Source organism: Hemibagrus wyckioides, linkage group LG05 (assembly GCF_019097595.1).
Source record: "Hemibagrus wyckioides isolate EC202008001 linkage group LG05, SWU_Hwy_1.0, whole genome shotgun sequence".
Taxonomy (NCBI): domain Eukaryota; kingdom Metazoa; phylum Chordata; class Actinopteri; order Siluriformes; family Bagridae; genus Hemibagrus; species Hemibagrus wyckioides.
In genome coordinates, this window is record NC_080714.1 from 8515436 (window position 1) to 8630320 (window position 114885).

General features: G+C 39.9%; 5 protein-coding genes across 8 annotated transcripts in view; 2 read left to right on the plus strand and 3 right to left on the minus strand.

Annotated features, from left to right (window-relative positions):
* The window catches only part of exosc10 (exosome component 10), an 18493-nt gene extending 16262 nt beyond the window's left edge, over window positions 1-2231 (minus strand). For both annotated transcript variants that reach the window (XM_058390664.1, XM_058390663.1), the window contains exons 1-2: window positions 2071-2231; window positions 64-200 (exon numbers count right to left, since the gene is read on the minus strand). In XM_058390664.1, the coding sequence (XP_058246647.1) occupies window positions 64-200; window positions 2071-2193 (260 nt within the window). In that variant the 5' untranslated portion in view covers window positions 2194-2231. The remainder of the gene's footprint in view (window positions 1-63; window positions 201-2070) is intronic.
* Window positions 2232-3726: 1495 nt separating this feature from the next.
* mtor (mechanistic target of rapamycin kinase) lies at window positions 3727-87450 on the minus strand. Its single transcript, XM_058388875.1, has 58 exons — window positions 87363-87450; window positions 86426-86577; window positions 85081-85189; window positions 84721-84953; window positions 84029-84229; window positions 83665-83799; window positions 83249-83524; window positions 82744-82852; window positions 82279-82462; window positions 81994-82122; window positions 81365-81609; window positions 80881-81096; window positions 79909-80114; window positions 79361-79483; window positions 79049-79132; window positions 78507-78599; window positions 77337-77471; window positions 76427-76556; window positions 72503-72753; window positions 70599-70682; window positions 69129-69296; window positions 64847-64959; window positions 63234-63396; window positions 62630-62722; window positions 62061-62207; window positions 60628-60770; window positions 60165-60327; window positions 58624-58769; window positions 35035-35110; window positions 32599-32738; window positions 29995-30095; window positions 29050-29165; window positions 27145-27222; window positions 26203-26310; window positions 24532-24657; window positions 22499-22630; window positions 20790-20905; window positions 16269-16386; window positions 15562-15768; window positions 14138-14238; window positions 13879-13975; window positions 13693-13791; window positions 13222-13344; window positions 11848-12030; window positions 11481-11615; window positions 10128-10302; window positions 8339-8474; window positions 7509-7656; window positions 7271-7393; window positions 7070-7152; window positions 6527-6599; window positions 6370-6444; window positions 6023-6158; window positions 5529-5594; window positions 5282-5368; window positions 5035-5115; window positions 4621-4726; window positions 3727-3999 (listed from the first exon to the last, which is right to left on the minus strand). The coding sequence occupies exons 2-58, from the start codon at window positions 86543-86545 to the stop codon at window positions 3984-3986; spliced, it is 7560 nt and encodes a 2519-aa protein (XP_058244858.1). The 5' UTR covers window positions 86546-86577; window positions 87363-87450; the 3' UTR covers window positions 3727-3983.
* On the plus strand, window positions 50383-53103 carry angptl7 (angiopoietin-like 7). The gene is made up of 5 exons (XM_058388876.1): window positions 50383-50947; window positions 51902-52002; window positions 52097-52291; window positions 52378-52573; window positions 52675-53103. The coding sequence occupies exons 1-5, from the start codon at window positions 50593-50595 to the stop codon at window positions 52842-52844; spliced, it is 1017 nt and encodes a 338-aa protein (XP_058244859.1). The 5' UTR covers window positions 50383-50592; the 3' UTR covers window positions 52845-53103.
* Window positions 87451-87886: 436 nt separating the features above from the next.
* Window positions 87887-99415, minus strand: qars1 (glutaminyl-tRNA synthetase 1). Of its 2 annotated transcripts, XM_058389949.1 has the most exons (23): window positions 99234-99415; window positions 98508-98658; window positions 97304-97413; window positions 96005-96080; window positions 95837-95901; window positions 95704-95757; window positions 95546-95606; window positions 94842-94910; window positions 93863-93948; window positions 93668-93754; window positions 93476-93575; window positions 93149-93227; window positions 92322-92561; window positions 92133-92225; window positions 91674-91811; window positions 91360-91447; window positions 91130-91276; window positions 90943-91044; window positions 90759-90851; window positions 89943-90070; window positions 89739-89805; window positions 89526-89651; window positions 87887-88174 (listed from the first exon to the last, which is right to left on the minus strand). In XM_058389949.1, the coding sequence occupies exons 1-23, from the start codon at window positions 99342-99344 to the stop codon at window positions 88124-88126; spliced, it is 2322 nt and encodes a 773-aa protein (XP_058245932.1). In that variant the 5' UTR covers window positions 99345-99415; the 3' UTR covers window positions 87887-88123. The 2 variants fall into 2 exon arrangements, with proteins under 2 accessions (XP_058245932.1, XP_058245933.1); XM_058389950.1 differs by lacking the exons at window positions 97304-97413; window positions 99234-99415 and having other exon boundaries at window positions 98508-98621.
* A 392-nt stretch (window positions 99416-99807) lies between these two features.
* On the plus strand, window positions 99808-105393 carry ogg1 (8-oxoguanine DNA glycosylase). 2 transcript variants are annotated; one of them, XM_058389951.1, is made up of 8 exons: window positions 99808-100039; window positions 100601-100737; window positions 102119-102483; window positions 103417-103596; window positions 103694-103872; window positions 104087-104234; window positions 104448-104497; window positions 104729-105393. In XM_058389951.1, the coding sequence occupies exons 2-8, from the start codon at window positions 100628-100630 to the stop codon at window positions 104816-104818; spliced, it is 1122 nt and encodes a 373-aa protein (XP_058245934.1). In that variant the 5' UTR covers window positions 99808-100039; window positions 100601-100627; the 3' UTR covers window positions 104819-105393. The 2 variants fall into 2 exon arrangements, with proteins under 2 accessions (XP_058245934.1, XP_058245935.1); XM_058389952.1 differs by having other exon boundaries at window positions 99820-99876.
* The last annotated feature ends 9492 nt before the right edge of the window (window positions 105394-114885 follow it).

A 114885-nucleotide genomic window follows, 5' to 3' on the forward strand; every position in this document is an offset into this window, starting at 1 on the left:
TAAGCACCGATGTGAGATCTTTAAATGGATGTCATTAGAAGAAAATGACTCCTTCCTTCATACCAGTGTAAAAGTTGGTCTCCTTGCGTTGAGCAAAATTCCTGGAAACCTGGAAAGCTCCTGTAAAAGTCGTACTCGTCTCCTGCTTGCGGCAAACCGGCAGACGCTTTCGTCGCAGCCATGACGGTGCCGAGTCCATACTGTGAGGAGGAAGTACATGAGATGATGTATAATAAAATAAGGTGGACCTTTACTAACCCGCTATTGTGTCAAAGTCAACTTGACACGGCAAAGCAAGTAAGAAGAGCAACATTAAATAAAACCTATACACTAAAATGAACATAAATAGAAAAATAGTCTCATATATGCATGTTTAAATGCCACACTATTTACTATATAGTGCAGTATTTGAAATCAGTGCATCATTGGCTTTATTTTTTCTGAGAGAATTTCAGGCACAGTCAAGTCTTCAGGCAATCGTATGACTAATCAATTCTCAATCTAGTTGGTGAGCAGGTTTTGATGAACAGCAGCTCTGACTGTAGCGTCGACTGCAATTCAGGCCACAGGTTCATCTTTAAGCTTTAATGCAGTCGTTAAGTTCTAATACTTTATCACTTCTCTAGTCGGGGGAAGTAAATCACAGGCACTCACAAGATGGATCCTCCACATAGCCTAATACTAATTAATTAATAAATAAAACTAGTTCATTTGAAAAACCTGGTGTTTAACACATTTTAAAGTACATCATGGTTGACACGGTGATGGTGAAGTGTCTTGGGAGGGGACATTTATGTAGCTGTGATGGAAGGAGTCTCCAGTGTCGAGGCTTTATACTTAGTAACCTTCTATTTTGTCATATTAACAAAAAGAAAAATGAGGCTTGTTTATTAGAGAAAGAGAGAGGGAGGGAGAGAATGAGAGAGAGAGAAGGACAGAATGAGAGAGAGAGAACAATTGCACCATGCTGCATGTTACTAGAGAGAGATGTTTTTGTACCATGCTGAAGTTGAGTGTAGTGAGAGATCACTACATACACACTGATCAGGCATTACATTATGACCATCTGCCTAATATTGTGTTGGTCCCCATTTTGCTGCCAAAACAGCCCTGACCCATCATGCACTGTGTATTCGGACACCTTTCTATCAGAACCAGCATTAACTTCTTCAGCAGTTTGAGCAACAGTAGCTCGTCTGTTGGATTGGATCACACAGGCCAGACTTCACTCCCCACCTGCATCAATGAGCCTTGGCCACCCATGACCCTGTCGTCGGTTCACCACTGTTCCTTCTTGGACCACTTTAGACAGATACTGACCACTGCAGACCGGGAACACCCCACAAGAGCTGCAGTTTTGGAGATGTTCTGATCCAGTCATCTAGTCATCACAATTTGTACCTTGTCAAACTCGCTCAAATCCTTACACTTGCCCATTTTTCCTGCCTCTAACACATCAACATTGAGGACAAAATGTTCACTTGCTGCCTACTATATCCCACCCACTAACAGGTGCCATGATGAGGAGATCATCAGTGTTATTCACGGCACCTCTCAGTGGTCATAATGTTATGCCTGATCGGTGTATAAACAAATGAACGCATGGCCTCTTCGGGCTTCCGTAGGTAGCAATAACCAGCACACGTCGTTGATCATTTTCCTACAACAGCACACCCCCAAAATAGTCTATTCTTTAAGATGAATATAGAGACCTTAATATAAGACTATTAGCATATTGATAATAAATAAATAAATAAATACACAGCAGCGTTCAACTGAACTGGCTTTAGCATCTTTCGCTTTCAGTCACTTGAGCTGGAGTAACTGTTTCTGGTTCTTACTGGACAGGGAATATAAACACCATGACAGATAACTCGAGAGATTTATTTATTTTTGTCATATCCCTCACACACAGTATTAACGTCTTACAACAGCATTATAACAGCTTTTTAACCATCTGATTCTTCATCTGATGCAAAGCTTCGCACGTTGCTGTGAATTTTTTTCCCCACCACGAAAGTAACTGCTCTGAAAATACAAATGACAAAAACACTGAAACCACCCACTAACCTTAACAAAAGCATCCACGTCTTTAAAACCTGGGCAAAACTCTGCTGTGTCTGAATCTCCATCTTTATTCGCAGAATTTTCTCTTTCTTGAACACCACCACCACGGCTCGTGGACGCGTCCATGCTGAAAAATAGAATATCGCGAGAACAGCGACCTCCACGAGATTTGAGCTTCTTCTATAGATTGTAAAGGGATAGTTCCGCTTTAGTGTGAACACGACAGCGCCATTTGCTGGATGAAACACACACACACACACACACACACAAAACCACACCATTGCATTAAGCTTAACTGAAGTAAATCAGTGGAATTATTACTGTATCTTTGATAAGTCAAATAATGAGCTACAGATATGAAGGTAGTAGTGTGATTAGGAGTTTAGAAGACACTGACATCTGCTGGTCAAGACGCGGTACTACACCAAACCCCTTACTGCCTTGTCCTGTATCACTGCATCCTATAAAACAATAGCAAGCATCACGGTGCAGGATGGTGTGTGACTTTATTTAATTTTTCATTTATACTTCATTAGCTTTTAATTATTTATCTTTAATTATCTTATACTTTTACTTATGTACAGTTTGTTTAATTTATTCATCACATTTTTTTCTGAAATACTTGGCAACTAATTGTGTGGGTTGACAAATATTATAAATATAAGGATGTAAAAAGCAGATAAGTAAAAATCATTCATTCAATAATTAGTGTTTTTTGTTGTTTTTCTTTCTTTTAATTAATCAATTTTTTTTTTTTTTTTTGTCTTCATGTATGAAGCTGCTTTCTAATCTTCCCACTTCCTTTCAGCTCCAAAACCATTTCATTTCTGAACTGGTCCAGCTTCAGGTGTGTCTATCATCATTTCATTTATTGTAAACATGTTAAATTTTCCAGGGGGGGGGAGTGGTAGAGGAACCGGTATCATTACCAGTCCTGGTTTGATCCTGATGTCAGTTCATGTTCTCCCCCGTGTCGGAGAGGGTTTTCTTTGGGTTTCCTCCAGACCTGGAAAAGTAGATGGGACTGGCAACTCTAAACTTCCTGTAGCCATGATTGAGTGTGCACTTTATTTATGTCCTGTCAGCACTGTGTATCTTGCATCTTGGGTCTAGAAGAAATGTTATTTGATCTCACTGTGTACTGCATATTATATATGGCTGAAAAGATCTATTTGATTTGATATGAATTTATGTGTGTGTGGTGCTCTGTGATGGACCAGCGCCCCAGCAGGGTGTATTCCTGCCCTTACTCCCAAACAGTCACAAAATAATCCCTTATATGTTCAGATTCAGATGCTGAAGGTATAAAGGAGTGCTTTAAGCTTCTACAGTGAAGGTAAAACCATCAGGGTCTATAACTGATAATACCTGTAGGATTAACACAACTCCTTTTGATTACAATGAGTATTATAATCGACATATCTCTACACCAGTTTGTACTGAAGGATAATAAATACTACAACAGATGCCTCACATCTCCAAACAGATCTTCTGTTGTTGCAGAGCCAAACACCTGGAGACTTCTCTCTTCTAGAAATTCACCATGAACATACAAGCCAAATCTGGAAAATTTGTTAAGGTGTAACAGATCCGGAATTTGATGCTGCAAAAAGTTCTAGTGTGAAAATGCATGACGAGAAAAACTGAAGACATAAGAACACTTCTTTAAAATTTATTGGCAAAGAAATGCTGATTTTTTTTTCAGTATTAACACTTTGAACCAAGTACTTAGTTCCCTCATTCATAATTTCATGTAGTACATCATTAAATTAATAAAAAGGCAAGACATACTTTAAAATGTCTAAACCATGCAGCTCTCTTCAGTCTGTTCAGCCGATTTGTCTCCAACATGGCATTAGAGAACATGAGTGGATCATTAAATAACACAGATTGCAAAACAAGGCTTGGCAGCAGCTCTACCAGAATGGACACCTGAGAAGAGAAAAGAAATCAGTTGTTCAGTACCAGTGCTGATAGCATTTAGTGAGCTCTGTAAACTCTGTGTTCATTTGTTGTACACTATAGTGCCAAAAGTTTTGGGACATCCCTCTAAATCTTTGAATTCAGGTGTTGGGCTTGGCCCCTTTGTTCCAGTGAAAGGAACTCTTAATGCTTCAGCATACCAAGACAATTTCATGCTCCCAACTTTGTGGGAACAGTTTGGGGATGACCCCTTCCTGTTCCAACATGACTGCACACCAGTGCACAAAGCAAGGTCCATAAAGACATGGATGAGTGAGTTTGGTCCTGACTTCAACCTGATAGAACACCTTTGGGGTGAATTAGAGCGGAGACTGCGAACCAGACCTTCTCCTCCAACATCAGTGCCTGACCTCACAAATGCACTTCTAGAGAAACGGTCAAAAATTCCCATAAACACACTCCTAAACCTTGTGGAAAGCCTTCCCAGAAGAGTTGAAGCTGTTATAGCTGCAAAGGGCGGGCCAACTCCATATTACCTTCATGTGCATGTAAAGGCAGACGTCCCAAAACGTTTGGCAATACAGTGTATATTCATGTAGCCTGTACTGATGCTAAGTGATGCACACATACCATCCAATGTAACACTGGCACAGGTTCTCGTGTGAAGTGGCTTGTTTAATCAACAGCTCTACTTGTGTCGGGACATCCAGGGTCTCATCATGGGAGAAGTCCCGTCCTACAATGAGAAATAAACTGTTGTAACAGAGAGAACTCTAGAAGATAAATTCACAGTGTGATGCCTGTACAATAGTGTCACATGTTTTAACCCTAACCTTATTTCTCTTGGTATATTGTTATAACCTTACTTCATATACACTATATACATATTCTACACTTTGCTCCTAATTCAAAGATTCTCACAGCTAAGGTGTAGCTGTTAAGATTTTTGAAAACTACACTTTTAATCCATGGTATGATGTGCCAATAAAAACAACAACAACAACAACAAAAAAATCCCCACCATGATAAAGGAGGACGACTCACCTGTCAGTTTGTCTCGCACCCTGTTGATAATCTGGATGGCTTTCTTGTTCAAGGCTTCAGGTTGCACAAGGCCGTCTCCGACTGGTTAAAAAATGATGGAAAAAAAAGACTTGACTTCATGTATTAAGAATAAACAGACAGAATGATGGTAATAGTTTGGATGTTTAAAAGAAATCTCATTCATTCATTTATTGTGATTCTGTAATAAACACGACAGCAATATAAATGTGGGGAAGGGCAGACTTACTGAACGAGTGAATAGATTCAGGCACGGTGGTTCCTGGCTTTTTGTGCGTGCTTTCTCCAAGGTCTACTCCAATCCCCTCCATTGTTTCTGCCATGGACAGACAGTAAGCGTGCGGTTACAATAAGCTAAAACAGCAGCCTTTCACTTGTGTGCATCTCAGTTCTGCTCTTTTTCATAACAGAAGTAGATTATTATTGGCAAGCTTCTTTGCTCTGGATGGACACTGTGGTCATGGCAACAGACTCACCGACAGATTGTCCAGCTGAATAGGAGTCAGTTCTGGTCCTGGAGCGCTTTGTTCCTTTAGTGTTAGCTAACAGAAATGTCATAACATTACAGAAATTCCAGACATTCCATGAATACGTTAAGGTTTTCTCATTAGGTTACTGCATTATTTTAGTTATTTCCGATATTCTGTAACTCATAAACCTTCCTTATCATAATAACATTGTTGTGAAAATTCCTTTATTTCCAAAGCTTAAAAAAAGCTTTTCTTTGCTGTGTTGAATAACAATTTAAAACACATACTGAAATATAATTCACATGAACGGATGACCGATCAGTAGTCCAGCACCTTAACCACTAAGCTACAACATTCTTGTGATGAAAATGAATAGCGCAGTTGGTCCTCGTACACTTTTAGTTCACTGTCTCAATGTCAGAAATGTTCTGATCATAAATGGACAACATTTTCCTTTAGTACTGTGTACTGTAGTAAGGAAACGAGAGGAGTTCACTTACTGTCCATTAGCCTCCAGTTGAGTAAGGGGTCGTAAACGAAGGCCTCCAGCACGGCCATGACGCTGTCTCTGTGCTCTCGCAGCACCTCCATCACTGTGTGGCACGTAATCCGATAGTTTCCATCCAACCCGGTTACCTGAGAACACAAAAAATAAGGGTGAATCAAACAACTGGGTCTTATAGATCAAAATATATCTTGATAAGCACTCTATATAAACTGCACTGTTATGGCATTTGGTGTCTTTTGTTATATAAGAAAAAGGCCTTAAATTTACAGGTACTATACTGTACTGTAGCAGTGATACCGCTATTAAACATATTTATCCCTGTGTGTACACGTATCTCACCTCCATGGCATTTGTCAGCATCCTCGTCAACCTGAAGGGGATTTTCTCCGGGAATTTCTCTCTGGTCATGGCAACCTAAAATCCGAAACCAAACGTTGTTTTTAGGCAAAATCACAACCTATACTGTCGTGCTGTAAAACCCAAAAAACAATTTTACCTCAAAGCAATCTCCAAAGTCGATGTGAAGGATTTTTCCGCTCAGCCTGTCCAGCATCAGGTTAGAAGGATGTCTGTGTGTGTAGGAAAAGACTATAACTTACAGCATGTTCTTTAAATGTGACTTGCTATCGGTGTGAGGAAAATGATCAACAATGGGACGGCGTGAAGTGCATGACATGAAGTGCTGCCACCCTCTCCCAAATTATTCTTACATAACAGTAAATCCATCCTAAAGTGTTTTATTCACTGCACACCATAGCAGTGTCTCTACAGTTAACATTAGAAACCAGATATAACTAAAAACAGCTCTCTAAAAATATGTATCTTCATAACTTCACCGTATAAGTGATGGATTTATTTTTTATCAATGCATATGGAGCATCAGTCATATAAAAATGCTAATGTATTAGAACAAGTACACCGATATAAACCTGTGTAAGTGATTGTTAGAGCTACTGTGGGAACACCTTCTGACCAATAAGAATGAAGATTCCAACAGCTCTGTGGTGTCAATATTGTAATAAGCATGACTGTCCTGTACCTGTCTCCAAGCCCAAGGATATATCCAACCATGGACATCACAGCGAGGGAGCGAGTGTAATTGGTTCTTCTGTCAAACCAAACCTGCAGAGAAAGTACTCATAAGGAACCTGACTTTTACAATATCATTACAAGAAGCTATAAATACTTTGAGGAAGCGTATCTTGATACAAGGTATAAGTGTAAGGAGAGAAGAACAGACCTCTGAGCTGGGACTCTTAAGCCACAGCAGCTTGGCAAGATCATCTCCTGCTGTGTTGTTCACTGCATGCTCAAACACCTCTACTTTCTCCATAAGAGTCAAGTGGTCATAGTCTGGAGCCATCTGGGGGGAAAAAAAATGCACACGATTTTCAATATATCACTGTCAAGAGGTGATCTTCACTGGGCCATAGATTAAATATTGTTTAACATTTAAACATCATCGTGGTTTGGTTTACCCTGAGCATAATGCGGTGCTCGATGTTCAGCAAGATCTTCTTCTTCTCTCGGTAATCTCGAATCAGAGCGTGCAGCGTGTCACAGTGAGGAACCCAACCAATCAGGCCAGAGTTAGTGGACAAGGGAATCACGGCGTACCGCTGGATACTACACACACACAAACACAAATGAATCAGAAAAACTAAAGCATCACATTTTCAGACATATTCACAACTTCAGGTTTATCCATCTGTGTTTTTAAATCCATCTGTCAAGCCGTATTTACAGCCTGATCTCAAGGATGTGAATCAATCATTTCAGTTAGTTCAGAGATTTGTTCTTCAGTCATTTCTGTGAGACAGATTATCTTGGACTCTTTAATTGTACACTTTACTAGTTATAAGGTTCTGTATGTGTGTTTTTTGTTTTTGTATATTATAAACTGCATGTATGCCGAGCCTGATGCGTGCACTCAGAGCTGTCGAGCAATGATCAAATCAACTGCTCAAGCTGTTAACACACATTCGGGCAAAGCACAACAAAACTGAAGGAACTAGTGAGTGAATCTGAATCCTTTACATAAATGAAATGGAATGATTCAAATCACTGAAAACTCTTCGCTATAAATCACTGTCCCTTCAATAAACTCCTCTGCTAAAGTAACCAACAGTTATAGCAGGTGTAACTAGGTCCAGACACAATAATATTTAAAGGGTATGCAGCTGTATACAACCCAAAAAAAGCAAAAAACTAGGAAACTAGGACACACTGAGCAGATGTGATAGTGGTATTAGTGGTAGATTCACCAAATATTAAAAGTGACAGGGGAAAAAAAAAGGCTTTAGCATGCCTCAGATTCTTGCGGAGAGACGCCGGGTCATTAGCCAGTAGGGTGTTGACAAGTCCGAAGAGTTGCATAACCCTCTCGTCTTGCCGTAGGTCTTCGTGACCCTTAAGCAGGAACATGAACTCGTGCCCATTGCTGCCTGTAGAGAGCGGTAGAGAAACAGTTAAAACAAGTCAAACAGATATGATCTCACATACACTGTACCGGCACGGTAATAACCATGAAGCACGCTACTCAGACACACTAAACCCAGATGTCCTTACCATGAGTTTTGGATTGTGTTACATATTAAATCTAAGTCCAGAGCTTCAGAGAGTTCAGTGAGGACAAATTAAACGATATGTGCTGAAAGACTGTTCAGCTACAGAGTACAGCACGATCCCAGTGCCACTAAATTAAACTTACTTACGGCATGGTGAATAACCTCAATAAAACAAACAGCAAATGGGCTGTATTTATTCAGCAGACGCTTGTCTGCAGATTTTTTTTATTTTTTGTATTACTGTAACTGTTTAGGTTACTGCTCCCCATGGGCCAGCAGAGGCGACGGAGGTGTTTGGAGCAGCCGTTAAAAGCTAAAGCGGGAGAGCATGCATGATGGAAAGAAATTGATGGAGGGAGACGGCCCGAAAGAGGCAGACAGACGGAGCTGTCAGCACTCGATGAGAATCGCAGGCAGATAAATGTACTGTCTGGCAAAAAGAAAAACTCAGTTCAGAGAATGAAGTTGGTCTGCTGGATCAGCAGGGAGCATGAGAGAATGTGTGTAGGCCTGAACTTCAGGCTGCTGCTGCTGTGCACATCATGGCGTGTTCGCCCAGTTGGTGGGTGAGAAGATTGAGCTGAGATCATAAATTTTCTTCTGCCTTGTTCAGTGTGCTGAAACAAGGACATTTAAGACATAATTAATTTAAGCTGATCCTCTGGGACTTGAATCTGGCATCATAGGTCAAATACTAATATGGGCAATATCCCAAAGATTATACGGCTATTCATTTTTACACACTGACCAGTCATTTAAAAAAAGCGTCGCTTCCAAAAGTTAAAACAAATGCTGATTCAGGACATTTTTATTTTATTATACATATAAATAACAGCAAAGAATGCCACTTCAATGAACAGCCATATACAGGCTATACATTACGTTTCCAGATTCAGTGCTTCTCAGTTAATGTTCAAAATAAATAAATTACATGTGTAAAATAATAATTGTGTACTAATTCTTAACCTGCACTTGTGTGGACAAGGCTGGGGGACATGGCCTAGCTAAAATTACTGATTTTAAAAGTGTGACTGTGCAAAACTCAACACATCGACAGCCAAGACTGCATCCCAAAAAAAAAAAAAAAAAAAGGTCTGGAAGACTGTTTGCCTCTTCTGTTTGCTCTCTTGCACAGTGCCGGTCATGATGTAATTCACTTTGCCCCAGGGTAAGGATGTTATTTAGATTTTATTAGCTTTAAAATACAAGATAAAATAAGTGTGGGAAGAATTCCTTTGGGATCAAGTGGGAGTTGGGGAAAAATCTGGCACAACAAACCAAACGGAAGAAAGCAAAAGAATATATCTTCCCAGTGTAGTAGACTTTTTGGATTGAGTGTAGCATCTTTTTTTAATACTCCATGCAACCACCACCGTTATACTAGATTATATTTGGCTACATATCGCTATATATACACAATTATGGCTTTAATTATATACAAACAAAAAACACCTTCCTTAAAAATGATCATTCATAAAAAGGTTTTGCAGCATTTTTAGCAAATCTCTCTTTTCTTCTTTTTGGCCTTACCCATGATGGTCAGCTTGCGTGGTCTCTGTTTGGAGGTGATGACCTGTAGCGAAGGTGTGATGGACTGGATGCGTATGATTGGCTGGTTGGGGTCATACGTGCCGGGCACAGCGAGCTCAAGGTCACGACACATGAGCAGTTTGGGCGAGACGTACTGCAACTCCAGAGACGTGAGCTGAGGACAAACAGTTATGAAAGCAGACAGGTCAACACGGGTTATCTCTCTCAGACTGCCGCACTTTCCTTTTTAGTCGTGTCAGATCTTCGGGTCTGTGCTACAGAGCTGTTGATCTTGGCTGGATCCAGTTATATAATAGAACAACGCAGCAGGTAAGGCAATAAAAGTCACACCACCTGAAATAACATCATAGAACAACATGATCCTTTCCTTAGGAATTCTCACTCGAGACAGAAAAGTGGGGGAAAAAATCTTGGAAAATAATATCGCTGCGGAAATAAAAGAGCCGTAGGTAAGCTGCAGACTTTAACTCACTAGGGCAAATCAAAATTTCTCTAGCATGAAAAGGAAGGATTATTAATACCGATTAAAAAAAAAAAAAAAGAGAAAAGTGTACTGATTGAGATGGGTGTGTTTATAGCCTGTGCTTTGGTAATATCGGATAAACATGATTTTTGTAACAGACACAACTATAATAGAGACCAGTGACAGCTGGGTGTGACGTTAGGGCTAAAATCTATCAATAAAAAAATAAAATCTATCAACAGCTCAGCAATGAGACTTTTAGGGAGGATCAATGCATCACGTCATGAGGTCTCATCGATTACACAATAAGAATGTTATGGTAAAACTATTACACACACACACACGAAGAAAGACAGATTCATGCATTCGTGATTTTAAAAAATGTAAAAATGTTTCAAGTCTGTTATGCTTGACTGAGTTCATTTCCCGTTCAAACCATGAAAAAACCCTTACAGGTCTGTTATCTGTCCTTTTGTGTCATTTATATTTGACTGGACAACATGTGCTTAGTTTGATTTCTCAAAGGGGAAAAAAAGAACAATAGAGTAAATAATCGACCTCACTTTTATCCTTTACGCCCGAGACTACATTTCACATGCACCTTCTCAAACACGGGATGACGTGATTTCAGATGTATCAGCTGAGGAAAAACGTCAGCTCAAATGGAGATGAAAATGGAGTTTGTGCTAGAATGAACTCAGCACCAGCCTTGCTTATATAAACCATTGGGTGTAGCAGTAATGATGCTTTTGATGAGCTGTGCTAATGCATTCATACCAGCTGCTCCTATTAGAGACAGCATCTTGATTTTAACAGGTGTCTCATTTACACTGCTAAAGCTCTAACGGAGTGGTCATTATTTGGCTCACCTGGGGAAGCTGTTTGGCGATTCTGCGGAAGACATGATAATAAAGGTCCCAGGCTTGGGTCAGGTCCTTCACGTTACCCGAGCGCATGTACTTCCTACACCAGTCCTGTGCCTCCATCAGATCACGACCGTATGCCTGTTAAAACACAGGCCTGCTTACAACAGCATAGCATTTAAAATGAATACATACTGAAACTCTTACTGCATGCAAGAATTCTAATGTAAAAATATTTAAGCTTCATTCCTGATACAAAATCTGCTTGCACTTTGTTCAACAAACTATAACTATATTTCTGAGCGAAAAAGCCTATTAGTATACAAGCAATATTCATTTATAAGACTGTGCTTGCTGAGTAAAGACTGCATACCTGATTGAAAGAGGTCTCTTTTAGGGTCTGAGGTCCTCTCTCCATCATTGCATGTAGAGGCTCCAGTACAGCAAACATTCCCTTGACATTCCTTTCACCAAAATACAGACGGGAGGCCTCCTCCAAGCCCTCATGCCACATCTCATGCCACAAGATAGCTACTCTGATCAGCTCCTCACTCACCTGCAAAAAAAATAATTGAGCACTATTGCATCTGGGGCAGTATATACACCAAACAGGCATAACATTATGACCACCTGCTTAAGATTGTGTTGGTCCCCCCCTTTGCTTACAAAACAGCCCTGACCCATCATGCACTGTGTATTCTGACACCTTTCTATCAGAACCAGCATTAACGTCTTCAGCAATTTGAGCAACAGTAGCTCGTCTGTTGGATCGGATCAGACGAGTCAGCCTTCACTCCCCACGTCCATCAATGAGCCTTGACCGCCCATGACCTTGTCGCCAGTTCACGACCAATTAGTTCCTTTCTTAGACTAATTTTGATAGATACCTCCCCACAAGAGCTGCAGTTTTGGAGATGCTCTGATCCAGTGGTCTAGCCATCACAATTTGGCCCTTCATCAAACTCGCTCAAATCCTTACGCTTGTCCATTTTTCCTGTTTCTAACACATCAACTTTGAGGACAAAATGTTCACTTGCTGCCTAATATATCCCACCCACTAACAGGTGCCATGATGAGGAGATAATCAGTGTATGTGTGTATTGACTGCAAGAACTAAAATCTTTTAATAATGTTTGATAACCGCTCCTCAACCTTATGCCTACATTTTTTAACCCCATTCTCCAGATCTCCTTTAGATGAACATACAAACTTCCAAAGAAACGTTCGCATTCAGACAGACATCAAGACCGAGTAGTATTTTCAAAATTACATAAAAAATTTATGAATTTTAATAAAATAACAAATTCCATTACATTACTTCTTTTTTTTTTTTAATAGCAGCAGCTCTAAGACTAACGCTGGCTGCGAGGTTACAGTGCTCACAGCACTCTTTATACTTTGTCAGAGTAACAGCATTTTCACTGAGGCTTTTATGGCGCATGGTTCCCATAACTTAAGTGTAATAATAAATGAGTTAAAAAACAAAGAATAATTTTTAATATGGTGAAGTTCGACATTTATGGATGGAGTCTCTAGGGTCGGCGCTTTGTAATGCTCAGCTCTTTCCACAAGAGAACCTTCAGTAAAGAGCACTGTGAGCACGTTCTGGTTTCTTGGTAACAAGCTGAATTCAGCGAAGAAATGTCTTCTCAATTCAGCTCTGCTAAGCAACATAGCTTTTCTTTCTTCACTTTCATCACTACTGTTCCTACTGTCTGTATGTGTGTGTGTGCATGCATGATCATACCATGATGGCTTGCTGAACCAGTGTGTTACAGTGCTCACACATGTTCTTCAGGATTTTATTGGCAGCATTGTGGCGAGCTGTAGTGGTGGACTTGGAGGCCACGGTCAGAGGGTAAATCAAAGCCTGTAAATGTAAATCAAGAAGCCGTCATTTATTTTTAGGGCAGAATCAGATTTAAATATTTAATGTATTTAAGAGTTTTAAAGATTTAAAGACAAAAAAAAAAAAAGCTACACTGATTAACATAATCTGTCCACACTTGAACAATAAGGATTCATTTTCTTAAAAATAAGCGGTGCGTAAAAATGGATAAAGCTTTACTGATATTTTAGCATTACTTACCCAATATTTTTTTTTAAATATAAATTTATAGAGGATAAACTGGAACAGATACTTTAGAATGAAAGCTTGACCACGTTAAGAGATGCTGCAAAGTATGAATGCATTGTTCTGGTTAAATCTAGGACTTACCTGTGGATGGTAGCGGCCAATGTCGGTGAGTAACTGATGAATGAGGCGTCCCACCAACGGGCGAGGGGTATCGATGCGAGCTATCAGCTGAGGAATAACCTGCCCCAAAGAGAAAAGAAACGGTCAAGAAGAGGAGATGATATGCAAATGTGGCGAAAATGACTAGAGAAAGGTGCACCATCTCACCTGTAACCACGTATCTATCTGTATAGTTTTGATTCCTTCCACTAGAGCTTCATTCACTTCAGGCCAATGACCATAATCAAACCACAAGGTCAAAACTCTAAAGCAGAGACGGTGATTAGAAAAATTTAGGATGGAACGACGATGATTAAAATTCCGTCCACAGACTTTCAATAAAGACTGGCGCTAGCACAAGGGGGCACCCTCTCCACATAATACACTATGTGGATCATCGGCATGATCATTTAATGCGTTAGCTCACCTCAGTGTGTCCTGCAGGTTGTTTCCACGAGACAGGGAAATAGATCGGAAAAATCCTTGCACAGCAGGCACCGTGTACATCAGCAGCGTCTTGGACAAATCCTATTCAACAGACAAAATCTTCAATCAACCCCACGAAAGCACATGTAAATGAATTTTCAGCAACTAGAATCACCATATTACCTTATTGCTGAAGACATAAGCACAAACTATTTGCACTACCTGTGGTAGTTATTTGTCCTGGATTTTGTTTATGTAGTAATTAGTGCTCATAGATTATATATAGTTTTTTCTGGAAAAAGGGTGTTGACAAGAAATAAAGCCAAAAACATAGCAGAGCATGATGAAGGAACCATTAACGCTGACATAGTATGATGATTAAAAGATCACATCTTCATACCTCAATCAAGCAAAAACCACAATTTGACATCAGTTTTAATAACAGTATATGAGCAAATGACCCCCTTAGGAACTGTGCAAGATTCTTTCTTCACTGTTTAAATTCTTTCCAAAAAAGAAACAGTGCCAATTAATCACTATACTAATCACAGTAATCAGAATGTTGGCCCACAAGATATGTTCGTATTGAATCTCACTGGCACCAGCATACCTGGCTGAAGTATTACTTATTCATAATATGCACTCACCATCCACTGCGTTTAGAACAGCTGTACCCCTGTTCATTCACGCAATTATCCAATCAGCCAATCATGTGACGGCAGCACCGTGCATAAAATCATGCAAAAGCTTCAGTTAATATTTATATCAAACATCAGAATGAGGGGGAAAAATGTGATCTCAGTGACTTTGGATGTGGAATGGCTGTTGATGCCAAACAGGGTGGTTTGGAATATTTTGAAAGTGCTCATTACCTGGGATTATCATAAAAAAAAAAAAAGAGAGGGAAAATCCTGCAACAGATTGTTGATGAGAGAGGTTAGAGCAGTATGGTCAGCGAATTCCAGTCATCAGAAAGGCTACGGTAGCTCGGAAAAACATTTTTGCCAACCATATTGAGCAGAAAGGCATCTCAGAATAGGGTGAGCACAGTCTCACCTAAACTATAGCCTTTTACCTGATAGGAACTTGATGTGATCTTGATGTGCTGCTGTACTCCATCCACCTCAAGGATAGGATGTGTTGTGTGTTCTGAGACGCTTTTCTGTTCACCGGGTATTTGAAATATGATAGTCTACCTGTCAACTTCAACCAGTCTGGCTATTCTCCTCTGACCTCTGTGTAAACTCTTGGGCCTGCTGAGTGTGCAAATCAGCAGTTTCTGAAATACTCGAACCATCTGGCACCAACTTCCATGTCATCGAGACCCCCACTCAAATGTTTTACATGAACATTAATTAAAGCTGAATGAGCAAGTGTTCCTATTAAAAAGTGACCATGAGTGAATGCACTTTACTTGAACCTCACCTCGTTGACTTTTTTCTGGCCAGGTGAAGGCACTGGGCTGTGATCGGTGCTGTCAGCTTCACTATCACTGTTGCTGGCTTCACTGTTGGCGCTGGCACCGCTAGCACCGCTGGCGTGCCTGAGCTTTTTCTTCTCGTCCCGGCCTTGGTTTTGATGCTTGTAGTGCAGTACGGCCTCGAAGTTCATTACAGCCCAGGCGTGCCAAGCCTATGTGGGTTACAGCCAATTAGTCTGCTTTCACTAATCACTACTTTCGACAAAATCTTACATTCACAGGATCTTTAAAAACATCTTCAAAATTCTCCATTCAAAAAACACTAGACAGAGAACTGCAACATGCTCCAGTACAACTGTGACAAGTACTTAATTACTTTTAGACCATATTACATAATGTGTAATAAAATCTTAAGCCAACAAAACTTTTTTGACATTGACGTGCACGATGACAGGAACCGAAAGTCAATTGCAGCAGTCATCGTGGAGCTTGCTCTGATTCATTCTCTAACCTAAACAAAAGAATCTGTTTTGTCAAATTTTGTAAACACAACTGAAGCTTCATTTCATGTGGGATATGAAAAGAGCCACAACAAAGAGAAAAATATTTATCTGGAGCTCTGGTGATGATTCAGGAACATGGTTTCAAAAGTGGTGGCATTGTGGAAACTCTTATTAGCCCAGGCTTTCCTGTGAAGTATGAAAGCTCTCACCTTGTACCAGTTGCGGTCATGCTCTGTGGAGTGACTGTAGTATTGAAGCACTTTGGGTATAGTGCTTTCGTTGATGCCCTGAAGACTCAGCTGCCATTCACCTAACTTTAAGAAACACCTGCGTAGAAGGAAGTCAATCAATGAGTCACAGGATGGAAAAAAGTCGAGCAAAGCGAAGAGGAGCCTCTTGTGAGCTTCCAAACATTTGCACCACTTGTGAAAGATCACAAAATATTTATTTATCCAGCTGTGAACTGCGGTCCTTCAGGACGTTTATCTTTTATATGAGCCTTTCTTGGTTCTGTTGTATCTCTTACTTGATAGAATAGTCCTACTCTACTTACAAATCCCTACTGGCAACCAGAAGGACGTCATCCCTCCTCCATAACAGTGTAGGATTCCAATTCAAAGGTCTGAAGCAAAGATTAATAATTCTCCGGAAATGAAGTCTTATTTCATTGCCGTGCTATTCAAAAGGCCACATTTTGATTTGACAAAAAGGTATTTTCCAACGAGATAATTAAGCGTAATGAGGTATGTGGGAAAGGTGAAGAATAATGCGGTGTCAAAGAGAAGGAAACGGTGTCAAATGGGATCTAATAAGTTTGATTTGCCATCTTTGGATGTCATTTTTGACGGAGTGGAATTTTCTGGACATGCTGTTTTCACTCATGTGCAATGATTACTGTCTTCAAGCCAAACTCTATTCCATTTGTCCTTCCTTTGCCATAAATCCTGTATGTACTGGGAGAGGCTCAAAGAACTCAGGAGACAGACTAACTGTTTATGAGAATGTGGGCCAGAGGTATGACCTGCCTGCTCTTCTTACGAAGTGACTCTCGCTTGCGAAAGGCAGAGCCAGCTAGACGTCTACAACCACTAACACTGTGCTGTACTGTCTACTGCGCCAAACCACAGAGTTATGCAATTCCGTTAGTCATATACGGATCATCAGGCAACGCTACCGCGCTTTAAGCCTGAGTAAGAGAGGCTGTGAATGAGGGCCAACAAGTCTCAGCAATAACAAATCTCGGCAGGCTAAGGCAATAGTTCAATGAGCAATTTATACCACCGGTTTCTTTGTCGGATCAAATACTGTACGGGTCCTAAGGTGCAACTAAGCTTGCATTTATCCTGTCCAGTACACAGAGCAGGATATCGCAGCGAATTGCACATAATCCTACATTTGATCAAAGTTTCCACTGCAAGACAATGCTGAGGTTACACTTTTTATCTGGTCACCAGGATGAATAACTAGAGATAAAAATAGCACAGACGGTGTGACCTCAGCAATTTAAACTGAAGCAGGGATGATGCTGCAAGAAGAGCAAAGTCCTGAGTATTTCTTATACTGTTTTTTTGAAATTCATTTCTACACTGTTTTAATATACTATTGTTACTACAAGTTAACTACAATTTAGTCATTATAAAATAACTAAAGTATATATAATAGAATATAGTTTGTTGCAACAATATTATATTTGATATCAAAATCTTGATAAACATCAAATATATATAAATTAGATTTATTTATTTTTAACCTATATCCAGATAATTTATGCATATTTTTTTGATATGGTGGGAATTTACATTCATGCCATTTAAAATTTCTGAGAGCAACATTTAAATTATTGCTGGGAAAAACGTCCGGGTGCTTAATCCAGCTCCTGTATAAAGTCTCAGAAAACATATTCCTTGTACAAACTGATTTAAGGTTCCCAAATACAGAGAAAAAGCAGGGAATGAAAAGAAAAAAGAAAAAAAAACCCACTTGACCATCCATCATATTCACAAAATAACAATGGGTGAACTGATTGCAATGTAACACATAAGTTTAACACTTTATGACCTGTTTAAAGAATGAGCAATCCAGAACAGGAAACATCTGGCTTCATTTTAATTCCTAAGCAAAGTTTATTGTCCTGGCTGAGAGGTTCAGGATTCAACTTCAGTCAGGAAACTGTCTGACATGAATATCAGTTTATCAAGTGTGAAAGTATAAAAGAACAGACTTTACAAGGAAACCCAAAACAAACTACTAAAACAGTCGAGTGAGAAAATTGCTATACTTGTCCTTCTCCCTGACTAAAGAGGACGGTTTAAACAGGACTTATTTACCTCCAAACACCTGTCTATTACGAATAGCTAAGAGAGACGGCAGAAAATTCCAGAGAAGCCCATTCGGCGGGAACCAGGTGTGCACCATTCCCGCGCAACCCATCATTGCCGAATTATTTTGGGGTGAAAGTATGCCAGAGCATCTGAAGAGGGAAAGGTGCACAGCCTTATCAGACAGGCATTTAGCCCCAGTCAAATTCCACAAATGCTGCAAAGGCTCCGAGCTACAGTTACGACATGACCGAGGATTCCTGGCCACATTTCCACAGCCTGCCTTCATGACCTTAATCATACCGTATGAGGGGATGTGGTTGGCGCTAATGTGACAAAAGGTGCTGTCAGCTGAAAGCACTTCATTTAGAAGTAGGCATGGAAACGGCACAGTATGTGCTTCCTCTGAGAAGAGGCGCAATGAAAATACATCACTGTTGACTCCTTGAATTTGACTGGTCTGAACTAATTAAGTACGACTACTGCTCCAATAAAAGTGGTGGCTGCAATTTAGATCACAGGATTATACTAATGAGCATGTTCATGTACATTATTGTTTCTATAGTAAAAACTTCTGGCTGTATTTCAGACACTGCCTAATCCAGCTACAAATTGCCGCTGTTGGCAAATCACTCTGGTATGAAAGGAATAGCACATTTATGATGTACTGCAACTGGAAAATAATCAACTTCAGGGTACCCCACTGCGCATCAGGCCACGCAACACCAGCCTGTTATTAATTACTGTCCTATAACCGCACACCCTGTCTTGTTTTATTCCTCATTTAAAGCTTTCCAGGGTCCATCTATTAGGGAGTCCATACTCAGGATTGAATCCGGGTTTGAGAAGGGGAAGTCATCATCGTAGGTTTGTTCTGACACAAGACAATCAAGAAGGCAGTCTGTCTCCTTTGTGGTCTATAATATCCATTGCTCTATTACTGTGAAACTGAAAACAGCACCAGTTCAACCAATCAGCGTAATTGACGCCAGGCCCTGAGAACGGATTGCTTTCTCTCACGGTGTTGTCCACACCCAAGTTCACTTGAAGCAGATGACAGTGGACTAGAAACCATTTCCTTGAATTGCACACAGGCTCAGGAAAGAGAAGGAACAATTATGAAAACCTCCTTAGTTTTAGAAAGTAAAGGGTCTGAATTCTGAATTCAGTCCCTATTCAGCATATAGTGTAGTGTTTTGTAGTGGGTTTTTTTGTCCTATCATTGGACCAATTATATTATAATTCATTATTACATAGTGACGTAGCAGTGTCTATAATAGATACACATTTCTACTGAATTAAGTATTGCAAAGCATACATCAAAATGTACTGGTCAGGATGGATACCAGATATCACTGTTGCAAAAAAATGAAAAATAATTTTTTTCTAATAACACCTTTGCTGAACATCGGACAAGAAACGCCTCCACGTTAAATATCATGTCTTTACAAGTACTACATTAAAGCACACTTAGGTACAAAGAACAGATTCATTCCTTTAGGGCCTGAACACATAGAAAAGCATGAAAAGAAAAAAGTCCTGCCAGAGCGTGTTAATAAGGGCTAAGTCTTTAAAATGCTAATACCTTAAAAATAGGGCAGGTGAGAGAGATGGAAGCTACCTGATATTTCCAGGACAGGGCCACGTGTGGATACACATGCTACAACAAGTCTGTACTTTAGAACTAAAGATCATTAGAGTGAAATTGGCCATAAGTGCACGTGAAAGATTTTCCTACAATAGCAGGACACAGAATGTTCTGTTCTGATTTCATAGAAAAAGATTTGTATTATTTTGTTCTAAGCAATACGTGCAGCTTAGACTTCATCACTATTTGGCACGACTTTATTTCTCTGTTTCATCATTACTCTGCTCCAGTTCTTGGCATGGTGCATAATAATATCAGAAACTTCTGAACATACATCAGCACAAGTGGATTTTCAGTGACCACTGGGGCTTATTTGCTAAAAAAAAAAAAACTGTCAGGAGGTCACTGAGATTTTCACTGGCCCAGTAAAGCTTCAGTAACCGCTTGGTCGGGGTTCTGGGACACCTGACAGCAAGGCAGGAACACTACACCAGGAATGGGCTGCTAGTTCATTGCAGGGCACCAAGCATACACACACATTCACGTGTATTCACTAGCGGCACTTTAGAGTCACCAATCCACTCACCAGTGTGGTTTTGGGATGATGGAGACAATCAGAAAACCCAGAAGAAACTCTGGGGAAGAAAATGTGAAAGCACATGCAGCACAAACTGCAACCTGAACTCAGTTTTAAGGGGAAAGTGGGGCTGTAAGGAGGCAACACCACCTGGTGTTCCCCTGTGCCTTTCATCAGAGATATGTGTTTTTGAAAAATAGAACACTAAATCTACAGTGTGTGTGTGTGTGTGGTGAGCTGTCCAGACCTGGCCATGAGCTTGTGAAGCTCCTGCTTTTGCTGTTGGTCCTCAGCTGCGATGGCGTGCTGAGCCTTCTGCTGCATGCCCTGCACAAAGTGCTGCATGTGCTGGAACGCATCAATCTGCGTGTTTGAGAGAGAGAGAGAGAGAGAGAGAGAGAGAGAGAGATATTAAACTCAGGGATAAACAACACAACTTGACATCTCGTGCAAAATCATTGGAGCACAACAAAAAACATGCTTCCTGGGTAAAAATCTTTAGTTTATTATGCAGCAGCACTGTATTGCATTTCTTAAGGACAACTTTAAAATTAAAACTGACTTTACGTTCCCTTATTTGGCAACCTAAAGAAAAATTCCATCATTCCAACGAAATGATTTTTGTCCCTTTTTAATATATATATTTTTTTAAATAAAGCATCATACGCACAATGGAAAAAAAAAGTAAACAAAATATTTCAAAATCGTTTGTCTTCTTATTTGATCAGTCATCGAAACACCATACATTTTCCATACTTTCTTCACTTCTTGGGTAGCCTTTCAACTGCAAATGCTAAGAACAGATTGCACTCCGGTGTCCTTCACTAGAACACACTCAAGTAATGCTCATACTCAAGCCCTTTTTGACTATACAAAGGTATAGAAGAAAATTATTTCTAATCAAATTTATCTAGCATCACCCAGATGTTCCTTTTTGAGTCTGGTTCCTCTTAGGATTTCATTCCTGGTGTTGTTTCATGGGGTTTTTCCTTGCCACCATCATCTCTGGCTTGCTCTTTAGAGATACATTTCTAAATTTCAAATTTATACCTGGATTTCTAGAAATCTGGGTCATTTGTTACTATTGCCATATATATGAAATGGAATTGAAAAATCTTAATTCTGACCCTTCACCATAGGGATTTTGGAAACTTCCAAGAAAGGATATTCTTAGGGAATCATGTACTAACCAGTGTAGTATGGGAAATATTCAAACTGTTATTCTGTAAAGTGTGATGAAATACAATGTGCAAAATTCCAGGTGTTGTGGAAATTGATGTGTCCCTAGATTTTCTAGTTTGTTTGGTGAAAAAAAAGCAACGATCACAGGTTCTCTCTCTCTCTCACACACTCTTTCTCTCACACACACAATCCAACACTTAGTTTGTCATCACTGTCCATCACTTTTAAGGTGGAGGCAATGTACTTTCCAAGAAAATTTATTGGGGGGAGAATGACATTTCTTCTCTCATCGTCAGTGCAGATGAAGAGTGAAATGAAGTGAAAGTATTCGTTTATCAGCTCCCTGAGTCACACAACTCACACATCTGGCCTTAGGGGGAGAGATTCTTCACTTTCATTCCAGAGGTACTGTTCTTCTGATGCTCACCAGATAACTTCTGAAGGCTCTCTCATTGTAAACATCATGAACGTATTACAAAAGAAAGGGAAAGGGAAACTATGCCCAAACACACTGCTCAACACCGGGAACTGGAGCTCCAACTTGTGTCTTGTGCTAAAAGGCAGATGGCCGTGTATTAAGGAGTGTATATATGTTTGAGGTTTGGAATAACCCACACACGTGTTCGGAGCTTTGAATTGACTTCGCCACGTTCTGGACAGTAGAAAGAAGTCAAGAACCGTTAAAAAGGAACAAAAATGTTATGCTTTGCCTTCGGCTTTTGACTGTTTGCTTGTAAACAAACCCGAGGAGATCTTGATTCGGGGTTTACGTACCTTGCGTGTACTCTTCCACATGTACTTCATGTAAGCGTATGTCACGTGCGGATGGGCTGTGGGCAGAGGCTGGTCCAGCTGTTTGGACGGGTCAACACCGAGGAGCAGGACCAAAGTCTTGTGAGCCAGAGCCTGAGCACAAAAAGACAAATTAACCAGAAATATCTCAATGTGCTGAGGTAAAGCTAGCTTTCTTTTCTTAGTACTCTGTTGGCTCCATTTTATTAATGAGCTGGATTCTGTAGATAAAATGTGTTAAATCCCGGACACAAAATACCTTGTTTACGATGATCAGGATAAGCAACTAACATGACTGAACACTGGCAAAAGCTTAGCTCTTTTAATGATCGACCATTAATAAATAATTTATGGCTTTAAATAAGACAACTTGAACAGATAACCATTTTGACTAGTACAAACTGTCTTTAAATGTTATATTTTCCTGGTTACATGAACCCAGCTGCAGACTGCTAATCAGACTATAGTGGGTAAAAAAAACAAAAAAAAACAAATCTAAGAACACCGTCCCATTACTGACCGAATGTTTCTAATGTTGTTGTTAATCTCTGGTCCACTAAGCTGCCTTCAGCTAAGTAATTTACATAAATGCTTGCATGTGTTTTTAACAACAGAAAATCTGCTACAGAAGCTGTGCTGGTTAACGTTTAGGAAATTAAGGCAGCTTTTATTCATACATCAGTCTCCTACAGCACAAACTCGGTTTGGTCTGCTGAAACGTAATGTTTTTCAAAGTTCAAGACCTAGACCATGTGACCTTTGGTAATTATTACAGTTAATTAACAAAGAACTGCAATCACTCCAATAGTTCCTAGTGTAGATTTCTCCGCTGAACGAACTGAATGCAGATCAGTAAGACCTCCTCTTGGAAAAGGACATGTGCAAGGTAACATAACTGTGACACTGACAAAAACAAACAATGACAAAATCCATCAAAAGTCATGGCACTTGAGTCCCAACAGAGCATCTACAAATAAACAGCTCTACAAGCGGGCCACCACGATCCCCTGACCTCACAGAGGGTAATGTGTCCTGAAAAACACTACGGTCATTCTTCGCCTTTTTCATCACCCTGTCCACCGTAATCATTCAGTGACTTTTCATCTCCGAGAGCACTTCCTCTTGTGATCAGCACTGCAGGCCGCAGCTGTGAGGTCATGACTTTTCTCGGTCATCCACGTCAGCCGAGCTTTGACTTAAAACAGCGACCTAAGCTTGAACTCACTGTAGATTCAGCCTAATAGTTTGGAATAATATTTGTTCACACGGGAGGCTGGAGTATGACAGCATAAACACAAACACAGACCCATGTTTGAAGTAGCTTTTTTTAATCAACCGTCACTTTTGAAAGGTCATTTTGAATGTAGCTATTGTTAAAAGCAGCAAGATGAAAGTTAAATGTTCCTCGCTTCGTTCTTCCTGGACCTAACCGGGTCTGCTAGGGCCGGCTAAACGACTGCAGCAAAGAGTGCAGAGCAAAATGAACAGCATATGTTACTAAACAATATTAAACCTCAGAAGGCTTTTGCATGATAGTCTGTAATGGCAATACTGGCATGACCAGGACTGATCAATATCAGCTCAGAAACTCGATTAAAAACGCCATGCTAATGTTGAAAGAGCAAATCTGAGCTAGAAATCTGTAGCAAGGCCATCTGCGCCATTTAGAAACAGCTCTTGGCATGATGAATAAACATTCTTTGATAATCTGATTAATCTGACAATAAAAAACTAATAAATATAATATTAATAATGATATATTAATCTAAACTGTCGAGTTACATTTTCCTTGGAAGAACTTCCAATAAATATGGTTTTGCTTATACACTTAGCATAAATTTACTTCATTTAACAACTTGAGTTCTTAAATATTTTCAGTCTGAGCTCAAGGTAACTAAGCACAGTTTTTTTCCTGTATACATACTGTGTGTGTGTGTGTATGAACATTTACATTCATACATGGCATGCTTCTTACTATTACTAGAGTAATCCTGATCAAAATGATTCTCCCTTACCAGACGTCCACTCTTTCCACACAGGCTGGCATACTTCAGCCACGTCCTCATGTCCTCGTGGGGATTGATGACCAGAGATCGCACCATCAGGATCCTTTGCCAGTCCTCCACTATTCGCTGGCAGCCCTGCACAAAACACACAGGATTCTTTCCTTTACTGGAAATATGTTGGTGAAATATAGACAGCACATAGTCTTCTGTGTATACGTGGGTCCTGTATTATGTAGTTACTAGATATACATTCCATATACAGCATATGATTGGAACTTCCTAGTTACTAATTTCAGATTAATTCCCCAGCAAAACCCTGGGAGGATCTCAGACTTGTGCACAGCCTCAACTCAACTTCAATTTTAAAGCACCATTTAAGGGTGACTTCCTCAATAATGCTGCCCGATCGAAGATATTTGCTCTTCGTAATGCGTTTTCTTCACACGTGCTGGCAAAAGCACAGCAGGTGACATCGTAATCAAGTCTCACAGGCTGCAATTCAAAGGAGTGCCATGTCTCAACCAGAGCAAAGCCCTACAGATGCTCGGCTTTATTTGCTAGTAAATCGCTTCCATGAATATTCCATCTGCCCTCTGCCAACACATTCTGCATGGTCCGACTTGATCTCTCCGGGACATCTCTCTTTACCTAGAATCTTGATGGTTGAAAGCTTTGACGTTAAACGGCGAAAGGTATTTCATTTCGGATCCACTGGACAAATAAATATATGTGAACTGGTACACAAGTGTGCAGATGACTGTTCATTAAAAACGCAATACGATAGTTAAAATATTTTCGATTAACTGAATATTTTTGTACAATGAAAGAAAGTTGATGTGGATATCGGAATGGGACAGAGATGGTTACATGTGCAGTACGATGAATCGTTAAAAATGACTTTAGTATTGGAATGTTTCGTATGCTTTGTAAATAGAATTCAGGTTGTAAAGAACGTAGATTGTGCTATCTACAAGCAAAGAAACCATAATTACCTGCGTGATCATTTTAAACATGCGATTCTACCATATTTACCCAAGTAATTAGACTATAACCAGTCAGGCTGATTTTTATTTATTTATTTTTTTTTTATAGTCACGTGGTTGTAATGTTTCCTTTATATTAGCTGATCTTGCACGAGTATCCTTCACTATTCTTCACCACAAATCCTCAGTTCTTCAGCTATATGCTGTATATGTCTGTATTCGCAGATCACAGCTCATTTCTCAATTGTGATTGGTTTAGAAGGAGCCCCAGCACTTAATTAAAAGCATTTTTCAATGAGGGTTCTATATAATTGTGCTTAAACCAACACAAAATCGAACGATTTCTACCAAGGGAAAGGATTTTACCATTTCCATGCGAGCTGTATCTTTATATTATTAATTTAAACAGAGTGAAAAACTCTTTTTTATAGATGGTATAATGAAAGCAGCAACAGGAACAAACTTTTCTTAGGCGTTTCAATGCAACTATAAACCGACTTTGAAATGAAATGAAATTCCTCTTGCGTCACGCCGCATCGCACCACCTCGCCGTTGCTTACTTTTGTATAGCCTTGTAACTTATTTCAATCCGGAACATCTGGCAGACTTCCTCTCTAAAATTACCTCGTCTTCCTGAACCACTCTCTGACCAGACAAAATGCAGACGATCACAGGTGACCCAGTGCGATGAGGTTACCTGCAATCGTTCCCACCACGTCTCCCGGATGATGTCCCTCCTCTCTGGAACCAGTTTATACTGGATCACCTCTTCTAGTTCCGAAAGCATCTGACATGACACCATGGCCTAGGAGTGGGAGACGGGACGAGACAGTGAAGGGTGAAAGATGCGAATTGCAGAGCTGACTTTATGAAACATATTTTATCATTTAAATGTTTGTTTCGTGAGGATTCCTCAAGGAATTTGTGATGCTAATATGTGCCCTGTTAGACATTAAAGGTTCGATGCACTCTCTACCTGCGGAGGGGGTTTCAATCTGGGAAAAGGATGCAACACATTAATCTGAACAAAAGTAAGTAAATAAAATAAATCACCCAACGTCATTATGATCCAACACAGCAGACAATCATTCAAAGAACATTGATTTATTAGTGAACTGTTTTTTTTTTTTTTCAAAAGGCAAACAGGTTCAACAAAAATATTCAGACTGTGTGCTTTGGATAGATCAAATCCCAAAATTGCAGACAGTTTGACTTACTCTCATTAGAGCAATGGTGTATATACAAATAAACATACCCAACTCATCAAGCCCCACATCTGTACAAGATAAACTATGACGTCCTTCCACCCATGGAAATTTATGGCCATCGTTATATAAACCACATCAGACTTATGTTTAGGGGAAAAAAAAAAATAGATTTCACTTGCTGACATGCAAGAAAATGTGGAAGGTATAAACACAAAGACTACTAACAGGCACAGACTTGGTTTGATCTCAAGGATGTTACCTAAGACTACACCTTCTAATAAGAAGGGAGTGAAAAAAAAAAAAAGGAAGAAGAAAGCCCACTGTTCATCACTGGTGCTATTCAATGTTACTACTCTTCTAGAGCTCATCTGCAGTGATAATGAGGTCCGGTTCTTCACAAGAAGCCTGTTAAATAAGCAGTAAAACCTCACCCCGTATGCTCTGCTGTAGCTTTCTCCAGCCATGGCAGTCAACTCAGCATCCAGCAGGTCTCTTGCCTTGTCGATGCACTGAAACACACACACACAATAATGCATACACACTCTGAGTTTGGCATGAGCACTCAGGTAATGAAACACAGGTTTGAGGCTAATAATTCAATATCCATCCTCCAGCTGCTGACTTCTTTTGTCTCATCACTCAATTCCACAGTACAAGGAATAATAAAACACATGGTGTAACTTAAGTCCTTTAAGTCAAGCTGATCCACTTATTTTCCCCCAGCATGGTCTTACTGAAAGCTGCACAGATTTGTATGTCTAGTCCATTATGGCTATTTTTCAATTTTACTTCAATCACGATTCTCCCATCCATTTTCTCCTTAACACTTATTAGCTGACAAGCGCTCTAAAAGCCTGCCAGTTCTAGCACCTGTAGCAGTGCGGGTGGATTCAAAGCTTTTCAGCACTTCACCTTCATGTGGCACACGCAGCCAGACGCCTCTGTAAGAAATGCCTATAATGAAACACCAAACATTCCAGTCATTATCAAACTAAATAAAACCGAATTACTGGACGCCAGACATGTTACCAGCAAAAGCATCAAACTGAGAACGGGCACGCCCAAGAGCAACCGGCTACGGAAAAGTCCATAGCCACTACAAGGTTTACAGGCGTCTGGTCAACACCTGCATTCCCCATGCGGTAATTAACCCATCCGGAGAAACTGACGGGAATGAGCGAGAGAAACACCAAATAAAAGGAGAGCACGGCATAAAGAAAGGGGGTTTTCTCCAGCTGAGGGTGTGAGCTGCCATTTTGGCATCCTGACCAGCAATTATGGCTCAGTCTGATTAAATGTCAGAGAACAGAACACACACAGTGTGTGTACAAGTCTGTGTGCGTGAGTAGGAAAGATAACGGAGCTTACTGTATGACCTTATCAAAAGCACAAGATGGATGCTGCAGATCACAGTTGAATGGCCATTTATTTGGGTTATTGGGGTTTATTTGGGTTACATGGATTTGAAGAGTAAGTCAGATCAGAGCTGTGATAAAAACCTCTTTTCTTCTATCTGGTTCTTTAAGCACAACAGTGCCACTCAAACCTGTGGGCAGACTTAGAAAGTTAAGGTAAAAGTTCTCCTTACTAAAATGCCACTGAACAGAAAACTACATAGAAAAAATAAAAGTGACTAATGCTTCTGCACCACACCAAGTTTATTTCTCCACTCAGTCATGTCTTAATTTTGCTGTTTAACTTTATTATATTTTCGATTCAATTCTGCCTGCAAAATGGTACCCATAGAGGATTCCCAGCTATCAGAAAAAATCCCCGGTACGATCACATCTGGATCCAGTTTGGGTTTTTTTGACAGGAACAGGTTCGGCTTTGGACGGCTGTCTTTCTTTTCAGCTGAAAAATGGAGAGAGTTGTGGTCTGTCTTTGATTAGGAGGATGAGAGAACGGAGGAGGACATATAAAGGCGAGCAGACAGATCATAGATGCAGGATGACCTTTGGGATACCTCCTCTGACAGGAATGCTGCGATCATGATGTTGAACACCTGTGGTGCTGAAGCCTTGTCTTCTTTTATCCAAGAGATTTATAGCAAAGAAACATTCATTCATTCCAATTAATTCCTCCCTGTATTGATCAATTTTGTGCACATTAACACCGTTGCTGGGTTTTCCATCATGTGGATGACGATCATTATGTGCTCAACAATCAACTGCCAATTTGGAGAAAACAAATAAAATGTGATCTCAGTGACAGACAACATTAACTGTCCATTATAGGAGAGCCAGTGAGGGGTACAGGTGTTTCTATTAAAGTGGCTGGTCAATGTACTATATACTATATAATATTGTACACCAAAGTTAGGAACTGTCACTCACTTGTTGTGCCAATGAGAAGAGGTCCTGGTGCAAAGCGAGTACTGCCCTGTAAAAGGCACCATCATGGGTGTCTCTAGGGATCATACAGGTGTACTCTTCCATACTGTCCCAGTGCCCTATAATACACACAAACAGACATGTAAAATATTATAATAAACCATTTCATAATCTTGCCTCTTGAACAAGAAAGTCTGTTTACAGCATGGAAGCATACTTCTAATTTTATTTACACTACATGCTGCAGATACACCGATCAGTCATAACATTATGACCACCTGCCTAATATTGTGTTCGTCCCCCTTTTGCTGCCAAAACACAACAAACTGTGATGCACTCTGCATTCTGACACCTTTCGATCAGACACAACATTAACTTCTTCAGTGATTTGAGCAACAGTAACTCGTCTGTTGGATCGGATCACACGGGCCAGCCTTCGCTCCCCACGTGCATTGAGTCTGATCCAGTCAATTTGGCCCTTGTCAAACTCGCTCAAATCCTTACTCTTGCCCATTTTTCCTGCTTCTAACACATCAACTTTGAGGACAAAATGTTCACTTGCTGCCTAATATATCCCACCCACTAACAGGTGCCATGATGAGGAGATAATCAGCGTTACTCTCTTCACCTGGCACTGCTCATAACGTTATGGCTGATCGATGTATACGGTATATGCATAATTCAGTTTTGATAATCATCTATTGCTATTTGAAATTGTAGGATTAATAAATTTGAAATCTTAATTATTTTTCAACAATCATACGGGCAGATTTGTGTCAGTCATTGCTGACATGTGATAAGACTGCACTATTGCCCAGTCCTAAGTGGAACATAAATATATGTGTCTATTACAATAGGGAACTCGGGTGCAAAATCTAAGCGGAGACCATCAGTAGACTTCATAAACTGTTTTGGAAAAACAAAAATGAAGTGTGCGTGTGTCTTTACCCAGGCCCCAGGCTGCTGCAGCTGCCATGCGAGCCATCTTGGCCTGCGTCTCCTCACTAACCAGAGTCCATTCCTCACAACACTGCTGATGTAGCTGACCCCTGAGAGAAAGAGAGAGACAGAAAGGCACCATTACTGAGTCTGCAGGCAGCATTTCCTTTTTTATTCATTTAATATTCAGTTTCAAGTGAGACCTACATTTGTACAGCAGTGCAAGCGGACAACGCAATCTGGCTTTTTGCCATTTTCTTTTATTTCGAATTAGCAATGTAATGCTCCAATCTCTGTTGGAATAGACTTGAATAATTCATCCACCACTGAGCCACATTTGACCAGCTGCTGGAAATAAAATCAACCAGACAGGGCAGGAAGGCAAGGTCAAGCACTCGTCTGTGTTTTATCAATACTCTTACACCATAAAGTCAATGACTTTCACTGACTTGTGCTAATACGACTGTGATAGACCAGAAAACACCATGACATCATGTCACAACCAGGAGGCATTGAGCTGTGAAACAAATAGGCCCTCCGAGGCCTGGGCTTGATATAGGCTTTCCCGGAGCTCTGTGTGAAGAATCTGTAAAAGTCGTGGTTGACTGTGTTTGTCCATTGGGGGGAGGAGGGGCAAAAAGGGTCACTGCACAAAGAGGGCCCCAAGATTAGCAGAGTGTGTCGGTACTCAGATGGCTTTTAGGGGGAGAGGGTGAATTAAACGCTTTCCCAGCTGACTGAAGGACTTATTATATGCGCTATGATAACATGGGGAGCTTATGCTATATGTCTGTCTGTCTAACACACACAGAGACAGGCACTTATGCAGGAAGAACAAAAATAGGAGCTAGGTTACCAATGTGTCAAGCAAAATCATTCATGAGTATGAAATCTTGCTGCAGTAATGTAAACAAGATGCCCTGGTGCCCTGTGGGCAAATCCTTATTTAAAAACAAAATGTAAAGTGAAAATAGGACACTTATGGACTTCATAATCCTTAGCAATGCAGTGAGACTGAATGCTCAGAATATGGTATTATTTTTAGATACCTTGTATTGTACATTAGCTTTGAATGAATGTGGTTTTGGATTCCAGCCTACAAAAATAAATAGCTTCTGTACTACATTTCAAAGCCATACATGAATTAAATAGCAGTAACTTTTCTCCACCCAAAAAAAAGAGAGAGAGAGTCTCTTTTTTTATAACAGCAGTCATTTGGCAAAATGTGTTATAGTCTGATGACACCAAGGTAGAACAACACTTAACAAGACAACTTAACACCATACCCACAGTGAAACATGGTGGTGGCAGCATCATGCTATGGGCTTGCTTCTTTTCAGCTGGGACTATTTTTACGATACAGGAGTTATGGATGACTCAAAACACCCATCTGTTTAGGCACAAAATCTACAGGGCTCTGTTAGCCACCTGAAGATGAAGACAGATTTACCTTCCGCCAAGATAACTACCCAAAGCACAAATCCAAGTCAACAAACACTTCAGAGGAAGATGATCAATGTTCTGGAACGGCCCAGTCAGAGCTCGGATCTAAATCCTGCGAAAACCTGTAGAATTGTGCACCGGAGATCCCTTCACAGTTTGACAGAGGTGGAGGGTTTTTGCAAAGAAGAGTGGAATAAAATGACCAAATCATGATGAACAGAGTGGGAATACTCTCACACAAAAAGACTGAATTCTCTATTACAAACAAAATGTTCTTTAACAAAGGATCAGTTCTGACATGATTTACCTTGGTTTTTTTTTTTTTTTTTTGGTAGACTTTTTGTACACACTGTATAGTGTAAATGATTTGTTTCAGGGATAATTTATAATATTAAACCTACATCTTGCTCAGCTTTTGTGATATAAGAGGAATAAAACACTATGAGAAAAGGGTGGCATTTTATGTCTATTTTATTTATTGTGTATTTTCTATATTCTTTTCTTCAGCATGCCATGTGTTAAGAAGCTGGACATTATTTAGAAACAAGCCTTATCAACTCATCAGGTAACTGGCTTCATTCATAGTGTAGTTATTTGATAAGCCTCATACTCATCTGTACTCACTCAGCGCTCCACCCCGAGGCAATGCTTCTCGAAATGATTCAAACAGTTAGTGCGCAAAAGAAAAGAGCATCCAAGCATATGACTCCACCGTACACAGTGTCCTGCTAGCCCTTCCCAGCAAATGTGCACTGTTCCAGTTACAGGAAATGCTCTGCATTTTCCTTTCTTCTTGCCCAGTGACTCTGTCAGATTCCATCAGCGGTACTAAAGACCCAGTAAGCACAGATGAAGTGTGACCAGTCAAAGCTCGGGTTCACACCCTTCTCCTGGGAATATTCGATTCCCGTTTCTATTTACCTGATGCCATTTCCAATAATGCCAAACAAACAGGGTCTGAATATAATCAAATATAGGGCAGCTTCGAAAGATTTATTTATTTATTTATTTTTGAAAAAGAAGGGGGGGAAAGCATGGTAGTATTTCACCAGAAGTACGTAAATCTTGATTAACTTTCGAATGAAGAAAATTCATTGTGATATACCGTGTAAAATGCTCTGATCTTTCCGAAAAATCAAAACAAAGTCCTGTAAAGGACTGTGGACTCACCATTCACCCAGTGCCTCTAAACAGCGCATGCGGCCCAGGATAAGCTCCGGGTCCCCTTTATTCATGTCGATCTTCTTATCGTAGGCCACTAGAGCATCTTCCCACTCATGTAGTTTCTCATACCAGGTGGCTTGAATTTCCTATAAAAGTGGAAAAATGTGCATACAAAAAGTAATATATATTTTTGCCTAAAATTAAAAAAATTCACCAATTTATTAATAGAAAATAAAATACCACGCATAAACAAAACAAATTAATTTCTGAATAATCAATTTCTCAAGGTGAAACAAATGAATAACATAGCATAATACAGAAATTATGAATGAATGGACTATGAATTTATGCATGCAGTATACAGAGTGTACATTCGTCTCATTTCGAGCTCGCTACAGCGACTGGATGCAGCAGATGCGTCAATACGTAAATCAACCTAAAGTCTGACGCTCTCTTGTTATTACTTCTTCAAGTAAAGCAGATGAACTCTCGCTGGGAGGTCTTCAGTTTGGAGTATCAAGCCTGCCATTTTGGGTTTGTCATGGTGTCAAAAGGCCAATCCAGACAAAATAAACACACGCATACAAACAGTAGGTTTTTTGTCTTTTTAAAGTGATCCATTTTATTCCTACGACATTAATGTGTCAGAAGAAAAAAAAAAAAACCGTTACAGAGATCTTTTTTTTTTTAAATCACGTAATGGTCAGTACTAAGTAACAGACCAGATTTCTGCTAAAAATGTCATTGAGGATGTCTGGGATTTTACTAGCAGATACCGGAGAACTGTAGTGAGATCTCTCCTTACCAGCTAATTTCCTTATAAAAAGAATTACGCAGTTTTAAAACTGAACGGCAATTTTTCATTTGATTTAGTGGTTGCTTTAACTTTTAAAGTTCTATCATAATTAATTTCACTGGATCCTTATCTTTAAAGGCATGTGTGCTTTCCATCAAATAAGTTGAAGAAATTCCTAAAGGCTGGGCTTGTCGCAAGGTCTCGGTGTTTAAAACAGGTAAATGTTCATAATCTCACTTAAAACTAAATGAAACAATTTGTAGTATTTAGTTATATTCTTTAATTTAACTTATCAAGACCTTTGAGTTTATAATTACAAATATCTAAATTAAAAGAGTTCAAGGACTTTTTGTGGATAGTCTGTAGATTTTTTTTTTAGGCCAAAGTATCACTACACTATACCTGGTATTGTTGTCAAAGTAAAACATGTGAAATCATGACCCCATTAAAACAAACTTCATGTCAGTCCATACAATTTCTATAAACTATATAATATTACATTCTCAGACTCTCAGGAAACCAGCCTGATGTGACATGCCATTTTACATGTAACTTGCTTTAGTCTGAATATTGTAGATTCAAGAAGAAAAGTAAACATTCGGCGTGATGGCGTCTCCAGCTAACCATTCATCATGCACCGCCCCATGAAAATGTCCACTTCGATATTTTACAGAAAGTCACATTTGAGGCACTTAGATCAAACAGTCTAGTTTAGCTGTCACGTTCTCCGAGACAATCCCATTTTCTTCCATGCCTGCTCTTTACCAGACTCTAGTCTGTTCTCTATAAGAAAAATAACAAAGATGGACCGGGCTGCCAAGACGACTAATGAGAAAAAGAGATTCTCTGTAAAAATGTGAGACCAGACTTCTACCAAATCCGTACACTCAATAAAGAAAACTATATAAAAACACCATATTCTCTGATAACAATTCTCTGATATCCTTATACACATTTAATAAGGGTCCGGTCATGCTATTTGCTTTTAGGACCACTTGTGATCGTCACATATGACCCACAGAGATGCGACTTGGGAGGAAAATCAGACGAGCCACGTAATTGTATCTTGGAACAATTAGGTACAATCAAGTCTAACAAAAAGAGCCTGTCCACTAGGTTATGCAGCAGATGTGGAAAAGCATCTGCAGTCTTCCTAGGAACATCCTTGTTTATGGACGTAATTTCTTATCTGGGCCGTGTCCCAATGATCAGCATGAGACACATGAGAAGGAGGGATTTAGGTCCGAGTGCTCTGGCTTTGTGGTTCCAGCCGAAGAAGCATATGAAAGCATATGAAATTAAATTAATCCTAGTGATTATCTACCCCTTGTCCAAATCTCTTATTGCTTCTCAGCAAGGATATTTACGCTCAGTGTTGATTATAACTATAGCCAGTGAAGTCTATTTAATAGGGCTTGGGTTCAATAGTTTTGCTTCACTGTTTATGCACTTCTGATATGAGTATGTGATGAAGACTGGCTTTAAAACACAAAACTGGATGAACTCGGTTTGGACTTCGGAGAATGTACGTCAGTGTTTGCATACGCATTCTGGTTCGCGCAATTTTCGGCTCTCGGTTTCCTAGGAGGGTGGCTGATTTCATTCAGCATTAAAATAAAAAATATATACGGGAAAGAGATGCTCACCAATTCGCCAAAATGTTTCATAGCATACTCCAGGACCCCGGATGCGGCTTCGGGCTGCTGCAGCTTGTTGTTGATACTGTAAAAATAAAAAATAAAAAAGACAGACAGACAGACAGAAGTACTTTAGCACAGGGTAACTCTAGTCTGGAAACAGCCACTGAGGAGCTGCTTTGTGTGATGGATGGTAGCTGAGTTCACCCATACACAACAATCAAAACACATGGTATGTTAGGTATGAGTTCCAGACAGCGCTTCTAATGTGTGAGTGATGGCGTTAGATGCTAATGGTAACGGTAAAAGGAACACCGTACAGTGAAAGCTCTTTTCAGGGAACTGTGGCTATGCATGCATTACAGTAGTACAGAGTGGGACTGACCGAGTAATCATACCAATATGGAGAATTCAAGTCTGTTAATAATAACAACATGCACAAGCACAAAACTTGGAGGGGACACTCAAAACCTCTGTTAAACAGCTTAAATAGTAAAGCACAGTGCTCTTTCAAAGATGGACCAGCTATCTTTGTAATAGACCTCTATTCGCATTACACAAAGCCATGTTTCCATTTGTCACTTGTCATAATGGCCACAAAGTTAATGCTTTTAATCTCTCCACGATCTAATAATTTTCTCTTTAGTCTTGTACAAGATAAGAGAATGTGAAAATACGGCCTGCCAGGTTGATTCAATAAAGGAAGCGTCGTCTATTTTTCTGTCATGTCTGTGATCCTTCTAATGCCTATTTGATGTCTATCCATCTGGAACTACTCATGTGTAATGTAAGACTGTGCTTTTCCTCAATTGCAAACACCATACTTGCCAGTACTTCTGTGAAATTGTAGCATTTAACGAATCTGAAGTTTATATCAGAACTCGGGCAGTGGCTGCATAGCGCTCGTGACTGCTAGGTTGTGAGTTCAAACTGCCTAAAAACTTGAGAAAGCCCTGTAAACATCAACTGCTCTGGTCTAGGCTTGGAAAAGGATTTTGATTAGGTAACCTTGGACAAATTAAACAAATTAAAATGTCAAATTAAGGTATACATGAACAAGAGGTGAGAAGCGTGAGAGCAGCAGGCACATTGCAAAAATGGAGGAAAAAAGACCAACTCGTGGTTTGGAGAGGGCAAAACCTATACGATTTTTCTAGGGTTACTAGAAGTAAAATAACTTTCTGGATCATTCTGACCATATCGCCAATCATACATGGTTTTTAAACTGTTTATGTGGAGTATCTTTTTAGACTGCCATGCTTATAATATAAACACATTAAAATAAACCAGTCCTAACTGCACCATTTTATAATAGTTAATATCACTGATCTTAAAAAGTCATTGGTGAAGGATTTTCTTTTGAACTGCAAATTTTCCGGTGAAGCTGTGCTGGTCTTTTCAGACACACCATTGAAACTCATCAAGGTTTGATGTGTTTTGCACTTTGAGATGCTTTCCTTCTTGCCCAAGTTGTGAAGAATGCTTATTTAAGTTTCCAGAGACTTTCTTTCAGCCTGTACCAGTCTAGCCGTTCTCCTCTGATGTCCATCACGAAGAAGGCATTTCTAGCATTTTTTTGTATTTGTTTTTCACACCAATCTGTGTAAACACTAGAGACGGTAATGACAGATCAGCAGTTTTTAAAAATACTCAAACCAGACCGTCTGGCAGCAACAATCACGCCACGGTCACTGAAATAACATTTTTTTTTCTCCCAGTCTGATGTTTAATATGAACAATTAACAGAAGCCCCTGACCTGCATCTGCATGATTTTATGCACTGCTCTGCTGCCAAATGACCGGCTGATTGGATAATTGCATGAAGGTGCAAGCGTATTAGTACACAATAGTGTAAAAAAAACATTCATCACAACTGACTTAAAATATAAACTCAATAAAGAAAGAACAGACCAACTCTTTGAATAGAAATAATCACATGACTCACGGCATTTGTGTTCAGAAAGCCTGTGAGTTTTATGATAAATTACTCCAGCCGGGTGCTGTGACTTGAAAAAGTCCTAAACAAAGAGGTAGTGTGCTGCTTCAGCAAATATTCCATCCCTAGTGACACAGGCTCTCTGCGTTTAGAAAGGATTCGTTTACTATTTCTCGCACATTCCTGCCATAAAACCGAACTATGACGTGCCAATGAGGTGCACATGGCTGGTGCAATGATCTATGCAACAAAACTACGTCTCTCATACTTGGAACACTGCAAATGGTGCCTCCTTCCTGCTTTTGACCTCAGGGCAACACCAGTGACGTGCTTCCAATGAACCGTCTCTGCTGTAGTCATACAGAGAGGTATGCAACATTGAAGGGGCAAGTCAATATTTTAGAAGTTAAAAGAACTGGACATGAGAAGAAGCAATTAACACAATTAGAAAACAGTACCTGCATTTTTGTAAGCAATGTGTGCATTTTATTCCGTTTTTCAGTCTCAAACATAGCTCAGTAGTGAAGAATTTATTCGTTCAACTGTTGTACGTCTTTGTCAAACAAGCAAATACATATATTCATATATTGAAAGAACAGACATGACATACAATTATATAATAAATCACCTACATCATTATCAGCGACCCGTAAAGGGTCTCATATACAAACCTTGACAAACAAACACTACCAGAGAAAAATTCTCCTAGGTAAGGATGAGCAATTCAAGGGAAGCATTAAATCAGATTTCACAATATCATTTCCTTTGAAATCCGGAAACAAAAATCAAATCCATATGGAGAAGCATCTCAGCTATCTGTATTACGGGTGCAATACATGCAATTAGGCTAAAGCCTTTAACACAGGATCCTGTTTACACACTAAGGACCTCTAATGGCAGTGTTAGCATGTGTAACAATTTAACTATTTAGATAATCTTATGGCTAAACCGTGACAATTGACTAAGTGAAGACAGAGAGGGATGGAAAATACCCTGCTGAGAATAGCCCCTGGAGTTGTGTTGCAGTTCAGTGCAGAAAGCTGACTCTCTGTGCCTTTCTGACTCTGTAGAAAGATTTGTTAGCTACATCATCTTGCCAAGCAATCATGGCTACCCTTGGAGACAACTTAATCAAATGGGGTAAGAGACACTGAGTGAATGCTCATGCAGGTATGTGAAGAGTCCATTTTTTGTTGCATTAGCACAGCTGTTCTTAAAGCTCCACTAAGTGCAAAAAATTGCTGTCTGGCAAACCCTTAGGTTACACAATACATATCTACATTGTACGGTTTTAGACATTTTTACAAAGGGGTTTGTTTTTTGCCAATTGTCCATAACCATTCTGGACCCATTACCAGGAAATGGGGAAAAAAGAATAACACCACCTGATAAAGGACAAGCTACAACACAATAATATGAGAATATGAGCTTTTGAAAAAAATATTTATATTTATTTATTTTTAACTATTATTTTAAACTTATTTTTAGAGATTTTTTAAAAATAAAATAACAATGTATTTTTTCCACAATCCCATCTTTGATTAATAATAATACAGACATGAAACATGAGGGCTAAGAAAATATTCCGCTTCATGAAGATTTCAGTCCTGTAGTGAGAAGAAGCCAACCCTGCGAGGGTCCTGAGGCATCTAGAGATGTACCAGATGAAATTTCGGAGGATTTGATGGAGGAGTTGATAATGAAATCGGATGTTGAGCTAACTTATGAGTTGCTCAGGAGCTCCAAATGACTATACACTTATATTGTCAAAAGTTTTGGGACACCCCTCCAAATCATTGTTTGTCAGAGGTTGGGCTTAGCCCCTTAGTTCCAGTGAAAGGAACTCTTAATGCTTCAGCATACCAAGACATTTTAGACAATTTCATGCACCCATCTTTGTGGGAACAGTTTAGGGATGACCCCTTCCTGTTCCAACATGACTGTGCACCAGTGCACAAAGCAAGGTCCATAAAGACATGGATGAGTGAGTCTGGTGTGGAGGAACATGACTGGCCTGCACAGAGTCCTGACCTCAACCTGATAGAACACCTTTGGGATGAATTAGAGCGGAGACTGTAAGCTAGGCCTTCTCATCCAGCATCAGTGCCTGACCTCCCAAATGTGCTTCTAGAAGAATGGTCAAAAATTCCCATAAACACACTCCTAAACCTTGTGGAAAGCCTTCCCAGTAGAGTTTAAGCTGTTATAGCTGCAAAGGGTGGACCAACTCCATATTACGTTCATGTGCATGTAAAGGCAGACGTCCCAAAACCTTTGGCAATATAGTGTATATGACTGTAGAAAGGACATTATTCATAATCACACTCTCCGTTGCTAATGGTAATTCACACTCTCTGGTGTCACCCAAATGAGGATGGGTTTTCTTTCGAGTCCGGTTCCTCTCAAGGTTTCTTCCGCTTACCATTTAAGGGAGTTTTTCCTTGCCACAGTCACCTCAGTCTTGCTCATTAAGGAATAAGGGATTAATATAAAGAAATTTAAATATAAGTCTGATATTAATCTTGAACCTTTTGTCTAACATTATTCTTGAACTTTTTATGTTCTGTAAAGCTGCTTTGAGACAAAGTTAAAAGTGCTATACAAATAAAACTGAATTGAATTGAATTAAAATTGACAGTGGGCAACACCCCTTACTCAAATCTCAGGAGTGAAGAATAGAAGAGCGAAAGAATCTAAGTGTGATTGTAGCAATCCAGCCTGAAGCTTGTGAAGTACAAATGTGAGAGGCAGAAATGTCAAGAGTAGATTAATGGTAGAATCCATTCAGCACATTAGACTGGTTAATAGACTCATTGTCTACAAGTGTATACTGTTAATAACAGATTATACATCACAGAATAGAGCAGCTTTAAATACAGTATATACTCAACCAGGAAGCAAATGCAATACAAATGAGTCAGTGCAAACTCAATACAAAAAGAATTTGAGAAATTGCTGATGCACAACCGTCTCTAGACTTTCCACAGATTGTCGTGATAAACAACAGCAAAAAAAAAAAAAAAAAACCCTCCAGTGAGTGACAGTTGTGTAATTTGGAAATGTTGTGTTGATGAGCGGTCCAAAGGAGAATGGCCAAAATGATTCAAGCCAAAGGAACGCTACAAGAACTAAACTACCCACTCTTTCCAACCATGATGAGCAGAAATGAGACTACAACAGCAGAAGAGCACATCGGGTCCCGCTCCTGTCAGCTGAGAACAGGAATCTGAGGCCACACTGGACGCAGACTCACTTCAACACTGGCATCATGAGTCTCTATGGTAGGGTCAGATTTTGGCTTCAACAGCATGAATGTATAGAATCAACCTGCCTTATGTCAACAGTTCATCAGCCTAGTGGTGGTGGTGTAATGGTGTTGGGTTCTTGGCTTTTTATTACCACTTAAGCCCCATCAGAGTATTATTACTGACCATATGCAACCTTTTACAAGGGCTACTACATCCAATATGTCACAAAGTCATCTCAATCTGGTTCCAATGAGTTTAATGCACTTCATTGACCGAATCCAACAGAGCAACTGTTGCAGTAGAAGCGGACATTACACCAAAGCCTTGTGGTGTGGAATCCATACCATGATCAACAGAAGCTGTTCTGGGGGGCAAAGAAGGGTCCTTCCCAGTATTAGTATCCTGTTCCTTATTAATGGTCTGGTGAGTGCGTTTTGTAGGACTAAAGAAACAAGAAAGGAGGTGAAAATGCAACCATATGTTCACAGCGGGATAAGCTTCAACGAGTTCTTCCATGTGCCACCAAAACAAAACCTTAATATCCAGCAGATGGAATATATGACTCACCAGTCCTTAGTTTTATCCTAGTGATAAGTATACAAACACAAATCTCATTATAGTGTTGTATTTACTTTTTTGTAATTGTTTTCTCCTTGTGACAAGCTTTTACTACAGACTGATTTGTCCAGACCGACCTGCTAAGGTGGTGAAGAGCTTACCGAACGAGAAGAGAAGTGATTTGCAACACAACGTTCCTGATATTATAATACCTTCCCCATAATTTCTCTATCATGCTTTTGCTGATTTTCACAGTGATTAAATTTTGGTTCGATAAGCTGGAATAAAGAAATCATTTTAGCCTGAAAGACACAGGTGTGTATTCTGAGACACCAGAGCTGCTGGTGTGCAAGACATCAGATATCAGTTTGTTTTTATTAAAATCTGACCCTGAGGTCAGGAGACGGTCTCCTGGATATTTCTTACTTTAAAAATGACGGTTCTCATGTTTCCCGTCTGCCTGTGAAAGTAAGCTTAGCTTGCCTGTTAGGCAATACAGAGGACTCTCAGTTCCCGTCTCTTTTTTAATTTTGTGACCAGGTTAAAACAAATACACTACACCTTATATTTTGTAAAAGTCCTCATGCTAGGAACTGTCCTGACTGAGAAAAAAAAAAAAATTCTCCTGCTAAGAACTGTCTTGACGGCAAAAAACTGGAAACTGTGCCAGATTGCAATCAATGACATTCCAGAATGGAAATTTAGCTTTAATAACACGCAACAGATACCAGGTAAAGTATGCATTCTTGGATTAATGCATGCACATAAGTTTTCTGTCAAGTACTGCTGACAGAGCTGAGAAACAATTTCACTATGCAATCTTTAAAAAATGATAAATTCATTTATTAATATCCTATCTCTGTCAAAAATATAACTGAATAGTTATAAAAAATCCATTATAGAGGGAGTTTGAAAAAATGACGGAGCCAATAAATGTAAATGTGTAGGAAAAGTCATCATGGCACACGATAAGCTCCTTAATACCAATCAATCAGTTTACCCACAATCTAACCATCTCATAATGGCTGCTTCCTCCATGACTACGCTGGATCAAGTCTTAAACCGGTATCATTAACATGACAATGCGTTCAGTGTACTTGAGTTTGCTCCCCAGTTCTGAATCTAAAAGAGCCACTTTTTCCTGTTTTACTTCAGCATTCAACACGATCCAAAATATCAGTGTCAAACGCATAGTCTTTAGCCATAAAGCTGCTGCCTATTAGGTGGGAATGTGACAGGGTCTGGATTGCCGAATGCGCTCATTAAATTAAATGACAGCTCAAATGTTTACAGCATGATTCAAATGTCATGGGACAATCAACCCTCTGTTTTGTAGCTCTAAAGGAACAGGCTGAGAAGATATTTTTGATTAAATTCTTCCTTTGCACAAAAAAAATAAAAAAATAAATGAGGTTGCCATGTATTTCCTCGCTGGTTTTCGGCACAGAATGTTGATTTTTTTTTTGGTACTAATGAGTGTTGCATTCCAGCTGTGGGATTTCTAATTAACGGCACAGTGATTACATTAGCATAGCAGAGCCAAAGTCACAGAGCTGAGTATCTTACTAACAAACAAGTTCTTTTACATAATTCATACACTATATCGCCAAATGGTTTGGGACATCTGCCTTTACATACACATGAATGTAATATGGAGTCGGCCTGTACTTGGCAGCTATAACAGCTTCAGCTCTTCTAGGTTTAGGAGTGTGTTTATGGGAATTTTTGACCATTCCTCTAGAAGTGCATTTGTGAGGTCAGGCACTGATGTGGGACGAGAAGGCCTGGCTCGCAGTCTCCGCTCTAATTCATCCTAAAGGTGTTCTATCGGGTTGAGGCCACACCAAACTCGCTCGTCCATGTCTTTATGGAAGAATGAAATTGTCCAAAATGTCTTGATATGCTGATGCGTATCAACTAAGGGGCCAAGCCCAATCCCTGAATAATTCAATGATTTGGAGGGGGGGTCCCAAAACTTTTGGCAATATAGTGTATATAAATAATTTGTGCAAAATCAGGGTGCTAATGAGAACTGGTACACTACCTAAAGCCTGTGATATTGCGGTGTTATGTATTGATAATTGTCGCTTCGTAATTATACAAGCGACATGGTCATCTTGCTCTAGCTTGTGTGTACCAAAAGATAGGAAGACCAGCTGAGAAAACAGTTGAGACTAGATCCAAACTGAGGAATTATATATCTGTGTTAACTGAAATTTCCAAACACTTTTCAAACTACAATACAGAATTCAACAAGAATTAATATCAGAGCAGATGACCTATTGAGAAATGGTCATTCCAGATTTCTTACTTGGATTAAAAATAAAACACCTTTCTGAAATCAGGCAGTATCTTAAACGCGTTCTTGAGTACTGGGGGCCACTGAGGTTTCTGTGGTAACCTCATTTCCCTGTGGTACAGAAAAGTCAAGAAGAAAGGAAAAGCTCTTGTTCAACCTTGAAAATTCCCAACTGTTCCTGAGCACAGAGCTTCTCAGAACTCAACTCACAGGTCAACACCAGCTCTGGAATAAACATTATTTTAATTATGAGCAGATGTACAGTAACGGTGTGAAGATGATGGTGTGAAGTGAAGACAAACAACCCATTTTTTAAATATGGTTTGTGTTCTTGTGTGGGCAAGAACTGATTCATTAATTTGTATTAATCCATACATTTCCTTATAAATCCTGAGATCCACGTTGTTAAAATGAAGGTCAATGGATCCTACTGAAATGTTTAACACGATTTATCGCTAGCAGGAACCAATGAATCACGACACTAAGTGCTCCAAATTTTCATTAAGAGTTCAAAATGGGAACAATGCATAAATGTTGGATGGGGCAGATTTGCACATATTAAGTGAATTTGCGAGATGAACAGCCATCTGTGTTTATTGTGTTCAAGTCTATTTGTATGAAAGATTATTCGCACAAAGACACTTTCTATAAACAACAGATCGCTAGGAGCAACATTTCTATCAGGAAAAAAGGCAGAGCAGGTTTGCAGTCAACTCAGACAATAATGCCTTTTTTTTCTGCTTTTCTTAATTCAGTGGCTGTGCACTACAACTAACTACTGAAAGAACCATTCATGAAGCTGTTATAAGGCTTTGTACTAAATGGCTTCACCAAACGGCAGGAAGTAAAAAGTGCCCACAATGGCATGAAGTGTTAGGAAACATGTTGAGCCACAAAACAAATACAATGCAAACTGCACCGTTCCTTATGTAATGGATCTCCATCAAAAGGACAGCAAACAGGCATAGGCATTTGATACTCAACAGACTGAATACACGGATATTTTACACAAATCCCTCCATTCCGCTTGAGACTGTTGTCACAAACTATTCAGGAAACCGCATCAGAATAAACCGAGTGAAAAGTTTCTCAGGAAATATCTGTCTATTTTTCTCCTCATATCTAAAGCTCTATACATTCGCTGGATGATGAACAATCTGGTCCTCACTGGAGTCCATCTCACATAATCAGCACCACATGGCACTTTCTGCTTAGACAAAAGAAGCGCTGAATGTCCGTCAAGTCAAATCAAAACATCATGAAAACTAGTATCTGAACATCGATGGAGCAGCATTTCAATTTCCATTCCAGCTTTATTTCACCTCCAAATATCTGGATGCTTGCTCAACAAACGCCAATTCTTTAACAGTGCTTTTTAAAAGACATTTTTGAACCACATTTCAGTGAGCCTGTGCCCAGTGTGGGCCAGATTCCAGGTCTTGGCTGACAGGAGTGGAAATTGATATTGTCTTTTGTTGTTGTACCCTGTTCGCCTCAACACGTCACACGCTCCGAGATGCTTTTCTGCTCACCATGGGTATAAAGAGTGCTCCTTTTACATACTATAGCCTTCCTGTCAACCTGATCCAGTGTAGCTGTTCTCCTCTGACCTCTCACATTACCTGCAGAACTGTCACTCACTGGATGTTTTTTGTTTTTTACAGTCCTAAATTAACTCTAGAGACAGTCTTCCTTTTAGTGTGGTCATTAAGCATAATAACTAGAAGCCTAACAGCATTTAGCGAAATTCTTGTCAATTAGGCATGTAAAGAATGAGATTTCACTGAATAGTCTGCTGCTCAAAGACATTCCAAACCCAATTTGCAACACGTTGGTCAACTCTTCTAGCTGTTATCCTTTTAATTTATTATCGACAACAATTCTGGAGTGCGAAAACACATTACCATGTCATGTCTTTTGAAATATACTACTTTAAGATGGCCTAATTATGGTTGGGGCAGTGGTAGCTCAAGTGGTCAAGTCATTGACCGGAAGATCGCTGTTCAAGCCCCAGCACCGCCAAGCTGCCAACATCCAACCCTGCATCATGGCTGACCCTGCGCTCGACCCAAAGATGGGATATGTGAAGGAAGAATTTCACTGTGGAGTAATGTATATGTGACAACTTATTATGCATTGGCATAAACGATCACAATCCTTACAAACAGACACGCAAAGGGTGACATCATTCTGTATGGTTACCAAATTAAAAAACTGGTCTTAAAAATCACCACAGAAGTACCGATCTGTCGAGGGTGTCATAACATTGCCTTCCCTGTTTACAGTGAAAACAGAAGGCTCCCAAGTGACTAAAGTTCCCTGTGGTTGAAAGAAAATCTAACTTGTCTTTAAGCCAGATGGAGACCACACAGACAAATTGTAGGCCTCTGTCAGCGTTGCCTAAATTGCTATTACTAAATGCCAGGCTAGCTTTGGCACCGTAGCTATTAAATAACCCACTGATCTGGTGGAAGTAAAGATTCTGACATCAGCTCCTCCTTAAAGCTCCATCTGACCGAATCACCACTGCGGGGCCTCATAGAACGACTTTAATTGTGTGACATCGTTGGTTCTCATTTGAAACCATCTCAAATGGTCTGCATTTCCACTATATGTGTAAAGTTTACAAACAAAAAAACCTGACAGAAGCATGGTCAGCCTGCAACAGAGCAAATGAAAACACAACCAGACGTTCCATGAGCTCATGAAAAGCATTTTTACTGCATTCTTGCATGGCCTCAGATAAGAGAGTGCACACTTTCTCTTAGTAACCTCAGGCACAAAGACGGCAATGTTAATAAATATTATATAATTCCAACAGTGGGAGGAGGACATAAATGCTTTGGTATTCATTCTCTTTCCTCTTGACTGAACTCATGAATGGTCTGAATGGGGAGTGTCAGTTTTGGTCCCCTGTTCACACTTATACACCCATACAGTGCTCTTGTTGCAGAAGATTTTGATTCCATGAGCTTTACTTTTTTCTTTTTTTTTTACTAGAGACATCTGGCATGAGCTTTTTCTAACATGAAACAGTTGTGAACACAAATGCCACAGGGGGAAAATCTATTATATAATCAGGTTTTCTAAGGAAATAAATGGATCATTTTACGAATAAGTGTGCGAGGACCTTAATATATATCTTCGTGCTTTGCCTTTATTAAATTCCTATTTGAGCAATCTTTTACAGGAACACACTCAGGGACTCAGGGACCGTTAGTCATTTAGAAATATTTTTTTTATTTTTTTTATTTATTTTTTTTAAGACAGCCCTGAAAATTTAGACCTCACACGCCAGTATTTTATTCACCATTTCCTTGAGGTGTTATTTCTCCCCACATGGAAGGAATAGATTTACTGATAAGATTTTATGGATACGGCTGTTTTCTAGATCCTTTGGGTCCCCTTAGATGCAACTAACCATGCATGCCTCTGGATGTGGACGAGATCTGACTGATTTTACTCGGGAGATGACATATAAAGGTGAAAACGGCATGCAATGACAGTCGTCATGACTGACTGGTGCTAATGGTGCTCAGATGTTTTCATAATTTAATGAGGCACATAAACTAAAACGATCCTCTAGAGACATCGTACTAAGAATAATAATAAAAAAGCACTTATTCTTTTCTGAAAAGATGCATGAATCAGAAAACGGGTTATACGACAGTCTAAGTCGGTATACACTGTGGCCCAAAAGGTTAGAGTTAATACACAATAATACAAGATAAAAGTAAAAAAATAAATAAAATACAGTGAAGAAAGTAGTTCATAAATTACATAAGATATGAATCACCAACATCTAGTTCAAGAAAACTGCTATAAAATACAATAATATTTCCGAGCAGAATACTACTATACAATTACTCATGCTATGACAAGCAATGAGTAATGATGTGACCATTACAACTATTATTTTTCCTCAAAAAGAAAAAATCCGTTCCTTAATACAGAAAGCAGGAACCATGCTGTTGTGATTACAAAACTTGGGTTGAACATTCTGACCAGATGTAAATGATTTGACTTCATATTATTTCCAGTATGCGACAGATATACAGATGCTATCCAGTTGTGGTTAGATTCAAAAGCTTGACCAATCCTATCAAAAAGACTCCTCTATAAAAGAAACTCAATCTAACCTCAAAAATTCAGAGAACTACAGCATTACTATGAGGTTATCAAGTATTGCTCGACTTTTCCACAGTGAAAGTGACTTAAATGAATGAGTTGAATTTATTTAAATCCCTACAACAGGTGCAAGGTTTCTCCCCTCACTATTTTCCATGTTCGAACCATGACCTTGAAACTGGATGAGCCGATTTTCATCCCAGCCAATTTAAACTTGGTAGTGAAATGTTCGAGTGGTCTACTTTGAGAAGTCTGCTTCAAATGGGGCCAACAGCATAACATCAACTGTGAATACTAAACATATTATCTCTAGCTGCCCATGCTATACATCTCTGCAACCTTGGCAACAACTTAATACCCTGTCTATGGAAACTACTAACAGCCATGGAGACAAAACAAACCCTTGACAGACTACAACATCCACCCTTAAATAGTTTCAACATAACACCAAGAACGCAGACAACTATGACTGTATATCTAGAGAGAATGGAACCCATGAAGTAACAACAGATACCCAGATACTTTCATTACCTCCACAAAAAATGTCTAATCACACAATCATACTCTACACATGTAGACGGTATTAGTATATTCCCATGAGAATACTCCATCTCAAAGTTGTAAAAGGAATATACCCTCTGGTACTCAGTTTGCCGGTCCAAAGGCTCCAGACTTCCACTCAACAATGAAGAGGTATAACTCTAACCTTGTACAGTATTTTCCATATCTCCAACCAAATCTCATCCAGCCCTGCATTTTTGCCACTATGAAGACTGTAAGAAGTGTGACTGCCATGACAGGCACTGACAGGCTTTTAGACACAGCTTCATCCAGCTGCCTCTGTGACTGAAGATGTGAAGTCAGGATCAAGGTCCATGACCTCACTCAGTGCAAAGGAGAAGGTGTTGAATTCATCTCTCAGTTTCTGCAAGTTGCTCTCGAGCAACTCTCCTTGGTTTACCAAGTACAACTGGCCAGCATCCTATGCAAGGAAAAGTTACCACTAAGTAATGATCAGCTGACAGATCTCATTACCCAATTGTGCAAACTTTGAGCAAACGTGTGTTTGTACAAAAGTGTTTATTATTACCAATCTGGCCTGAACTTAAGTCACCACTGTGTGACATATCCAGAGAGCAATTCCGCCCAATCACTCCTCCTGTGTGTGAATTAAAGCAGACTATATCTAGTCCATAGCTTTCCATTTCACACATTTACTTAGGTTTTTTCTATTGCAAAGAACCAGTCACTCTAAGGCTGTCCATCATATACCTGCCTCCTGACTGGCAATTTATCTTGCAGTTGGTGACCCAACAAGATGGCTCCATGGTGCCATTTTGATTACATGGGTATCGCAGTCCGCAGGCACTCATCAGGGGACACAACCCCAGGTCTGGCTCCAAGGGTGGATCTTGGTAACCCTAGTCTTTTTATTTTTTTGTTCCTTTAGGCTCACTCTCCTCAACATCTGTCTGCCAAGGGTGGCCCTACTAGAAGCATGGTGACATATCTCTGAGGTTTACCCAAAGTACATAAGCTCTGGATCCACTGGGGAATAAGCATACTTATTAAAATAGGACATACAGAGAAAATAACTATCCCAGGAGCCACATAAAATACATGTCTGAAGCATAGCATGAGCACAGAGGGAAAAGTATTCGTTACCTTTTGTTAAAACCACAAACTGCAGTCTCGCATGATAATAGAAGGTCTATTCTTTTCCAAATAAATGATGTTTTGAAAAATAAATAAAGGGGGGAAACTTAACATTTACATACCAACATTGCTTGATAAAGAGCCAAGACAAACTTGGGTACACTGGGGCATTACCAACTCAACACAGAGTGATGACAGATGAGTAGAACGCTCACACATACAGACTACACACCTTTAATGAGTAATTACGGAAATTAAATCATTATCCGTGACTTTATATAAAGACATAAAGTTTGTTTTCGGAGATATCTTGCATAAAAGTCTTAAATGCACAATGGAAAAAATCCATAGCATATTTTTCTATTCAGAGATCCAAACAGATCTTCTAAGACAACTGCCCAATTAAAAAAATTACCCTTCCTGATAATGTAATTAATCTTCAGTTAATTCCTTTTAAATGATTTACATATTCATTTGTGTCTCAGTCGATACTGGTTTAAAAAATAAAAACGTATTATTGGGATGCATGTAAGGAACAAAGGAATGAAGCAAAGACAAAAAATTGTATACAGATGTAGAATATCGAACAAAGCTGTTTAGTCTTTCTGGACACCAATAATAAAGCACTTGGTTAAGTCCTCAGGGTGGGTGTTTCCTGCCCCAGACACCTTAGCATTCATTTGCCCGCATGCACACACACGTCTGTGTTAAGCTATTCTGCTTCCCTCTTTGGACACTGTGATTTTCCTGCAAGTGAGTTATTATCATTACTATTATTAGAGCATCTATCACCCCTAAGCAGTTTTCTGGAGCCGGCTACCAAGCTCACATCTGTTTTCTTTTGTTGTCTGCACTATGTGTAATACATAACACTCAGGAGGTACAGAAAGCAGTGATGTCACTGGAATGTTCTGCACGCAGTTTAGTTTAATTCTGTTCAGTAGCCCTGCATAACTCTGCCACATGAGACGAAATACAATCGCCAGCTCATGTTCTTAGAAATGTTTTCTACTTGCCTTTATTGAGCAAAATTTAAAATGTGTCATGATTGATTATATGAGGGGGGAAATGAATTTAACACTAATAGTACTAGTGGAATCAATTCGACTTGCAAAAGATAACTGCAGTAATAGCAAGAACTGTTTGTGAATAGTTACAGACTGAAATGACTTCCAAGAGTTTCTCTCTTTATAATACAAAATCTATTGAACAGAAGACAAATTCCTTTTTAAAGTGACTAAATGCTCAGGCAAATAGCACACCTGATGAAAACTGAGCTGGAACCAGGGTGGAACCATGCAGAAGAAGGAGGGGGTGGAGAACAGAGGGAGAGAGAGAGAGAGAGTGTGTGTGTGTGTGTGTGTGTGTGTGTGTGTGTGTGTGCGTCTGTGTCACCATGTGTCTGCAAGAGTGAGAGAGCGGTGAAAAGGCGGACAGGCTTCAAGCCCAGGGGGTGGTGTAGGTAGTGGTGGTGGTGGGGTGTCAGTGACTGTGGGTCTAACCGAAAGGGGAGGGCACAAATGTAAAGATATTTAAGATGTGGCCGCAGCAGACCTTGAGTTAGAGGAGAGAGCAAAGGCCCTGGAAGAACAGCTGAAGCAGAAAATAGAGCAGGCAAAAAAAAAAAAAGATCGAAGAGTTTTCAACTCCGAGACCCGGGTTAGCCACACAGGAGCAGCTCACATCTTTGCTACAAGCGACCAAAACCTCTTTCTTCAGCTGAATCCGTGAGAAGAGCTAGAATGAGGACACCAGTCATCTCAGCTGCCCTTTTTCTTTTGGTGCTAGACCTGTCATGGGCTCAGAACCCGTTAAAGAAGCATCCGGTTCCACCGAAAGCGACGAAGATGCAGTGCTGTGATGATGTGCGAGCCTTGAAGGTGCAGGTGGCCAACCTCACCAGCCTGCTGGAGGAGCTGAGCAAGAAGCAGGAGTCGGATCGGATCACCTTGGTGAAGCAAGTGATGGAGCTGGAAAAACTCAACCAGCAACAAGAAGCCAGAGTAACCGAAGCAGAAAGCAAGTATTCAGAGATCAACAACCGTGTGGACATTATGCAGTTTCAAGCCATGCAGGGTGCCCCGCAAACTACCTCAGGTAAGGAAAATAATGAGAAAATACTCTACAAGCACTCATTGTCAGCATATGTTCTTATGTTCTATGAATGTGTCCTAGGGGTTCCCCAGACTGAGAATATATATGCAGGATCCTGACCTGGCCTCTTCAGTTAAATGGAGGGAAAAAAAAAATGCACCTTAAAAGTTTAGTCAAGGAGACATAAAAAGGCTTATTAGGAAGATTCAAGGGTTATTTCACTACAAAAAAGCTGTTTGCCGTTGAAAATAAGAGAGACAGAATTTTCTGTATCCAAACCACACAAATCTGAGTTAACAAAAAAAACCTTCTGTATAGTCTGATGTCCAAAGAAACAAAAGTAAACATTAACAGCATTCACACCCACAAAACCAAACCTATAGATTACAAATCTTAATATTTATAAGATTAGGATCTCCTGATTATCAGAGGAGGTAGCGATCACACTGTGCAAAACCTTTTGCGTGCTCGAATGTGACCATGAAACACTCTGTAACCTTTGACTCACAAGAATGCCAATAAAAAAAAAGAAGACGTGGTCTAGTCCATCAGAAATGTGTCTCATAAATGATGTTTAGTCTTCTGCCACACTATTAATCCTTCAAACCAGAGGCAGACCTTAAAACCCCGTATTATTTTACCCAGTTATATGGCACTTAACTATATTTCTTTTCTTCCATTAGTTCTGTGAGCACAGTGGAGCTTTGTTAGAAATCTGCAAAATACACAGGCTCTGTTTCCAAAAAAAAAAGTCACTAACCACTATAGGGCTCCATGTGGACCCAATAAATTTCAACTGGCTAGATTAATTTCTAAGCAGCAGCCTTAATAATATGCTTTTAGGCTATAAAACCAAATAGTACCATGTGGAATTGAAACATACTGGACGCAAACTCGTATGATTTCTTTATCCATTCAAAACATCAGAACTTAACCCTTTGATTTATTGTCTTCTAGATGCAATCTATGACTGTGCATCACTGTACAACAGGAACTACCGAATTTCTGGGCTTTACAAATTGCCCAAAGATGATTTTCTGGGAACACCTGAACTGGAGGTAAGTTCTTAGCACATCTTGGCACACATTGGACAGCACTGTTACTTTTAAGAACACATTTGAATGACTGACTATTTGTCACTGTCGTGTTCAGGTGTTCTGCGATATGGAGAAAAATGGAGGTGGATGGACAGTCATTCAGAGACGCAGAGTAGGTCTGACCAGCTTCGACCGGGACTGGAAGCAGTACAAGAAAGGCTTTGGTACAATCAATGGGGACTTCTGGCTTGGCAATGAGAACATCTTTCGTCTGACCCGGCAGCCCACAGTTCTCCGGATAGAGCTGGAGGTAAGAGTGGCTTGATAAAGCATGATAACAATAATTGCATAGCTTACATTACTGAATGTCTGAATGTTATTGGTTGTCTATTTCAGGACTGGGAGGGAGCAATACGCTACGCTGAGTATGGTTTCTTCACGTTGAGCAATGAGCTGAACAGCTACAAGCTCTTCATCGCCAACTACACTGGGAATGCTGGGGACTCACTCCGCTACCACAACAACACCAACTTCAGCACCAAGAACAAGGACAATGACAAGTGCGTGGACGACTGTGCCCAACTTCGCAAAGGTAAGACACCATGACATTGACTATGTGTTTTCTGGTAAAATAAAGCACTTCTGGTCTTTTCTTAACCACAGATATTGAATTTAATCAACGCTTTTCTGCAGGTGGCTACTGGTACAACTGCTGCACAGACTCGAACCTGAACGGTGTGTTCTATCGCAATGGGATGCACACCAAGAACACGGATGGCATCACTTGGTATGGCTGGCATGGACCAAACTACTCCCTCAAACGGGTGGAGATGAAGATCCGACCCCAGAGCTTCAGTCCTTAAAGTTAAATTAACTGCCATTGCTTTCAATAACCACATGCAAACCTTATGCAATACACACAAACGCCTTCTGCCTTTACCTGGGTTAAAAAAAAAAAAAAAAAAACATCTTTATGCATTTTCCTTACAGAATGTTTCTGAATTGAATGTGTGATGAGTGATGAGTGATGGATGATTGTAAAGTGCTGTTGTTTTGATATTTATCTCAGATATTTTATTTTCTTTAAGCTTTTCTTTTCAGATTGTCCTATTGAACAACGAGCAAAAATGCTGCCTCATATTAGGCTCATGTTAAATAAAGAAGACCTGTTTATCAGATTAAGTCATGTCTTTATGGTATTACTTAAGAATGGGGGAGAAAAAAAAAAAAACATTTGACAGATTCTCTATAAAAAGTTTAAATTTACTTGTGGTAAATTGACCAAGATATTACACTGAATTGTGTAAAATGTAAAATCTGTACAGTTCTATATATGACTGAATGATGAATTAAATTGTATTTTTAAAAATTGTGTTTCTCATTCTGTCATTGAAAATAAACTACAATTTCATCTGGTCTTAAAACAAACAAACAAACAAAAAGAGCAACGAAGATGCAGAAGCCGAGACAGAACTTCGACATGTCTCGATGTATTGCACTAGACCACGTAGTTACGTTTCACATCACCATGTTCAAACATGACCTGTTTGCTTAGTCCCTGTATCCAAGACACACGGTCCGGTTGTCACCAGTTTGTCACAAACAGGAGGAAAACTGAGCAACTGTGTGAGACTTTGACTTGAACATAACTACCCAAGCCATTACTTTTTATTAAGAACCATAAAACCCACGTGTTAGGTTCACTAGCAGCCAAATTCCTGACAACATGCTCTGCTTAGTTGTTTCTCAGTTGTGATGTAATGAGTTTTAGAAAAGATCTAATCATGTTCCCTTACACGGTTTATCCATCAAAAATACTGACAACAGGGAATGAGGCACAATAAAAGGCACCAACAAACATATGACAAAGAGGGCACGGGCAAAACAAATGCAAGTAAACCTTGGAAAGTGCGAGAGACAACTCACACAAACAACAAATGGCATTCAGTCATTCCTCTTATACGTTCACAGTGTTCTATAAACATGTTTGCCTCCCAGTACAGCTGATGGAGGTCCTGAAGAATCCTGGGAGGTCAAAGCGACAAGAACTATGTGGCCTGGCTTGACCTTTTACTGGCATATGTGCAGTTTCCTGGTGGTTGCACTATATTTCACAAAGCCATTCATCACACAGTCTTCTAAAAGCTGCTGAGGTTTGCTCCTTTAATCGTGAACCACAAGGCTCAACCTTAGTCACTAATTAGGTTCTTGATAAAAACTGTTATTTTGGTTTAGCTTAAATTCAATTTTAATAGTATTCACTAACTTACTAGCTCAGAAAACATTATATTGTCCACCTAGAAGCACTTTTACAGAAGACATTAGTAGTTAACTATATATAGATGGTCATTAAATGACGGCTCTAATTTCTCACCGAGAAATATTTCCCTATCAACCTATTGCACGTAACGGTTATCAAAATGCATTGAGCACATATACTATTTCCACACAAATTACATCAGATTCATGCACCATAAACTTGAGACCAATAATAATTGCCACAGAAATAATTTTTGTATTCTACTAGTGCCATTTAAAATGAAATAAAGTGCCTTGACCTTACAGAAAACTGGGCATGTGCCTTCAAAATATTACTCCCTCATATTCTATTCAGGAAGCAGCTGTCGGGTTAGACTGCATTCATGGCGAACCTTTTGGCTGAATGTGAAGGTACCATTGCATATATATATTTCTAAGCAAAGGCAAGCCGGTAATCCTGTCTACTAGATGAAAGTTCTGTGAAAATTTAAAAAATATGGAGGGACTAAACTGTCACGGGAAGTGCTGTAACTGAGGAAAGCGTTTGTTAGACCGTCTTATAACGATATATTTTTCACTGTTGTGTTTGTCAGTCATATTTGTAATTAGAGATTTGTCAGACGTTATAATACAACAAGAAAAAAAAAAACATAATATACACCAACCAGGCATAACATTATGACACCTTTCTATCATTAACTTCTTCAGCAATTTGAGCAACAGTAGCTTGTCTGTTGGATCGGATCACATGGGCCAGCCTTTCCTCCCCATGTGCATCAATGAGCTATGGCCGTCTTGACCCTGTCACCGGTTCACCACTGTTCCTTCCTTGGACCACTTTTAATAGAAGACCGGGAACACCCCACAAGAGCTGCAGTTTTGGAGATGCTCTGATCCAGTCATCTAGCCAACAAAATTTGGCCCTTGTCAAACTCGCTCAAATCCTTACGCTTGTCCATTTTTCCTGCTTCTAACACATCAACTTTGAGGACAAAATGTCCACCTGCTGCCAAATATATCCCACCCACTAACAGGTGCCATGAAGAGGAGACAACCAGTGTTATTCACGTCACCTCTCAGTGCTCATAATGTTATGCTTGATCTGTATATAACTATAACTAGCTAGCTATCTGCATTATCTGCAAGGTATGATAGAATAATGAATGGAATAAGCATGCAGTAGAAAAATGTTAAAGATAAATGATCTGATCATTTGTGTCAAAGCAACTTGAGCTGATAATAAACCTATACACTACAGACTCTACACAATAATCCTTCAGTCCATCTCTATTAGATTTTTCAGTCTATTCTGACTCGATCCAATTTACTGCAGCTTCATCTTGTGTAAAGACCTCAACAAGCACGATGGCTGAACCTGAACAGTCTTTCATGACTTACATATACAGCACTATTCAAAGAGAAATGTTGGCACAATACAAATGAATTGTAAAATGATGGAATATAAGACGCTGGACTTCTGGGTACACGGTACAGTGATGACTGTTTCACTACAAGAAAGGCTAGCTGATACATAACTGACAAACTGTGGCCTCTTTGTGGTTCTGAACAGAAGAATATGATGAGATGTACAGACAAGCTGGATCCCATCCTGTAAATATCAGGTTTGGCCTGAGATCCAAATCGTCTTTAAGTATTTTTTATTCGGTTTGGATGCTGAGCACAGCAAGCTCTTTGAAGACGGTGAATTATTCATGTTCTCAAGTTGCTTAAAATACAAATTTGATTCAAACTAAAGTCATTCTTTGTCATCGATCCGTTCATTTGTTGTCAGGCCCATGTCATCAAAACTAGAGGGCAAGCATGGGGGCTTTGGGTCATGACCGAAAGGATGAGATCCCGGATACAAGCGGCTGAAATGAGTTTCTTTCATGGGTGACGGGGCGTTCCCTTAGAGAAGTAAAGCCGCTGGTCCTCCACATCGAGAGGGGCCAGTTGAGGTGGCTAGGGCATCTGTTTCGGATGCCTCCTGGACGTCTCCCTGGGGAGGTGTTCCAGGCATGCCCCACCGGGAAGACCCAGGACACGATGGAGGGACTATGTCTCTCGGCTGACCTGGGAACGCCTTGGAATTCCCCCGGAAGAGTTGGAGGAAATGACTAGGTATAGGGAAATCTGAGCATCCCTGCTTAGATTGCTATCCCCGTGACCCGGCTCCGGATAAGCAGGAGACAATGATGATGATGGCAAGTATAGGGGTTTTTTTCCCCTTACAGAATAATGATCTGGCTACACTGTGTGCTTACTACCAAGTTTTTATTTCTGAAAAGTGAGATAGGGCAGAGTGAAGGGATATTGGGAAGTATTATTTCTGACAGACGGTCCATGTAAAAACAAACTAGCACATGATCACATCATAGCGCTGTTGAATTCTCCAATCAGACGATGTGAATTCATCTTCTACAACGGCATGCTTCTGAAAGCAGTGCTGCCGATAACAAATGATTTTTATACTAGCCTACATGAAATATATGATTTTGTCTCTTTTACACAGAAACAATTATTGTCCTGTGGCATACAGATTGCTGTTTTCCTCGGTTAGTTCCTATGGTGATGTAATTTATAGATGTGATGCGCTATTTTGTGGTTCATCAATCAGTATCTGAAGGGTGCTCTTAGGAGTCCGTTTATTTATATAGCCACTCTTCATCGTTTGCCTCCATTTATTTGTAACGCCAGACGCGATGTGCTCGAGGCGTATTTGCATCTGGAACAAATTCCAGTGAACCATGAAAGTGGATATTCATGTTACACTGGATGTTTTTAAATATCGACTAATGAAGCAAGCTGTATGTTATTTTATGACTTAACGCAACATTTTTTTTTTTCCATTTTATGAATCCTTTATGGCTTTATTTCTGTCTCCACTTTTTGAACCTCAACACAATAAGTAAGCTTTCTGGAGATTGAAGTAAATCGCCAATATCCGCTGCTGCATGTTTTCACCACGGCTACTTACAAACCTCAATTTCTTTAAATGAAAACCATCTGTCGAATATAAAGTTAGAGGATATGAAAGTACAGTTTTAAAATTGGTTCAGCAGCTTATAATGCTGATTATGTCATCTTTAAATACTGAATTATTGCCCAAATCATAAACAGCACTACTCAAAAATAGTTAATCGCAATGTATGTGACGTGTCTCTAAAAATGTTCGTCTATAAGTTGTACACCATTTATTATGATAAAGATGACACCATAAGCAAATTTAATGACATTGCCAAAGAAAAATGATTTGTTTCAAATATGTTTACATTCGCAAGGAACCTCAAGAAAATTCTTACCTGATAACTAAATTATTAACTAAATTATTATTAATTATTATAAAATATTAAGAAAACAATGACTTACACAGGAATAAACTGGACTCTGTAGCTAGTATCTTGTCCAAATCCTACACGGACCTGGGTCTTGAAAAGCTGATATCTCAATCGTTACACTAGCTATAATTAAAGCTTTAACACATTCTTAATGTAATCCTTTGTAGGCAACTTGGCATCAATTTCAATCAACTGACGATTTCTGTCCTATAGAACTTGTATATATAATGTATTTTCCATGTGTTCAGCCATTGCTGTAACCACCATAGGCTATAACTTTTATCTGCTAGCTGATTTAATGTAAACCAGCAGCCATGCATAAGAGGGTAATGTTAGAGAGCAGGTATTCATTTGAAAGGGCGTAGTTGTAGAAGTGGTGTGTTCAGTGTCGATGATTTTCCAATTGTTTATTCTTTTCCGGCCTGAACCTGAAATTTATTAGCGTATGCGTGCAAACTTGAGCAGTATGGTCACTGGCTTGGTTACTGGATGGTCTGTACATTGTGTGTATATATATATAAAAAATTTTTCCCCTTTCATTATTTGCCTGCATTTATTGGTGAGTCTTGAGCCCTACATATACAGAATACCTGGCTTAAGCCACAACAATCGCAAAAATGCCACATTTTCTGGTTAAAGCTATTTGGACAAATTCACAGACCGAAAACACAATGAAACTTTTGAACAGCCTGGGGAAGAAAAAAAAAAAAAAAAAAAAAGAGCGAGCCTTGGCAGAACACTGTAAAAATCCGAGACATTCTTTAGTTCAGCTCTTCAATTGCTTCACGTTAGCGTGTCGAAAACATAAAAGGTATCTGAGAAAAAGTCTGAAAGCCTTGTGAAACTCGAACATTCAGAATTTGCGTATACAACTCGAGCAGAAACCTGACTCAAAGAATCCAGCGAGCTTTTAAAAAACGTGTAAATGAAAAAAAACGTCACTTAGAACAGTGTAATGACTGCCAGTGAAGTGTTCTAAAGGGTGTGTGTGTGTGTGTCTTGGTTCCACTAAAAACAGTAAAGTGAAAATAATCTGTTTTCCTACCTAATAAGGGATTCCAGTATAAGGGGAGTCGGGCCTTTCTGAAACTCGAGTTCTTTATAATGCAGAGCTTTGGCATAGGCACGGCATTTAGCAGCTCTCTCACCCAGCAGCACGATTCCATTATCATCCCTCAGCGGAAGTGGACCCTGTGATGGAAGATAAATGGTTAATAAAAAATGGTTTATTAAAAAAAATAAATGGTTTAAAAAAGGAAGAGGGCAGTGGAATGGTGTAAAGCAAGAACACTGTCTATCCATTTTACCTAAAAATAATATAATATTTGAACAGTGTGCATCAACTAAACTGTTTAACAGCAGAACTATTTAAAAGAGAAAACTCAAATTTCTTATTTTGACAGGGAAATAAATTTTTAGTACGGAACTTTTTTTTCGAAACATATTCCAATCATGAGGCAGTTAACGTGGAATGGGAATAAAATTTCGTGTCTGTTTTCAACTGGGCAGTTCAGCGTGCTCAATTTTTCCCCCGATCAAATAGACCTCGGTCTTACAGGTTAACTCGTACAACACTGCGATTTGTTCCAATAAACAGTAACCTACTGTACCACTGCATGACCGTACTCACAGGACACTTTAATAGGAACGCCTGCGCACCTGTTCATTCACACAAATTATCCAGTCAGCACCAGCACAACGTATGAAATCATGCAGATACGGCTTAAGAGTTAACGTAATAAGTTAATATTCAGAATGGGGAAAATGTGATCTCAGTGACTTTAACCGTGGCACATTTGTTGTTGCCAGATGGGCTGGTTTAAATATTTTAGAAAGTGCTGCTCTGCTGGGATTTTCACTTCACACACAACAGTTTATAGAGTTCATATAAAATGGTAAAATGGTAAGGGGCAGTTCTGTGGGTGAAAATGTCTTGCTGATGAGAGAGGTCAGAGGACAATGCCCACATGGGTTCGAGCTGACAGGTAGGCTACAGTTACTCAAATAAACTATGCTGAGGAGAAAAGCATCTCAGAACGAATATCACACTGAAATTTACTGCATGAGAAGACCACAAGGGGTTCTATTCCCATGAATCGGATGCTATAATGAACTTGACATTATACAAAACCTTCTGTCTTAATGAACAGAAATGGCTGTGTAGAATATTATGTGAGGAAAAATGTTGTATAGCTTTAAGTAATATTCTGATAGAAAACAGCTCTTAAACAGTCCCCATCATTATAGTCTTGGACATTATCATGGGCTTTGTTTGTGTCTCATTAGTTTGAGTTTAGTCTGGTGCTTATTTTCTAATTATGGTCTCTGCTAATAATTTGTTTTTGGATTTGCATGAGACCACATTCTCATTCCTGCATGCCGAAAATGAGGATCATGTCTGTCTAGCGGGACGTTTTTACGTGCTTCTGATAAAGCGCACATATTACTGAAAAGAAATTGGAATATTAGCAAATTTAACTTGATGGGAATATCTGTCCCCTAGCAAGATGAGGAGCGTTCCAATTCAAAAAGCATGATGCTTCACATGGCTCTTAACAGGATCACAATGTTTCGGCTAAAACTGACCTTGTCGCTGTGCTCCATGAATTCAGCCAGGTTGAGCAGAGTCTGCGTGACTTCAGCAATGTCCTGTGATGTCAGTGCCAGCTCGATGCTGCGGATCAGCTCATCCTGTTGGTCCTCACTTAGCTCAGACCAGCACGATAGGAACGCGGCATTAAAAAGATCTCTGTAGCAAAAAGATGCAAGATGCATTAGTCACTTGGGGCATTTAGGAAGGGAAAAACGGTACAGAGACAGTAAAAGGAAAGCAGGCTTTTAAGATAAACTAGTCGCAGAAGAGCCTCTTTGGGTGAAAAACTGTCATTTTCGCGGGCACCTATGACGTTAACGCTATACTTGTCTAATATTAACATGTTCAAAAATACAGGGGACGATTTTAGCTTACATTAATGAAATCATCCTGCAACTATGCAGAAATAGTGGTAGACATGTGTTCAGAAAGCATCCTAAGACCTGTAGAATTCACCTGGCAAGTGGAATGTAGGTCTGGGCGAGGGACCAACAGGAGCGCAGGGCAGGAGAGGGCGACTCTTTCAACAGGACAACGCTGAGGCGCCGCAACCACTCCAGCCAGTCATCTTTAGACACCTTCCTGGCAGCACCCCATGCCTACAGAGCACATAAAACACTCTTAGAAAGCGTTTCCGCATACGATCTCTACAATATGATTTGTTTTAAAGTAGTGATTCCCAAAGTGGTCCATGAAGCATAGGTAGCAAGATCTGGAGATTTTATTGGCAAAAATAGAAGCAAACTTTCGAACCCAAATGATCCATGTCGTTATATTAATATTAATTACTTTTTAAAGCTTGACTGGACACTTGAATCGAATGTGTTCGATGACTCAAATGTTTAGGTCTATAAATAATCTCTAAACGGTCTTCTTGGTGGAAACTCACTGATCATCTTGATGGTATCAAAAGTCGAATTATGTTCATTTAAAACCATTGCCGGGGGGGGGGGTCAACGGAATTGATTTTACAGCTGAAGGGTCCTTGGTGGCAAAAGATTTGAATGGATTTCAAAACAAAACAGTAAAACCGAAAATATGGAAAGTGTTTCATGGGTTTATGCAAGGAGGACGGTGGCACAGGCTACGGCCCAAACAGGTCTGTTTCTCTTCACATTAGGAGCCAGCAGGTTTTGGGTGACAAAAAGGATGGAAAGATCTGCTCATTCTTCAAGTGACAGCTGTGAATCAGTGTAACGCACTGGCTAACAAAAGAGAGAGTTGAATGTGCTTCTTGGCGGGATCTCTGTCGGCACTTTACTGCTCTTATGCCTCGTCACCTTTTTCCAGTAAGCCATAACACCATGCCTTATAAAAGTCTCCCTGTAATATTCATACTCTGTCAAAATACTAAAAATGCATGACTGAGTATGATAGCCAGACCGGTGGAGTTAGGAAACAACTATGACGTACTTACTAGCTAGAGGCTTTGATACGGGTTTGAATTAATGGTTGTCTGCTATTCCTTATTGTTTTATTTTTCTGTAGAATTCTTTCAGAGCTACACCATGTCGCGTGTCTTTCATCACTTAATCCAGAACAAATGCCGATATTAGAGATAAGGTTTCAAAGAAAATCAGTCTTAAGCTCTTAATAGCACAAGGTCAACTGCCAAAGTGTTTTGCCGTGCTCTGTATAAGAACATCGGCTGAACAGCAATTAAGCTACCGGATGAATAATAGGGCATGCTTCATGGGAGCAGAGAGAACATGGAGGGATATTTTGTACAGAACAAAAAGTTCTTAAATACAGCAAGTCTGAAATCTGTTTGGTTTACTTAATACGGTCATGTTAAGCGTGTAAGCACTCGTTAACTGTTGTGTAAGGACAAATTCAACTTTGGGTTTTCTCATTATCGTTACATGTTTTATAATTGTGTTTATATTGACCTTCTGCAGTGCAGTTGTGCTGACATGCAACTTCTTCATCGGACCTGACTCTACCGGGCCACTCTCCAGCGTGTCACTTTGGCTACTACGTGATTGGCGGTGCTGGAAAATCTGAGAGTCCTCTTCCTCATCAGCCAGAGTGTAACCCTGGGAAACAGAAGACACAATCAATAAATACTCCAAAAAAAGAAATATTTCTGTCTGGACATTAGTGCACTGCCCTAATCAGAAAAGTCCTCATTGTTGCACTGCATATTCCAATATGTCTTTGTAATGTCAGCAGGAAGACTGTTAAACTGTTTTAGGATGGCTGGGGACCAATCATTAGAGGAAGATGGAGGATTGTCAGGGTTCAGCGGGAAGGAGTGACTAATGACTCATACAAAAATGGGTAGGTTGGGTCCAAGAAAGGAAGGGGAGCATCCTCCATCTAAAACAACAAGCTGTTTGTTCTGCTTTGAGTACATCAGTCTCTAAACGAAACCAACACCGTTCACACTCGAGGGTGGGGCTGGGAATGATATGAAGTCATGCTAAAATGTGGTAGGGGGAGAAGCATGGACACTGACCTTCACGATGCGGCAGATAAGCACGTCGTATCGCTGGTGGTTGATCCGGTGTTTCAACATCACTTTGTTCACCATAGGAATAAAGATCTGGTACTGTGTTTTGGAAAAAAGAAAAGAAGAAGGAGAAGAAGGAAGTTTTCTAAAAGTGTTACAGTTGCCATGAAGTTTATTTGATGCAGGTGAAGTTTATTGGATGCACACGGTTCTAAAAAGCAAATTCCGCTACCATCTACGCAAGTAACAAGCTACTGCCTGCCTTCATGATCAAAAGGTGCACATGGCGGCCACATGCTGCCCTGGTGGTCTTTGGGGAATTAGGGAGGGGTGATAAAAAAGAAGATGACATCATCCCAGTCTTATTAGCAGCCACACTGTGAACTCCAAAAGAACGGGAAGCGTCATCTTTGGGCTACTTGTGAACGCTTACAGATTTACTGCAAAAGCAAATTGATCTTGTCACTTAAGAACACAGTCCAACATGATTCAAATCGCCATTAAGTGCTTTCCTCTGGACAGTAAAGCACTGGAAACTTTGCCACTGGGGTTTCATTACGCAGAGCTCCTTAACTAGAATCATGCGCTGGCACTAGGCTTTTGCAAGCACCTTTTTACCAAGCTGGAAGACCAAGGAGGACAAGGTGTCCATTGCTGTGCTTCGTAATTCGGGCGTTCCGTCCAACGTGCGCACGATGGGGTGGATGATCCTGGAAGCGTAGTCGGTGAAGTCTAAGGACTCAGTCAAGCGGTCTAAGGTTTCCAAAGCAACCCTGCAGTCAAAACAGAGTAAATACTTTAACTGGAAAGCCGCCTCAGAAATTACCAGCAGCACTGGAAATGCTGGAACATTTGCCATTTAAATCTTATGAGATGAAATCACAACACTTAAAGAAGCAATCAATGAATGTTAGGAAAACACAGTAAATTTATATTTCTAACAATTATTACTTGGTTTCTCTCTTTTTTTTTTTATAGGCTTAAGATATAAAAAAGGATTTACAATTTTTGAGTAAATACACATATAATCCTATGTTTCAAACTGTTTCCAGGGCAAATATTAAAAACAATAATAAATTATATAAAATATAAAAAAAAAACCCAAATGTGTTTCCCCTTTGGAACAAAGTCTTTCGCAAGGGTGATGAGGACGTATCGAACCTGACACAAGATGACAGGCCAAACCACTCTGGTGTTTCAATCAAAGAGTTTCAATAACGTGATTCCTCCCAGACACAGAAGACCACAGTCACCAGATTCACATCCATTCTCAACATCATCCCTCAGCCAGTTTTAGGTGGAACTGACTACTTGCTAGAACTATTTCAGAACTGGAAGTTAATTCTATGCTTAAACCATCAGCTAACTCATTTTTACTGATGGGGAGAAGGTATCCTCTATATAGATTTGGATCTGTGAAGGACAGCCACTAACCTTTGCTGCAGAATCTAAGGACATGTGTGTTATATAATGTATGTTCATTTAGATATTAAACCTATAAGAAAAAAAACACATGGGGTTGCAGTATGCCATGTTCAGTCAGTATAATCATTCTAGTGCTGTCTACTGCAACCCCATGTGATCTGAAGTTACTCTTACATGCTGAATTTGATTATTTTCCTACAACACCATATCCTGAAGTGTTCCCTCTAATTCCACCACAATTTGCCAATTAGTTAACTAATGGCATGTCATATTAGTTATATTTAGTGTTGTGGGACATCCAAGGAGGCAAGGTAGTCACTTATTACACAGCTAGAAACAGTCCTTCTCTCATTAGCCTCTCTTTGTTTTTCTCACGTTAGCAAGAAACCAGAAAGGGCAAAGACCTCTTTCACGGGGCAGAAACCGTACAGAGCCATACAAAGTCCGGAGTCTCCCTCCACATATGTGCAATAAACACATTCTTACAGAAAGCATCACATCATTCGTTACCTGCTTTTTAGAAGGCTTAGATTATGTATAGTGTCATAAAAGTTCCCGTAACTCAGTCGTTACCACAGAATTAACCTATTGGATTAATATAAACAGTCTGAACTACCACAGACATATTGTTATAGAAATGAATCAATACTTTCTGATCCATCAGACTCGAAAGGTGTGGTATTTTATTGTACATTGTGTGCTATATATTCTAGCACGCATTTTATGGAAAGGAGAGTAAAATACCGCAATGCAAATATACAGTGATGGAAAGATGAACAAGGTGGTGCGGGTACTGACTTGCGGGCCTGCAGAGGGACGTCAGGGGCATCGAACAGTTTGACTATAGGAGGCAGCAGCAAGTGAAGGTAATCATCCAGGTTGGCACCAAACAGCTGTATGGCCATGAGCAGCTGCGAAGCAGGAAAAAAATAAATAAATACAATGATGAAGTGCTGAATAAAAAGAATTTGTGCTTTGTGAGAACATCTGGCCTTAAAAGAATTAATCAGCAAAGAATCAAATTTACACAATTTCCTACTTACTCCAGCCAAGACATATTCGTAATCACTGGAGCTCATGGCGTATGTAGCTGACAAGTAATGAAAATCTATCTCACCCCAAATTTGTTCCATAATGTCATATAAAGCCCAAATATGTCATTGAAAATACACTGTTAAGGTAAAAATGAAAAATTATTTAAATAAATGCATTTGGGAACATGGAACTATAACTTGGAGTCCTTCTCTAAAAAATTGCCGTGCTGACAGGACAGAATAACACCAAATGATGCATTAAGGGGAAAAAAGCGCCCCCACAATGGCCACCCCTTTAGTGGTTTCTGGAAAAGATCAGAGAACAAAGAAAGGTCACAGGCCACAACCTCAGCTGTTTTTTTTTTCCCCTGAACATCGACTTGTGGGTAACTCCAAGCATATTTCAAGGTGGCCCAGACATTCTCTGTGAGGCAGGAGCTCCATGCCAGACCACCGTCCTGTCCAGACAAGAAGCCCTGCCACTGTACACACTCTATTGTATTAAGTGTCATGTCAGGGGACATTCTGTATACATGTGAGGTTAAATAATTGTAGACGCTGGGTTTGTTGAATTGGCCCGAAGTCTTGCGTGTCTGTGTCTCATGTGTGGCTGATATTCTATCTGAGCGGTGGTGGGGTGTAGATCTTTTGTAGACGCCTGCTGATTACGGAGCACCAGGAGCCTATAATATTCTTCCCTCTGCTTTGAAGTTTTTTTTTCCGCAAGCCACACTGAGGTTGTTTTTTTTTCTGTGTTCTTCTGGCCTGACATCCCAACGTCTTAAATCTGTGATTGATTTTTAAACAGGTTAACACTGGTACAAAATATGCTGGACTGATATCTGTAGCTGCTTCTCCAGAATTTCTTGCTTGGGAAAACTTGTATAAGCCTTACCCTCTACAACCACAAGACAAGTGTGATGTCACCTGTCCCATCCACCTTCGGATGATTGACACTTTTCCTATTCAAGTTATTCTCATTGACCAGTTTTATTCTACTGAAGCATTTCTATCATTCAAGATGACCCCACCCTTAACCACAGAGCATGACGACTGAGTGAAAGTTTGTTTGATGAGGATGAAAATGATCTAAATAATACGCTACACTAGACAGCATTCTCCACCACCATTATCTGAGGGAATATTTTTGGAAGCAGAGTGTTCATCCCTTTAGTACTGTTAACCAGTGGTGGGCCGTGAGGGCCAACGAGGCCTTCTCTGCCGGCCTAAACAGCAGTGATCTGAATCAATGACTTGCATTTTAATATATTTTTCCATGAATGTCTACTAAATTATTCCCAATAGTCTATTCTCTATATTTCATAGCTTTTCTCTTGGTTGCGCTGCTTCCAGTAGTGTATATTTATGATAAGAGTATTTATCCAATCATATTTCAGCCAGTGTCTGACATCATGTGAAAGAAATCTGCCTTAATGCCTTCAGAATCAATAGTGCAGGCACCCGTAGCTTAAAATAAGTGGCAATGAAATTGTTACATTAACCAATCAGATTTCGAGTTGGCATCGCTGGGGCCATCTAGAAAGGCATACGGCAATTTCCCGTCCTTTGATTGGATAATTGGAGTAGTCCGAGGCAGTGAACCACACAAACTAAATAAAACATATATATTTTAACTCCCAATGTTTGACAAAGGAGAAGAAATCGATTTGGTGAAGGCCAGCGAAGGCCTAGGTGTGAAACACACGGCCCACCACTGTGTTTAAGAGACCTGTACAATCGATGCCCCTGAGCTCTGTTTTAGAGGTTTTTTGAGATTAAGATTTTAACAAATCTTGCTTAAATTCAATAGTTTATCAAATCAAATGATCAAATATCCCACAATAATATTGCACAGTTCGTTTGATAAACTCAACCTCTTTTCCGCAGAGAGAAAGAGCAGTCTGTGTGAAAGAAGTGGGAGCGTGTATTTTGTGGAGGGAAAAAAAAAATCCCAACACTAATTGGACAGTTTGTGCTTTTCTTTCCTCGTCTGGACACACCAGTTCTCTCAAAGGGGTGTAACCTCATAACCAACTACCAATCAGTAAACTGGAAATAAACATGACTGACATCATCACGCACCCACACCATATCTTCTCTTGGAGCCTACTTTTATCGCAATTAGTAAAAATCTATATAATCTATGAGTATAAAGTTCTGTTTGTTAGTTGCATTCATTTCTAGCTAGCTAGCTGCCACAACAAGAAGCTTAGCTGCATTTTGTCACCAAATTGCAGACATTTCTAATGTTGACCTGAAGTCTGTTAATAAAAAATAAACAAGAGGGAAGAAAAACAACTAAGATTTAAAATCCAAAGTCAAAGAGGCAAAAAAAAGGTCCTTTAGCTTGGTAGAGTAAAATCAATTAGCTGACTTTGGAAAATTTTGATTGATAGATATTTGTAATATTTAATATCAGTGTAGATTTAAACAATCAGTGGTCTGTATTTCTGAACACTGGGATCATCCCTGGAAAGTAAGGTTTTCACTGGACTCTAACCAAAACGAAAATAATTTAATACACGGATATTTATGTTTGCTGTATTGGAAGAGCTTTAAAAATTCTAATGTCATCCATGACATCAGCGCAGCAGTCACCCTAGAAAAAGCACACAAACTCCCTGAGGTTTCACATGTGGGAGTTGAAGTACTAAAAAATCGCATCAATTGCGCAAAACTATTCCAGATTTCCAATATAAACCACTCATCTGTCTGTCCTTAATGGCCATAGCGAATGTGCATCAGGAGGCAAGGAGAGCTAGTCTGGAAATACAGTAAGATATATAAAAATAAAATGTGCCTGTTACATTGTTTGCGGTAAAAGGACTACAAATATTTGCATAAATACATAAGAAAAAGACCATGCTGAGGTGACGGTAAAAAAAAATCAACATTATCAGAACGGAATATCTAAATATGGAAATGAAGAAGAAAATCAAAATAAAGTATGCTTATTGAGTTTGGCAGTGCAACATGAGCGTGGGGAACATAGTGCACAGAGTTCACCTGGTTTTAGGTGAATGTAGTGTTTGTCATTTACAGTCTCCAGATGTATTCAACATTGATTCTCCCTTAAGCCAATGTTTTGTTGCCGTTATTCAAATTTATGACACAAAATCTCTAGAGCTCAGCCTGTGTAGAGTAAGAATATAATTGGACAAATTAAATACATAAGCAAAGTTCTGACATACAGAGTACCTATTAAGCTAGTCAGATATTCAAATAGCTAGCTACGTAACCCAAGGTAAACTCCAAGGTTGCTGAATCAATCTGAAAGCGTTAGAGCAAGTTAGTCTCGCAAGCCAGACTTCAAACTTTTGCTTCAAACCTTTTTCACTACAATGTGGCCAATAACCTAACTAACTAACTAACTAACCTAAATAACTAACCTAGTATCAGCATTACTAGCTGAATAAACTCACAAGCTTATATCTTTAACCTGTGTCAAACATGACTTTGGCAGGATGCTGAGATCTATTTTTCAGTGAAAACCAGCACATGAGAATATATGCAAGTCTGTACAGACAGTCAGATTGCACAAAAAATATACAAGAGCGCTCTGGGATGTGGGCAGAGCATCCAAGACCAACAGTAAGTGAGTGAATACTACCTATAACTGTAAAGCATAGTGGCAAGATCAGGTTTCAGACTGATTTGAACTACAATGAAGGGAAATTATAACACAAGTCATGTTGTTCAAGACATTTCAGAAAGCAACCCACTAAGGTACTGACAGAATATGAATATTCATCTTGGACTGTAATAAACTGCTTCCATTTTAATACAAAATGAGTCCACATGGCAGTAAAGCAGCGCTTTCTTGAGAAGTCCAAGCATTTATTCTTGAGAATTGCTGCATCACAGAAATAGCTTAACCTACATAATCATCAACAAAAATAATCTAGTAAATGAGCAGCTGAAGGCCTGAGGCAGCAGGACTCAGGTGTTTCTTCAGTTGTAAATGATGACCAGGAGCATGTTGTTTAAACATATCCATGACCTATATGTGCTTTGTTGTGCTTGTATATGTTTGTGCACACCTTTACCTTCATGGTAACACTCCGCCCGGGGCTGCTGTCATGCATGAAGACCCGTAGCATGTGTGGGATCAGCTGTGGCAAGTACAGCTTGAACTCTCCTCCGAGAGCCACGACTATCTGTTCGATCAGCAGGATGATGGTGTTCTGCATTGGGTTGTTGGGGGTCCAGTATTCCTGCAGGTACAATAATAGATGAGGAAAAGCACACTATGTGCACACTTTTGCAAAGTATCACAGCTATCTGGTTCTAACGAATAAAATGCTGAGTAAAGTTATTAATCAGGGGTAGTCAAGTGGCTTCCAATTATATATTTAAAAAGATTGGGTAGAAAGAATATGGAAATGTGAATAAGCTTGTATTCATGTTCTCTCTCAGTCCATGGCACTACACTCAGGCACAGAGCAACACAACCGCTCAGAATATCAGGTGGTCCTGGTCTGCTCTTCTACACAAACTCCTGTAATGCAGTGATTCAACTCAACTCCAGGATGTGACTCAAACATGCGGTGTGTTTTAGGTCAGAGGACCAGGTTTTTTTTATTGATATGAGCTAATAAAATGGTATGCAAGTCACTAAAATGGGCAACAGCATTGTGGAAATGTGTGAGATGTTCTAGATATGTGAAAGGATGTGATACACAAAATGTTTGGAACTACTTATTTATTAAGCACAAGCCCATGTTTCCATGCTTGTCATTTTATCCCCACTTGACAAACGTATTTTAATGTTTTCCATTGTCATGTATCTGGCCAATGAATGAAAAGAGTTTAGCAAGTAAGTTTCATCCCTACATGTCCCTCAGTCAACCTTTTTTGCTTTCGGGTCTGTCCGATTATGTGCAACCAAACCAAAAGCTTCAAATTTTCTCTGATTCATTCTGAGAAACTGGAAAAATCATATTTGTGAAGGAGCAAGTGCAGACGGGAATAAAGGCTATATCTGCACTGAACATTATTAGGTCATTGACAGTGAAGGCCAGGCCAGGCGTTCAATAATAAAGGTTTGCCCTACTATTGCACCTGATACCACTATATTAACCAAAAGCGTAAATGATCGTTTTGAAAAAGCAAAGAACAGACGATGGGGTGGAAACAGTGACTCATACGCCTTATAAAACTGTCAAAATCTTTGGCCTGGCGACTGCTGGCTGCTGTTAGAGCCCTCTGAACCCCCAGCATGATTTTTATGACAAGTCTGCAATAACAATTCCTGCTTGCTGCATCTGGGTGAGTAAATAAGAAAGGAACTGTCCATTTGAATCTGTTACTGTAGAGCTGTATGAAGGTGTTAAGTGAGACACTGGGGAACAAGAAGAACAGAGACCTTTATTTAATTTTATTTTATTAAAAGTCACGCCTGGATGAAAGCTTAGTAGTGTCAGGTGCCTCATTTGGAGGGGGAAAAAACTGGACACACAAAGTGGACATGCATCTCAGAAGACAAATGAAAGAAGTGAAGGTGATGAGTCACTTACTCGAATCAGGGTGACAATGTCGTCCATGTACGGGCGGATGTGGATCTTGACGAAGCACACAACCATACCTAGAAGAGGAACTAACTAAAAGGGGACAAAGAACAGGTGCAATTAAATAACAGATCAGTCAGACATCATCCGACTCCATCTGATATGAATGAGTTCTAATGATTTCAGAAGTGATTATCTAGGTAGAAAAGTTGGACACAGTACTATGGTTTAGTGAAATATCTATAATTAAAAAAATATATCGTCTCCAATAAATCAACAAAATACACAGATCAGGCATAACATTATGAGCAGTCTCAGGTGACGTGAATAACACTGATTATCTCCTCATCATGGCACCTGTTAGTGGGTGGGATATATTAGGCAGCAAGTGAACAATTTGTCCTCAAAGTTGATGTTAGAAGCAGGAAAAATGGACAAGCGTAAGGATTTGAGCGAGTCTGACAAGGGCCAAATTGTGATGGCTAGACCACTGGATCAGAGCATCTCCAAAACTGCAGCTCTTGTGGGGTGTCTCTTACAACACTTGTAGGATCTGCTGCTAACATCGTGGTGCCAGATACCACAGCACACCTTCAGGGATCTAGTGTAGTCCATGCCTCGATGGGTCAGGGCTGTTTTGGCAGCAAAAGGGGGACCAACCTGATATTAGGCAGGTGGTCATAATGTTGTGCCTGATGGGTGTATGCTAATTTTTTTTAAAAATTGTAAAATATACAACTGCACTGAAAGAGTCTGTCCATTCATTAATTTTTTCATTCATTATTCATAAACCGACAGGATCATCATTCATCGGTCACTCACACTTTCTGGTACACTTTTTATCTGTAATAATAACAAAACAGCACATTATTGCGTATTTTACTTTTCTGTGTTGTAGAAGCTAAAGGCCCTTTAGCCATATCAGTGTAGAATGTGATTTTAAATGCACTTCACATCATGGGATTTCAGTGCATCTGAGTGGTTTTACTCAATCATGAGCTTTAACTAAATAAGCAGAGTGGGTAACGTCATATGTTGTGCTTTAAGGAACTTGTGCTGATTGAAGCATTTGCTCAAATGGAATATATATGTTTCCATTAAAAAGGAATAAAACAAATGACTTAAAAGTTTTTGGCTTGAAACAGCCTTACCAAAATATAGAGAAATGTTACACTTGCATTAATGGAGAAATTGTCAGTTATGTACATACTATAGGGACTAAAATATATAGATCTATAGATATTGCAGGACTAAAAGAAAGATGATGAAATACAGTAATACCTCGGAGATCCGCGTCTGAAAATTTGCGACATCACTGATCCGCGAAATTTTTATGCGAACCTAACTAATTTGCATCTGCGAATTTTTCACAGACCCGCGAAATCCTTGCAAAATCCTGCAAAAGTGTTTACGGCTTACTTCGTGGCAATTTATACATTTTTTTTATGCTTTTTAATGCGAAATTATTAAGAAAAATTTTGTTTATTAATTTAGTAATAGAAATATAAAAGTAAAATCAACAAAATATCAATATAAATAAAATATAAATGTTATTTTAATGATATCGAATGTCGCCAATATCACGTACGTACAGTACACCCATTATGACACGCTATTGGCTGGAAGGGTTAGAAGTAGCCAATCACAGAGCATTAACAGTTTTACCTAGCTGCTGATTGGCTGGTAGCTACGATGCTTTGTGTGCGTCATATTTAGGGTTTAAACTCTTTAAAAAATAAGCATCTACAGTACAGTATTAGTATTTTTAATGACTCCACCGCACATCTGCAAAACCTCGTAATTTGCTATGGGTCCTTGAACGAGTATAGTATATAACGAAACTTAAATTACTTATCTTAATAAATTCCGAATACATTGCACCTGTTCTCTGACAGTGTAAACTGGACGCTTACTTCTTTTATGCTGGTGTCACACACTCGGATGACGTTGAGGAACGTGGGCATGACCTGAGGCAGGAACTGTACACACTTCAGGCCCAGTGACTTGAAAATGAAGGTGACTGCCTGCACCACCATGGTGTGGTGGTTGGAGAGAGACGGGTCGCGCAGGATGCGCATCAACGTCACTATGGCAACAGCCGGGTAAAACTCGTCCAGAGGTAAGTTGCCCATGTTCACCAGCATTTCGCTGGTGCTGTAGTCGGCTAAAGGGAAGAATAAACAGAGACAAAAACATGCACATGAGCAAGTATAATCGGTTGTCCAGTTTTGAGAGTAAAAAAAAATGAAAGAACCAGAATGGGGCTATTTCTGGTGCACTCATAGAAACAGAAAGGACAGTTTACTTTTTCCACTAGCTGTGAAATCTGAATCATGCTGGTCATTTGTGGGCAGTTGTTAAGTGTTAGTACACTCAAGCACTTCCAGGTGTTTTGTGACGTTAAGGAAGTGGCATCTCGGGAATCTATACGAGTTACACCATTATAGGTTTCAGATTTCATGACACAGGACTGAAATCCTAAAGCAAAATTTCGAAATAGATTTCTCTGGCTTTATCTTTGGATTTGAGGACCTGAGCAGACAGAAATATTTTGTACATCAGTGTTGCATCAGCACAAAGTGAGAGTCCTGAACAAAGTGAGAGTCCTGAAGTCCTGCTATATCTTTCCCTCTTCTTTCATTTTACAGCACAAACTCAGACAACGCAGCTAGACCTTCTGCTTGAAATCTCACCCGTGAGCCCACGCCTGTCAAAGGCACTTTATAGCGTAACATGAAACAAGTAGGACCAGAGCATTTCTGTTCTTTCATTGGTTAAATGTTTAATGTTTAATGAAAGGCTTAACTTCATTTCTAAAATTCCACAACTGTGCAAAATCAGAATGTTTAACATTAAAGTTCTGCAGAACCTTGAGGATCAGCAGATGAATGACGTTATTTGGACTGATGTTAAGTCAGATATTTTCCTTCTTACTGCTGTCGTCCCGTTAAGCATTGACGCGTCCGTCTCCTGTGGAAGTGATGGAGACACTTCAGCTGAATGGCTTGAGAGCGACAGCCTTAGGCACTGCAATAAATGTAACCTGAATCCTCATTACCTTCAGCTAAGGCTGTAATAAATCTGCACAGGCTCTAGCTCTGTGAATGAGCTCTGCAAATAAAGTGTCCAAAATCACACAAAGTCTTGCATGGTGGACAAACTGGACACTGAGTATGGGTCTGCGGCTTCAGGATCGTGCACCCCAAGAGGCGGTGCGGTTACCGGCTGGATGCTTCCTGCGGTTGTATAAATGTCAGACTGGCCTCATATGCACGTTAAATAAGTGCTTGTATGTTTGCACGCCTGAGTGTGTGCGTGTTTGAACAGTGTTTTTCATGAGTCTCTATGACTTCATCTCCTCATGTATTTCCCACACACACACACACACACACACACAAAACACACAGTGCTCTTTAAAATTCACTGAGGCGTTTGATGTTGGCGTGAACAGTGTTGTGTCTGGCTGATGGGAAAGTTAGTAAAATTGGGGCTGGAGGCTTACAGGTGCTCGGTTTTCACTGAGCTTAGAATAGTAGACACCAGGGTGCCAAAATAACGGTGAAAGAAATTTTTCGGTGGCCAGTGAAACGGTGGAAACAGAAGGATGATTACAAAAGGCAATGAGATGCAATGAGACTTACAAATGTCTAGCTATCACACCAATACTTTGAAGCAATAGCAGAAAAATGATCATTTAACTAAGCGCTTATTACATGATGAAGCATGAGAAAGAGACAAGAGTCTATGATATAAGATCATAATAAAGTACTTTGTCCTGAAAGTACTGCAATACACTTGTATGGTCGGAGAAACAAATACATTTTCAAGCCTTTACATAAGGAAATGCAACTGAAATTTCGGTTCACATTCAGATTTACATTTTCACCACCTAAAAACAAGAATTATTGAATTCAGCTACAACGATTTTGTATTCAGTGCTCTTTAGCCCTTCTTGACTGCTGTTGGCTGGATATTTATTCAAACCCTGAGTACGATAAAAGTGTAATATCTTAAATCCTCTAGTTTTGCTTCACAGATGGAGTCGAGAGGTCGGTGTACTAAAAACTTGGAATAAATAAAACCTGCACTGTAAAAATATCTTTCAGAAAACACTTCCTTTCAAGAAGTAAACAACACTGAAGCTTCTCTACGCAGCCATCACTTTAGTTGAGTAAGCAGTAACAATGCAGCTGATGATGATGAGCCATCATAGACTGCACAGGTCTCCTCCTTCCTTCTCTCAGCAGCAGACCTGACATGACTCGCATTCATACTTATTTCACGTGGCTCCCCACTGAAATGCAGAAAGCAGCCATATGAGGGAAAAGTGTGAGCATTTTCAAGGAGTATTCCAGGCAGCAGCAACAGCAGATGCTGACAGAATGCCCCAGACGCTGCCCTTTACTGAAACCCTATCTCTCTGTGGGGAGATATCTCCTACTTCCTGCTCCTTCATGTAGCCGCACTGTTAAAACCATTAGCTCGCTCTACACCAAAAGAAGGCAGATTGAAAGGCTTCGGGCCGTATTCAGAGCTGAGTTACGCACGCGTAATACTAAAGATTGCACACAGCTGTATTCAGACCTCACGTATAACAGACATACAGTACATGCTATGTATTAAAACAGTTGCGTGAGATGCACTCATTGGATGGAGTATAAAACGAGTTATGTGTGTTCCTTTCCTTGAAATTGAAGTTGACTGTAAATAGACAAAAACATAACTCTGCACTTCTGTGATCTGGCTATAAAATTAATGAATTAAAAGTAGCATTATTTTAAACCTTGGAGAATGTTGCTATATATAACTGTAGACATGATTAGCTTAAGCTGAGCCATAAGAAGAGCATATGAATGCCTGATCATCCTTCAAAATATCTACATAATTATTTTCAGGCTTAAGGGCAGCGGTGTGCTCTAGACTGTTTTTATGCATCAACTCAAGAAAAACGTGTGAACTACACGAAGGTCATTTTCCTAATTTTAATGGGGCGTTCAAACAATTAACTTCAGCACATGCGATAGCCTGGATCTGGAAAATCTTCCACGTGTAAATATTGACACAGCTTTCAAACTTAATTTATCAACTCTAAATATGGCACTTAAAGAAAAACTTGCCAACCTCAGCAATGTCTAGTGTCACCCATCTTGTGTAAGCTCTAAACTACGCTCCTCATTTGACGTGCGATAAACTGAATGTTCCATCACAAAACATGGGAAACATTTCCGAAGTTTTCCGCAAATCTACGACGCGGTTGATTGATGCGGCCCTTTCCTAGTATTTACACGATGCCTTTCAGAAAAAAGCTTTTAACTCCGCACTTCTGTGGCTCTGGCTTTTTGAAATGTTCTGAGGAAAAAACACTGAAGGTTCTTGTTAAAGACCAAAGAGCTAAGACGCCAGTAAGCTGAATTACAATGATTTGTGGTATAGATGTTCGGACATGTTGGGTGCGTGCGTGTCCTGTTCTGCACCTGGAGAAGTGACGATGCTTAGCATTTTCTTAAGCTTTGTATAAGAACCTTGCCACCTAAATTAATAAATGGACCGTAGGACAACATAAAAGAGAGCTTAAAAGAGTGAATAGAGTAATCAGTGAGTATTATTCTATTATTGTGTCACCGTAAAGGTACACAGGTTACAAAATGCTGTTACAAGCTTTTATGTTTATGCAAACATGACCAGCTTAAGTGCAATATGAATACAGGAGGCTACAGCGTTGAGAAAGCTCCACTAAGATGCCTGATCAAATCAACTGCTAGTTTGTGTTAACTATTATCAGCAACATTCAATGAAAATTAAATTGCTGCTTAAGTTGTACCAAAAGCTGTGTTTACCTGAGTCCTGACTGGACTTTGATTCTGACAGACTCACAGCAGAAGCATCGCGTGACTGGTCAATCATGCCAATGTTGACCTTATGCTTATAAGGGTCCAGGGCTCCGAGAAGTCCTAGCACACGGATGGCCTGCGAAAGAAAGGCAGCATTACACTGTGCACAAAGCATAATACACTGTGTTGTGCTAGTCCCTGGTTTCCCTCCACAATACGAAGTGTTGGAATGTTTGGGAAAAGTGCTGCATCCGAATTACTCATTCTGCTCTGCATCACACTAATAATCAGTATTTTCACTGAACTTATATAGGAGAGAGTCTGTACTGAAAATACAGGTATATGTAATGTATAATGCTAACATACAGCAATTTATCTTAGTAAGGAGGGCTTGCAACAAAGACACGGAGAATGGGAGAAGGGTTCTGCTTGAGCAATGTAGTCACTAAATCATAGCGAAGGCATGAGAAGTAGAAGTTAAGCAATCTCCTAGATGATGAAATAAATGTGTTATTCTAGATACTGAATGAAGTGATACAATAATCCCCCTCTACATCACGGTTCATGTATCGCGGTCCCGGTATATCGTGGACTTTTATTTGGAACATAACTAATTTCCCGGTATATCGCAGTATCCGCAAACCTTATAGAGAATTGTTTTTATGTTGAAATAAGGTAATTTATTAATAAAAATATAATTATTAATTACAAAATATTAAAATAAAGTATAATGTTAATAATATATCAAATACTATACAGCGTAGCGTTGTTTAGGAAAGGTATCGGTATAAATAATCGCAAAATAGATATTAAACCAGGTGTATTAATCCAGATGTACATGATATTTTCAAAAGAAGCTACTTTTTCTAGGACAATTATTCTGAACAGTTGCCATGTTGACTTTTGCATTTCTCACCTCTCGCCTGATGCCCTGGTTCTGCTCTGTTTTTAGGAAGTTGAGCAGCACCTCCAGCAAAGAGGGATACTTCCTGTAGGGTTCCACCACATAACCCGTACTGGCTACCTGCTGACCCAGAGTCCACAGCGCCACCTGGTGGGTGACAAAATGACAGGGGTTATGTGACAAGCTGATTTTATTCCGCCTTATGTTAATTTCGAGTGAGAGGGAAAAAGACTTGTGAGTGAACACTGTTACAACAAAAGTGACAAAAGGAACAAACTTGCTTCATGGACTTTCAACATAATATGTAACTATAAAAGGATAAAAAGCACATGTTCATGCCTTTGCCACACTGACGTGGTTTAAGAGGAATAAATCACTTCAGGATGTACTGTTACAGAAAAAGCACTGATTTTCCTATCATGTTTTATTCCTTTAAGCATACACCAGACAAGCAAACCAATTCTAGAAAGCACTATTAGGAGAAATAAAGCTAATTTAAAGGACAAGAGTATCTAAGATATTTTCTGCTCACACTACACCACACAGCTGAAACCCAAACTCAAAGAAACTTATAGAGAAAACAGGAGACTCGTCTAAGAAGTGAGGGTTTTTTGTTTCTTGGGCTTCTGTTTTTCTTCAAAAAAAACCCAAACTCACTTAAATCACCCCGGCTTTATGATGCCTGTGACTGCTGTAGCAGAAAAAGTTATTAATGTGGGAACTGGATCTTATCATAGTTATGTTAACTGCTACGGTTTCATAGCACCTGCTCTGTAGTTGGCGCCAAGCAACAGCCAAATGTGGTTTAGTCATTTTGCCAAGCTTTACAATGGGAGCTCTGCCACGGTGAGAAGAGGTGAGAAGTGGGGAAAGCAATATACCCGTCATAACAAGCATGCCGTGACTAACAGCACTGTTTAATTTACTGTAGGGGGTAATTTTGCAAATTAAGGATACGCTGACCTGCGTATATAAATAGCTTTACAGGGCAAATAAAACACAGTTACAGGGGAAAAGTAAATGAGCCGGAAATTTATTTTCCATTGTTATGTCATTCTGAAACAAATGGCGGATTCTGCTGTACGTGAACATAAAATCTGACAAAAAGCCTATAATAGTACATCAGTTTGAAACCTGAAATTTGTGCTAGATCTAGACTTTTCGTTTAATTGGTCTGCATACCTGTCTTTTGGCCAAGGAAGATGAGTCCTGAAGCATGTCCATGATAATAGGGAAAAGCTCATCCATCCACTTTCTCATCTCCAGACCACTCACCTGCCACCATAAACACACACACACAAACACAGAGTCAATTACAAGCAAGGGATTACTTTTTTGTAAATCCACTAAACTATGCCTTCAACAGGTTTATCAACCACAAGGCAATAACTGTTCCATAATACAATTAAAAGTAATAAAACAAAATACTCCAGTAGATTTGCAGACATTACATTTTGTTTTGTCAACCTCAAACATGGACTACTCTCTCCATTCTCCAAACCTCCTTTTCCTGACCCTTACTCTCCTCTACATGTCTGTCTGCACTTCCTGGCTCTTCTCTGGAATCAACTGTGCCCTGTATTCTCTGAACGCCTTCACGGACTCTAATCCTGATCTTCTTGTGCCCCTGCTGCATACAGTAGCTCACCTGATCGGAACAGCATATGGGGTAATTTACATAGCAAAAAAGGTCACAGGGTCAGCAAGGAGCAAAAGGTCCATACCTGAGCCAATTCCCCAATGGTAGCTAGGACACTAATGACTACACCAGGGTTAGGGTCTGGATCTTTCAGCTTTAGGATGAGTGCCTATATGGAAAGTAATTATGAAATTTGAGTTAGCTTGTGCATAAATTACAACAGAAAGGTTCAGTAAGCAATACTTGAATCTATATTAGACTCTACTATGACAAACAATATGCAAAATACACATGCACACACAAACATACTTAACCTTAATGGTCAAGGGGAAGAAATTATAATGCATCAACGTTGGAAACAGCCATAAATAACCAGTATAATGTGATATGATTATACTTTGAGAATGGGTTCCATGTAGGGCCTGATGAGTCGAGGGGCATTGGACACGAGATGGCCCAGCATGCGAGCGCTCTGCTCCTTGTTCCGGCCAACGCCACTGTGCTCCAGCTCAGTCAAGATCTGAAACAGAGCAATGTTACGTCTGTATGAAGCAATGAAAAAGGAGGACACTATGTTACCATGACGATGATCTATAATACTGTGTTACTATAAGCATTATCTATACCATAGTTCAAAGAAAAAAAGTGAAATCTGTTCCTAAATCATATCATGATTATGTTACAGGAGCGGGCATAGAATACACTGAGGTCAGTATGAGGAAATGAAAAAGAAGTAAACTATGTTACCACAACTAAGTTGCCACAATATTTGTCCTGGGCATAAAGTTAGTTGAACCATTGCCCCATCTGCTGGCAGCTCATGAAACTACACCCAATAAGGAAACCTCTTTTGTGTTTAAATAAACGTGTTAATGTATTCCTGGTTTCAGAACTGTGTAAGACAGAATGAAACGAGTAGGATTTATTTAAAATGCGATTTGCTACCTGAATGAGCATCTTCCTCAGAAAGGGCATGACGAAGGCTGGGTTCATGCTGCTGAGGCGGCCGATCGTACAGATGGCCAGCTCTCGAATCTCAAACACTTCATCATTCAGTGCCACAAAGAGAGCCTGCAGGTTTTCAGCCTGTGCCAGGTGGGCGTCAAAGCGTTCATCCAGGGACGCCAACACACAGTAACGAATGTCAGGATCTGGAAAAATCGTGAAATGGGAATCAGAGTAAGTGTTAAGACAGAGATGGAACACTGAAAATTCCATGCTAGCACAGTTTCCAGCATAAGGCAAAATCAGCTTACAGTTAATCATTTCAAAGAAGATAACAAGCCATAAGACAACGCAAATATTTTTACATTTTCAGTGCAAACTAAAAAAGAAAAGCATTTGCAGGACATTACTAATTAGTTCTTGTGCGCTGAAAAAACAGACTAGCATGATCAAATGTTAATTTGACAACAAATAATTCATTGTGTGTGCTAACAGGGCCATTCTAAGCGGTAGAAAGGTCATTTCTCTGGATGTCCATGACATCATAAAATTAACTATTCAGAACAACTGATATGTCAGATTTCCATATACTGTCATACTAGTATACCGTCACATTCCTGATTAAGACTAAGGCACTCCTTAACTTCCATCCTTCTTCCATGTTGTCGTTCCTTATTCAGTTACTTTTCCCTTTCTCTTTCCTCTTCAAATCCAATTTAATTCAGATTTTTTTAGACACTCAGGAGTATGATCCTAAGCGTGGAGCCGTGAACTGACTTGTCTGTCCTTTCTTTGTTTAATCAGTATTTGGTCAGTTTTTATCATAGAAGTCTATGTTATCACTACAGCAACAGATGCACAAACTTAATCTTGGCATACATTAGGTCTAATGATCAGATGAGTCCTTAGTGCAACATACACTGCTATTAATAACAGAGTAATCCACAGCTAAAATTAAACTCTCTTTCCCACCTGGATCTGTGATGCCTACTACCAGCAGTTTGCTGAGGACGTCAGCTACCACCTGCACGGCTGTCTGGCTGACCACGTGGCCGTGGCCACTGATGAGGTGGATGGAAGGCGTGAGGAGACGTGAGCAAGTCCGTGCTGCCTCCATGCGGATTTCTTTGTGCTCGCTGTTCAGAAAGTGGTCGGCACAGTGCCGCACAAACTGTGTTAATGAATGTCCTAAAAGAAAGGAGGCGATAAGAAGAATTAAACCACAAACTGAGCTTGTATCATGTGGATTGCTAGCCCAGCACAGATGAATATATACTGATAACATAAGATTTAATGGAAAGTATGGACTGGGGATCTGTCCACGGTGTACCCCGCCATTCGCCCAATGTGTGCTGGGATAGGCTCCCCGATAGGCTCCACGGATAAGATCCCCGTGACCCAAATTAGGAATAAAGTGGGTATAGAAAATGGATGGATGTGAGAAAGTATGTTCTACCCTCAAACTCAAAGCTGCCCAGGGTGCGCAGAGCCAGTGTGATGCTGCCCACATCACTGGCCTCAGGGATGTTGGTGAGGCTGGGTGAGGCCAGTTGGTGTGCAAGGCCTTTGGGCATGCCAGGGTGCCGTAGTGGCTTGTGCATCAGCACCAGCGACAGCATCTTAAGCAATCCGTCCTGGATATCTTTCTTAAGCTGAGGGATTTGTCGACTCAGGTCATAGAGTACGGCTGTCAAAGCAGGGCTAGGACAGAGAGAATGCAATCAGCATTAGAGTACATCAGGGAGTTGAAAACAAATAGCAATAAAATCAACATTATCCAGTTCACAGCCTGTTATTCTTGCCAAACAGTCATAGCATACAAAAAAAAAGCATAAAAAAAAAAAAAAAAAAAGCATACAGTGTTTCACCGGCAACTAGTTAATATAAACTAGAGAGAAATAAAAATTGTCATCCGTGTGTGTACCAACAAAGTCAGTGTGAGAGAGATATTTACTATTCTTGGTCAGTCAGTGAGTCTGGACCATTAGGGATTCTTGCTTGACGGACTACCTAAGCTCTTTTAAGTGGCAACTGGACCAAAAAAAAAAAAAAACACAGGACTGATTCAAGCACTGCAATTATTACCTAAGTCCAACAGCTAACATCGGCTCTAGAAGCTCCTTGATGTCTTGATGAATGCTGGGTCCCATAGCTCTAGACAGCATGCTGATACAGGTGAAGACGGTTGCGTCTACCTGCATGGTCTTCTGTCTCCTGAAAGGATAAGACAAAGGGAATCAACAACTGGATAGCAATAGCATATGCTATAAATTTACTACGTAATGTCAGTTACTCTTTTCTGTCCTGAGCAGAAAAGTCTAATTCGAAAAAAAAAGTAGACATTGTGGTGGGGTGTTTAATAGTTCTTACTTATGTGCAAAATCCTTTGGTGGCAGGGCTGCTTTAATGATCTCGAGGATCTTGGAAAGGTAGGGCTGAATCTCGGTCCTCACGGCCACCACTAATAGCCCGAGAGCCTGGAATGCAGCTGTGCGCTCTTTCTCTTTCTTCAGGCAGCCCAGCAGGTGGCTCATCGTGTCGGACAAATACTGATCTGTAAACACAAAGCAGAAAGCAAATTTTACTTAAAGATATGTTAATAACAGCTAACTCCACTAACCACCTTAATATCCACTGTTAGGGGCACTAGATTGCAGGAAGCTCATTTATGCTTTATGGTCTTAGATTTAGGATTAAAATGATACTTTATATACTCATAGAAAGGAAGTTTTGGTATCAGACACTTCCAATTTGATCCTAATTGTAAATTCGATCAGCTAGTCACAGATTAAAACATAACATTAAAGAGATTTTTCTAGCTATCAGGGTGAGTACCTGTGAAGTTATGTGGCTGGAAGGCTGCGAGGCGAGGCAATAGGTTGAGGATAGTCATCTGGATGAGAGGATTTTTAGTGGTCCTGTACTTCAGTACCCAACGGCACACCTGATAAAACAGCAGGTGAGAATGGAAAACAAGTGATATACAGGAAAGTATCAGTCTTTAAGGACAAAATGCAGAAAATAAGCACAGGATGGGGCAGAATCCTGATAATAATCATTCAGTATACGCAGTTAAGGATCTTTTATTTAGCCTTTTATAGCATTGCCGAATTCGCAATGACGATTGGTCTGAAAGTGTTCATTAATTTTTGATAACAGGATGGCTTGGACAATATTTGCCAAATAAAGTCTTAAGGACAAAGAATGTTTCACTTTGCAGTAATACGAAAAAAAAACAGCATCTGATTCACTTTAAGAGACAGAACAGAGAGGGGTTGGTGATGGCCTGGTGATTCTTCATTTTATGGCAACATGACAAAGTGTGTGAACTTGAACGCACTTGATCAAAGCGCTCCTCCATCAGCTCACGACAGTAACGGCTCTCCACCAGGGTGCTCTTAGATGGCACTGGCACAGCACCGAAGCTGAGGAAACACTGTTGGCTGCTGTAACCCAAGAGCCCAAGCAAGGCATTGGACTGCGGAGGCTGCACCGACTGGAAGCTGGTGAAGGGTGTGATGTGACGCGGCTTGGTCCCGAAGGTCATCAACTCTTTGCAGTACTTATCATGAACCAGCTGCTGCTGTGTGATCTCATCCATATCTTCTCGCAATCGCTGAAGAAAGAAGAGAGGCAGAATTCACAGTGTGTGAGAACAGTGTGTCAGAAAAGGAGAGAACTGAGACATAACATGACAGACATGGACTTTAAAGCACTATTGACGTTTTAGAACTAAGAAGAAATTAGGACAAATACCTCGCCCTCCATGCTGCTGATGCGAACCAGCTCATTCAGAATCAGCAGGGCACCATGGCATCTGTCATCCTTGTTCATGCCTTTCTCTTTAGCCAGCGTCTCATCAAAACCTTTCTCTGCCTCTTCAAAGGTTTGCTATTGTAAAAAAAGAAAAGAAAACAAACATTATAAATGAACAGAATCCTTAGATACAACTGGGGGAAATTCTCATTCACTCTATAATTGGGCATTAATTAGCTGAAACTCAATTCCAAACGAATCCACCCCCTTCCCTTTAGTGGGCTCTATAAAGTCACAAAAGTCCAAGCTGCCTATTTTAGAAACGTACTCTTTCACCATGCCCTGTGAAGTGTTCATGTCTGACCTTGTACCACTGAGGTTTCTGCATCTCCTTGGTCTCTCTCTGTGTTGTGAGGATGAGGCAGGCTCTGAGAGCGGACACTGCTCCCTCGCGTATAGCCTGCTTAGAGTCCCACACCGCGTAGAAAATGTTGTCAAAGAACGGCTGAACTTGTTGAAAGAAGAACGTGGGTGCGCTGACGGCCAGTTCCCGCAGCACCAGCACCTGCAAAAGAAAAGACAAAAATTTAACATGAGGCTCTAATTCTAAAATGAAATGAGACCTAAGCTGTAAGCTCATCCTGCGACATTATGATGTGCGAGCTTTCGAGAGCCTTGTCACTACCTACTCATGCGATTCAACAAATATCAGTGTTGTGCTTCTTATGAAGATTAACGATGTGCTGCTCTAATTAGGCACAGATGAAGCAAGGCTAAATCCCACTGCCGCAATTATTATCAGGTAGTCATGACATTGTGGGAGATGTGAAGTTTAAATAAAAATAGACAAACATGCCAATGAAAAAGTAAATATTCATGTACATTAATAAAGATCACATTGTAATTTTAAACAGTAATATGCCAGTTGATCAGGTGTATTTTTCCTTTCAAATCCACGTAGTAGCTCCATAATAAGCAATGAGACAATGTACAGCCCCTTGTGCACATGCACAAATAAACATCTGAGACCGGATCAGTCCAGTATTTTTCACCTACCGCTGCATGGCGCCGGCCCTCGTTCCTGTCGGCTCCGAGCCACTCCAGAGCTCGCTTCACCTCAAACTCCACATACTCTGCGGTGAATGTGTCTCCTGCCATGGATAGGTGCCCCATGGCTTTAGAGGCCATCTCCATGACTACCGGGTCACTGGAGGGCAGGAGGTTACGCAGGTAGTTGGCAAATCGGCTGATCCGGGTGGCATTGCCTCCTTCCACCCCAATCAAGCTCACTGAACAGGATGGTACATTGAGAAAGGAAGGATTAAAACTGCACTGATAATGGATCATGCTCAAAATGTTAAATGTGATAAGAGGCTTACATGCTGAATCTGATGTTATCAGGTACGCTAGACTCACCTATGGCAAGAATACCTCCTTTTTTCTCATTTACATCCGAGCTGGAGACAAGCTCGAATATGTGGTGGTTTAACTCATCGTAAAAAGTGGTGGCTTCTTCTTGGCTCAGCTTTAAGGGAAACAATGTAAGTGCAGTTAGTGTTAGTCCATCATATGTCATACAAAAAGTCAGTTTAAAAGTAACATACCGAGTAACAAAAAAGAAATAAAAGACAAATTAGATGTACAGTGCTGCACAAAGGTCAGGAGCATGAAACAATATGCTTAAAAGCTAATATGCTTTCAAGAATAATGAAATTAATTCTTTTCTAAATAAAAGGCTACTATGAAGAGCAGAAATTAAGTCTATATTAGTTACAACAATCCTTTAAAAAGACATCAGCTTTCTCAGGTTTTATGTGAACATACAGTGCATCTTGGAGACTTTGCCGGTCACAAATAATGCATGACAACCTTTATGGTGATTTTTCTTTGTCTATGTGTTTCATTGCATAATGTGTTCCTTTCTTTACTAACATTTTCTTTGCTATGTATTCAGAATGATGGATTTTGGTAAATCTAGAAATTGATTTTTGTTATTGATACGATAATGCAAAAGATATCAAATAATCATCTAAGACAAAAACTTTGTTTAAAAAAAAAAAAATAAGGGAGTGTCTAAAATTTCCTCAGAGTTCTGTATCCATCCATCTGATCTTCTGTACCAATTATCCTATACAGGGTCACAAGGAGCCTTGAGCCCTGAAGAGAGTGCCAACCCAACACAGGGCACAATTAAACACACACCCATTTATGCACTACGGACAATTTAGAGACGCCAGTCAACCTACAAAGCATTCAATACGCTGCCAAAGGTTTTGGGACACCCCTCGCAGTCGCTGCTCTAATTCATCCTAAAGATTAGGACTCTGTGCAGGCCAGTCGAGTTCCTCCACACCAAACTCTCTTGCTTTGTGCACTGGTGTGCAGTCATGTTGGAACAGGAAGGAGTCATCCCCAAACTGTTCCCACAAAGTTGAAATTGTCCAAAATGTCTTGGTATGCTGAAGCATTAAGAGTTCCTTTCACTGGGACTAAGGGGCCAAGCCCAACCTCTGAATTCAATGATTTGGAGGGGTGTCCCCAAAAATTTGGCAATATAGTTCTATAATCTATATCTTTAGACTAGAGCACACTCAGGGCATAGGTGGGAAGAGAACCGCACAGCACTGTATAAACAATTCAAATAAAGTGCAGGCAAAAAAGCTTGTGTCAAAAGCAAGGGCTTAAAGATTACATAATCATTTCAATGAAATGAAAATCATCTGAATGAATCTGTGAGCGAAAGGTGTACGCTGTTGCATACTTCTCTCAGTTCTGTGGTCACATAATGCTGAAGGTCCTTAGCAGCTTTGGCACGTGTGTCCTCATTCCGGCTCTTGAGGCCGCTCACGAACTGCTGCAGCACCGTACCAGTGCCGGACATCCTGGCAGCAGCGGTGCCGCGACCCGCAGTCTCTGCAATGCACACAGACAGTTTTCATCCATCTCTTAACCAAAGATCCAACTCATAAACAAACCACGGTGTTCAACAAGCCAACAAAAAGCATTTTGGTACTGATTTGGATATATACAACAATATCTGACATCCATGCTTAATTCTAGAGGTGGAATAAACGTGAAATATTTTTAATATCGAGAGAACCTAGTGTATAGCTTCAGGATGAAGCTTTAAAAGACTCTATACCTTATATATATATATATATATATGATTATAGTCTTGTTATGGTTCACTTGACACGTCACTGGCAGGGTTCGAAATATTTCTGCAAAACAAGGAATGTTATTCTAACAACCTGGTGCTCCCAGGAGCTTGTTATATAAAGCAAAACAATAACAATAACACCTCATTGCTACTTATGCATAATAAATCCTGCCACTGTAGCTGCAACTTTCTTAAGCATCACGCCCTTCACTCTCATATTGTTGTTATTAACACAGAAGCTAGCAAGGCAAATCATTTAATAACGAGTTATTACAAAACAATAAAACATGTATAGATGTAAAGGACATGTACAGGAAGACGAGTCAAGTTCATAACCGGCGTTTATAAACACAAGCAAAGACTAGCCACAAAAATGTATGCTAGGTAGCTTAGCGAAATGTGCTGCTAGCAAGAGGATGCACACTTGGGTAGAAATCCTTTCGCGCAAAATTTTACACCAACGCGTGTATAAATGTATTTCTGCCTGAAACTATGACATATATAAAAAGCGACACCGTAATAAAGTTGCATATCTTACTTTTATTATGTTTTCCTTTGGAGATATTCTGCTCGCAGGGGGAAGCCTGCAGAGGAATACAGGGGCGGGAGTTAATCGGCAACACTGAATTGACCAATGGACTGAGGTTTGAGAATGATTGACAGCCGGGTGAGCCAAACAAATTCGTGTGAAACCGAAAAACCACGAAGGAAGTCGTTTCGATTCGTTGTATACGCCGAGCACAGGGCTGACTTTAGCGGAAGATTTGTCCAATGACCGTCGGTTTCTGTCCTCTCCAGGAAAAAAAAAAACACAAAAAATGTCACCTTAAGACGGAAAGTGGGAAGGTTATTCAATAAACAAATCCTGCAATTAAGCAGCAGTTAAAAGATACTAATAAATATAAAAGTGTTTAATAAACATTAGCCTTCTAGAATATTCCAGCAGCGTTGTAATGAAAGCAGAGCTAAATCAGTTCCTCATTCATTCTCATTCAGTCAATCCTCATACATTTCCACACAAAATAACCACACAAATAATCTTTTTTTTTTAAACTTAAATATAGTTTATTCCAAAACTTTTTTCCCCCAGAGACATGAAAGGAGTTCAACATAAGACATGAGAACATTGCATATGTAAGCGTCACTGCCAACACTGTACAGCACCAGGGTACTTCCTTTTGACCTTTATAACCTTTTAAACACTACTAATACATTTCCCCCTTTATGTTATATGCCGCTTCTGCACAGTGACGTAGTCCAGCATACATAATATCTTTGCTCTTTGGTCCTGAGGAGCTCTCAGATTTTCCCAGGATCCTCCTTGAGTGTAACCGTCCTGTTGAAAACCAGCTGGGGAAAGAAAACAGGCAGGCCTGATTAATATCCAAAAAAAATTCTAAAGCATTTGAACTGTACTGAAAAAATAAATAAATAAAACTATTTCCCTTAACGCATTACATCATTGTGTATTAAGCGTCGGTTCCAGTACGTTACACCTCGGTCTTAAACTACAGCTAATGAACAATGTCTTCCAGAGCATGCTGTTTTAGTGTATTACTTACACCCAGAGGTATATGACATCATCATAATATAATATTTGGTACTTAGTGTGAACCTGCTTGGGTAACAATCCTTGAGTCTACGGTTCTCTGCAGTCCATGAATTTATTTTATTTCATTGATAGAAATCTTTATGAATATTATTGTATTTTACTACATTATTTGAGATAGTCAGTTGGATTGGTCACTTGAATTGAATGTTTTTTTAAAACCCTAATAACCCCAAGTCAGCCTTTAAGTAATATTACTAAATAAAATGTCAGCATTACTGTGTATTCACACCAATCAGGCATATCTTTATGACTGCCTTCCAAATACATGATGTGTGTGTTGATTCCCCTTTTGCTGCCAAAACAGCCCTGACCAGTCATGCACTGTGTATTCTGACAGCTTTCTATCAGAACTAGCATTAACTTCTTCAGGAATTTGAGCAACAGTAGCTCGTCTGTTGGATCGGATCACACGGGCCAGCCTTCGCTCCCCACGTCCATCAGTGAGCCTTGGCCGTCCATGACCCTGTCGCCGGTTCACCACTGTTCCTTCCTTGGACCACTTTTGATAGATACTGACCACTGCAGAATGGGAACACTCCACAAGAGCTGCAGTTTTGGACATGCTCTGATCCAGTCGTCTACCCATCACAATTTGGCCCTTGTCAAAATCCATATTCCTGCTTCTAACACATCAACTTTGAAGACAAACTTGCTGCCTAATATATCCCACCCACTAACAGGTGCCATGATGAGATAATCAGTGTTATTCACGTCACCTCTCAGTGCTCATAATGTTATGCCTGATCAGTGTAAATAGATTGATTGTATTTTTTAAAAATCTTTTTAAAATCTCATTTTTTAAGCTGAAAGGGTTTCTGTATGCAAAAAGTTTCAGAACCTGGATTACCCAGAAGATATAGAAACTACAGTTGTAATAGTGAAAACCACCATTTCCTTTTGATTGAAGCTCCAAAATCCCCACAAGGCTGTATGTGGAACTAAGCTTTGACCACATGTTTATGGAGGTATCAAGAGAGATCAGGCATCAATACAATGCTTTAAAAACAGCGTAATGGTTTGACATGCATGCTGTTTTAAATCAAGTTTTACTATTGTTCTTCTGCCACTTGGTGTTCTGCTTAGTCATACCTTATCAGCTGTGCTATCTGGGTCCAGGGAGAAATAGCCCACCCTCTCGAACTGGAATTTGTCCAAGACTTTGGCCTTGCTTACTGAGCGGTCAATTAAGGCACTTTCAATCACATGGAGGGAATTCTTAAAAAAAAAACACAAAAGAATAAGAAATAATTAATAAAAAGTACAGCTTTATTTGGATTGAAGTGTTAGATCAAAAACACTCACCGGATTGATGTCACTCAGGAAGCCTTTAGGCACTTGAGATGTGTCCTCTGGGTTTTTATGGAGGAAGCTATGAAGAGAGAGACACATTTCACTTACATGAGAAAAGATTTAGTAACAAGAACATAAAGTGATTAAAAGGTTCTACACAATGGAGCGGAGTTATATTTTCATGATCAGAGATGCGTGTCAGAGCCACACACTTACAGCCGCTCATAAAGGCGCACTTCACACGTCAGGGGCTCGCAGACCCAGTGGATGAAGGCTTTGGGTTTCTCAGTAGAGTCTGAGCTGGTGCACATGACCTCAAGCTCCACCACTTTACCACTGTCATCCTGTCAGCAAAACAGAATATCGAAAGCAGCTCAAACACAGAAACATTTTCTATGAGTGATGCACAAAAATGATTCCTAAAGCCTTCTCCAAAAATATTATAAACATGTGAACAGGCTTCCTAAATTTAAATGCATCTCAGAGCAGCCGAATTCTCAAATCTGATTGGTCAGCAGGTATGAATAAATTTTCTATAACAACAGTTCAGACCAAAGTGCTGGCTGCAAAGTAAACACCATTTATGGAGTCTTGAGTGTCAGGCTCTTGATTCAATGAAAGAGGCGTTTTTTTACTTTCTGTGCAAGAAAATTGCAAACAAAAGTAAGGATTGTAAGGAAATTATATTTTATAGCTGCTGTAATGTACGTAATAACAGGAATTATCTTGTTTCAGAAATGTTCAAGAGCATTAAAAGTAAAAGTAACTTAATGCAATCATGCTCTGTTGTGTTTTTCCCCTGACTTAAATACCCTCACATGGGGAAAGACAGAATATCAACAGATAATCAAACTTTCAGATAATCAATTTATGCACCTGATGAGAAAAATTCATGCACTATTAGGCTTCTAAACAAACAAACTAAACTTGTAATAAGAGTCGATATGCAGGCTTTAATAGACGGTCACATTTATTCGCTCAGTAGTCTAAATAATGAAAACATATAAACACATGGAATATGTTTATATTCACCTTGATGACACGCTGCACGGAGATGACATAGCCGGCATGCCTCAGGCCTACTGGCTGTTCAGGAGTCAGACGCTTATAGCCCTTCTCCATTACCTAACAGGAAACAATTACACTTCAACACACACAGCAAGAAAAGAAATCTTCTGTTTCCATCTATTATACCTTAACCCTCGCTCACTCTTACCTCTCTGAAGTCGCTCTGCTCGATGAAGATTGTTTTGGAGAAGGGAACCACGTGGCTGCCCTTGCTCTCATCCGCAGGGAAATCTGGAACATGGATCTCGGTCTGAGAGCCAGAAATAAGATTAGGTTACAATAATACTGTATATGAAGCATTTCTATCACAGATGTTATGTTTTACACATATGCACCTTTGCACCAGCAGGCAGATTGGTGATGGTCACTTTGAGAGGATCCAGGACAGCCATGGCCCTGGGTGCAGTGTCATTAAGGACATCTCTCACACACGCTTCCAACATGTGGGGCTCTGTGGTTGTTTGAGCAACAGTCACGCCCACCTAAATGAAAAATGAGGTGTTTTTAACCATCCAAAGCTATATGTGAATGAACTAATCAGCAAACAGCCTAATTGCTCTTTCACCCGTGCACAGAAGTTGTTGATGGCCTCTGGAGGAAACCCTCGCCTCCTGAGAGCAGTGAGGGTGAAGAGGCGTGGGTCGTCCCAGTCTCTACAGAAACACCAAATGATATATGACCTGACGATGAAACTCCTATTCCCTTTCATTAACTAGTACAGATTTTGTAATGTTCCAAATAATAGACCTTCAAAGGCACCACATGAGAAATACAACATAGCTCTGATGATTCTGACCATGCAATTTTCCCCTAATGCTAAATACAGACATCGCCTGTATCATATGGTTGCAAGAGGAAAACAGTAGGGATGCATCTTACCTGACAGCCCCTGCCTCCACCAGTTTGATGATCTTTCTCTTGGAGACGACCGTGTAGGTAAGGTTAAGTCTGCCATACTCCCACTGCACAGGACAGTAAATGTCCAGAGCATTGCACAGCCAGAAATATGATGAGCGCCTGACAATGAAAGAAAACATACGCAATTTGTCATTTACGTTCCCTTCTATAGGCCAGATGCATGATCATCATAGACAGAATAGCATAATGCTGGGATTTTATTACAAGATATTCACCCTGGTTACAGGGTTTAGGTGGTCAGCCCTAGAATACTGCTATTCAGAACAGTTGAACAGGTTTGAGAGTGTGAGGGGGACAGACACTCATCAGAAGACACAAGACAACAGTTCATGCATCTGAAAGACCCCCTCGGTGTCAAAGTACAGTGCCTTCACCCTGCTTGAACTTTTCAGATTTCATAATAGCACAGGCTGCACATACCTAGCCTGAAACTCTTTGGTGCACAGTGAGTGTGTGATGTTTTCAAATGAGTCACACAGGCAGTGGGTGTAGTCATATGTAGGATATATACACCTGGAGAGACAAAAAACGGAAGGGCAGGTGAATCACAGAAGGTTTCATTTATTAAAAAATTAAATATGCATAAGGATCACCGTGCCATGTTTATACCAGGTGTCTCCTGTTCTGTGGTGAGGTGTGTATTTAATGCGGTAAGCCACTGGGTCCATTTTGCCATCCTCCATGACCATCTTCATGCGGAGTGTGGCCTCGCCCTCTGCAAACAGGCCCTTCTTCATTCTCTCAAAGAGGATGATGGATTCCTCCACAGGTCGATCCCTCCATGGTGATGGTGGCGCATTGTGGCCCTTCAGCTCCTCGGTGCGCTGGTGGCATACATACGCGTGACCCCTGACAAGGACACATACATTGCACAATATTATAACATCAACTGGTAAGTATAGAATAGGCTCCAGGTATATCAAGCCATCTAAAGAATTGAAAAATATAACAAAACCTGCTCATCACCCAGAGAGCACCATCTCTAAAATGAAACATGGTGGTGGTTGCATTATGTTTTGGGGATGTTTTGTCTTTATCTGTAATTGGGAAATTGATTGAGGGCCAGATTCAAGCAAAGCCTGTTCCAGTCTCCTAGAGACTTGAGAATGAGGTGAAGACTCCACTGCCAAGGTTACACTGGAGCGTCTTTACACAATGTGTGTGAATCAAAGCCTAGGTCTTAAGGATCCAGATGTATAAAGGTTATAGAGACATATCCCAGAGGATCTGAAGCTATAATTACAGCCAGTCGTGGTTCTACTTCATATTAAACAGGGACAAAATTAGAATTTTTCCTTTAATTATCAAATGCTAAAAGTCTCTTTTCAAGTTTATTTCATTTCCACTAAAGAAGAAAAAGTTACGAGCAGACTTCTGTATTCCTACCTCTGACAGCCTCTTACTTTGTGTGTGAGTGTGTGTTTGTTGTTGTTTACCTGCGAATAAGGTCCACAGCGAGTTCGTACAGCTTCCCGAAGTGATCAGAGGCATGAGTAATGTCATACGGCCTATAGCCTGGAAAACAACAGACACAGATTAAACCCCAGCACAGATGATGCAAAATTCGACCTGATACAAGACCATAAACCTGTTCACAGTATCTGAAACTCTTTGACCTGAAGAAGAAAACATATGGGTGTGTGAGGCTGCCTAAGGTATTGGACATACTCCAAACATTTCATACACAAAAAACATACGTTGGCCTCGGGATGCCATCAATGTCATTTAATTCAAAATTGAAAGGAGCTTGAAAAAGACCTCACCCAGCCACTCCACCATGTCTTTAATGGCAGTGAAATATTTCTCCTCTTCTTTCTCTGGGTTTGTGTCATCATAGCGTAAGAAGCAGATGCCATTATTTGCCTGCAGAAACAAGTAGAAAAATAATTTAAAAAACACTGACCTATTGTGTATGTTGTGGCAATGTGTGTGTACATATGTTTGCAAAACAGTACCTTAGCATAACCAAAGTTGAAGTTAATAGCTTTGGCGTGGCCGATGTGAAGGATGCCATTAGGTTCAGGAGGGAACCGTGTTCGAATCTATAGAAATAAACAAACAATTAAAACAAGGTGAAAAGATAAGGAACATTGCAGCTTTTTCTTTATCACTTCCTGTACTCAGTCAGCCACACACACACACACACACACCTGTCCTCCAGTTTCTTCCAGGTGCCGCTTCAGTAGGTTCATGGTGTTTGATGTTACAACATAACCTTCAGTCTTGTAATTCTCACCTAAAAACACACAGCAGGACAGTCAACTTCACCTTACTGCATTTACTCATACACTATATTGCCAAAAGTTTTGGGACACCCCTCCAAATCATTGAATTCCGGTGTTGTTTTTTCAGGTGTTGGGCTTTGCCCCTTAGTCCCAGTGAAATGAACTCTTAATGCTTCAGCATACCAAGACATTTTGGACAATTTCATGCTCCCAGCTTTGTGGTAACAATTTGGGGATGACCCCTTCCTGTTCCAACATGACTGCACACCAGTGCACAAAGCAAGGTCCATGGATGAGCGAGATTTGGATGAACTTGGAGAGACTTGACTGGCCTGCACAGAGTCCTGACCTCAACACGTTTGGGATGAATTAGAACGGAGACTGCAACCCAGGCCCATAAACACACTCCTAAACCTTGTGGAAAGCCTTCCCAGAAGAGTTATAGCTGTAAAGGGCGGGACAACTCCATATTAAATTAATGTGCATGTAAAGCAGACGTCCCAGTTTTGGCATGGCTCACAGTCTCCGCACTAATTTATCCCAAAGGTGTTCTATCAGGTTGAGGTTAGGACTCAACTGTGCAGGCCAGTCAAGTTCCTCATCCATGTCTTTATGGACCTTGCTTTGTGCACTGGTGTGCAGTCATGTTGGAACAGGAAGGGGTCATCCCTAAACTGTTCCCACAAAGCTGGGAGCATGAAATTGTCAAGCATTAAGTGAAGCTTGTGAAGCATTAAGAGTTCCTTTCACTGGAACTAAGGGGCCCCTGAATTCAATGATTTGGAGAGGTGTACCAAAACTTTCGGCAAATAGTGCACATCTTCAACAAAAACATTATATGCTTTTTATAATTCAGTGTAGTGTGCTGGAAATTGATGTTTAAGGAATCGACTTTCACACTCACCTGGTTTATGGAACTTGAGAGCTTCTCCTCTCAGCTGCTCCATCAGAGATTTCCCCTCCACCTTAACATCTGTAAAGAGTAGCATATGTGCGCGCACACACACACACCCCATCATTAAATGTGCCATTAACTTTATTAACCCGATTTTTGGCTACAAACCAAGTACAAACCAGCTTTTTTACCTGACTAGGTACCTGTTTTGGTACATTTCTACCATTCTAGCACATCAATGATGCACGAACATTTCATAGCGAAGAACCCGGAAACTTTTCTTTACAAAGACTGTACAGATTGCAATCCTTACAACACATCTAGTGGATGGTAAACAATGTTTAAAACCCTAGCGAAGAACCATACTCCATACACTACTATGTTTATTTAAACACAGAGATCCAGATTCATATTAGTGCTACACTGAAAAGACAGAGAAGGCTCTCCAAAAACTATAATAGAGTGCACAATTTCTCTCCACTTCTATGAAATATTACATATTTAAAGTGACAATAAACAGTATGAATAAACAGTACAATAAACATGTAATTACAAGATACATACAGAATATGCTTAAGGCAAGATTTCACTCCAAATTCACCTTACACATAAAGATATGAGCAAATATGTGCCACAATATGTTTATTTCTAACTTTCTGAAAGTAGAAAATATACAAAAAAATCTTTGAACTTTTTGGAGAAATAAAACTCACCGTTCACACACACAGCCTTCTCTTCCTTCTTCTCCTTCTCTGCTGGTTTGGCTTTTGCTGCCTGTTCAATACACACACACACACACACCATTAAAACTGTTTTTTAGAAAAATCTTTTCTAAAAAATATCTTTTCATCTTCATGACTGGGACATATACCTTGGGTTTTTTCTCCAGGTCTGCCTCAGTTTTAGGACCCAGGAGGTGCAAGACCTGCATAGAGAAAAAAAGTATGATGAAACAACATCTGCTGAGTTTAGCTTTTTTGATTTATAATAGTGTACACACTCACTTGCATATCTACTTCATTCTTTAGGATTTTCCCATCTGCCCATTTCAGAGCAGCTCTCGCTTCGGCTAGAGGATCAGAAATCAGCATCATTTACCAAGCATCAGAAGTGACCTATAGCTAATCTTCTAATCGCATATCTGATCAGTTGATGAATGAAGAGGTATTCACCAATGAGGAGCCCCATGCTGAAGCGATATCGCTCAGCCAACAGCTGCTGTTTGTGCTTTCCGACGATCAGCTCAACCTGTGGAAACAGTAAACAAGCACGAATGAATCCCCAAACAGAGTGAATTATTTTGTGCATGTATTATATTAAACATTGAGGGGCTGCTTCATTTTACTAGGCCATCATGTCAATAAACTGCCTTTAACATTGCTGGTTAATTGTAGGCGAGTTGGAATTTGATGCATTTTTACCACCACTGCTTCAGACTAAATAACAGGGATAATACACCAATCAGGCATAACATTATGACTAGGTATAACACTGATTATCTCCTCATCATGGCACCTGTTAGTGGGTGGGATATATTAAGCAGCAAGTGAACATTTTGTCCTCAAAGTTGATGTGTTAGAAGCAGGAAAAATGGGCAAGCGTAAGGATTTGAGCGAGTTTGATGAGGGCCAAATTGTGATGGCTAGACGACTGGATCAGAGCATCTCCAAGACTGCAGCTCTTGTGGGGTGTTCCCGGTCTGCAGTGGTCAGTATCTATTAAAAGTGGTCCAAGGAAGGAATGCACGTGCTGGCTTGTGTGATTCGATCCAACAGATGAGCTACTGTTGCTCAAATTGCTGAAGAGGTTAATGCTGCTTCTGATAGAAAGGTGTCAGAATACACAGTGCATGAAGGGTCAGGGCTGTTTTGGCAGCAAAATGGGGACCAACACAATATTAGGCAGGTGGTCATAATGTTATGCCTGATCAGTGTATACCAGAGTTGTGCCTACGAAGAGTGTTAATACTTTCATGGAGGTGGAAGGACATGGGAGTGTACTGGCTGCAGTGCTGCACAACCCAATAACTGGAGTGGGATTGGTCAGAATTCCAGATGGGTCTGGGATTAAAAAAATAAAAAACATCAAATTGTCCTGTGGACAACTCTACAATGTACACAAATAGGTTCAGCGCTTGGGTTCAAACATGAACTCAGGAAAAGCATGCAGAAATCTAAACAAATCTAATCTTTATATCAATCAAGCCTCGTAACCTGTACTTTAAATTGCTGTGAATGTCCTTTTTAGGCTTATAACTCAAGATTTATAACAGCTAAATACAACAAAGACTTCATCCTTCTCAACAGTTTCAGATCAGGTACTCTTAGGTGTATGGACAAATCCGTATAATTAATCAAAAACTGTTAGTGTATGCCACCATGCATCTACGACAAACACCAAAATGTTCCTGTGAAAGCAGTCAGACAGGCTGCAGCAACCGAGCATGTATACAATGCTGAAAGTGAACTAACCACATCCTCGATCTGCTCTGGCGTTACCACAACGCCTACACCACAGCTAGTCTCGAACGCCTGCTGGTCCAGAGGATCCTCAGGGTAGCCCTTCACAAAGTCTAATGCAGCTGCAACCAGACAGAATAACAAAGTTAACCAGCGAGCACTGTTGTATCAGTGTTTGCAGTAATGTCATTCTTTATAATGAACATGTCCTCTTCAGTGGCAAGCAAAATGTTTCTCTGTTATGAGTATAAAAAGAGCGATGCAGCGGTGCTTTATTAATTTAGCCTGAACCACTCTCTCACCTCCTCATCTGTACAGTTTAAACAGATCAGCTTCCAAAATAATGGCATACACTGCCATCCAATCAGTCTAATACTTCTATGTCTGATTACTTTAATACAGTAAACGTCACTAGAAAATAGTGAGAAAGGAAAAATGTACTTGCTCTTTTGTTTTCTTTTGAGGCAACAGCAAAGCATGACCACTATCCCAGTGAATTTTCCCTTTCTATTAAACATCCCTGTACCTGTACTAGCAAAGTCCCTCCTATAATATCGGTGTGGCCGAGAACCCGCAAACTTCTAACAGGAATAAAATAAATCCAAATCACTGAATTCAGGTGTTGTTTTTTCAGGGGTTGGGCTTGGCCATTTTGGACAGTTTCATGCTCCCAACATTGTAGGAACAGTTTGGGGATGACTCCTTCCTGTTCCAACATGACTGCACAGTAGGGCACAAATCAAGGTCCATAAAAGACATGGATGGGTGAGTTTGGTGTGGAGGAACTTCACAGAGTCCTGACCTCAACCTGATAGAACACCTTTGGGATGAATTAGAGCGGAGACTGCGAGCCAGGCCTTCACGTCCAACATTAGTGTCTGACCTCACAAATGTGCTTCTAGTGAAAGAGTCCCTTAAACACACTCCTAAACTTTGTGGAAAGCCTCCTCAGAAGAGTTGAAGCTGTTATAGCTGCAAAGGGCGGGTCAACTCCATATTAAATTCATGTGCATGTAAAGGCAGACATCCCAAAACTTTTGGCAACATAGTGTGTTTCTTGGCTGCGCTGTCTGTTCCTGTTGTTAATACGTGACATTACTACCACTGCTGCCACCTTGAGCATGTTCCTTACTATCTGCCATCACAGAAGATCCTGGCACCACTTTGTCTTCCAGTTTTTGACAGCTTTGAGACTGATCCAGAGTTGTATACACACCCGACAACTGCAGGTCTGTTGTGATCTTGCGCTTGACGATATAATCGGTCAAGAAAGCCAAGCGCCGGACGTCTCGGAGACGGGTTGCCATGCTGTAAAGCAGGTTCCCTATGGCTTTGTCCACTTCTTTGGATCCCAACTGCTTCTGGGCCTATAGGACACACACGCACACACACACGCACACACACACACACACACACACACACACACACGTCATACCGATTACTGACTCACATTTAACTGAACTTCCAAAAAATTGTATCTCTGGTATTTATTTTTAAAATTAATTCCTGCACTGAAATAACTGATATTCATTTCTGAAATAATTTTTAAAAATAATAAATAAAAAAGTATGCATGAAATTAAATGAATGAAAATGATTGCCAAATCATAAAAGAGCAGGTTTTTAAGTGAAACACTTGACCTTAACCCAAGACTGAGCAACAACTAGTTATAATGTTCAAATTAAAAGACCTGAAAGTGAAACTATTTTTCTCATAACTATATCCATTACGTACATACAATAAAACTCGAAACAAAAAAAAAAACAGCTTAATCCAGACAATAATGACTAAAACTCACTTAATAAGTTTATTGATTCTGTTATAATATTCATGCCCAGTGACAGCTGACAGGACAGATATTAGCATAACTAGCTAACTAGCTATGCAGCCGGGCACGCGCGCGCGATGCACAACCCTATGCCGGCGTGTTTCTCAAACTTACCTGTGTAATAGCATCTTTAAGAGCTGAACTGAGTTGCTCATTTTTGATCGTCTCCTTGGCTTTCTGCTCACTGAGCCCGATTGAGGTAAAAAGAGCCACCAAATCTGCCATGTTCCTCTATTCGGCACGCGCACGCCACCGTCAAAGAAAACGACAAGTGTGAGAGAAATACTCGTTTCTTTTTCCACCAATTTTCCTACAAAACCCGCCTCCTGTGCTTAGACCTGCGATCTGATTGGCTGTTAAACAAATCTGTGCTAGTTTCTAAGACATCTACAGGGGGAAAAAAACACCTGTATTTAACAGAAAGCATTCACTTAATTTATTTGTATGTATTTCTATTATGTATTTAATGTGTTTGTCGATTGATGAGTCAAATCAACAAATTTCAACTCAACTAGAGCGTTTTTTTTCTCCACCGACACTCCTTTGATTGGTGGCAGACTGTACGGTTTTTCGGAATGCGGGTGGGAAAGACACACGCCACAGTATTCAGGAAGTGACAAAAGAGCCAATCAAAAATGCTGTTCTTACAACATTCCTCCAATCACAAGGAATTTCATAACAATGTTTACCAGCTATACCACATCTTGCACCGAAGTTACATCAGTCAGTTTACGATGGCTAGTGAAGATAAAAACAAGTGATTCAAACAAATTACAATAATGTTATGGAATTTTATAAAATATCTATGAATTAAATCGATTTGGTAGGGTTTACTAATGTTTTCTCTATTGGAAACTCCGTGAAAGTTCACAGTCGTTTGAACTCATTCATTAGTTTTAAACACAGATACAAGCAGAGGCGTGAGTAAAACCTTAATCTTGATATTTGGTGGCGGAAATACACCTATTTCAACAGCTAGGCAACAGTTTATCTAGATAATGATTCTTTCTTTAAAGTTTCTAGACTTAAACTGAAACTACAGTTTATTAACAAAGTAGTGTCGATGAAAGATGATTAAAGGTGCAGTAGTCGGATTATGTCTCAGTGAATAATTCGAATACGATCGAAAATATATAGATCGAAACGAAGGTTTAAGTCGTGACCTTAAAAGAAAAGTATTACGTGTCTGAGAAAAACTGAATTTACTGTCCTGAATATATGTTTGTGTTTACATGGCCGTCCTGTCAGTCATTTTATAGACACGCCCTCACGCCCCTTCACTCCGCCCCTTACAACTCAGCGACTGCACTTGTGACTATTCTTATAATTAATTCTGAGCCGGATTTTGCTTGGTTTTAAGTGTTATATAGTGGGCTTGAAAGCTGCTAATGCTATTTTGGTGTGGGTTCTAAGAGGGGGAAAAAAATCATTAAAATTTTCCTGAATGCACCTTTAACTGAGATTAACTGTATTACATTCAGCTGACTTCATTAGGGTGGAACAGAAGGATGTCCCAGCATGCTTTGCTCTCATTAGGTGCCAAAGCCTGGCGCTGCCTTTACTGCCCCAAATCTGAACTTCGCCTGGACCTGACACTGGAATGTGGACAAACCTTTAGGTAAAATATATATCACACAGTGGTATTGATTTATATAGGTTGAATCTCCATCATTCTAGTGCTAATATGTACATTAATATGCATCAGGCATAAGATTATGATCACCTGCCTAATAGTGGCATGGACTCCACTACATCCCTGAAGGTGTGCTGTGGTATCTGGCACCAAGATGTTAGCAGCAGATACTTTTAAGTCTTGTAAGTTGCGAGGTCAGGCCTCCAAAGGATACTTAAAGGATACTTTTGATAGATGCTGACCACTACAGACCGGGAACACCCCACAAGAGCTGCAGTTTTGGAGATTCTCTGATCCAGTCATCTAACCATCACAATTTGGCACTTGTCAAACTCACTCAAATCCTTACACTTGCCCATTTTTCCTGCTTCTAACAAATCAACTTTGAGGACAAAATGTTCACTTGCTGCCTAATATATTACACCCACTAACAGGTGCCATGATGAGGAGATAATCAGTGTTTATTCACTTCACCTCTCAGTGATCGTAATGTTATGCCTGATCGGTGTATATATTCATGATTTTCTTTGAGCCTACAGATGTGATGTCTAGAGGTTTTATGGGGATGTTATTGTAGCCGTCTGTGGGTTGTCTATTAGTATGATTTATCACCTCCAAATGCCGTTTGCTCTGAGAGTAGCGACTGCTGTAATTTAAATCACAAGCTTACATTAATGCGATTCTTCAAATAAATCATATTGTTTCTTAGTACCAGCACTTTCACAGAGACTTGTATGACAGATCATGGTTTATCCAAATCTAATTCTATTAATAAACAGATTGTTATTTTACAAAGAGACTATATCTTTGATATGCGAAGTTTCCTGCAAGGAGATGTTTATTTAATATTTCAGGAAGGAGTCTCCAGTGTCAGTGCTTTGTAACAGCCAGAAGGTTTTCTGCTACATGATAGTCTTCAGGACAGAGGAGTCTGTAACATAATAAGCTCCATGTTTTTGTCTTATCTTCAACTGAGAGGAAAAATAAAGGAAGCTGGTGAGGGAGCAGATGAATACAGCTGTTATTGCAGGAACTAAGGTCTCACATGGGGATAGTACAACTTTAAAAGAATGTTCATGGAAATTTTTTACCCTGTCATGTTCTATTATGTTATATACTTACATAATAATTAGCAGTAAGCAGCAAAAAATCATAATGCACCACTCATATCACACTGAGCTGTTATACATTTCAGCTGTCCCTAAATATTTCATCTACAACTGAAACTTAATTACAAGCTGATATGTATCTGTATGTAGTTTGAGTCTAAAACAAAACTGTACTTCCTGCTAGTGTGTTATCACTGAAAACAATAGTGTGTGATGTTAAAAACAGTGCTACTGTGTGTGAACTGTTCATTCACCAGATGGCGTGAGACAGGCAAAGGCCACTGGACAGGAGTGATGGGAGGACGAGTGTGGACGCTAACTCAGACAGACGACACTTTATGGTACCATGTGTACAGATGCCGAGAGGATCCGGATCACGTTAACGGACGGAAAAGGAAAAAAGCAGAGGACTCCCAAGAGTTATGGAAGAAGTTTAAAGAAATGGCTGAGGTAAAGGTGGAAGAGGATGACAAGAGCCTTTGCGTGTCAACTTCCGAGCAGGATGCCAAAGACGAGGAGGTGCTGAAAGACTATTTCCAGTTGAGTGTTAAACTGGAGGATTTGTATAAAGAGTGGGGTGATGCAGATCCACACTTCAGACGCACAGGGAACATCTTCTCAGGTACATGTTCAGGACATACGGCAATATACTATGATTATTAACCTCTGACAGTCATTTACTTTGTGTTGTGTTACACAAGGGTCTCAGTAATCATTTGCACCAACGTTAAATCCACCTGCTTCATAATGTGTACACCCCACCAGAACAGCTCTGACCTATCAAGGCATGGACTCCACAAGACCTTGAAAAGGTGTGCTGTGGTATCTGGCACCAAGACTTTAGTAGCGGATCCTTTAATTCCTGTAAGTTGCGAGATGGGGCCTCCATCGATCGGATTTGTTTGTCCAGCACATCCCACAGACGCTCTGTCAGACTGAGATCTATGGAATTTGGAGGTTAAGTCAACACCTTGAACTCTTGTCATGGTACTCGAACCATTCCTGAACATTTTCTGCTGTGAGGCATGGAGCATTATCCTGCTGAAAGAGGTCATTAGGGAATATCATTGCCATGATACTTGGTGTGCAACAATGTTTAGGTGGTATGTATCAAAGTAACGTCCACATGACTGCCAGAACCCATGGTTTCCCAGCAGAACATTGCCCAGAGCATCACCGGCTTGCCTTCTTTCCATAGTGTCATCCTGGTGCCGTCTCTTCTCTAGGTAAGTAACATATGCATGGGCTAGCCTTTGCTCTCCATGCACAATAATGAGCCTTGGGCACCTTGGGAGCTTTGGTTGTTCTTAATTGGACCACTTTTAGTGAGTACAACCCGCAGCATATTAGGAACTCCCCAGAAGACCTTCTGTTTTGTGCTCTGACACGGTCATAATTTGGTCCTAGTCAAAGTTGCTCACATCCTTACACCTCATCATTAAGAACTGTCTAATATGTCCCACCCCTTGACTGGTGCCATGGTAACATGGTAATTGATGTTATTCACATCGCCTGTCGGTGGTTTACGGCTGATACGTGTGTGTATTTGTTTTAGGATTGCGAATGTTGCGGCAGGACCCTGTGGAGTGTCTGTTCTCGTTCATCTGCAGCTCGAATAATCACATCACCCGGATTCAGGGGATGGTCGAGCGTTTGTGTGGCAGGTTTGGGACACTCCTCTGCGAACTTGATGGCACATGCTATCACGATTTCCCCTCCATAGAGGCTTTAGCAGGTAACACACCCTCATTAGCACATACACTAATGCCTTTTTTCTGGTCAGTAGTACATATGTACATATTTGATTGTGTGTGTGTGTGTGTGTGAGATAGAGAGCAGTGTACAGGCACAGCTACGGGATCTGGGCTTTGGCTACCGAGCTCGTTTCCTGCAGGAAAGTGCACACCAGATTATTAGCTGTCATAATCCTGAGTGGCTTCATACTCTCCGTAACGTCCCCTACCTGGAGGCCAGAGCCTCTCTCCTTAAACTTCCTGGTGTTGGGCCAAAGGTAGCTATTCATTTACCTGTTCATGTTTGCCAAGACTAGGCAAATATCTTAGCCGAGATCACTGAATGCAAAAAGGAATCATAAAGTCTTGCAGCCGTTTGCTAGACTCCTGATGTTTTTTCTTTATCTGTGAGTGTCCATGTTTCTGCAATATAATTAGTATGCTGCAAAAACTTTGTATGTGTGCGCACGTGCATGGGTGTGTGTCGTCCAGGTGGCCGACTGTGTGTGTTTAATGTCCCTGGACAAGTCTGAAGCCGTTCCTGTGGACACGCATGTGTGGCAGATTGCGAGGCGTGACTACAACTATGATGCAGGAAGTAAAACGAAGACTCTGACCAATAAAGTCTATAAAGAAATCGGTGAGTAGAACAACAATCGCAACAGCTTTACTTGACTTGAAATGACGTTGAAGTATAATTCATCTTTATTTACAGTGTAGCTTTTACAGTGACACTTAGATCAATTCCGAAACCATTTACTCGAACTCAGAAACGTTTCTTTTAACTTTCAGTGAAAATCCTTGCATATATTTATGATGATTTTGATCATTTGGACTTTCTCACTGTTTGCAGGGGATCTCTTCAGACAACGTTGGGGCTCATATGCTGGCTGGGCTCACTCTGTAAGTGAGAAAAAAAAACTTCCAGCAGTCTTTCCTTTTTCTGTTCTGGTTTGTGTTTGAATAAATGTGTATCATTTTATTTTACTTTGTGCTCTTAATTATTTATTTTAGCTACCTTGTGTTGTCACTCACTCACTCGCACGCACACACTCAGTGTTTCTCCATATTGATTCAGTCTCTCTCTCTTTCTCTCTCTCTCTCTCTCTCTCTCTCTGCCTCTGCTCCTCTCAGGTTTTGTTCTGTGCTGATCTAAAGAAGTTCCAGAAGCTGAAAGAAACCCCAACCATAAAAGAAGAAAAGAATCAAGCAAAGATGGAATAAAAGAAAAAGAATACAAAAGAGCAGGAATGTGAAAAAGAAAGGAGTTCAACAGTCTGGTTTACTTCTCTTTTAAACAAAACTGTTATTACAAAATGACTGGAAGGAAAACTCAGGAATGAAATCAAGTTCTTAGTCGGAATGACTGCTTGTGCTGCCAGAAAGCACATATCTTTTGTACAGAATTTTGGTGTATGAGGGAACTCTGTGTATAATACAGCTGTTGTTTTTATGTGGGGAAAATGATTTTATATTTTAGAAAAATGATCATGTGTTTTGTGTCAGCATTATTCCTACTGTTTCTACAGTTTCGCTGTTATAGTTTATGAGTCCTTGCTATGGCAGTATGGGAGAAACCTGCAAACTACACCTGTCTGAACTAAAGAAAAACATCAAGTTTGTTCAACAGAATAGCAAAGTCACAATTATGCTGATGTGATCTAAGGGCACTTTAGCCTGTAAATGCATTCAGGCTCAGTCTTCTGAATCAAAAAGCAAAAATAAGGTGTAAAGAAGGTCTGGTCTCTGGTTTGTACAAAAATTGGGATGCTACTGATAATTAAATACAAACAGTCACACTGGACTTATCCTATTTTATCCTTCATTTTTAGCTAGCCACCGCTTAGCCCTACATTCTCTCCAAAATCACACCTGAGAGAGCCAACATACTATATAAATCCTATATTCTTAGTTGCTTATAAACCCAAATATCAACCAATTTATTCCACCAATATGTTACAAACGCTCCATTTCTTTGGAAACACAAATAGACGTCTCTCCCAATTTTGACTCCCAATTTGGCAACATCGTGTGTGATGTGCTTGCCATGTTTGCTCTTAAAGTCCATCACAACCTTGATAAGGTCCATCACTTCCTGATTCAGCCAGGAACAGGAACACTTCTTATGCATGCAGTTATCCAGTCAGCCAATCATGTCATAGCAGCACAATGCATAAAATAAATCAAGATCTTCAGTTAATGTTCACATTAAACATCATAATGGAGGAAAATTATTTCAGTGACTTTGACCGTAACATGGGTGCTGGTCTCAAACATTCACGCATAATGGTGCAAAAAAAAAATCCAGTGCGCTGCATTTCTGTGGGTGGAGTCACCTTGCTGAACCACAGCGAGCTGAATCAACATCTCAGTACACACAACAGTGACTTCCATTACTGTTAGTCAAGAACAGAAATCTGAGGCTACAGTGGGCACAGGTTCACCTGAAGTGAATAGCTGAAGACTGGGAAAAAGAGCAGGTGATGAAGTAAACCAGGTGAGTATGTTAGCACAGAAGGATCCTGTCTAGCAGCATACATCTCTGGGTGTATCTCAATCAGCTCTCTATCTCTATCTTAAAAAGGCAGACTCCTTGATCAATGCCCTGATTACTGAACTGGGGAGCTGATTGAGACGCCCCCTGTGTTGTTTGTGGTGAGTCAAAAAAATGCTCTTGTTAGTTGTACACCGACCAGGCATAACATTATGACCACCTGCATAATATTGTGTTGGTTCCACTTTTGCTGTCAAAACAGCCCTGCGCCGTCATGCACTGTGTATTCTGACACTATTCTGATTTTATCAGAACTAGCATTAACTTCTTTAGCAATCTGAGCAACAGTAGCTCGTCTGTTGGATCGGATCACACGGGCCAGCCTTCGTTCCCCACGTGCATCAGTGAGCCTTGGCCGCCCATGACCCTGTCACCGGTTCACCACTGTTCCTTCCTTAGACCACTTTTGATAGATACTGACCACTGCAGACCGGGAACACCCCACAAGAGCTGCAGTTTTGGAGATGCTCTGATCCAGTCGTCTAGCCATCACAATTTGGCCCTTCGTCAAACTCGTTCAAATCCTTACGCTTCAATACGAATTATTGTAAGAATAGTAACAACAACAACAACAACAGCACACTTGTCCCAGACTGAACTTTCTCACAAAGGATTTCTGGCTGCCTTTGTATCAAGGTCTGTAATTTGGTTTGGCCTCAGATATTTCTGGTTAGAAAAACTTTAGAATTTTGGTGTATACTCACAATGTCCACTATGTGGCACTAAAGATCAAAGACTCGTCCTCAGTTTTTTTTTTCCTACTCACATTTTACACCATCGTGCATGGATGCAGTCGGCTCTCTTGACTGATTACTGTTCAAACATTACCTCAGTTCAAATATTTTTGCAACATAGCAACTGGCTTGCACACAGAGGTCAGGAAGCAAACACGCTTTCAATTTCTCATTATACATATCAGAAATACTTATCCAAAGTGATCTAATTGATACCGGATTACAATCCAGAGCACAGCTGAATATTTGAGGGTTGAAAACTTTGATCAGTGGCCCACGAGCAGCACACTGGGAAGTCCTTGGACCTGAACTAACAATCTTCCATTCACAAACTGAGAGCTCAACCACTGAGCCACCACCTGCCCAAACAAACTTGTTCCCATTCTTAAACGTTTTCAGCTGAACTTGTCAGAACTGCATCCTAACTTCTAACCTGGAGCCATAAGCAAGAATCATATTCCTACATCAACAAACCAGTGAAAACAGTGGGATAATCAGTATAATCTACTAATGCTTCAAATCCAAGATGTGTAATTTGTGTCTAAAAGTGGCTCATTTTACAGCCAAATTATTTTATGCTCTTTTATCTCTTGCATATACTGTAAAAGTAAAAAAGTCTACAAAAAAAACAGAGTTCATTCAAAACAACTGTCTCAGTGGGGGGTGCACAAACTGTTTTTTTGTTACAACCCTTTGAATTGAAAATAAATTTAATAATATTCTATGAGGCTACTACTTTCTATTGTTTGGATCCATAGAGCTTTTTATTCCTCAATTATTCAGCAAATTAGGCTCAAGATGACATTATTTATAGACCCCTGCTTTTTGAGTTACTGACATTTGGATCAAACGGTTCCTTTGACCTTGTCTTGGATGTTGATGTCATATGAGAATGGTACAAAATAGTGTCTTGCTGAAGAGAATAGCTTGACTGGTACAGTGAATGACATTGGAATACTGATTGGAATTTTTTGCAAGTTCAAATCCCAGGACCACCAAGGTGCCACTTCAGGGCCCTTGAGCAAGGCCCTTAACCCCCGACTGCCCAGTTGTATAAATAAGTAAGTCACTCTGGATAATGGAATCTACCAAATGCCATAAATGTAAATGTAAGGTTATGGTAACTCACATAACTACTGGTGTCAGCATGCGCAAAACATCAAACCTTAAGGAGGATGGTCTACAACAGCAGAAGACCACACAGAGTTTCTCTCCTGTCAATCAAGAACTATATAGATTATAGGTCTTTCTAATAAAGTGGACATAAGGTAAGTATATATCTTGTTAGAGGATGGATGATTGGAGAATCTCCAGACCTCAATATGTGAACGTCTGGACCATGTAGACTTTGTAGACCAAGAACCACTGTGTAGTAATTATTAATCAGACTACTTCTTAAATATTTTTGTTGTTGTTTTTCTGCATCTGCAATGGACTACACTGACTGATATTCACTCTGGTTCAGTCTCATGACTCATGTTTGCAGGGGATAAAAAAAAAAAAATCAGGAAAAAATATCTAGAAACACTAAATGACAGTAGACTTGTGAGTGCTTTCGTTATTAGGAGCTTTAGTCATCAGAAAAACCTGGCAATAGATCTTAAAAACAACAATGCTGCTTTATAACTCAATAAAACCGAGTGCAAAGTAGGCTAAAAAATCGAGACTGAAGTGTTAGTGATGTATAATTAATCAGTACACGCAAAGTGAAAGAAGGGATTTGGGTTACTGTGCTAATTTTTTTTCTCAAGCTACATAAAATGTCTATTGCTTGCACATGTTGTTTATTGTGTGTGGGTGTGTGTGTGTGTTGGATTGAAAGCTCTTGATTTGGGTTTTACAATCATTTAAAGGCTTGTCACACAGCTTCAAGTCTGTGTATATTGGCGTTAGAAGCTGGGCAGGGTGTTTATCGTAACAAGTAGCTGTGTTTGTGTTACTGTGATGCGTAGTCAGATAGCATGCTCGCTATTACACTGTAAGAAGAAGTATAATAATAACGCAACTATTGGTAACAGCCGTCACGCCTAATACCTGGACAGGGTGAGTTTAATGAGGGTTAATTTTATTTATGACATTTGATTAGTGTAACTATGTGAATACAGTATATAAATAGCCTCTGTGTGTGTGTGTGTGTGTTGTGTGTGTGTGTGTGCAGTCATTTGTATAAAGCTGTGACTCAGCTTCAGTCTAGTTGAATCTGGCATAAGACCAAAATTGACTTTAGGGAAGAAAGAGACTTGGAACGAAAATAAGAATAGAACATGGCTTGGGGACTGAATTTACATGGAAGCCTGCACACAAACACAGTAGGTTGGGTCTTAGGTTCATGTTAAGAAAAATATGTGAAATGCATATTAAAATAATTTAAAAATATTAAATTTGACATTTTCTATGCTGTACTAAGGAATTATAGGATTTAATTATTATTATTATTATTATTATTATTATTATTATTATTATTATTATATTATTGTTGTTGTTTTTGTTTTGAAGTGTTTTGTTCCTCTTGGCACTAATGTCAGAGATGCTGTTAAAAAAAATGTGTCAACAATTTGAGACTCATCATCAATGCGGAATAAATGACCCTCTATAACACTGACAAATAATCAAAAACACGATAAACACATGTCTTTAAAATTGCACTGGTTTACTCACACACTGTCGCACATGTTTCTAATGAAATCCACTGGTTGCTTTCTCTGACTGAGAACCTGCCACCACTCTTCTCTAACCTTTGCCTTGCTGCTGTTTTTCCATCAGCATCCAAAAAACTTGGAAGATAAATGTTTGGACTTGTTGATCTGTTCCACTGGAACACTTCATGCAGGAGACGAAATAAACTTCAAGGACAAAATGTATTAAGACTCTTGCACAATATTGTATAAACATGTTTTTGACACTCGCATAACGCTACAGGAGAGTCTGGTCACTCAGTTATGTAAGGTTGAGCCCATACAAGGCTTTAGTGGTGCTAAAATAAACAACACTCTTTGCCAGTGTCCAGCTAGCTCATGTTGCAGAAATGAGCCTGAAAGAAGACAATAATCAAAGATGTTTCCCAGCTACTTGAGATGTCTGTGTCTCTTGGCCAAGGACAGAATCCTTTCTCTTGGTTTATAATTTAGCTCTGCAAGTGCCCCAGGACTTTCCACCACTTGACCAGAAGCAAGTGCAAAATAGCAAAGAGACATAATTAAACACACTAGCACTAACACAGACAGACAGACAGAAAGAGCCACAGCTGAGCAAGGAAAGGCATGAAAGATTTCACTGCAGATTTCCTTTTTGGGCAATTTTGGGGCATTCACATTAGATTGGCATGCAATCTATACTCTTGTTAAGAAGCAGCTTCAGTCCTTGATCTTGACCAGATCTGACGGTGGAAAATAGTCTGCTAGTGCACCATCTTTCTTTCATGTGTTTAGAGCTGTAATCTTGCATTGAAAATCGCCTCACCAAGGCAGCAATCATTATATATTGGATGTTAACTGTCCTTTTATTTCAGTTAAATAGAGCTTGGAATACAACCCTTGAATACTCTCTACACTATTCTTGCTGACTGAATAAATACACAGTACATATAAAGTGACATTCAGGGGTATTGGCACCATCATTTAACATGTTTAAAGTGTGTTCTAAAGTGATTAGAATATTAATATAACAGCATTATATAGCATAATTGCCTGGGGAGGCATGGTGGCTTAGTGGTGAACATGTTTGCCTCGCATCTCCAGGGTTCTCCAGTTTCCTCCCCCAGTCCAAAAACATTCGTTATAGGCTGATTGGCATCTCTAAATTGTTTGTAATGTATTAATGGAGGTGTAAGTGTGTGTGTGTGTGTAATTATGCCCTGTGATGGATTAATACTCTATCCAGGAAGTCCCCATTTGTGCCCTGAGTTCCCTCGGTAGGGTCCAGGTTCCCTGCAACCCTGTGTAGGATAAGCGCTATAGAAAATGAATAAACAGATAGAGATCTCCCTCAAAAACCTTAACTCTAAATATTTCTCCTGCAGCATCTCATGAAATTTGACTGAAACTCATTGTCATTTCTAAACACCATCTGCTCTACCATTAGCTCTCACTTTCGGTAATGACTTTATGCTGGTCAAAGTCTGGTGTGAGGTACGAGTACACTCTGAATGGGAAACCAGTTCATCTCAGGGCATTATGAAGACACTCATTCGCATCTTGAGGCACTTTATCACTCCTTATCCACCGAGCGGTATGTTATTGTGAGGTGGGAGAAAATAAACTGGAAAACTTGCTAGACACATACAGTAATCTGAGTTTATATTCAAACTTGGGTTTAAAGCTGTGAGGTGGCAACCCAGTAAAAACTAGCTTTATATAATGTTTAGCTTTAAATGTGGTTTGTTATGAGAGATGAGTTACCATATTTAGACTTTGGTGAAGTATATATGGTAAAAAATAGTAATAGTTTGTTTGTGACTGGTATCTCAGCAGACGGGAACACTCATGGAGAATATGGAGATGGTCATTACAGCATATTACCCTGATACAGCTGTAATATGAGAAATAATGATATGCAAGACGTCTCAGTGTTAGTCCACCAAGGCTTAATGAACCAAGGCTTCGAATTTGACACCTGCACTTTAAAATAACGGCACGTTGGCTTTAATGTAATAGAAAAACCACGATACATGTAAGGAATATTAAACTATACTGCCATGCGGAATATCTCAGAAGTTCTCAGCCCTGGCTTGCGCACTCCTTTTTTCAACTCTTGCCACCGAATTTCAGTGCCAGTGCTGCTGTGGTCTGCGAGCCATTTTACTGTGGTTCTAGAGGATTTTTTTTGTGGATTGTTTTTCAGCTGGAAGATGGAATAACTAAATCCACCTGTAGTGACTGTGGTTTAAATTCTAGCAGCCTAATTGAGACATGTTTTTTCGTGAGGCCTCCGCTCATGCCAACCTTGCACCTCCTGCTTGATATTACTGAATAAGGCCCTGTCTGTCTACCAGATGGCCACTTTTTTTTGCTAGTAGTGTGTATGTGCGTGTGTGCATGTTCATTCCTGGTAGGAGTACGGCGTGTCTCCATGTGGGTCTGATTGTTCTGTCTTAAGCTGTTTTCCTCTAGCGCTAACTAGGCAGATTCGCAGTGGGTATAATAACAGATGTGTGTGCGAGTGTGTGAGTGTGTCACACACTGTTGGTGGGCTTGGACTGCTGGGCTTTTTTTTTTGTGTAGGTCTGTGAATACCTCGGTTTTTCATTTTATTGACCCCATTCTTTTCTCCCATGCATAGACACAAACACACACATGCGCGATTCACCTTCCCTACATGCCCATATGCAAATGTGTATTTCCTAACAAGAGAACAATGCACATTTTATGTACTTGCCATTGTACATTCTATGTATATTCTTACATTACAAAAATAATTTACAAGAATCAAAATGCATTTTTTAAAAAATGAAAAAACTTTGCACCTTTAGAAAACAGAGTTCAGACAAAGAGAGCCCCTAGCTGCAGGCATTTCGGGGCCCGGTAAAGGGGATTTTTTCCTTTATATTTAGCAGCTCAGCCGCTTCTCGCTCGGTACCACTGGGATCAAGCCGCCCGATTCTTATTAAGCCTACGAGCTGAACTGATTAACATCCCAGTAGGTGACTTCAGATGGAGTAATGGAGCTCATGCAGAGGAACGATGTGCTAAATTACAGTACTGTGAGTTCTACTTCCCAGCACAGACCAAGCTGTTATTGCGCTGATATGATGGAGTACATGGTGCACGGTATTACATCTCAGGAGGCAGATGGAAGAAGGGCAGCCATTGTGACTCACCTTTGTGACTCGATTCAGACCCATCAGCTAAATGCCTCCTAATGAAGAGTCAGATTATGTTAATCTCTGACATGGGAGTTAATGGGAGGAATATCACTACATGGACTACTAAATACACGTGCTGTTAACTGTTAACAAAAAATGTAATACTCATGTGGTAGCCTTGGATAAGCGTTTTTCCTAAGATAAAGGGCTTTTCTGCAAAAAAGAATAGATATTTGGTCACACCTTTGCTACCAGACATACCCATACCCATGTATCTTGACCCACTCCAACATGCAACAGTTTATTTATTAGTATTAGTATTTTTAATGTTTGTGCATGCAGACTGGCATCTTCGGTGAAAATTCTATCTATCTATCTATCTATCTATCTATCTATCTATCTATCTATCTATCTATCTATCTATCTAACACTTTGTTATTATTATTATTATTATTATTATTATTAGTAGTAGTAGTAGTAGTAGTAGTATTAATAGTAGTAGTATCTACTTAGTTTACTGCCATATTGTCTCTGTACACTCTCTGTGTCCTTGTAATGTATTGTTTAATTTACTGCTGCAACAATATAATTTCCCCTCAGGGATCAATAAGGTACTATCTATCTATCTATCTATCTATCTGTCTGTCTGTCTGTCTGTCCGTCCGTCCGTCCGTCCGTCCGTCCGTCCGTCCGTCCGTCCGTCCGTCCGTCCGTCCGTCCGTCCGTCCGTCCGTCCATCCATCCATCCATCTATCTATGTCTGTCTGTCTGTCTGTCTGTCTATCTATCTATCTATCTGTCTGTCTGTCTGTCTGTCTGTCTATCTATCTGTCTGTCTGCTTATCTATCTATCTATCTATCTATCTATCTATCTATCTATCTATCTATCTATCTATCTGTCTGTCTGTCTGTCTGTCTGTCTGTCTATCTATCTGTCTGTCTGTCTGTCTGTCTGTCTGCCTATCTATCTATCTATCTATCTATCTATCTATCTATCTATCTATCTATCTATCTATCTATCTATCTATCTATCTATCTATCTATCTATCTATCTATCTCACACACACTAAAATGTTGTGTTTGTTATCCAGTTCCAGGCAATATTATGGCACAGATTGTGCTTAATTGTATTTTCAACTGCTTTTCTATTTTTACATCACATATCAACAACAATCTGTCTCTTTAATGTCAAATTAATGTCAAAGGCTCTTTTGTTTTCCCGACATTGAGGGATAGCAGAGTGATTTGACATACTATTATATAATATTATATATATAATTATAAATAATATTTTATGGGTGCCGACAATTTTGTTAGTTGTTTAAGAAGGATTTTGTTAAAAGGTTAATACTTTCTCCTGTTGTGGAAATGAACTGTAGGAATGGTACATAACTGAATATGCTAGTTTTAAAGAAGGGTGCCAATAGTTTTGCTTTTTACTGTAGATTTAAACTACAAAAGGATACATATATATTGGTCAAATACATTTCATGGACTGTGGTACACTGCAATATATTTCTGTTTAATGGATATTGAGAGCTTTTTTGTACTTTTTTTTTTGCTTAAAGCAAGCATTAATTCCATTAGCTGTGTTTCTTTTACACTGTTTCTACAGGTGGAGCAAGTTTTCTTTTCCTCTTGTGTGAGTAGTGTTTCTTCATGCCCGTGGATGAGGTAATGAGGGCCATTTGACGGTAAAGTTTCACAGTGCCAATTTTGTGCTTAGATGTTTTGGTGAGCGCTTTATTTTGGAAACACTGGGGTGCTTTCATATTCTCGATTCCGATTGCTCAGAAAGCATTGAGTCATTTTCAATATCATTACATCTGACACGTGTGTGTTGTCTAAAAGGTTTACATTAATATGCTTAACCTAAAGCGTTGGTATAGTACAGTGATTTATGAAGTCTGGAGAATGTTGCACATAAATGAATGTTAAAAACGTTTGCAGTTGTTGATATGGTGATATTTTCTGTATGGACATGTTTAGTTTTTGGAAGGAATCTCCAGTGTCTCCAGATAAAGCTGTGAGTTTGCAGTTTCTCAGAAATTGGACAAGCTGCAACTTTTCCTTGAGAAGATTCAGTGAGGGAACAACAATTTATAGCTGCTCAAATGTAAGTGATAACAGGAGCTGTTTTAAATCGAAGGTATAAAGTGGCACCCATAAGAAAAGAAAAAAAAATATTGTAATATAAAAGTAA

Excerpts from the sequence above, each read along its gene's own strand:
- angptl7 (XM_058388876.1), top strand. The coding sequence starts at position 50,593 with ATGAGGACACCAGTCATCTCAGCTGCCCTTTTTCTTTTGGTGCTAGAC. Across the intron at positions 50,948-51,901 it reads TGCCCCGCAAACTACCTCAG|ATGCAATCTATGACTGTGCA; the intron begins GTAAGGAAAATA and ends ATTGTCTTCTAG. Across the intron at positions 52,003-52,096 it reads TGGGAACACCTGAACTGGAG|GTGTTCTGCGATATGGAGAA; the intron begins GTAAGTTCTTAG and ends TGTCGTGTTCAG.
- mtor (XM_058388875.1), bottom strand. The coding sequence starts at position 86,545 with ATGTCCGGCACTGGTACGGTGCTGCAGCAGTTCGTGAGCGGCCTCAAG. Across the intron at positions 81,097-81,364 it reads GGGCAGCTTTGAGTTTGAGG|GACATTCATTAACACAGTTT; the intron begins GTAGAACATACT and ends CCTTTCTTTTAG. Across the intron at positions 64,960-69,128 it reads GGCGGAGTGTTACCATGAAG|CTGCTCATGGCCATACAGCT; the intron begins GTAAAGGTGTGC and ends CCTGCTTCGCAG.
- qars1 (XM_058389949.1), bottom strand. The coding sequence starts at position 99,344 with ATGGCAGATTTGGTGGCTCTTTTTACCTCAATCGGGCTCAGTGAGCAG. Across the intron at positions 96,081-97,303 it reads CAGAGCAGATCGAGGATGTG|GTTGAGCTGATCGTCGGAAA; the intron begins GTTAGTTCACTT and ends CTGTTTCCACAG. Across the intron at positions 93,949-94,841 it reads TCTCAAGTTCCATAAACCAG|GTGAGAATTACAAGACTGAA; the intron begins GTGAGTGTGAAA and ends GTGTGTTTTTAG.
- ogg1 (XM_058389951.1), top strand. The coding sequence starts at position 100,628 with ATGTCCCAGCATGCTTTGCTCTCATTAGGTGCCAAAGCCTGGCGCTGC. Across the intron at positions 103,873-104,086 it reads TTCCTGGTGTTGGGCCAAAG|GTGGCCGACTGTGTGTGTTT; the intron begins GTAGCTATTCAT and ends TGTGTCGTCCAG. Across the intron at positions 104,498-104,728 it reads ATGCTGGCTGGGCTCACTCT|GTTTTGTTCTGTGCTGATCT; the intron begins GTAAGTGAGAAA and ends TGCTCCTCTCAG.